The sequence below is a fragment of the Chiloscyllium punctatum genome, chromosome 9 (genome assembly GCF_047496795.1).
Source record: "Chiloscyllium punctatum isolate Juve2018m chromosome 9, sChiPun1.3, whole genome shotgun sequence".
Classification (NCBI taxonomy): domain Eukaryota; kingdom Metazoa; phylum Chordata; class Chondrichthyes; order Orectolobiformes; family Hemiscylliidae; genus Chiloscyllium; species Chiloscyllium punctatum.
The window spans coordinates 115,941,868-116,086,046 of record NC_092747.1 but is presented as its reverse complement, the minus strand read 5'-3'; the positions used below and the strand labels follow the sequence as shown (position 1 = coordinate 116,086,046).

At 41.6% G+C, this 144,179-nt stretch overlaps 2 protein-coding genes across 4 annotated transcripts; both read left to right on the top strand.

Moving 5' to 3' along the window:
- The first annotated feature begins 41,614 nt into the window (after positions 1–41,614).
- On the top strand, positions 41,615–76,979 carry LOC140481635 (palmitoyl-protein thioesterase ABHD10, mitochondrial-like). Its single transcript, XM_072578145.1, has 5 exons — positions 41,615–41,920; positions 47,414–47,594; positions 63,303–63,414; positions 71,963–72,100; positions 75,244–76,979. Exons 1-5 carry the CDS (start codon positions 41,839–41,841, stop codon positions 75,583–75,585), a joined length of 855 nt encoding a protein of 284 aa, XP_072434246.1. The 5' UTR covers positions 41,615–41,838; the 3' UTR covers positions 75,586–76,979.
- A 9,431-nt stretch (positions 76,980–86,410) lies between these two features.
- On the top strand, positions 86,411–125,494 carry LOC140481036 (uncharacterized protein C3orf85-like). 3 transcript variants are annotated; one of them, XM_072576634.1, is made up of 6 exons: positions 86,411–86,495; positions 86,839–86,888; positions 99,238–99,372; positions 105,613–105,749; positions 122,104–122,195; positions 125,158–125,494. In XM_072576634.1, the coding sequence occupies exons 1-6, from the start codon at positions 86,446–86,448 to the stop codon at positions 125,231–125,233; spliced, it is 540 nt and encodes a 179-aa protein (XP_072432735.1). In that variant the 5' UTR covers positions 86,411–86,445; the 3' UTR covers positions 125,234–125,494. The 3 variants fall into 3 exon arrangements, with proteins under 3 accessions (XP_072432735.1, XP_072432737.1, XP_072432736.1); XM_072576636.1 differs by lacking the exon at positions 99,238–99,372; XM_072576635.1 differs by lacking the exon at positions 122,104–122,195.
- Positions 125,495–144,179: the final 18,685 nt, after the last annotated feature.

Below are 144,179 nucleotides of genomic sequence, written 5' to 3'. Positions count from 1 at the left end.
GGCGCTCTTTGATCTGCCCGAAACGTATTGGTCTTCCAGAACAAGGAGCTGACCCTGACTGAATGTTGCAGACTGGCACATTCCAAGGTCCAAGACTACGTACTAAGGGATGTGCTAAAGTTTGAGGCAGCTGCTGCCAAGGCACAATGGTGAAAGACGACCATCTATGGTCTTTCTGACCAAGTTAGATGTGGATTTATTCAGTTTTCGGATCCTTCTGGTGCCTCAAAAGTATGTATATATCATCTTGTACAAGTAAGACATGCCTTGAATTTGTTTTGTTGGATAGGGTCAAACTCCAATGCTTATTTACTACTAAATAAAAACCAAAAGAGGAAAGGTCACCGGACCTGAAACGTAAACTCAAAATTAAATTTGCCTTTGCTTCTTTGGAAAAACGTTTTAAAATCCATTGCCTCTGGTTTTTGACCCAATTGAATAATATTGTTTCTCCTTAGCTACTTGGGCAGTGCAGTAACACAATGGTTAGCACTGCTGCCTTCCAGAGCCAGGAACCTGCATTTAATTCTAGCCTCTGGTGACTATCTGTCGAGAGTTTGCACTTTCTCTCCGTGTCTGAGTGGGTTTCCTCCAGTTTCCTCCTATTGTCCAAAGATGTGCAAGCAACATGGATTGGCCGTGGTAAATTGCCCAAATTGTCCAGGATTGCGCAGGATAGGTAGGTTAGCCATGGAATTGCAGAGGGTCTGTGTGAGAGGGTTGTGCGGACTCAGTGGGCCAAATGGACTGCTTCCACACAATAAGATTTCTATGATTCAACCAGACCCACTATGATTTTGAACACTCTAGCAAATCTCCTGCTCGTCTTCTTTTCTCCAAGGACAACAGTATCCACAGAGGGTGTTGATGAGAAGCGACCATAGGGGATTCTGGGGAAGTCGGCTCGGTCACCACAACTGAGAAGAGGTAGATTTTAAAATTGGGGGAAGGGAAATTACGATGCTGTAAGACAGGATTTGAGGAGCATACGTTGGGAGCATAGGCTGTCAGGGAAGGATGTGGTGGAAATGTGGAACTTTTTCAAAGAGCAGATACGACGTGTCCATGATATGTATGTACCTATCAGGCAGGAAAGAAATGGTCGTGAGGGAGCCTTGGTTGACGAGGGAGGTTGAATGTCTAGTAAAGAGGAAGAAGGAGGCTTACATAAGGTTGAGGAAACAGGGTTCAGACAGAGCAGTGGAGGGATACAGGATAGCCAGAAGGGACCTGAAGAAAGGGATTAGGAGAGCTAAGAGAGGGCATGAAAAATCCTTGGCGGATAGGATCAAGGATAACCCCAAGGCATTTTATGCGTATGTGAGAAACCTGAGAATGACGAGAACGAGGGTAGGTCCGATCAAGGACAGTAGTGGGAGACTGTGTATTGAGTCGGAAGAGATAGGAGAGGTCTTGAACAAGTACTTTTCTTCAGTATTTACGAACGAGAGGGACCGTATTGTTGAAGAGGAGAGTGTGAAACGGACTGTTAAGCGAGAAGAGATACCTGTTAGGAAGGAAGATGTGTTGGACATTTTGAACAACTTGAGGATAGACAAGTCCCCTGGGCCTGACGGGATACATCCTAGGATTATGTGGGAAGCAAGAGAGGAAATTGCAGTACCGTTGGCAATGATCTTCTCGTCTTCACTGGCAACGGGGGTGGTACCAGGGGACTGGAGAGTAGCGAATGTTGTGCCCCTGTTCAAAAAAGGGAATAGGGATAACCCCGGGAATTACAGGCCAGTTAGTCTTACTTCTGTGGTAGGCAAAGTAATGGAAAGGGTACTGAGGGATAGGATTTACGAGTATCTGGAAAGACACTGCTTGATTAGGGACAGCCAGCACGGATTTGTGAAGGGTAGGCCTTGCCTTACAAGTCTTAGTGAATTCTTCGAGAAGGTGACCAAGCATGTGGATGAGGGTAGAGCAGTGGATGTAGTGTACATGGATTTTAGTAAGGCATTTGATAAGGTTCCCCATGGTAGGCTTATGCGGAAAGTCAGGAGGCATGGGATAGAGGGAGATTTGGCCAATTGGATAGAAAACTGGCTAACCGGTCGAAGGCAGAGAGTGGTGGTAGATGGTAAATATTCAGCCTGGAGCCCAGTTACAAGTGGAGTTCCGCAGGGATCAGTTCTGGGTCCTCTGCTGTTTGTAATTTTTATTAATGACTTAGATGAGGGAGTCGAAGGGTGGGTCAGTAAATTTGCAGATGATACGAAGATAGGTGGAGTTGTGGACAGTGAGGAGGGCTGTTGACGGCTGCAGAGGGACTTAGATATGATGCAGAGCTGGGCTGAGGAGTGGCAGATGGAGTTCAACCCTGCCAAGTGTGAGGTTGTCCATTTTGGAAGAACAAATAAGAATGCGGAATACAGGGTTAATGGTAGGGTTCTTAGTCAGGTGGAGGAACAGAGGGATCTTGGGGTCTATGTACATAGATCTTTGAAGGTTGCCACTCAGGTGGATAGAGTTTGTAAGAAGGCCTATGGAGTATTATCGTTCATTAGCAGAGGGATTGAATTCAAGAGTCGTGAAGTGATGTTGCAGCTGTACAGGACTTTGGTTAGGCCACAGTTGGAGTACTGTGTGCAGTTCTGGTCGCCTCACTTTAGGAAAGATGTGGAAGCTTTGGAGAGGGTGCAGAGAAGATTTACCAGGATGTTGCCTGGAATGGAGAGTAGGTCGTACGAGGATAGGTTGAGAGTTCTCGGCCTTTTCTCGTTGGAACGGCGAAGGATGAGGGGTGACTTGATAGAGGTTTATAAGATGATCAGAGGAATAGATAGAGTAGACAGTCAGAAACTTTTTCCCCAGGTACAACAGAGTGTTACAAGGGGACATAAATTTAAGGTGAAGGGTGGAAGGTATAGGGGAGATGTCAGGGGTGGGTTCTTTACCCAGAGAGTGGTGGGGGCATGGAATGCGCTGCCCGTGGGAGTGGTAGAGTCAGAATCATTGGCGACCTTTAAGCGGCATTTGGATAGGTACATGGCTGGGTGCTTAATCTAGGTTAGAAGTTCGGCACAACATCGTGGGCCGAAGGGCCTGTTATGTGCTGTATTGTTCTATGTTCTATGTTCTATGTTCTATGATTGTGGAGGACTCAGTGTCCAAAAAATTGTTACTTTTTTTCATGCTATGGACTGAAAATAAAAAACATGGGCCTGTTTTGAAAAGGAGGGAAATCGTTTGCAGTTTTGGGAAAATAGGTGAAGCCAACAGCACACATAAAACAATGTGACACCTGATACACTTTCACTGCCTTTCTATCTGAGAATCTGTCTACCTCCAACTTAAAAGTATTCAGAGACTCTTTACATCCATCTACCTTTTAAAGGAAGAGAATTCCAAAGATTCTCAAACCTTAGAAACAAAGATTTTCCCCATCTCTGTCTTACATGGCTGACCCTTATTTCTTTTTTAAATGGCACTTCCTATTTCTAGATTCTTCAACAAGATCCACTCTATCAATATTCCCTGGGATTTAAATATATTTCAATCAATTTATTCCTCAAATTAGCAAATTCAAGCCTAACCTATCCAACCTTTCCTCCCAAGACACCCCACCCATTCCAGGTATTAGTTGGATAAACCTTTTTTAAATTGTTTCCAACATACTTACATCCTCCTTAAATAAGGAGGTTATTATTATGTACAGCACTTTAGATATGGTCTCAGCAGTGCCCTGTATAATGACTGAAGCATAATCTCCACACCTTTGTATTCAATTCTCCTCATAATAAACAATAACATTCTGTTAGCTTTCATAGTTATGTGCTGTACCTGCAGACAGTTACAACTAATCACCGGGTGAGGTACACCAATTTATTACAAATTCAAATCAAATACCCAGTTCTCAGATGGGGAGTGATGAACTGCCCCACCTTCATTATCCATCCACCCTTCAGCTGCAACAAAGTTAATATAAGAAAGGATCTCTTCCCTTGTGGGTGTCCTTCTCCTAAATGAATTTAAGCTTCAAAAGGAGCCAATTTAACCAGGTTTTCTTGGTGAGTTCATGGATTTTCTGAACACAAGAAATAAACATTAACTCAACACTGATACTGCAAGCATCCACTCCCTCTACCACTGACACTCAGTAGCAGCAGTGTGTACCATCAACAAGATGTATTTCAGAAATTCACCAAAGATCCTCAGACAGCACCTTCCAAACCCATGACCACTGCCATCTAGAAGGACACGGGCTGCAGATACATGGGAACATCACCACCTTCAAGTTCCCTTCCAAACCACTCACCATCATGACTTGGAAATATATCAGTGTTCCTTCACTGTCACAAAATTCTGGAATTCCCTCCCTAAGGGCATGATGGGTCAAACTACAGCACAAGGACTTCAGCAGTTCAAGAAGAAAGCTCACCACTATCTTCTCAAGGGGCAATTAGGGACAGGCAATAAATGTTGGCCAGCCAGCGACACCCACATCCCACAAATAGATTAATAAAACACTGATTACAATTGAGAGGTGAGTCCCAAAAAAAGATAAAAGCTAAAAATGATATATGGCTCAGTCTCCGAGTTCCATGAAGAGTAGACAATGGGATATTATATTATGTTGAATGATGCCAGTAGCATAAATGTTGGTAGGTGAGCCACCGATTTTATGATGCTCGATTTGGAAAGGCCATTGTTCCTGCCAACTGTCCTACCCCTTGCTTTCTGGCTTCCAACAAAAGAGACAGGGAGACAATTCTGTTTAACCTGCAGTGGGGATTTCTCAGCTGTGACCTCACATCACATTCCTTTGCCCAGTAGCACACAGAGAGCAGGGTTGAAACTGACTTTTAACTTCTGTTCTTATGCATTCTTGAAGAGACATTGTATCATCCAGATGGCTCTCTTTGACCTGATAATATTCGCAGTCTGACAGGAAATTACAGTTCAGTTTGCACTTAATTTCTCTGTTTTAAGTCCTTTTTCTTGAAGTTTCCTTGACACCCATCATACGTGACCTTCCAGACTTTCCCACAAGGCTGAGGATAATCCATACAGGCTTCCCAGACAGTCACTGAAGCATATTGCTCAGAATTTACCAGATATTTCTTTGCCGAGAGTGTGGTGCTGAAAAAGCACAGCAGGTCAGGCAGCATCCAAGAAGCAGGAGAATTGACGTTTCAGACATTAGCCCTTCATCAGCTCATTCCTAATGAAGGACTTATGCCGAAAATGTCAATTCTCCTGCTCCTCAGATGCTGCCTGACCTGCTGTGATTTTCCAGCACCACATTCTCACTCTGATCTCCAGCATCTGCTGTCCTCACTTTCTCCCAGCTCTGTTTCTTTGCCTGGGTCACCTCATTTTATAAAACACACATAATCATAGAAGATCAACATCTCGATAAGTATTCCAAGGTTATGATCTGTCATCATGAAAAGACTAATCTTTTGTGATCCATGTACAGATCCCTCTGCAATCTCTCATTATCTCATAATTGTTTAATTATTTCTAAGGATAAAAGAAAAAAAAGACACTTACATCAGTACCTTTTACAGTCTAAATGCAATGCAATGTGTTCTACAGACAATGAAGTACCGCAAGGTGCTACACTTGGCAATGAAATAACTGACCAGACTATCTATTTTGGTTACATTGGAGGACTGCTCTGGTACAGCTATTGGAGTTTCATGTCCATTTGAAAAGGAAGTGGGGCCTCAGTTTGCACAGTGGCTCAGTGGTTAGCACTGCTGCCTCACAGCACCAGGGTCCCAGGTTCGATTCTAGCCTCAGGCGACTGTCTGTGTGGCATTTGCACATTCTCCCTGTGTTTGCGTTGGTTTCTTCCGGGTTTCCTCCCACAGTCCAAAGATGTGCAGGTCAGGTAAATTGGCCATGCTAAATTGCCCATAGTGTTACTTGCATTAGTCAGAGGGAAATGGGTCTGGGTGGGTTACTCTTCGGAGGGTTGGTGTGGACTTGTTTGGCCAAAGGGCCTGTTTCCACACTGTAAAGAATCTAATCTAATCAGAAAGGAAAGTGTATTGCATTGATCTATAAGTCAATATTGCTCAAGACTCTGAAATATAATTCGGACTGACAACTTCATGAATCAGACATAAGAGTACTTCAGTCCAAACTTTTGTAATTTAGAACTAATTCTCCCTCAGCAATTGTCTGTGGATTTCACATCTTTGTTGTAATAATATGTTAAATATTATGTATTTGTGTTCCCAGGATGAAAGTTCCCATGTCAGAAGCACATCTCTGGAACTATAGTATGCAATTAGAATTATGACACTGCAATTTATGACACTCTTGATTTTAGGCATTAAAATGAATGGTCAAAAATTGGGTATGCCCCAAATCTGTCAAATTCTCAAATCCTAACTGACATGTAATTAACTAAATTTGTGGTAAATACTTATTTGAAACATATAGCCATCATGCCAGTTTCTGTACTTTTTTTTATCATTTTAGCATTTGTTTGCTTTGTTGCATAGAATTCATATAAAGTGCTTTAATTTAATAATTAGAAAACCACTGTGAACTGTTTATTTACAGAAAATACAGTATTTATGTTGTCATCAACTTAACACCGCACCTGTACTTCTGTGAGTTATATAGCCAATGTCATCTGGTGGTTATGGGTCTTTACCAAATACAAATTGATATTTTGTGTGACAAATTGTTACCATAAATTACTGTGGAGTCACAAAACTTCAAAGCTGCATTGTCTATTAAGAGAAATTATATATACGGGGAATTTATACAATATGCAAATTACCCTATCCTGAGGAAGAGTTTACTTTTCAATGTCTCCAAGATCTGTATTTAATTTCAGCATTTTCACTCAGAATTAATTTTAGTATTATTCATTATCAATTTCCTTTCAAATAACCAGAGCATACTGTTATAGGTGAATATCATGATGTAGATTTTGAACTAAGAATACTCACTTTGGGATAATTATGGGATAAATTGGGCAGAAACTCCAGTTTACCCTTTTCCTGCATAACAGTGATTTAGTAATAGAATTGGCATTAAAATCAAGATAGTGGTGCAAAACTGCTTTTAACTCCTATTAATTACTCACTACACACAGCAGAGAAAGTTAGGCCACTTTATTCAGATGCAAGTGATTTATAAAGATGGTATCAGTCATGATCAACACCTACCTATCTGAACTTGTAAACTTAACTTTGCAACATAATTCAGTATTTAAACAATGATTTAAAGAATATTAAATAAGCATTTCTCATCGTTCTATATTATTCCCACCCTTCTCAGAATCTTTTCTTTCTGGGCATGATTCAAATTAAATTTACATTTCCTGCTTTATACATCCTGGTTTAGAATCTGAATATCTAAACGGTGATTCTTCAATCCCATTGGTTAAAGACGTTTATTGTTCTTACGGATACCTTTTAGAGTACAACATGCTGGATCAGGCTATTCATTTGAACTATACTCTAAAACCCCCTGTTTTTAGGGGTGGTGATGGCCTTAATGATGTTATCACTGGATGGCTAATTCAGAGACGCAGGTAATGTTCTGGGGACCCAGATTTGAATCCCACCATAGCAGATGCTGGAATTTGAATTGAATGACAATCTGGAATTAATAGTCCAACAATGATTCGGAGATACTGGTTTTGGACTGGGGTGTACAAAGTTAAAAATCACACAACACCAGGTTATAGTCCAACAGGTCCATTTGGAAGCACTGATAAAGGAGCAGCACTCCGAAAGCTAGTGCTTTCAAATAAACCTGTTGGAGTCTATTAATAACTATGAATCCATTGCTGATTGTGTGTTGCTGGAAAAGCGCAGCAGGTCAGGCAGCATCCAAGGAACAGGAGAATCGACATTTCGGGCATAAACCCTTGATCTCCAGCATCTGCAGTCCTCATTTTCTCCTCCATTGCTGATTGTCAGGAAAACCCCACGAATGTGCCATTCTTACCTTGTCTGACCTATATGTGATCCCAGAACCACAACAATGTGGTTGACTCTTAATTGCCCTCAGGGATGGGCAATTAGAACAGCACAGTCCAGGCCCTTCGGCCCAAGACATTGTGCCGGTCTTCTATCCTACCATAAGAGCAGATGAACCTACATGACCTTCATTGTACTAACTTCCATGTGCCTACCCAAGAGTTGCTTAAATGTCCCTAATGTACCTGTCTAGCTCATGATGCCCTCATCCCATGATTACATAAGAAAATGTAAAACTGGTGGTGAGTGAAAGAAAATTGCCATTTCTTTATTGCTAATGACAAAAGCAGAGCCCTTCTGTTTTCATAAGGTGAAGTTTAATTCTTAAACTTAGTTGGCATACTGCAATTTTTGGAATTTTTTCTTTTCTATTGTACAAGATAATTTTACCAGTTGGTCTTAACTGCAGTTTGTCACTTCTATTTTTTTCTTAAAGCTGAGACTCATTTTCTAGTTTGAAGAAATTATTTTGAAAGAAGATACACTAAAAATATATCCAAATGCTATTGTGGCACTGATCAGACAGTCTCAGATTTTATTACTGTTCTGTTAAGTCAGCTGATCTTGCCCAGGGCAACTGTTGGAATACTAGGGTGATCCATCACAGCCCAGGGTGAAGAATGGAAAGATCAACCAAGATTTCTATTCTGGATTGTTTTCCAGTGTGGTTATTGGGTCGGAATAACATTGGCTCCAGCTGAGATTCTCTCCACGATTTAATAAACCTGGCATTCAGTGGCTTGGTTCATTAGCCTATTGAACTGTATCTTAAATACTTACCTCCTTTAGAAAAAGGAGGAAGAGAATTGGAGAATTAGAACAGTAAAATCAAAGCTTTGCCCCATTTCTCTCAACAACCTAGACATAATAATGTACTTTATACCTTTGCATATTAACTCTTGGATAACTGCAAGGGAATTCCATATTGTTGTGCAGAATCCTATTTGACTTCCACACTCATGTATAATGATGGTCCTTATTTTTCTGACCTTTAGAATCAATTGGCAGTTGATCAATCAAGACAAAAATCGAACATACAGACCTTAATACCCAAATTTCCAACTCATGCTCTCATCCAACAAATTAGAGTGGAATTTCTGAAACTTTCACCTTCATATTATCTTTAAACTATGAATTACTTTACACCCACGGTGTTGTTTTCATCTCAGACAAACAAGAATCAGCATGCATTATCTTTATAATCCTTTTCTATTACTCATGTTTTGAAAGCAGTGTGTTGTTACAACAACACCCTGTTAACAGTAGGGCGTTGGAAATCTTAAGTGTACAATAAATATATCTGGTCAGCTGCTCAAGATTTTTTTTGAGAGCAGACACAAAACAATAACTGAATATCAGCTCAAGTATTGCGGCTTCACTGACATTGCTTGAGAATTATTGATGTTTTCCTCATGCCAGTTGTTTTATCTCTGTGGTAAACATTTTGCAGTTAGCAGGTCTATGAACTCTGACTCTTCGCTGACATTAAAGCTGATTTATTTCTTGTTTAAGATTGTGCAATGCCCACGATGAGACTGTTAAGCTATGTAGACACGGGGAGGTCAACTATTAGAAATCACATGAGAAGGCCATAACAAACTACAGAAAGTTATGAACACAGCCCAGATCATCATGAAAGCCAACCTTCTATCTATGGACACCATCCACACTTCTCGCTGCCTCACAAAGGCAGCCAACATCATTAAAGACCCCTCCCACCCCAATGATACTCTCTTCCAACCTCTTCCATCAGACAGAATATACAGAAGCTTATATACATGTACCAACAAGTTAAAGAACAGTTTCTTCTTCATTTTTATTAGACTGCTAAATGCACCTCTCTAATTTCAAATCCAATGTTAATCCTGCTTCATTCTGTCACATTTGGAGAATATGGGATGTTTGTGAACATACAAAGTAGGAGAAGAAAAACCATTCTGCACCTCAAGCCTACTCCACCATTCAATAACATCAAAGCCTAACTGTTTGCATTTCAAATTCTACATTCTTATCAACTTCGGCAACCCTTGAAACCCTCCCAAATATCTACCTCTATCTTAAAAATATCCAATTACCCTGCCTCCACCACATTTTAAAACAAATAGTTCCAAAGTCAGACAACTCTCAGAAAAGATTTCTGCTCATTTGTCCCAAAAGGATGATCCCTAATTTTAAAACAGTGTTCCCTAATTCAGGACTGGCCCACAAGAGGAAATAACCTTTCCACACCCATCGCATCAAGACCAGTCAAAATCATTTAGACTTTAATCAAGTCATGTTTCATTCTTCTAAATTCCAGTGGAATCAAGTCCAGCCAATCCAATGTTTCCTCATAGAAAACCTACTCAGATTGAGCTCACTTCCTCTGAACCCACCTCAATACATTTACATTCTTCCTGAAATAAAGATCAGAACTACACCAGCATTTGAAGTGATCTCACCAATTCCCTTCATAACTGAAGCATGAAGTCCTGACCATTGTACTCATTTCCTCTGTAATAATATCCCAATAGCCTTCTAGATTATGTGCTGAATCTGCAAATTTACTTTTTAGTGACTTACACACCAGAACACCCAAATCCCTCTGAAATTCAGAAGTCAGCAGTTATTCTCCATTTATATATTTTTTTCTTTTTTTTGCCAAGTTGACCAATTTCAACTTTGCCAAATTTTTTGCCCCCATACTCAGCCTATTTATATCCACCTACAATTGCCTCAAGTTTACTTCACAAAGAATCTTCCTACCTATCTTGCCATTTTTTTTTGTGAAAAGAGCTACCATGCATTTGCTCCTTTCATTCAAATGGTAAATGTGATATTCCCATTTAGCTCAACTGGAGCATTATATCCCTTTGGTTACACCACTTTAGGTAGGATGTGATAGTCCTTGAGAGGATGCACAAAGAATTGAATGGTCCCAAGGATTTTATTGGAAAATTAAGCTGAAGTCATTATGGCAAAGTAGATTAAAGGGAGATTGGTAGATGTGCAAAAATTAGAACGGGTTTGGAAAAGACTTGCCAAATTTGACACTGGCTATGAATGAAAGTACAAGAGCAGGAAGTGATTTTGCTGGTGAAAAATCCTCAGTCTCCAACAAAGGAGCCCAATGCTGAGGAAAGGTATAAAAGAGTGAGTTTCCACCGAGACGGTGTCATAGCCATCCATTGTTAAGACATCACATGGAGGAGTTTCTGACCATAACCTCTAACAGTCACTGTGTACTGTACCAGATAATGTCCTCAAAACGATAGGTAGCAAGATAGTTTTTCTTTTATAAAGTGTTCTTTTGTTGTTAATTTTTGGATTTTGTCATAAATGAAGTTTACATTTGATTAATTAGAATGGGTTTGGAAAAGACGTGGAAGGAGAAAAACATTGCTGGTTGCTCAAGAGCAAGCACGCATTTAAATGTTTGGTAAGTAATCTGGGGGGGGAGGGGGAATGTGAAGAAGAAGTTTCTTATGTGATGTTTAAAGACTGTACTTTTTAGTTTAGATGATGGATTGAATTAGGAAAAAGCACTATTTTAAAACAAAGGAGCAGTGAAGGAATTGCTGTTCCTTTAACATGCAAGTTACTGGAACAAATAAATATAGGAAATAAGAGCAAGGTTAGGGCATTCATGTCTGCTATGCCATTCACTATGATCATGGTCACCAGCTGCTTCGGGCTACATGATCTCACCCTCTCCGTCGCTCAGAAGAAAACTTAAAACTTATGAAATAGCAGAAGGAGTAGGCCATGTGGCATCTTAAGCCATTCTGCCATTCAATAAGATGACGACTCAACTGATTGTGATCTCACCTCCACTTTTTTTCTGTTTACTCCTCAGAACACTTGACTCCCTTGGTAATCAAAAACCTGTCTAGCTCTAATTTGAATATCATTTCACAATCTAGAGATCATGACAGAGTTCAAAAGATTTTAGAAATACATATTGTGGAGAGGTGTAAAACAATAAGGAATTCAAGAGGTTTGAGTTAATTAAGGAGATTGGGCCCAGTTGTATAAAAGACTGTCAACACCCAGTTCCTGCTTTCAGCCCCTACCCTTTGATCCCTAAGAACTACATCCAAATCCTTTTCGAAAATGTTCAATGTTTTGGCCTCAACTGCTTGCTATGGCACAGAATTTCACAAGCTCACCAATCTCCGGGTAAAGACATTTCTTCTTATCTCAGTCCAAAGAAGGACTTTGTTTTCTTTATTTTTCTGCTTTGTGTCAAGTTTCTGTACCTAAGTCCCTTTGCACCTAAGGTGGTTCTGTAAGTTGTAAACTTGTCACTGTACTACATGTGACAATAAACCTAATTCAAGTGTTTAAATCCTGGACAGATTCATTGCGGGTGTTGAAACAAAATCAGAAATTGTTGGAGAAACTCAGCAGGTCTGGCAGTATCTGTGGAGACAGAAAGCAGAAGTAATGCTTTGAGTTCAGTGTTCTGAAGAAGGATTACTGGAACCTAACCGTCAACTCTGCTTTCTCTCCACAGATGCTGCCAAATCTGCTGAATGTCTCCAGTAATTTCTGTTTTTGTTTGAATCCTCACTTCTGCAGTTCTTTATTTTACATTACAGCAATGTGAGTATTCGTGATTTCTTCTGCCAACATGGATACATTGGTGATCTTATGGATAAGTGTAATGTTCAGAATTGAGCTTATTGGTATCCTTGCTCAGTGTCCACCAAGCAAGTTATAGTTTCCCTGAATTGCTATAGTTGCACTGCATTCTGAGTGTACCAGTGCAAGGGATTGGCAATCAATTATATACAGTTCAGATAATGGTTGTCAGTTGTACCATGGAATCCTAGTGCATGCCCATTATAATTCAGACTGGAAGGATATTTGCACTAACTCCCATGTTAATCTTAATGAATACATGTTTCCAGTTTTCTTTGGACAAATAATGTTTATTGTGGCAAAAAAGGTTTGTTAGTTGACTTTGTTGACACAATGTGTTATATTCATAATGTGGAAAGCATACTTGTCCTATGACTGGAAGATTGCTTTTTGTATCCTGGCTACAGTGTCAATAATGTTAAGCTACAGTTAATGCTTGTAGATAAGGTTGCCCTACAGTGGGGCTACAATGGTTTCTTACTTTCTGCCGTCAGTGAATGAATGCTTTTGACTTTCTTTATTGCCAAGAGATCTTGTTGGACTGCTTTCATCAGTGTTGAGGTAACCACCAACTCCATGATCTGATCCAACAGTTCAGCCATGAACAGAGGCATTTGTTGCCCTTGTTATGACATCTACTGACAAATCAATGTGTTAATTGTTGTGCATTTTGTCTGCCAGTTATCAATTCCAAATGAGGAATTCTAAAGTTGGCTTTTACATGCAGCAAATCCTCTAATACTTTCCTTTTTTTTGTGGGACCTTTCTGCTTCTCTTCAGACAAGCCCAAGTTATTGACTTGATGTAGCCCCTCATATTCAATTGCTATGAGAACTTTTCCAGCTTGCCTGGCAATTCTTGAACTGCTTGGTCCATGAATCATTCTTCATTGAAAAAGTTGAACTTGGATGATAAGTCAAAGCCATTCCAATTCATGCTAAGGGATTTGGTATACATCCTTCTCTACTTTTAGCATTGTACTTGATGTTTCTTTTCAATTTGAACATAAAACTTGTATTAGGGCATGATCTGGTGACTCTTTTTCATGTTCCAACAATTTCTTCTTCATCATTTGAACGTAAGCACATTTGCTCTTTATTCAGCATGGGGTTATCAAACCGGCAATAAATTGGGTAGGCTTGGTTCAGCTGTTTGCCTACGTGAACCTGGCGAATTCAGAGATACTCAGAGTTTGCAAAGATACCTTATTTTGTAATATTTTCTGTACAGTAGGAACTTCTGAATTGCTATTATATTTTGTTGGTCACAGTTTCCTTTCAATTTAAAAATTGTAAGCCTCTTTTTAGAAAGAATTGCTTGAACAATCTGCATACTATGTCATAATATTCTTGCATTATCTAAAATATAATGAATGAGGTGTGTGGATTCCATTTACCTGAAGATCTCTGATGGGTTTATTTATAGCTATAGTTATATACACATTTGTGTAATCTTTGGATACAGCTTGTACATTGAGTACTACAGTGTAGACAGCCTATGGTCTATGGTCACGTGATAACATCCAGATACTTGATTTATTTGAGTGTTGAGCCCTGGAGAGAAATATGAATCTAGTGGTGATGACACCAAAAAAACACAACCCATAAAAAGCCACTTGTTTCATTGGTACCATAATTTTCACTGTACACAAACATTCAATACATCCACCACCAGTCACTGTGCTAGCAGTGTGTACCATCTACAAGAAGCTCTGTGACAACTTACCAAGGCTCCTTTGATATTGGTATTTAAAAGGGTGTTAGAAATAAATAGATGAAAACACCATCATCTGCAGGTTCTCTTCTAAGTGACTCCCCATCCTGACTTAGAATTATATTGGCCATTCCTTCATCACAACTTGGTCAAATTCCTGGAATTCCCTTTCTAACAGCATTGTGATGTACCATTATAACACGGACAGCATTGGTTTAAGATGGCACACCTTCACCAGTTGGTTTTGCTAGTGATGTTCTTATCCCAAGAACAAATTAAAAAAAAGAAGCAAACTTTCTTGTCAGGCTGAATTGCCTACTCCTTCCTCTGGCATACTTCTGTGTGGAAATTCAAACATTTTTTTTCCTAGATTTTTAACAATTATAAATTTGCTTGATTCTGACTAAAATCCTGAACTGCCAATGGCAAGTTAACTCAGCAATTGCTTTCACCTCAGAATCTGAAAATGACAATCGGAAACCCTATTCCTAGACCGAGCACACAGATCTACCCGACATTTTACTGTAATACTGAGGGACTGCTGCGTTGTCAAAGATTCCTTCTTGGAAGGAAACATTCAACCATGACTATGTCTGCAAGTTTTGGTGACTATAAAGAGGTCCTGTGACATTATTTAAAGGAAGATTCTGCTCACTGCCAACATAGCTGTAGGAAGCACATTCACTACACACATTGCAGTTTCTGTGACACCACTGAGTTCCATGTGAAAGTTTACAATAACTTCTTACAGATGAACAGCACAATTGTTTAGTCTCTTAAAACTGTCTTGTTAAAGAACTTGAGGCAAGGAATCCATCCATATTCTCCACTCTGTGTACTTATTGTTAAAAGTGTTGGAATTGCAAAGTTGATCTACAGGAGCTGGTATGTAACTGTATGCACCAAAGCCAACTAACTAAGCAATGAGGAGAGCAGAGACTGGAGAACCAGAGAGTGCAGGGTGGTGTGGGGAACTGATAATGGGGTGGGCAGCAAACAGTGTAGAATGGGTGGCAAGGGACAGGCAGCAATAATGGGTTCATGACTTCAGTTTCTAATGCATTGGGCTCAACTTTCTGAATAAGCGCATTGGCAAGAGGTATGGTGCTAAAGGAGAATAGGGAGCGCTCCCAGTTACTTATCAGTTCAGTCTTCAATCAAAAATCAAATAAACAGTATAGATGATTTTCTTTAGTGGTTTGTGGGACCTCGCTGTCCACAAATTGCCTGCCATTTATGCCTGAAAAATTCATTTGTGATGCAGCACTTAAGCATGTTCTGAAGATGTGAGATAAATGGAAACCTTTATTGTATGTTTAGTTTATTCATATTCATGCCATAAGTTTGCAGTTTTACTTCAGCCATTCTGCATCTTCCAGGACTACTTCTCGCTGCTTAAACATTCGAAAAGAGTTGGAATGTACCTTCCCTACCAAAAGCCTCCATTATATAATTAGACCCTACATTAAGCTCTCACTAAAATATCAGGGTTTTCACACTTTTTGTGTGCAGTCTATGATTCCATTAACAAATCGTTTGACATAAATTGCCAGCTTATTAGATGCTTGAGAAGTGTTCAAGGACCGCTGATGCTGACACATCAAAATGTGTGCCTCTTTTTAAAAAAAACACTCACAATGTCCCATTATCACATTTCAAACCATGTAATGTAGTTTTGTTCATGACTCATTAAATTGTACCAAAAAGTTGAAAATGGGAGAAATTATTATCAAGGCTTTTCTACAAAATCTAACCATTTGAAATTGATAAATTGGAATTAATTTCTAAAACATATCAATGCCAAAATTCAACTTGAATCAGTATAATTTTTAAACAAATATTGAAATCAGAAAGAATGTTTTTCTTGACTGACCTGTGGAGGACTGAGTATGATCTTTTGCTACCCTCTAGTGGTACTTAATAGAACAGTGCATCTACTTTGCCATAGAGTTTTGAAAATATTGTTGTGAAGATTATTGTTGGATTCACTGAAGCCCAGACCTTTGGTCCACATGACAAACAAGTCTCTTCATGGCAATTGCCTCAGGCTGAACCACACTCTTCACAACCTTGCTGCTGGCTACATCCACGTCATCTCTAACACCAGCTCAATCTACCTGGATAACAAAGCCCAATTCCAGTTGACCTGTTGCTTAAATCCTCAGCTATGCCTTTTGCTTTCTCAAAACCTAACACATTCTATCCTCAGGCAACATGACATAATCAAAATTATGCTCCCCGCACCTTTGTGAGCACCAAGTTCCATTCATCCACGACCGATGTGTTCATTGATTTACATTGGGTTCCACTAAAGCAGATGCTCAATTTAAAAATTCTTATCTTCATAGTCAAATTCTTCCAAGACCTTACTTCTCATTTCATAACCTCCATGAGCCTCACAGCCCTTTAAGATGCAAGGTGTTCTCTAGTTTTGATTTCTTGAATATTCCCCAATTGTCATCAGTCTCCAGGTTTCATCAGTCAAACAGTGCGGCGCTGGAAAAGCACAGCAGGTCAGGCAGCGAAAAGCAGGAGAATTGGCGTTTCAGATATAAACCTTTCATTAGAATGTTGGGGGTTGCCAAGGGGGCCGAGAGATAAATGGGAGGGTAGTGGGGTTGGTGGGAAGGTAGCTGGGAATGTGATAGGTAGATGCAGGTGGGAGGTGATGGTGATAGGTCGGAGCGGAGAGTGGACTGGATAGGTGGGAAGGAAGATGGACAGGTAGGACAGTTCAAGAGGGTGGTGCTGAGTTGGAGGATTGGATCTAGGATAAGGTGGGAGAGGGAAGATGAGGAAACTGGTGAAGGCGACGTTGATGTCGTGTGGTTGGAGGGTCCCAAGGCGGAAGATAAGGCGTTCTTCCTCCAGGCTTTGGGTGGCTTGGATTTGGAGGAGGCCCAAGACTTGCACGTCTTTGGCAGAGCGGGAAGGGGAGTTGAAGTGGTTGGCCACAGGGCTGTGGGATTGTTGGGTGTGTGTGTCCTGGAGATGTTCCCTGAACTGTTCCGTAAGTTAATGTCCTGTCTCCCCAATGTAGAGGAGATCACATCAAGAGCAACGGACACAGCAGATGAGGTATTTGGATGTGCAGGAAACTCTCTGCCAGATGTGGAAGGATCCTTTGGCGGCTTGGACGGAGATGGTGGGTGAAGTATGGGCATGGTTTTACAGTTCTTAAGGTGGCAAGGGAAGGTGCCAGGAATGGAGGGTGGGTTGGTGGGGGGTGTGGACCTCATAATGGAGTTTAGATTAGATTAGATTACTTACAGTGTGGAAACAGGCCCTTCGGCCCAACAAGTCCACACCGCCCCGCCGAAGCGTAACCCACCCATACCCCCTACATCTACATCTATCCCTTACCTAACACTACGGGCAATTTAGCATGGCCAATTCACCTGACCTGCACATCTTTGGACTGTGGGAGGAAACCGGAGCACCCGGAGGAAACCCACGCAGACACAGGGAGAACGTGCAAACTCCACACAGTCAGTCGCCTGAGGCGGGAATTGAACCCGGGTCTCCGGCGCTGCGAGGCAGCAGTGCTAACCACTGTGCCACCGTGCCGCCCTCAAGTTGTGAAGGGAATGGTTTCTGCAGAATGCTGAAAGGGGTGGGAAGGGAAATAGATCTCTGGTGGTGGGGTCTAACCTTTGATGTGTTGTATCCAGAGGTTGGTGGGGTGGAAAGTGAGGACCAGGGGAATTCTATCCTTGTTGCGGTTGGAGGGGTGGGCTTCAAGGGTGGAGGTGCGGAAAGTTGAGGACATGCACTGGAGGGCATTGTTGACCACTTTAGAGTCATAGGTAGGGGAAATTGCAGTTTTTGAAGTAGGAGGCCATCTGGGATGTTCAGGAATGTAATTGCTCCTCCTGGGAGCGTATGCGGCGGAGGTGGAGCAATTGGGAATAAGGGATTGCATTTTTACAGAAGATGGTTGGGAGGAGGTGTAGTCCAGGTAGCTGTGGAAGTCAGTGGGTTTGAAGTAGACAAAAGTGAGGACTGCAGATACTGGAGATTAGAGTTGAGTGTGTGGTGCTGGAAAAGCACAGAAAGTCAGGCAGCATCCGAGGAGCAGGAAAATCAATGTTTCTGGCAAAAGCCCTTCATCAGGAAGATGTTTGAAGTAGATATCGATGTTGAGTTGTTGCCAGATGGAAAGGTCCAGGAAGGGAAGAGAAGTGTACAAGTTGCTTCAGGTGAACTTGAGGTCAGGGTGGAATGTCTTTGTGAAGGTAATGAACTGTTGAACCTCATCATGGGAGCATGAGGTGCCAAACCTGACTGCCTGGTTGACCCATCGTCTCCGCCTGCTCCTGCCCCACTGAATGTATCACCTCATATCTCAACACCATCCTGTCCCCCTTGGTCCAGGATCTCCCCACATACATTCAGGACTCCACCCTCCTACACCTCCTCCATGACGTTCAGTTCCCCAGCCCCCAATGCCTCATCTTCACCACAGACATCCAGTCCCTGTACACGACCATCTGCCATGGCAAAGGCTTCCAAGCTCTCCGTTTCGTCCTCTCCTGCCAACCCAAGCAGCACCCCTCCACCAACACACTCATTTGATTGGCTGAACTGGTCTTCACCCACAACAACTTCTCTTTTAAATCTTACGACTTCCTCCAGACCAAAGGAGTAGCCAGGGACATCCGCATGGAACCCAACTATGCCTGCCTCTTCATCAGATATGTGGAACAATCCATCTCCCACAGTTACTCCGGTACCATTCCCAACTTTTTCCTCCACTAAATCGATGAATGTATCGGTGCCACCTCATGCTCCCACAAGAAGGTTGAACAGTTCATCAATTTCATGAACACCTTCCACCCCGACCTCAAGTTCACCTGGACCATCTCAGACACTTTTCTCCCCATCCTGGACTTTTCCATCTCCATTTCAGGCAACTGACTCAACACGGACATCTACTTCAAACCCACCAACTTCCACAGCTACCTGGACTACACTTCCTCCCACCACTGCACTCCCCCCCAATTAAAAAGCAATCCCTTAGTCCCAATTGATCTGCCTCCACCACATCTACTCCCAGAAGCACCAATTCCAATACAGAACATCCCAGATGGTTTCCTACTTCAAGAACCGCAATTTGACCCCACGTGGTCAATAATGCCCTCCAGTGCATCTCCTCCACTTCCTGCACCTCCACCCTTGAAGCCCACCCCTCCAACCACAACAAGGATAGAAACCCCCGGTCCTCAGCTTCCACTCCACCAATCTCTGGATACATCGCACCATCCTCTGCCATTTCTGCCACCTATGGTCAGACCCCACCACCAGTGACTCTCTCGTTAGGTCCACCCCCTCCCCTCCCCCACCTCCTCCCTGCCCCCCACCCCCACACCCCCACTCCTGGCACCTTCCCTTACATCCTCCATTGCCAAATCCAATCCATCCAACGCCTGGAGGAAGAATGTCTCATCTTCCACCTTGGGCTCTCCAACCACACAGCATCAATGTCAATTTCAACAGTTTGCTCATCTCCCCTCCCCTCCACCTCATCCCAGATCAAACTCTCCAACTCAGCACCACCCTCTTGAACTGTCCTACCTATCTATCTTCCTTCCCATCTATACGCTCCACCCTCTGCTCCAATCTACCACCATTACCCCCTATCACATTTCCAGCTACCTTCCCCCAAACCTTACCCCTTTCCATTTATCTCTCAGCACAATTGGGTGCACCCCTCCCCCTCCTCTCCCCCCACATTCCTGATGAAGGGTTTATGCCTGAAATGCTGACTCTCCTGCTCCTTGGATGCTGCCTGACCTGCTGTGTTTCTCCAATGGCACGCTTTTTGACTGTGATCTCCAGCATCTACACAGACCTCACTTTCTCCCAATTTTCATCACTCTACCATTCTTAGTCTGCTTTATTCTACCAGACTAGAGTGTTTACCTAAATATTTCTACCTTTAAGATGCTCATTAAAACCTAAATACTTGCCTAACCATCCTAAGAACTCCTTTTGTGCCTAGTGTCAAATTTTGCATTATATGCTTCAGTGAACAACACTGGGATATTTTATCCATCTGCCACGTTGCAACTTTAACAAAGACACTATATAAAACACAACTTTTGTTTCTTCTTTTCCCAAAGAATTGTGAGCCACTGGAATATGTTGCTGGCTGATGTAGTGAATAGATTAGAGTGGTGCTGGAAAAGCATAGCAGGTCAGGCAGCATCCGAGGAGCAGGAAAATTAATGTTTCAGGTAAAAGCCCTTCATCAGGAATAGAGGCTGGGTGCCTGCAGAGTGGAGAGATAAATGAGAGGGGGGTGGGGATGGGGAGAAAATAGCAGAGAGTATGATAGATGAGTGGGGGTGGGATAGGTCAGAGAGGAGGGTGGGGGAAGGTAGCAAAGAGTGGATGATGACTCCCTAAATTCCTGGAGAGAAAACTGGACCAGTTTGTGTCTGGGACATATTCTGTGAACTTATTTGATATCATAGAGTCATAGAGATGTTCAGCATGGAAACAGACTCTTCGGTCCAACCCGTCCATGCTGACCAGATATCCCAACACAGATGCTTTTCCAGATTTTTCTTCTTTCATAATTAGATTAGATTAGATTACTTACAGTGTGGAAACAGGCTCTTCGGCCCAACAAGTCCACACTGATCCTCCGAAGAGCAACCTACCCAGGCCCATTTGCCCTTCATTTTACCCTTTCACCTAACACTACGGGCAATTTAGCATTGCCAATTCACCTGACCTGCACATTTTTGGACTGTGGGAGGAAACCAGAGCTCCTGGAGTAAACCCACGCAGACACTGGGAGAATGTGCAAACTCCACACAGACAACTGCCTGAGGTGGGAATTGAACCCGGGTCTCTGGCGCTGTGAGGCAGTAGTGCTAATCACTGTGTCACCATGCCACCTAATGCTCCTGTATTTTTCACATCTCCTAGGAGATTACATAACTGTAAAAAGGAAAGATTGGGGTGCAAAATTTCTCTTTCAAATCAGTGAAATCAGACGTTTGCCACAGCATTTAAATGACATAGTAGGTGTCAGAAAAAATAATCTTGTTGAGTTGTTGAGTCAACAACCCACAAGCCAGGGACACAACCTTAGTGTGAGCATGGACATGATGCATTTTAATCCCTTGTCTTCCTCACCTTCTCTGTAAGTTTTAACACATCCAATCACCACTTGTTCCAAAGCCTCTCCAGCTGTTGCCAGACCATCTCAAAAAGGTGACTTCTTCCATTCTGCACTGTTACCTATGGAGTCTGTGATGGATTTACAGTTGGTCTCTTCCTCATCTCCGTTGGTTGCAAAATCAAAAGATGCATTCACTTTCCATACACACATTCGTAGACAATACTTAGCTCTCTTTCCAACACATTTCTCAATCTCACGACTGGAACAACGCTGTCAGACTTGTGAGTGTCCAATTAAAATTTGGGAACACCTCATTTTGTACTATATCCCTGAAAATAATTTGAATTCAGAGCTGTTGAAGTGGGCACAATGAAAATCATTTACATATCAGATTTTTTTTTTAGATTAGATTAGATTACTTACAGTGTGGAAACAGGCCCTTTCGGCCCAACAAGTCCACACCGACCCGCTGAAGCGCAACCCACCCCCCTAGATTCCGCCCCTTCACCTAGCACTACGGGCAATTTAGCACGGCCAATTCACCTAACCTGCACATTTTTGGACTGTGGGAGGAAACCGGAGCACCCGGAGGAAACCCACGCAGACACGGGGAGAATGTGCAAACTCCACACAGTCAGTCGCCTGAGGCGGGAATTGAACCCAGGTCTCTGGTGCTGTGAGGCAGCAGTGCTAACCACAGTGCCACCGTGCCGCCCTTCACATCTCCTAGGAGATTTTGTGGTGGAACAGCATTTTGGTGATAATGACCACAACTGCCTCACGTTCTACATAGCTATGGAGAAGGAGAGGATTAGGCAAAATGAGAGGATATTTAATTGGGGAAGAGGAAACTATGATGCGATTAGACATGAGTTAGGAAGCATGGATTGGGAGCAATTGTTCCATGGTAAAGGCACTATAGACATGTGGAGACTGTTTAAGGAACAGTTGTTACAAGTGATGAATAAATATGTCCCTCTGAGACAGGCAAGAAGTGGTAAGATAAAGGAACCTTGGAGGACGAGAGCGGTGGAGCTTCTCGTCAAAAGGAAGAAGGTAGCTTACATAAGGTGGGGGAAGCTAGGGTCAAGCTCAGCTCTAGAGGATTACAGGCAGGCGAGGAAGGAGATCAAAAATATCTGAGGAGAGCCGGGGGGGGGGGGGGGGGGGGGCATGAGAAAGGCTTGGCAGAACGGATTAGGGAGAACACAAAGGCATTTTATACTTATGTGAGGATTAAGAAAATGGTCAAAGAAAGAGTAGGGCCGATCAAGGATAGCATAGGGAATTTATGTGTGGAGTCTGAGGAGGTAGGGGAAGCCCTAAATGAGTTTATTGCTTCTGTCTTTACGAAAGAAACAAACTTTGTAGTGAATGAACCTTTGAAGAGCAGGTGTGCATGCTGAAATAGATAGAGATAGAGGAAGTTGATGTGCTGAAAATTTTGTCAAACATTAAGATTTAAAAGTCGCCAGGCCCAGACCAGATTTGTCCTCGGCTGCTTTGGGAAACGAGAAATGCAATTCCTTCGCCACTTGCGAAGACCTTTGCATCCTCGCTCTCCACTGAAGTTGTACCTGAGGACTGGAGAGAGGCAAATGTAATTCCTCTCTTCAAGAAAGGAAATAGGGAAATCCCCAGCAATTACAGACCAGTAAGTCTCACGTCTGTCGTCTGCAAGGTGTTAGAAAGGATTCTGTGGGATAGGAATTATGACCATCTGGAAGAGCTTGGCTTGATTAAATGCAGTCAACACGGCTTTGTGAGGGGCAGGTCATGCCTCACAAACCTTATCGAGTTCTTTGAGGATGTGACTAGAAAGGTTGATGAGGGTCGAGCTGTGTATGTAGTGTATGTGGACTTCAGCAAGGCATTTGATAAGGTTCCCCATGGTAGGCTCATTCAGAAGGTCAGGAGGAATGGGATACAGGGGAACTTAGCTGTCTGGAATCAGAATTGGCTGACCAACAGAAAATAGCGAGTGGTAGTAGAAGGAAAATATTCTGTCTGGAAGTCTGTGGTGAGTGGTGTTCCACAGGGCTCTGTCCTTGGGCCTCTACTGTTTGTAATTTTTATTAATGACTTGGATGAGGGGATTGAAGGATGGATCAGCAAGTTTGCAGATGACACAAAGGTTGGAGGTGTCGTTGACAGTATAGAAGGCTGTTGTAGGCTGCAGCGGGACATTGACAGGATGCAGAGATGGGCTGAGAGTTGGCAGATGGGGCTCAACCTGGATAAATGCGAGGTGATGCATTTTGGAAGGTCGAATTTGAAAGCTGAGTACAGTATTAAGGATAGGATTCTTGGCAGTGTGGAGGAACAGAGGGATCTTGGTGTGCAGGTACATAGATCCCTTAAAATGGCCACCCAAGTGGACAGGGTTGTTAAGAAAGCATATGGTGTTTTGGCTTTCATTAACAGGGGGATTGAGTCTAAGAGTCATGAGATCTTGTTGCAGCTCTATAAAACTTTGGTTAGACCGCACTTGGAATACTGCGTCCAGTTCTGGTTGCCCTATTAGACAATAGACAATAGACAATAGATGCAGGAGTAGGCCATTCAGCCCTTCGAGCCTGCACCGCCATTCAATATGATCATGGCTGATCATTCCCAATCAGTATCCTGTTCCAGCCTTATCTCCATAACCCTTGACTCCACTATCTTTAAGAGCTCTATCCAATTCTTTCTTAAATGAATCCAGAGACTGGGCCTCCACTGCCCTCTGGGGCAGAGCATTCCACACAGCCACCTCTCTCTGGGTGAAGAAGTTTCTCCTCATCTCTGTCCTAAATGGTCTACCCCGTATTTTTAAGCTGTGTCCTCTGGTTCGGCACTCCCCCATCAGCGGAAATATGTTTCCTCCTGCCAGAGTGTCCAATCCTTTCATAATCCTATACGTTTCAATCAGATCCCCTCTCAGTCTTCTAAACTCAAGGGTATACAAGCCCAATCGCTTCAGTCTTTCCGTGTAAGGCAATCCTGCCATTCCAGGAATTGACCTCGTGAACCTACGCTGCACTCCCTCAATAGCCAGAATGTCTTTCCTCAAATTTGGAGACCAGAACTGTACACAGTACTCCAGGTGTGGTCTCACAAGGGCCCTGTACAGCTGCAGAAGCACCTCTTTGCTTCTATTATAGGAAAGATGTCGATGCTTTGGAGAGGGTTCAGAGGAGGTTTACCAGGATGCTGCCTGGACTGGAGGGCTTATCTTATGAAGAGAGGTTGACTGAGCTCGGACTTTTTCATTGGAGAAAAGGAGGAGGAGAGGTGACCTAGTTGAGGTATACAAGATAATGAGAGGCATAGATAGAGTCGATAGCCAGAGATTATTTCCCAGGGCAGAAATGACTAACACGAGGGGTCATAGTTTTAAGCTGGTTGGAGGAAGGTATAGAGGGGATGTCAGAGTTGAGAGAGCATGGAATGCGTTGTCAGCAGCAGTTGTGGAAGCAAGGTCATTGGGGACATTTAAGAGTCTACTGGACATGCATATGGTCACAGAAATTTGAGGGTGCATACATGAGGATCAGTGGTCGGCACAACATCGTGGGCTGAAGGGCCTGTTCTGTGCTGTACTGTTCTATGTTCTAATCAAATGTAAACTTCATTTATGAAAAAATTCAAAAATTAACAATAATAGAACACTTTAGAAAGGAAGAATTATCTTGCTACCTATCATTTTGAGGACATTATCTAGTACAGTACACAGTGACTGACAGAGGTTATGTTCAGAAACTCCTCCATGTGAGGTCTAACAATGGATGGCTATGGCACCGTCTCGGTGGAAACTCACTCTTTTATACCTTTCCTCAGCATTGGGCTCCTTTGTTGGGGATTGAGGATTTCTCACCAGCAAAATCACTTCCTGCTCCTGTTCTTTCATTCATAGCAAGTGTCAAATTCTGCAGGTCCCTTCTCGCAGCCTATTACCTCAAGTCCTTGTTCTTTTTATTTTGACATGTTATTGCTTAAACTTTTGTGGAATAGGCCAATCATCTATCATGGGGAACTTTGCAGCTCTGAAACCTCTCAACTGCGTATCACATTTAACACCAGCGTTGTGTTTTTTTTCTCTCCCTTTTCACCTAGATGTTCTCACACTGCTCTGTAAAGGCATGTTTGCATTCTGGTTTTTATCTCTTCTCTTAGGGCAGAAAGTTAGTTCCAAATTTTTGCATATCCCACACATTGAAAATGACTCTTTGTTGCAGACTTCTTTGATTTGTAAGTTACACAATAACAGTGAAAGGCAAATTCTGCAAATTAGCACTCCTTCACTCCTTTAGTTAATTGCTAATTGTTAGAAATAAATTTAATAAAATTTAGACGAGACCACCAAAACTGGAAACAAGAAAATTTATTCTACGCTCTTGCAAGAAAGGGCATCAAATTCAGAAGCAAATGAGCAAATTAGAACACAGGTTAGTGTACAGTTATACCCTTTGAGCTGAATGAGGTCATCTCTCCAGACTCCTAATTACCCAATCTCTCTTACTGTGCCATACCACTGCCCAGCTGCGCTCCACCCTTATTACTTCCCCCTTCCCCAGGTTGACAATCTTCCTCTCTGTAAGTGCTGACACACACATTATTTTGTCGACAGTACATCAAGATCTGGTTTAACATTTTGTATCAATTCTGCTGGTACATTCCATCCTCGGACATTTCATTAACTTGTATCATTTTGTATAGCCCAAGCATTTCGGTTATCTCAGCTTTTTGCTGAAAACATAATTTTTTAAAAAGAACTTATTTGCTATAATAATTACACACCAAAGTTAGTATTTAATTAACTACAATTATACACTGAAAAGTAGAGATACTCTTCCCTAAATACCTGCAGAGTTAATAGTTCTCTTGCTGTACCCCTTTTCTGTATGCTTTTTCTATATCTGCAAAAACAACACTTTTACCCCATTTCTAACTCTAATGAACTTCTTCATAAACCAACTCTGATTCAGCTGATGATTCACTGCTGATACTGCAGACCAAAATACTTCTTAAACTCATCAGGTTTTATTTTATTTAAATTCCTACTGGTTTAATTCCCTTGCCTTGTAAACCTTGCCAACACTGCCAGCTTAACTTCAACATCAGGAGACCAATTTATTAACCTCATTATCCTTGATTCATCAGTGTTCTGTCGCTTTCAATGGATGGTTTAATTAGTTTCCTTAGTAACCTCTTCCAAAAGGCCTCCATTTACTTCCTTCAGTCACAGTACCTGTAAAAAAAGATAATTAGAGGCAGAAGAAAAAATAATTGTCACTCCAACCATGTTAACTTTAAATAAATTCTTTATATATCTAAGTACACGCCTTTGAATATATCACTTCTGCTCCACTTTACTCTAGCATGTTACTGTTCTTTCCATCTTTAACCATCTGAGAATTCCAAATTTTCATTATTTAAAAGATCAGCATTATGTCAATCCTCCGTTCGCTTTTCTGAAAGTAGGCTTATTAACTTGACCCTTTCTTTGTTATTTAATCTCCCCCTAATAATGATTGAAACTGTACACCATATCGGTCTCACCATGGATCTGTAGTGTTAGCCTAATTTGTTCTGACTTACAACCTAATACCTTACATATGTACCCCACAACTCCACTGGATTATTACCAATTGTGTCAAGCTGACCAGGTGTTTTGAGTATGGTTAATCATTGCTTCCAAAATTTGGTCTCCTATTCATTCTCTGCCAACAAATGTCCTTTCATGTTCTACATATTTTTACTCTTACTTATTCCTATGCACATTAGCTTCGCTTTATTCATATCAAAGTCCATCTGCTGCGTTGCATCCCATCTAAATCGGCACAACATCGTGGGCTGAAGGGCCTGTTCTGTGCTGTACTGTTCTATGTTCTATGTTAAATCATTGAATTATATCGACAGGAAGCCATTTTTGATTAGCGTGCTTGTGCGAACTCTTTGATGGTTATCCAATGAATCCCAATTCCTTGTGCTTTCCATTTATTTGGTTGTGTTTCCCCTTCAAATATTTAATCGTTTTTAATGTTACTATTAAATATACTTTCCTGAAATGTAATGAAAATTACAGATATACTTACAGATCAGTTACAAAACTCCTACCTTTAGTCCTCACCTCAAATACTTATTTACTTTGCTTACTTAGTTGTTAGTCCAATCTCACCTCTGAATCACAAGGTTTCTTGTTGAAGTTCCAGTCCAGGCCTGAGATACAAAAATCAAAGCTGAAACTTGACTGCAGTATTGAGGAAGCACTGCAATGCAAGGGGTGTCACCTTTTAATGAAATGTTAAAACCACAGGGCATCCGCCTGCAGAGATGACTATAAAAGTTCTATGGCACACTAGCTGCCTGAGGAAGGAGCAGGGGCTCTGAAAGCTTGCAATTTCAAATAACTCGAATATGGTGTTGTGTGATTTTTGACCATTTTGAAGAACAACAGAGTAATTCTAGCAGAAAGACCTGCCATAAGCTTACAATCTTGCTCAGGGATTGCTGCAGGGGACTATTGAGAGGCAAATATGATACCTTAGTTCGAAACAGAATTAATTACAGAGAGTCAGTACCGATTACTAGAAGCCAGGTTGTGTTCGGCTTACTTAATAGAGATTTTTGATGAAGTCACAGAACATTCAAGAAAAGAATGCAGTGGTTGTTGTTCATATGCTCTTAAGGAAGCATTAGACAAAGTAAAACAGAATAATGTTGGTTTACGAATTGAGGTTCATGGAAGAAAATGGATAATGTCAGGATGGTTAGACAATTAGCTTAACGATGAATCATGGAGTCCAATGGGATATTGTCAGAGTTTAAGGGTTTTGAAGTTGAGGTGACCTTTGTGTATTGGGGAAAAGCCTTTATCTTTATTTTCTATCAAAACAAAAACTGAAATTTCTGGAGGTCTGGCAACATCTGTGGAAAGAAAAACGGTATTAACATTTCAAGTTCAATGATCCTTCATCAGAACTGAAAGCAGCTAGAAAATGGTGATTTTGCATTGATAACAGGACTGGGGTGGAGGAGTGAGATAGATAGGTGGAGATGATGCCCAGCGAAAGGGAAAAAAGGCCTATTTCTCTCTCTCTCTCTCTCTCTCTGGGCACCATGTCCTTCTATCATCTCACTCGTTCCCTCTCCCCGCCACCAAACCCTGTCATTAACTTTCAGTTCTGAAGAGTCACTGGACCCAAAATGTCAACATTGCTTTTCTCTCCACAGGTGCTGCCAGATCTGCTGAGTTTCTCCAATGATTTGTTTTAGTTAGTTTCAGATCCACAGCATCTGCAATTGTTTGTTTTATTTTTATTTTATTTGTGAAGCCAAGATAATTGTAGCAATGTGTTTTAAAATTTCTCTGAAGAGCTCATGTAATCGAGATAGCTATGAAGCTCAATCAAATAGCCAATAGTGAGCTAATAAGATGGAATTGCAGCTGGGATCAGAACCTGCATTTCAGAGTATGGAATTCACATGAGGGGAAGCAAACATGACTATCGAAAAACAGATGTCTCTTTGTAAGTAAAAGGAAACAACTTCAGAGTATTTTGGTGAAACAACCTGAGAGCAATGTAAGTATTTGGATCAGAGAACCAGACTGTGACCAGAATTGTTGGTTGTTTGACTTAAAATAAACCCTGGAGGGCTAAACCATCAGGATTGTTGTGACCAAAATAAGAGAGTTCATAAAAGTGTGCCTCGTTAGGAACATCAGGTAAAATACAGACTGTATGTGGTACTTCATTTGGATGAGAAGTGATGCAAGTGGTTGTAACCATGCGAGGGTATTTGTATTGTAATGACTAGTGAAATTTACATTTTGATTTGAAGTTTTGTTTACCTGCAAAATATCTTTAATGTTGACCTTGTTTGATTGTTACAGGAAAAGTTTTATAAAAAGTGAAATATTGACAATTGATTTTCTTTCCATTGCCATTGTGAGGATTCCTTTCTTTAAATAGGTTTATTTAAAAATTGTATATTCGGTCATTAGTCATATCGAGGAGAATGATATAAGTTGGCTGAAGACTGGCATCTGTGAGGCTAGAAATTTCAGGAGGAGGTCACAATGATCATTCATTTACCACTTCTAGTTGATGCAGTTGCAAATGCTTCTGCCTTTTTGTACATTAGTGTGGGGCACTCCTTATGATCTGGAATTGGGGTATTTATGAAGGCTCCTCCTCTGTTAGTTGTTTAATTGTCCATCACCATTTATAGCTGCATGCAACAAGACTGCACAGCTTTAATCTAATTCCCTGGATGGGGGATTGTTTAGCTCTGTCCATTTCAGGTGGTTGCTGCTGCCTAGGATGCACATGATCCTGTGTTGTAACTTCACCAGTTTGGGACATCTTTTTAGATACGCCTGGTGCTGCTCTCCTCGACTCCTCTTTTGAGTTCATTCCTGGATTTGATAAGAATGGTAAGAGGGAAGGATGTATTGGGCCAGTAGATTAGATTGTGGATTTGTGTAATGCTGCTGATGCTGATGGCTGACAATGCACCATGGATACCCAGTTTTGATGTGTCCTGAATTTATCCTGCACAGCATAATGGTTGTACCTTGCAGACAGAACATCTTCACCGCTGTGAAGTAATCACCCCTTCCCTACCACCACACTTAATTTTATTCATTCAGGAATGCAGGCTTCACCGACTTGGCCAGTATTTATTGTCCATCCTTATTTATCATTGAGAAAGGAAAGATCTGCCTTTCTGAACTGCTACGGGTCATTTGTTGCAGGTACATGTAAAACGCTGTTAGGGAGATATTCCAGGACTTTGACTCCAAGACAATTAAGAATGGGAATATATTTTCAGGTTAGGAGGCTTGGAGGAGAATGAGCAAGTGGTAGGTGTTCCCATGTCGCTGCTGCCCTTGTCCTTCTAGATGGTATTGGTCTTGGGTTTTGAAGATGTTGCCTAAGGAACTTTGGTGAATTTCTGCAGAGTATGTTGCAGACGATTGCTGTTGTGATGAATGGAGTGAACATTTACAGATAGAGTCACAGTCATAGAGATGTACAGCATGGAAGCAGACCCTTCAGTCCAACCCGTTCATGCTGATCAGATTTCCCAACCCAATCTAGTCCCACCTGCCAGCACCCGACCCATATCCCTCCAAACCCTTCCTATTCATATACCCATCCAAATGCCTCTTAAATGTTGCAATTGTACCAGCCTCCACTGGCACCTCATTCCATACACGTACCACCCTCTGCATGAAAAAGTTACTCCTTAGGTGTCTTTTATATCTTTCCCCTCTTACTCAAAACCTATGCCCTCTAGTTCTGGACTCCCCAACACCAGGGAAAAGACTTTGTCTATTTATCCTATCCATGCCCCTCATAATTTTGTAAACCTCTATAAGGTCACCCCTCAGCCTCCGACGCTCCAGGGAAAACAGCCCCAGCCTGTTCAGCATCTCCCTATAGCGCAAATCCTCCAACCCTGGCAACATTCTTGTAAAGATTTTCTGAACCCTTTCAAGTTTCACAACATCTTTCCGATAGGAAGGAGACCAGAATTGTACGCAATATTCCAACAGTGGCCTAACCAATATCCTGTACAGCCGCAACATGACCTCCCAACTCCTGTACTCAATGACCAATAAAGGAAAGCATACCAAACGCCTTCTCCACTATTCTATCTACCTGCAACTGCACTTTCAAGGAGCTATGAACATGCACTCCAAGGTCTCATTGTTCAGCAACACTCCCTAGGACCTTACCATTAAGTGTATAAGTCCTGCTAAGATTTGCTTTCCCTAAATACAGCACCTCGCATTTATCGGAATTAAACTCCATCTGCCACTTCTCAGCCCATTGGCCCATCTGGTCCAGATCCTGTTGTAATCTGAGGTAACCCTCTTCGCTGTCCACTACACCTCCAATTTTGACGTCATCTGCAAACTTACTAACTGTACCTGTTATGCTCGCATCCAAATCATTTATTTAAATGACAAAACGTAGAGGACCCGGCACCGATCCTTGTAGCACTCCACTGGTCACAGACCTCCAGTCTGAAAAACAACCCTCCACCACCACCCTCTGTCTTCTACCTTTGAGCCAGTTCTGTATCCAAATGGCTAGTTCTCCCTGTATTCTATGAGATCTAACCTTGCTAATCAGTCTCCCATGGGGAACCTTGAGTCAAATGGGCATTTCTGTCACCTCGACAGAATGGTTAGAAACTCTTGTGGGTAAACATGTAAATAAGCCTGCTAGAAATAACCGTTCAGGAAACATTCAGGTTTCAGGTCAATAATATTATTGTGAATCTTTTATTTCAGATTTCCAGCATCTGCAGTATTTCATGATTACATTACTATTAATTGGTTACCATTGATATATCTTGTTTATCCCCAGGTTGACTTTGTTAGTTCACTTCTAGGAGCCATCTACTATAGTTGTTTCATGCTCTAAATCATTGTCTGACAGTTTGTTCTCTCAGGAATGTGAGAGCTTGTTATTGGATTACTAGCCTCACTTCCTGCTTTTAAGTCTCAGTTTCCCGGTCTCTTCGGTATGTGGGGTCTCTTAGCAACCAAATGTCTATTTATTCGCTATGTTTGAGTTCCAAAACTGTCGATTCTTCACAGACGCAAACACAACTCAGTATCTCTCCATTGCACTGCTAACACTGAGGATAATGGGCAGCTTATTTATTTTTAGATTTGAACAAATGTTAAAAATATTCAAGCAATGATAATTACTTAGTTTACTCCTTATAAGTTGTCAGTCAATGTTTTCTACATGAAAGGAATTGCACATTGAAAGTAATTTTGTTCTTTGAAATGATTAGAAACTCTTGTGGATAAACATGTAAATAGGCCTGCTGTATTAAAGGCCCCCATATATGTTGTTAAGTGACTTTTGTATAGCCATTTTCAAAATTGTTTCAAACACTTCACACAGGAAATTACTTTTGAAAGTAACAAGCTACAGAAATTATTCACTATCAGAGTTGAGAGGTTTTAGTCATGAGAACAACTGGAGATTTCTCATTTTAATGAAGAGGGTAAATTGCAGTTGAATCAGTTTGCCTGTTTTGTTCCATCCTCACAAGCTCAGAGTTGACATTCTTAAGCTACTTAGTGCAGACAAGAGTTAGCAGGATGTGGGGATAGTGCGGGGAAATAGTTGTCAGAGAGCTGGCACCCACACAATGGGCCAAAAGGCCTCCAGGACTAGTAGAAAATCCTATCATAATGGGAGGAGGCCATTTTGCATATAAAGTTTCACATCAACAAATGAGATGAAAATCCAATTAATTTTGACGGCCAGGGCATTAGGCAAGCTCACCACTTTTCAAATACTTTTGATGGGATCTTTAAACCTGCTTGATCAAGCAGAGAGAGAGAGAGAGAGAGAGAGACAAAGGAGACAAAGCCAGGAACTAATGTCTCATTCAAATAGCAGCACCTCCAAGAATATTTCCCTACTTGCCCACAAAATCATTGATCCCTCTCCCATTCCCTCTATTAGTGCAAGAAATTAGCTCCATGTATCAGCCACAAATATCCAGACACTTCTCTAGATCTTCGAGGAGAAAGTGAGGACTGCAGATGCTGGAGATCAGAGCTGAAAATGTGTTGCTGGAAAAGCGCAGCAGGTCAGGCAGCATCCAAGGAGCAGGAGAATCGACGTTTTGGGCATGAGCCCTTCTTCAGGAATAATCCTGAAGAAGGGCTCATGCCCAAAACGTCGATTCTCCTGCTCCTTGGATGCTGCCTGACCTGCTGCGCTTTTCCAGCAACACATTTTCAGCCACTTCTCTAGATCTGTAGTGTTACTGTAAATTCATTGGGTTCTTATTTGCATTCATACAAGGGGACATGGGTATCTCTGCCTCCAGTTTTGCAAGAGTTCCTTGATGCCGTCCTTGGTTAAGTACAGCCTTGAGGTCAATTCATTCTCATCTCACCTCTGATGCTCAGTTTTTTTGCCCATGTTTGAGTGTGGGTTTTAATTAGATTCAGAGCAGAGTGGCCTGGGTGGAACACCCACTAACATCAGTGAACAGATTCCTTTGTGCAAATACTTCTTGTTAGCACTAACACCACCCTTCCATCACTTTGCAGATAATCAAGATTAATAGAACAGCAATTGACAGTTTGGATTTGTCCTGCAATTTGTGCACAGGACATTCATGACTTTAAGTTGAAAAGTGTGGCACTGGAAAAGCACAGCCAGTCAGGCAGCATCTGAGAAGCAGGAGTTGACATTTCAGGTATAGGCCTTTTATCAGGAATATGGAGGGGGGGGGGGGGGGGGGTGAGGGTGGAGAGGAATAAAAAGGAAGGTGGGGTGAGGATGAGGGGAAAGTATTTTGAAGGCGATAGGTAGATATAGGTGGGAGGGGTGATAGTGATGGGTCAGAGCGGAGGGTGGAGCAGATAGGTGAGAAGGATGTTGGACAGGTACGTTTCAGGGAACATATCTGGGATCCATGCACCAAACAATCCCACCGCCCTGCCGCCAAATATTTCTACTCCCCCTCCCACTCTGCCAAGGACATGCCTGGGCCTCCTCCACCACTAAATCCAAGATACCTGATGACTGGAGAAAAAATGCCCCAAAGAACGCTTTGGGACTCTGCAACCACATGGCAATGTCGACTTCAACAGTTTCCTTATCTATCCCCACCCCCAACCTCATCCCAGATCCAACTCTCCAAATCAGCACCGCCTTCCTGAACTGTTCTACCTGCCCATCTTCCTTCCCACCTAACTGCTGCACCCTCCCCTCCAACCTATCACTATCACTCCCACCTGCATCTACTTATCGCCTTTCCACCCACCTTCCAACACACTCCCACCCTTCTATTTATCTCTCAGCTCCCCCCTCCCTCCGCCACATTTTTGATGAAAGGCTTATGCCTGAAACTGTGATTCTCCTGCTCCTCAGATGCTGCCTGACCTGCTGTGATTTTCCAGCACCACACCTTTTGATTTTAATCTCCAGCAACTGCAATCCTCACTTTCTCCTATTCTTGAATTTAAAACAGCTTAAAATGCTCCTTTTACCTGCCAGTACCCTTTCATATCCCCTTTTAAATCTCTTAGCCTCCCTTTTAAGTTCCATTTTGCACAAGTATGGGCATAGTTAGACAGGAAGAAACATTCCCCTTGAAGTAATCAATAACCAGGGGCAAAGATTTAAGGCAATGGGTAGAAGGTTTCAAGGAGATGTAAGGAAAAACATTTTCACCAATAGAGTGGTGGGAATCTGGAACTCACTGCCTATAAAGATGGTAGTGACACAAACCCTCTTAACACTTAGAAAATACTTAGACATATACTCGCAATTCCAATCCATACAAGATTATGGGCCAAGTGCTGGAAAATGGATTAGAATAGTTAGGTGGTTGTTCTTGACTGGTTCAGACACAATGGACCAAAGAATCTTTTTCTGAACTGTAGATCTCTGTGACCCTATGGCCATTTCTCTTATCTTTACCATTGCCATATTTTCTCTTAATTTATTTTTCCAAAGACTGAGTTCAGTTTGGATGTCTGCCAAAATACAGCTTGTGTTTTGGAAACAATCTGAGCTTGTAAAACATGAAAACATTGTTTTCAAATTAAAATTGAAAAGTTCATAACAGTTAAAATTATTTGATATTTGGGAACAACATACTAATTTTCACTGAGGATGAGTTACCAACTTCTCTCACCGGTGCACTGGGTAACTATCATTCTTTATACAGGGGTAGCCCAGGCTTCTTCCTATTCTTCAAGTGTCTCTACCTTATCCTCATTGAATTGAATTGAATTGGATTTATTGTCAGATGGGAAGCTAGAGAAGTGATTGCTGCGCCTCTTGCTGAGATATTTGTATCATCAATAGTCACAGGTGAGGTGCCGGAAGACTGGAGGTTGACAAATGTGGTGCCACTGTTTAAGAAGGGTGATAAAGACAAGCCAAGGAACTACAGACCGGTGAGCCTGACCTCGGTGGTGGGCAAGTTGTTGGAGGGAATCCTGAGGGACAGGATGTACATGTATTTGGAAAGGCAAGGACTGATTCTGGATAGTCAACATGGCTTTGTACGTGGGAAATCACGTCTCACAAACTTGATTGAGGTTTTGAAGAAGTAACAAAGAAGATTGATGACGGCAGAGCAGTATATGTGATCTATATAGACTTCAGTAAGGCGTTCAACAAGGTTCCCCATGGGAGATTGATTAGCAAGGTTAGATCTCATGGAAGCTGAAAATGTGTTGCTGGAAAAGCGCAGCAGGTCAGGCAGCATCTAAGGAGCAGGAGAATCGATGTTTCGGGAATGAGCCCTTCTTCAGGACTTCCTGACCCCAGGGAAAAGACTTTGTCTATTTATCCTATCCATGCCCCTCATAATTCTGGAAACCTCTATAAACCTCAGCCCTGGATCTCATGGAATACAGGGAGAACTAGCCATTTGGATACAGAACTGGCTCAAAGGTAGAAGACAGAGGGTGGTGGTGGAGGGTTGTTTTTCAGACTGGAAGCCTATGACCAGTGCAGTGCCACAAGGATCAGTTCTGGGCCCTCTACGTTTTGTCATTTACATAAATGATTTGGATGCGAGCATAACAGGTACAGTTAGTAAATTTGCAGATGACATCAAAATTGGAGGTGTAGTGGACAGCGAAGAGGGTTACCTCAGATTACAACAGGATCTGGACCAGATGGGCCAATGGGCTGAGAAGTGAGAGTTGGAGTTTAATTCAGATAAATGCGAGGTGCTGCATTTTGGGAAAGCAAATCTTAGCAGGATTTATACACTTAATGATAAGGTCCTAGGGAGTGTTGCTGAACAAAGACACCTTGGAGTGCATGTTCATAGCTCCTTGAAAGTGGAGTCGCAGTTAGATAGGATGGTGAAGAAGGTGTTTGGTATGCTTTCCTTCATTGGTCACAGTATTGAGTACAGGAGTTTGGAGGTAATGTTGCGGCTGTACAGGACATTGGTTAGGCCACTGTTGGAATATTGCGTACAATTCTGGTCTCCTTCCTATTGGAAAGATGTTGTGAAACTTGAAAGAGTTCAGAAAAGATTTACAAGGATGTTGCCAGGGTTGGAGGATTTGAGCTACAGGGAGAGGCTGAACAGGCTGGGGCTGTTTTCCCTGGAGCGTCGGAGGCTGAGGGGTGACCTTACAAAATTATGAGGGGCATGGATAGGATAAATAGACAAAGTCTTTTCCCTGGGGTCAGGGAGTCCAGAACTAGAGGGCACAGGTTTAGGGTGAGAGGGGAAAGATCCAAAAGAGACCTAAGGGGCAACCTTTTCACGCAGAGGGTGGTGCGTGTATGGAATGAGCTGCCAGAGGATGTGGTGGAGGCTGGTACAATTGCAACATTTAAGAGGCATTTGGATGGGTATATGAATAGGAAGGGTTTGGAGGGATATAGGCTGGGTGCTGGCAGGTGGGACTAGATTGGGTTGGGATATATGGTCGGCATGGACCGAAGGGTCTGTTTCCATGCTGTATATCTGTATGACTCTATGTACAGAGATACAGCGAAAAGCTCTATCTTGTGAGCAGTACTGGCAGATCACATAGTTATGTAGCATAGATAGTAAATAATAGGTAAACAGCGGCAAAAACAAAAACACAGGTAGAGGCGAATGTTAACAGTTTGAGAGTCCATTCAGTATTCTAACAACAAGGAGGGTAGAAACTGTTGCAAAACCGACTGGTGCATGTGTTCAGGCTTCTGTACCTTCTCCCCAATGGTAGAGGTTGTAGGAAAGCATTGCCAGGGTGGAATGGACCTTTAAAAATGCTGGCGGCATTTCCTTGACAGCGGGACTGGTAGATGGATTCTACAGATGGGAGGTTGGCCTTTGTGATTATCCGGGCCAAGTTCACCACTCTCTGTAACTGTCTCCGATCTTGAATGGTACATTTGCCATATCAGGTAGTGATACATCTAGACAGAATGCTCTTGATGGCGCACCTATAAAGGTTGGCAAGGGTAGTCGCCATCATGTCAAATTTCCTCAGTTGCCTTAGGAAGAAGAGACATTGTTGGGCCTTTGTAACCAGTGTGTCCACATGAAAAATCCAAGAAAGCTTGTTGTGGATGACCACTCCCAGGAGCTTGACACTTTCCACTTGTTCCACCTCGATGCTGTTAATGCGTAGGGGACATGAGTAACATCCCACTAAAAGTCAATAATGCGTTCCTTGGTTTTGCTGGCATTGAGGGCACCATTTTTCCAGGTCTTGCACCTCCCATCTATAGTCTGTTTTGTCACCATCTGAGATTTGACCGACTATGGTGGTGCCATCAGCGAACTTATAAATGGCATTAATCAGGTATTTGGCGATGTAGTCACGGTCGCCTGCTGCAGCTACTGTCACATGGTTTCTTATATCAGCACTGATTTATCTGAATAACTGCAAATATTAAGTGGCAATAATAATTTTTCCCTTTGGTGTTTTACTCTTCTTCTGATCCAACCATCAACCTTTAGTTCACCAGGAGTTCCCTGTGAATACTTTCCATCTTTCAGCATTTTCAATCGTTTTAAAAACTCTTGTTCCATTATAAATCTGTTGATGGAGCGCACCAACCATCCCCCTCACCCTACCGCCATGGCTTTTCCCTGTTCCATCAGCTCATCTAACTCTGACAGGAGCGATTTATTTTGCCTAGTTGTACTGTCCTGCCTTTCTGATCAGCATAGCTGTTCCATTAGTGGATCCTGAGGGGTCTGACCTCTCTATGTAGAATTCTAGCCTCTCATCTAACATTTCTCCATCCCATTAGTGCAGTTCTGCCTATTAACCCAGTGCCTACTGTCCTGAGATCTCCTTCAGATTCTTTGGATTTTGTCCACCTCTGTTGTGGTTGTGTTCGCCGAGCTGGGAATTTGTGTTGCAGACGTTTCGTCCCCTGTCTAGGTGACATCCTCAGTGCTGAGGAGCCTCCTGTGAAGCGCTTCTGTGACCTTTCCTCCGGCATTTGCAGTGGCTTGAATCTGCCGCTTCCGGTTGTCAGTTCCAGCTGTCCGCTGCAGTGGTCGGAATATTGGGTCCAGGTCGATGGGCTTATTGATTGAATCTGTGGCTGAGTGCCATGCCTCTCGGAATTCCCTGGCTGTTCTCTGTTTGGCTTGTCCTATAATAGTAGTGTTGTCCCAGTCGAATTCATGTCGTTTGTCATCTGTGTGTGTGGCTGCTAAGGATAACTGGTCGTGTCGTTTCGGGGCTAGTTGGTGTTCATGGATGCGGATCGTTAGCTGTCTTCCTGTTTGTCCTATGTAGTGTTGATTAGGTTGGGATATCTGGGCAGCATGGACAAGTTGGACAAAAAGGTCTGCTTCTGTGCTGAACTTCTCTATGGCTGTATGTGATGCAGATACGAGTGCAGTATTGTTATGGAGGGAATTCCAAGATGATGTCCCAATGCCTGATCTAGTCCCATTTGCCAGCACTTGGCCTATATCCCTTTAAATCCTTCCTATTCATATACCCGTTCAAATACTGCAGTTGTACCAGCCTCCACCTCCTCTGGCAGCTCATTCCCCACAAGCACCAACTTCTGCGTGAAAAGGTTGGCCTTTAGGTCCCTTTTATATCTTTCCCCTCTCACCCTAAACCTATGCCCTCTAGTTCTGCACTCCACCAACCCAGGGAAAAGACTTTGTCTATTTAACCTATCCATGGCACTCATGATACATGGGACGAGGGCATCAATGGCTGGACTAGCATTTATTACCCATCCCAAATTATCCAGAGGGCAGTTAATAGTCAACCACATTGCTGTGGGTCTGGAGTCACATGTAGGTCAGACCAGGTAAGGATGGCAGTTTCCTTCCCTCAAGGACATTAGTGAACCAGGTGGGTTTTTCCAAAATCAACAATGGTTTCATGGTCTTCATTAGATTCTGAATTCTAGAGTTTTTTTTCAATTGAATTCAAATTCGACCATTTCCCATTGTGCAATTTCAACCTAAGTTCCCAGAACATTACCTGAATCTTTTGATTAACAGTCAAAAAGTGTGGCACTAGGAAAGCACAGCCTGCCAGGCAGCATCCAAGGAGCAGACAGTCAACATTTTGAGCATTGGGGGGTGGGGAGCTCTGCTGACAGATAAGTGGGGTGAGGCTGGAGTAAAGCTATGAATGCGATAGGCAGATGAAGGTGGGGGGGTGATAGTGATAGGTCAGAGTGCAGAGTGGAGCATATAAGTGTGAAGGAAGATGGATGGGTAGAACAGTTCAAGAGGTCAGTGCCAAGTTGGAGTGTTGGATCTGGGATAAGGTGGGGGGAAGGAGACATGAGGAAACTGGTGAAATTGTCATTGATTCCGTGTAGTTGCAGGGTCCCAAGCTGGAAGGTGAGGTGTTCTTCCTCCAGTGATCGGGTGGCTAGGATTTGGCGATGGAGGAGACCCAGAACTTGCATGTCCTTGGTGGAGTGGGAGGGAGAGTTGAAGTGATCGGCACAAAGCGGTAGGGACACGCGCACTAACAACTGCACCTGCTCCTCAGATGGTGCCTAACTAGCTGTGCTTTTCCAGGCACTACACTTTTTGAATCTAATCTCCAGTTTCTGCCATCCTCACCTTCTCTTCTTTGGATTAACCGTTCAGTGTGAATACTACTGGGCCATCACCTTCCCATTTCAGCTGTTCAAAAGACAGCCCACCACTAAAACCTTCTCAAAGGCAATTAGGGGTGGTAATAAATACTAGCCTAGCCAGTTACACACACATCCAGTGAATGAATTAATTCAAGTTCCCCAGTAAGCGAGCCCACTGTTATTACATTCTCTCAATTTGACTTAAGTCAGCCTGTTTCAGCCAACTTTGACTGAAAATGTTCAGGTTCAGATCAGCTCTCACCAGCTGTTCAGATCAGCTCTCATCAGTTCAAAGTTGGCACCTTACCACAAAACCAGAATTTAAACCAGACATTATGATGCTAGGCAGACAGTCTATTAAAAGTGGCATTAACCAAAGAAGCTTTATCAAAATTTGTGCAGTACAAGGAACATGTGGCTATGGTTTCAAGTGAATAGTATATTATTTATGTCAAAGTCAGATAGCAGTGTATCTATCCTACAGTCATTCAGTGAGTTATTGCAATTCTTTCACTTATACATATATTTTATATATACAGCTGTCAGTAACTTAGCATTAATTGTTAACAGAATCAAAACATAAAATGCTGGAGAAACTCAGGTGTGACAACATGAGGTTAATGTTTGAGTCCGACATGACTCTGCTTCAGAACTTTGAGAGTTTCTCCAGCGTGTTCTCTTTTTTATCTCAGATGCAGCGTTTGCAGTGCTGACGTAATTTTCCAAATTGACACGTTCAAGCTGTTCCCCTCTTCGATGTGATTTATTTATCATTAAGTGTACCCAAGTACAGTGAAAACCTCGTGTGTGCGAGCACTGCAGACTGATCATAGTAAGCAAGGACATACAGATCACCAGCCCGGCCTCCCGCTAAGTGAAGGATGGGCTGAACTCACAGACCAAGTCCGACAAGTGACCACGACAGCACTCTCCCTCTCCCTCACCCTGTGCTCGTGCGTCTCTCTGGGGGCTGCTCCACCTTCCTCCATGATGGCCCCAGCGACCTGAGCCCGTCTCCATGGAGACCGCCGCCTGCACCACGTGGGCCTGCCGGTCAGGTGCCGCTAGGGTCAAAGGTCGATCGCCTGTTCTTGGCTGCAAAACCCAAGCCGTGGTTTTGTACAAAATAAAAGTCAACTGAGGTACGTTCTGTCTCATTAACCCTCCAGAGACAGAAACAGAGTTAATATTTCCAGTCCAGTGACCAGAAATTCTTCAGCAGGGTCAAGCGACCAGAAACATTAACTTTATTTCTCTCTTGGCTGAGTCTTTCCAACGCTTTCTGTTTGAGTTTCTGATTTCCAGCACGCGCAGTTCTTTCTTTATTTTTGTTTATTTTGATTGCACTGCCCCGCCCCTCACTTTAATATTCGGAAATAGCCCCCGCCCCCTCAGTTATATATGCTCGATTCCCCGCCCGTTCATTAACATACAAGGGCACCCCACTTATGAATATTCACGATACCCCGCCCTCCCGGTGACGTGTCCCCGCCACGTGGCCTCTCCCGCTTGACCATGCACAACTGGCCCCTCTCCGATAATGAAACCAACGTCACGCCCCCTGTGTGACACGTTTCACAAGTGGCCGCGCCCTACTGAAGACGAAACCCGATGGGCCGCCTCCTGTGTGACGCGGGTTTACGTCCTCCTGTGGATGAAAATCGGAGGCCCCGCCCTCGTGAGTCCGATTCACAAGTGGCTCCACTTTCTTCGTGACGATGCCCAGAGGTCACGCCCTCTCGATTATGACCAGTCGTTCCGGGGCGTCGCGCAAGTGGCCCCGCCCACTAGCTCATGAATATTCAGTGCCTCCCCCCTCGCTTCACTCGGTGTCATGGCGGCGGCTACCCCATGGCGGTTGCTCACAGTGGGAAGAGGCGCCTTATGGCGGCCGATAGCCTGGGCTCCTGGTGTGGGTGAGTTGATGATGGTTCCTGTGGTCGGGCTTCCGGCTGTGGGAGGGAACAGGATTGGATTGAGGCCTGAGCAGGTGGGGAGTGGGGAAAGGTGTGTCCATCCAGTGAGTGTGGTTCCTGGGACGGGGTGGGGGGGAAGGGGGGGAAGGAAGGGGGGAAGGAAGGAAGGGAGGAAGGGAGGGAGGGAGGGAGGGAGGATCCCCTCAGCTTGCATTGGGAATGGGGAGCATCTGCTGACCTGAGCCCATCCGCTTTCCTCACGCTGTACTGCCTAGTTGTCATTGGGCAAATCACTGTAAACAGAAGGTAGACCCAACCCCCTTTCCCTTATTAGGGAAAGTTCTGTGCCCAGGGTGACAGTGAGGAGTGTAGATCAGTGTGGTGCTGGAAAAGCACAGCAGGTCAGGCAGCATCAGAGGAGCAGGGGAACCGACCTTTTTTTAGGCAAAAGCCCTTCATCAGGACTGAGGCTGGGAGTCAAAGGGATAAATAGATGAATGAGAGGGGTTGGGGAAGGTAGCTGAGAGTGTGATGGGTAGATGGAGATGGGAGTAATGGTGATAGGTCAGAGAGGAGGGTGGAGTGGGTAGGTGGGATGGAAGATGGACAGGTTCATGAGGACAGTGCTGAGCTGGAAGGTTGGAACTGTAATGAGATGGGGGGGGTGGGGAAAGAGGGGAGATGAGGAAACTGGTGAAGTCCACATTGCAAACACATTGGACCAGCATCCCAAGGCAAAAGATGAGGTGTTCTTCCTCCAGGTGGTTAGGATGTGGTGATGGAGGTGGCCCAGGACATGCATGTCCTTGGTGGAGTTGGAAGGGGGGTTGACGTGTTTAGCCATGGGGTGGTGGGGGGTTGGTTAGTGCCCATATTAGCACAGTCAGGCCCATATTAGTCACTGGAGTGCCATGAGGGGCTGACATCCTGTCTGTATCTTTCCATATTTTAGCCAAGTGTCAATATCAATGTTTCATGGAAAGATGCACTCTGTGAGCCCTGCTGCCTTTTTCACAAAGTCTTTTGTAGCTCCCCTTGTTCATTATGCAACTAGACTCTATGCTAACTTCTGGTTAAATCTGGTACTTATTGTGATGGTAGTGCCATCTCTGTTAGCACTTTCTACTGCTCACACTGTGCACCATTTTAAACACTGGATGCCAGGAACTAGCTTTGGAAGTCTGTTGTGACATGATTTTTTTCAAAGTAAATGGCCAAGCATCAGATATTGGCACCTTGCTTTGTGGACATTCTGGTAGAGAAGGATGACTGTCCTCTTTCCTCAGGTGTTGTACCATATAAGCATAGTGGGAACATCAGTCTGGGTCAGAATGGCCTAGAGCAATGCTGCAAGGTTGGTAGTCACTCTGCTCTGCACGAGAAAGTGACAAAAAAAACTGCAGATGCTGGAATCCAAGGTAGATAAGCAGGAGGCTGGAAGAACACAGCAAGCCAGGCAGCATCAGGAGGTGAGGAGGTCAGCGTTTCAGGTGTAACCCTTTTTCAGGACCTGAAATGTTGACTTTTCCACCTCCTGATGCTGCCTGACTTGCTGTGTTCTTCCAGCCTCTTGCTTATCTGAAATAGTAAGTGACACCATCTTCTCTCTGCTACCTTTAGATTTATTTTAAGTCAGCTACTGCACACCTCCCACAAAGACTAATGGTCTAATTGTCACTATTATAGGCAGCATCTTACTTCAGTGGCTCCTGACCACATCACCCTCGTAAACTATGAAGACTTCCTGACCTATTTGCTCATTTGAAACACTGTACCACCTTTCCTGCAACTGCAACCATCAGTAACCGCTCTTTTTTGTGTATCCTGCCCTGGATATCTCTTTTAAGACCTAATTCCTTATAATAGGGTCAGGTGGTTGACTGACTGACATTCATCTCCTTACCCCGCATAAGCAGAATATAATTGAGTCAGTGGAAGAGAGTCAAGACTGCCAGCATACCTGGCACAGATCTCTAATATGTGGTAATATTGATCGCAGGTGAAATGGACCTTAATCACGTGAACCCTTTTCTACCCATGAATTTACCTGGGTCATAAAATGTTAAAAGTTTCAGTTTAAAGGGCCTTCACAGGGAAAAGAGATGAAATGATGAGATTTTGCGCAAACTGGATTGGTGATATCCTTGATTAGTTTTTGTGAGATGAGGTCTAGGAGATGCCATGCAGATTCTCAATTAAAGTTTGGAATGAGCCAGTCACACAAATGTTAAACATCAGTCATTGGGATGGGATTGTGTGCCCTTCTACAGGTTCTGCTTCAAATGATATCTGTTCTCCTCTGGGATCTTAGGACATCGAATGTGTTGATACACTATGCTTATGTTATTTGGAGGAAATAACAGCTTAGCTGTACGTTCTTGGCCTTTTCAACCACCTCTACATCCTAAGGGGTACTTCTGTTGCTTTTTCACGCATCCACTGGGAGGTGTTAAGGTTGCACTCCTGAGTGAATTTCAAGCTCTGGCTAAAAGTTAAGACTTTTCTTTTTTGCTTTTAAGTCTTGTTAAAGCTGTGCAGTGGGGCACACTCAGATGGGAATAATGATTTGTATGATTTTGATTAATGGCATCAATAACTGAGCTGACAGAGCAGATAAGCAGGTTAACACCACCAGAGCTATCATGGTGGCTGGGGAACCAACATAATCAAAGTCTGGAGGGTTAGAGAAAGCATTATTAAAAAATAACAGTAGTGCTTTTTCTTTTGTGTGGTGAGGGCGATCCGAATAAAATCGGGGAGAGGGTTGATATTAAATAAGGAGATAAGGAAGAATTCAGATGGTGCTTTGTCAGTGATTAAAGATCCATAGGACCCCTGGAAGATAACCTTGGCAAGTTTTGGTTATGCTCGGAGAGTGAAGGATGGGATTAAGAAGAACAGGAGAGTGGTGAACTGTGGACAGCTGCCTTGTAGAATTAAGGTGTACGTTTTAATCAGAGGAAGAGTGGATGAAGAACATTTTGGGAAAGAAGTTGGCATTGGAAAACAAACTGATTTTGAATAATACATGATGGAAGAAAAAGGATAAGCTGCAAAAGTGGGGTGAGGGGACAGGTGGTGAGGTATAGTGATAACATAAAGTAGTGAAGGTTTTTTAACAAAACCAGATTTGTGGGCATCACTTTTTAACTTTGGATGTGGCTCAATTTTCATATCACAACCCCATCAACCTTGATGTCACATAGCCAAGATCACTGCTTTTACCTCACTTTCCAAATGTTTCCATGAAGAAAAATATCAATGAAAGATGTTAGTCTGGCCAGGTCCAAATACATCAGCCACGGAAATTTCCACCAGTTTCATTTAACTTAGATGAACCTCCCAAAAATGGGGTTTCTTGTAAGTTAGCCAATTCCCAATGGTTAATGGTGAAAGACCTGTGTGGAATCTACAAAATTCCAAACCTGGGCAGTACAAATATATTCGCAACTTCAGCTAGTATTTGCATTCATCTGGATTGTGGCTTGGTACAGAGTCTTCCAAGCACTGAGGATGTCACCTAGACAGGGGACAAAACGTTTGCAAGACAAATTCCCAGCTCGGCGAACAGAACCACAACAACGAGCACCCGAGCTACAAATCTTCTCCCAAACTTTGGTACAGTAGTGAAGAATGATACTCTTAACAGTTTTCTCCCTCCCTCAAAGGATCTGTTTCTGTGCTGTATGATTCTGTGGCTTCCTTATCTGTCCAAGTAATCTAGGCAACTTCATATATCATGTTCTTCTTGGACATTTGGGGAGTGGAGGATGGTGCGCGGGGCACATCAGCAGTGTTGAGGGTGTTTTGGAGATGTGTGGGGAATATCAATGATGATTCATTGAGGTGAGTGGAATTTTTGATTCTCCCTCAAGATGTCAGAATAGGGATTTCTAGTGCTGTAAAATTGATCATAATTAACATGAGTAAACTGTGAAATATGAATATTGACTGCTGCCATAGCACTCTTTCTCTGGTTTTGAGGTAGTAATTGTTGTCATTTCTAATAAGACTTGTTCATCAAAACACTTATCCAACAGAATTTTAATTCATGTAGATGATGGATTGCCCTTCTCTCAACATTTTAATATATTCTTCTGATTTATCTGAATTTACAGTGAAAATGGTGATGTAATTGCACATGTTTATTATTGTTTATACTTCATAAGCCTTGTTGCTTTACTTCAAGCATTTCTGTGCTGTAATGAGCATGATCGGCTGATGGAAAGTTTTGTTAACCAGCCAATTTTTATTAACTGCCAACCAGGTAATTGTGCAAAAACTCAAGATTGCCCTGTTATTTATAACATGTAGTTGTCAAGACCAGAGTTATAAGGCTATGAAGGATTATTTTTTTTCCCCTGACTTCTTCCCTTGGAATCTGCAGCTTTATGATTCATGTCTCACTGAGCAGCTAAGAACATAATTTAGTCTGACCTTTCAGTGCAATAATGAAGTCTGTATTGTCACAGTTTCTGGTTTCAGATGGGACATAATACCAAGCTTCCATCTTTTGGTAGTTGTTGATTCAACACTGACCCATTACCATTACTGGGAAAAGTGAGAGTAGCATTGTCATGATCTTTACCTATAGCAAGTCTTACAGCCATGGTAATAGATCACTTCCTCGCATGGTCTTCTCGTTGCCTTGCGGTTTCCTTGCTCTTGTACTTCATTATGTCTATTCAATTTAACCCGTCGTCCCAAACCTGATCTCTTCCCCGTGCTTTACTTTAAAGCCTTCTGTATTCGCTCCCTCCCTTCAGTCTGATTGGCTCAGCAGCCTACCTGCTTGTTTCCTTATTGCCAGATGCTGAAGGTAATGCCAAATTCAATGGCACTTTGGAGTAGAGGAAATTTACATGTTAGAACCCACTAAATTTTTGTTGGAACTTTCCTGATTCTATATTATGCACTGTCCATTGTCAGCTGACTGTGTTCCTTCTTTTACACACAGGCTTAGATTTTACAACAGTTAGTCACCTGTTGGAAGGGAGAAAGTATGTAGTAGGAGTTGGAGATGAGCAGTCTAAGAACAATATGAAAAAGTGAAAGAAAGACAGGGAGAAGTGAAACTTAGATGCAAACAAAACTCAGTAAAAAGGAGACGTTGGACAACATAAAGGGAAAAATGTATTTTTAATGTCATATGCTATCAGGTAACAAATGTGCAAAATTCTCCATTGATGGGGAAGGCCGTTTTGTAAGAGTCATCAAACGTATGAAATTCCTTAAAGCCCTCTTCAAATAGCTCGATGAGTGCATCGGAGAGACCCCCAGGTGACCCTCCCCTCCTGACTGTCCACCCTTGCTAAATACCTACCAGAGCTGGAGTGAGTTCACCCTCAACATTTTTCTACCTGTTAGTGGGGACCCTGAACTTCCAGTTGAATTCAACCCTATGTTGCTTATCAATGCATTTGAGCAGACTTTTATTTAACCACTGCAAAGATTGACTGACTGCCATTGTTGATCCATGTTTTGGTGTTCTAGGCTGCTGTAAGAAATCAACCAAATACCTAACTCGTCCAGGTCAACCTAAATTAGCATATAAGAGACTAAAAGGTAGAAGCCCGGGAGTCATTTTCCTGCCTGGATTTGCCTCTACTATGAAGGCACAGAAAGGAGTGGAACTTGAGGATTTCTGCAGATCACTTGGGCATTCATTTATAAGGTCTGTATGGAAAACGTTACAATTGAATCACATATTGTAGGTTGTTTTTCTGAAGTGATATTTTGTTATATTAAATGTATTTTACTTAAATGAATGTGTGACCAATCTCCATTTACTGTTCAGGTATGATATAGTTTCCCCACAAGAATTCATCTTTTCACTGTTGCAATGATTTAAATTAGAACTAATGTCTCATGTGGAATAAAGTCAATGTTGTACAATATAGTTGTGATTTCATTTGTAAATTATTTTCTCAACTCAATTGTGTTCCAGGACAGTGGAAAGGCAGCAAGCTGTGAGTTGTTCCATTTTTCATTTCTGAACAATTGAGATTTTCTTTTCCAATCCCAGTCCAAAAAAATCATTTGATGGTTATTGAAATTAAATATATACAAGGCAATTTCCTGCATATGTCTAAAATATAGTGATTTGTATTTTCTTCTTTTGTTCAGGATAGTGAGTGATTTTAGTAATGGAAATGCTGTTGAATGTGAAAAGGTGATGGTCAGATTATCTCCCTTGTTTGAGGTCATTATCTGACTGGTGTAATTAGTTTATTTGTCACTTACCAGCCTGGTATTGTACCAGGTCACGCTTGTGTATCTGAGGATTTGCACGTTCTGTGAATCTTGGACATTGGGTAATCATCAACAACCATTCTGCTTCTAATTTAATGATGGAGTGAATTTTGTTGCTCAAGCAACTGAAGATGACTAGGCCTAAGACACCACCCTGAGGACTGCCTGAACAATCTCCTGGGAATGAAGTGATTAATTTCCAACAACCCAGCCATCTTCCTATGTCTTGGATATTCTCCAACTATCTGAGAGCTTTTTTTTGTGATTTTCATTGACTTTGGCTGTTTAATGCCACCTTGACATGTTTCTCATTCTCTCCCAGTCCATATGGAGCAGGCCAAATCAGGAGGAGAGTAACCCAAGTAGAACCCAGGCTGAACGTCAGGAAACAGGCTTTTGATGTGTAAATAAGACCATCAGGCACAGGAGCAGAAATTAGGCCATTCAGCCATCGAGACTGTACTGCCATTCGATCATGGCTGATAGGTTTTTCACCCCAATTTTCCCACTTTCTCCTCTTAATGTTTAATCCCCTTGGCAGTCAAGAACTTCCCTATCTCTTTTAAATATACTCAGTGACCTGGCATCCACGTCCTTATGTAATCTGAATTCCACAGGTTAACCACTCTCTAGCTAAAGATGTTTCTCCTTATTTCCAATCTAAAGGTCTTAACTTTATTCTAAAGCTGTACCTCTAAGGGTCCTCGACTCTCCTGCAAATGGAAACATTTTCCCAATGTCCACTCTGTCCAGTTTGTTCAGTATTTTAAGTGTTAGTCAGATTCCCCCCCCCCCCCCCTCCCCCCCCCTCCCTCATCCTTCTAAACTCCATTGACTATAGTCCCAGATTCCTCAAACGTTCCTCATATATCTTAAGCATTTCATTTCTGGGATCATTCTTGTGAACATCTTCTGGATGTATTCCAGGGCCAATACATCCTTCCTGATGTATTTGGCCCAAAATTGCTCACAATACTCCTAAAAGTAGTCTGACCAGAGCCTTTTAAAACCTCAAATATATTCCTGCATTTATATTCTAGTCCTCCTTGAGATAAATGACAACATTGTATTTGCCTTCCTGACTATGGACTCAACCTGCAAATTTACTTTAAGAGAAACCTGGACTAGGACGCCAAAGTACCTTTGCTCTTAAGACTTCAGAATTTTCTCCTCATTTAGAAAATAGTCCATGCCTCTTCTTCCTACCAAAGTCTGTGATCTTACACTTTGCCACATTGTATTTCATCTGCCACTTCTTTGCGCACTGTCCTAACCTGTTTAAGTCCTTCTGCAGCCTTCCCTGCCTCCTCAGTGCCACCTGCCCACCACCTCTCTTTATGTCATCTGCAAATTTTGCTAGAGTGCCCTCTGTTCCTTCATAGAGATTGTTATTGTATGAAGTAAAAGGTTGTGGTCCCAACACTGACCCTTACAGAACACCACTAGTCACTGGCTTCCATCTTGAAGGATCATTTTATCCCCATTCTCTGCTCTCTCCCAGACAGCCAGTCTTCTATCCATGCTGTACCTTGCCTGTAACACCATGGGCACTTATTTTACTCAGCAGCCTTATCAAAAGCCTTCTGGAAATTCAGGGAGATAACATCCATTGGCTTTGCTTGATCTAACCTGCTCATTATCTCTGCAAAGAATTCTAACAGATTTGTCAGGCATTACCTCCCCATGATGAAACCATGTGGACTTGGTCCTACTTTAGTATACATTTCCAAGTATTCTGAAATTTCATCTTCACAATAGACTCCAACATCTTACGAATGACTGAGGCCATGTTAATCTGCCTATAATTTTCTGTATTTTGCCTTACTCCCTCAAACAGTGGGGTTAAATTAGTGATTTTTCCAGTTCTCTGAGACCCTCCCTAACTCTCGTGATACCTGAAAGATCTCTACTAAAGCCTCCACTATCTTTTTGGCTACATCCTACAGTTCTGAAGGAGATAGCTAATCTGGTCTGGGTGACATATCCATACATACAGCATGGAAACAGACCCTTCAGTCCAACTTGTCCATGCCAACCAGATATCCCAACCTAATCTAGTCCCACCTGCCAGCACTGGCCTTTTATCCCTCCAAATCCTTCCTATTCATATTCATATACACATCCAGATGCCTTTTAAATGCTGCAATTGGACAAGCCTCTGCCACTTCCTCTGGCAGCTCATTCCACACATGCACCACCCTCTGCATCTTTTATAATCTTTCCCTTTCACCCTAAATGTATGTCCTCTAGTTCTGGACTCTTGCACCCCAGGGAAAAGACCTTGTCTATTTACCCTATCCATGCCCCTCATAATTTTTATAAACCTCTACAAGGTCACCCCTCAGCCTCCAAAGCTCCAGGAAAACAGGCCTAGCCTATTCAGCCTCTCCCTATAGCGCAAACCCTCCAACCCTGGCAACATCCCTTTAAATCTTGTCTGAACCTTTTCAAGTTTCACAACATCCTTCTGATAAGGAGACCAGAATTGCATGCAATATTCCAACAGTGGCCTGACAAATGTTGCAGCTGTACAGGACATGACCTCCCAACTCCTGTACTCAATACTCTGAGAGAGAGAGAGAGAATGCCAAATGCCTCCTTCACTATCCTATCTACCTGTGACTACTTTCAAGGAGCTATGAACCTGCTCTCCGAGGTCTCTGAGCAACACTCCCTAGGACCTTACCATTGAGTGTATAAGTCCTGCTAAGATTTGCGTTCGCAAAATGCAACAGTTCGCATTTATCTCCATCTGCCGCTCCTCAGCCCATTGAGTCATCTGATCAAGAACCCCTTGTAATCCGAGTTAACCTTTTTTCACTGTCCACTGTACCGCCCAATTTTGGTGTCATCTGCAAACTTACTAACTATACCTTTTTAAGCTCACATCCGAATCCATTATATAAATGGCAAAAAGTACTGGACCCAGCATTGATCCTTGTGGCATTCCACTGGGCACAACACTCCATTCTGAAAAACAATCTTCCACCACCACCTTTTACCTTTGAGCCAGTTCGAATGCCTGACTGAAGTCCATATACATTACACCTGTCCCTCTGCCCTCATCAATCCTCTTTGTTGCTTCAAAAAAACTCAATCTTTGTGAGGCATGATTTTTAACGCACAAAGCCATAGAGTCATAGAGGTACAGCATGGAAACAGACCCTTCGGTCCAACCCGTCCATGCCGACCAGATATCCCAACCCAATCGAGTCCCACCTGCCAGCACCCGGCCCATATCCCTCCAAACCCTTCCTATTCATATAACCATCCAAATGCCTCTTAAATGTTGCAATTGTACCAGCCTCCACTGCATCCTCTGGCAGCTCATTCCATACATGTACCACCCTCTCTGTGAAAAAGTTGCCCCTTAGGTCTCTTTTATGTCTTTCTCCTCTCACCCTAAACCTATTCCCTCTAGTTCTGGACTCCCCGATCCCAGGGAAAAGACTTTGCCTATTTCCTATCCATGCCCCTTCTCTGTAAGGTCACCCCTCAGCTGCCGACGCTCCAGGGAAAACAGCCCCAGCCTGTTCAGCCTCTCCCTATAGCTCAGATCCTCCAACCCTGACAACATCCTTGTAAATCTTTTCTGAACGCTTTGAAGTTTCACAACATCCTTCCGATAGGAAGGAGACCAGAATTGCACGCAATATTCCAACAGTGGCCTAACAAATGTCCTGTACAGCTGCAACATGACCTCCCAGCTCATGTACTCAATACTCTGACCAATAAAGGAAAGCATACCAAACACCTTCACGCATCTATATCAATAGAGTTTGTGGATAGCTAGGACCCAAGCAATCATCCTTGGATAACCCCACTAGTTAGTCTTCTAACCTGAAAATGAATTAAGTTCAATTGAGGCATTCAAGTGGACAATGGATGATTACTTGGAGTAAAAATAACATGCAAGAGTAAAAGGAAAAAGCGGAGATTTGCACGAGGTAATGATGTTCATTTAACAAGCCAGTGCAGAATGGTTTTCTGTTAACATTTCTGTGATTGTTTACTGTCTATTTTCCACCTGTTAACTGGCTCCCAATCCATGGCAGTATATTTCCCCTGGTTCCACGAGGTCTAATTTTTTTCAACTAATTTCTTGCATGTGACTTCATTGAAAGCCTTTTGATAATCTTGATTTCTTTTGTTAGCCACAAGTGGAGCATTTTCCCTGCTGGTCTTTTGTGCTCTAAAGGAATGTATTTCTGTTATGAACTATGCATTTGTTCTTAAACGTTTGCATTTATCTGTCACCATAATATTTTTAAAATGGTTTGCCAATACAAAGTACAGTCAATTTGACCCTCATAACTTCATAAGGCTTTTGTTTAAAATTGAGATCTCAATTTCTGATTTAACCACATCCCTACTAAACTTAATGTAAAATTGCTTTTATATTATGGTCACTCTCTTATCTAAAAGCTCCTTTACAACATGTTAGCTGGTTTTTTTTTTCAACTGCAAATAATCTGTTCTCTACAACATACTGCACTGGAAAATATGATGCAATCATTTCCAGAATTCACACTCCACAACTTGTGCTTAGTAGTTGATTAGATTAGATTCCCTAGAGTGTGGAAACAGGCCCTTCGGCTCAACCAGCCCACACCGACCCTCCGAAGAGTGATCCACCCAGACCCATTTCCCTCTGACTAATGCACCTAGCACTATGGGAAATTTTGCATGGCCAATTCACCTGACATGCACAGCTTTGGACTGTGGGAAGAAACCCATGCAGACTTGGAGAGAATGTGCAATCTCCACACAGACAGTCGCCTAAGGCGAGAATCGAACCTGGGACCCTGGTGTTGGGAGGCAGCAGTGCTAACCACTGAGCCACAGATTGTCATAGGATCCTACAGCACAGAGACAGTCCCTTTGGCCCAAACTGGTCCATGCTGACCAAAACGTTCATCCACGCTAACCCCATTTCCCTGCACTTGGCCCATATCCTTCTAAACCTTTCCAATCCACGTATTTCTCCAAATGCCTTTTAAATGGTGTTAATGTACCCACCTCAACCACTTCTGCTAACAGCTCATTCCATATGCATACCATCCTCTGTGTAAAAAAAAAAGTTGCCCCTCAGGTTCCCTTTTTATTTTCCCTCTAACCATAAATGATGCCCTCTAGTCCTCTATTTCCCCAACCATGGGGAAAAAGACTGAGCACATTCAACAGATTCATGCCTTTCATGATCCTATACACTTCTATAAGGGTCCCCCCTCAATCTCTTACGCTCTTTTATATTTTAAAAAAAAGTCCTAGCTTGTCCAACCTATAACTCAGAACCTTGAGTCCTCGCAACATCCTTGAAAATTTCTTCTGCACTCTTTCCATTTTAATAAACATCCTTCCGAGAGCAAGGTGACCAAAACTCAGCACAATACTCCAAATGCGGCCTCACTGCCATCACATACACCTGCAATATAACTTCCCAACTTCTATACTTAATGTCCTGACTGATGAAGGCCAGTGTCCCAAAAGCAGCCTTAACTGTCCTGTCGACCTGTGACTCCACGTTCAGTGAACAATGCACATGAACTCCAAGGTCCCTCTGTTCCACTACACTCTGAAGGCCCAACCATTCACCATGAAACTATTACCTTGATTTGACTTTCCAAAATGCAAGACTTCACACTTATCTATATTAAATGCCATTTGCCATTTCTTGGCCCACTTCCCCAGTTGATCAAGTTCCTGCTGCAATTTCTGAGAACCTTCCTCACTGTCCACTATACCACCTATTTTAGCGTCCTTGCCTTTCCAAATGCATGTACATCCTGTCTCTCCGGATTCCCTCCAACAACTTGCCCATCACCGACTGTCAGGCTCACTGGCCTAGTGGCACCATGTTAGCCAACCTCCATTCTTCCGGCACCTTATCTGTGACTACCGATGATACAAATACCTCTGCAAGAGGCCCAGCAATTTCCTAGCTTCCCAACAAGTTCTAGGGTACACCTGATCAGGTCCTAGGGATTTATCAACTTCTTTGCATTTCAAGATATTCAGCACTTCCTCCTTTGTAATATGGATGTTTTCATCCACTTTTTTTTATCTAGCGTCTTCTCCTGTCCACCATACCAATCTCTGCCCCTCTGACTCTTTTGAATTTTTGAGATGTTACTAACCATGAGCGTTGACGCAAAGAATTCATTCAGTTCCACAGCCATTTCTTTGTTTCGCATTACTACTGCTCCAACATCATTTTCCAGGGCCCATTGTCCACTTTTGCCTCTCTTTTGCTGTTTATATATCTAAAGAAACTCTTGCAATCTTACCTAATATTACTGACTAACTTACCCTCCTATTTAATCTTCTCCCTCCTTATTTCTTCCTTATCCTTTTGGTAAATGCCACTTGATAATACAATCAATGACCATTTCCATCAATTTCATTGAGAACAGACTGAGCTTATTATGCTTACATCATATAACCATAAGCCTATAAAGACAATGGATGTTTTAATTTTTTTCAAATGTTATGGAATCTGGGCAATTTGCCTTCATCCAGGATGGAGTCAAAGATATCTGGTTACGTTTTGATTTCTGTACAGCCTAGAGTGAACTCATGTCCTAGAAAGACATTTACATTTCAGTGACAAAGTGAATGTTTCCCCATTAAAAAGGCATTCAGGGTCCAAGATTAATTGTGATGTTTACAGGTCTTGTTGTCTAAATATTTACAGAAACTCAAACACTGTCGTCACTCCATACATGGTATATGCCAACTTGAAACCTAAGAGAGGTTTACAAATAGTCATATAGCAGTACAAAACTTGGGTATTGCTGCAAAAAAACATATTTTGTCAAAGCATTTCATCTTGCACTCATCGTGACAATGCACAAGAAATACCAAAGTGAAGGGAAAGCCAGATTTTTACTGAGAGAGTTGGCAAGAGGACTCTGGTAAAGTCATTGCTATGAGAATGCACTAGTTAATGATGGTAAATAACTAAATGCCAAGCTTTGTTTAAATTTTAAACTAGGCAGGTTGTCTTTGGCTCATTTCTCAGGGCAAGAGAGAATGGCTGAAATCTATTTTGTTGAATTGAAATTGGTGTAGTGTATGTGCACATTCTTTCTGTTTGTAAAGAGCAGGGCACTATATATTCATATATGTAGCTTTCGAGGGCATGCAAGTAAACAATGCTGTGAGCCTGGCTCTCAATCCTAAATTGGTTGTCAGCATAAGAAGTCAGGTGTGAAGAAACTTTAGTAGATAATGTCCAGTCATGTCCTCCGAATCATGCCCAAGGTTAGACACATATGATTTCTGCAGCATGGGCTGGTTAAGTTTAGTCAACACCTTCCTTACTGCCAACAGTTGAAAGGATGTATTATTTGATATGGTCACCAGTCTTTGGAACATATGGCCTACACACCTAACATCATGCCACACTGAAATTCATGTTAATGTGTGAAAGGCAGAATGCCTTTTCAGCTTGACAGCAACATCTCATTAGTGGTGAGCATCCCTCATGTTCCAACTTCATTTAAATTGTGTGAAACATCTAACTTTACTTGTTGCTCAAACATTTGAGATAACTTATCCTTCCAGGGTTGCGGTAGACTGGGAACCTTTTCAGAACAAGTAATGAAGTTTGGAGAAAACACTTTATGACAAGCAAATGTCATTTACTGCATTTGCTGGTCCATTGTATTGCAGTGACTTATTCTGTAGAATCATTTGAGTGGACAATAGAAATATTGATACGATAGCCACGTAATCAAACCTGGCATGTGTTGCTGAGGATTATATCTGTAATAAATGCTGTTGGTTGTGAAACCTAACTGTCACTCCAACCGATCCAATCAATGAGGAATTTACAAGAGCAAGAGGGTGTGATGGACGGCAGTTATAGGAATGCAGAAATGTTGCAGATTGTCACAGATGGGTTAACGTCAGGAAAAATAAGAGATAAGCAGGTAGTGCAGGAGTTTTCTGTGGCTATCCCCATTTCAAATAATATTCAGTGTTGGAAAATGTAGGGGGTGATGGATTTTCAGGGAAATGTAGCACGAGCAGCCAACTTTCTGGTATTGAGACTGGCTCTAATGCAACAAGGGGTACATCAAGGTTCCAAGAGGTGAACTGTGTTAGGGGACTGTCTAGTCCGAGGCACAGACAGACATTTCTGTGGCCAGCAGCGAGAAATCAGAATGGTGTTGCCTCCCTGGTGTTAGGATCAAGCATGTCTCCGAGAGAGTGCAGAATGTTCTCAAAGGGGAGTGGGACCAGCAGGAGGTGGTTGAACACTTTGGTTCCAATGACATAGGAAGGGAAAAGGATGAGATTCTGAAGGGAGAATATAGAAAGTTAGGCAGGAATTTAAATAGAAATCCTCAAGAGTAGTAATATCTGGATTACTCCTGGTGCTGCAAGCTAGTGAGGACAGGAATAGGAGGATAGAGCAGATGAATGCATGCCTAAGGAGCTGGTGTCTGGGAGAAGGATTCACATTTTTTTTTGGATCATTGGAATCTCTCTTTTGGGGAGAAGTGACCTGTACAAGAAGGACAGATTGCACTTGAATTGGAAGGGGACTATGTACGGGCAGGGAGATTTGCTAGAGCCACTCGGGAGGATTTAAACTAGTAAGGTGGGGGTGGTGGGACCCAAAGAGATAGTGAGGAAAGAGGTCAATCTGAGACTGATACAGTTGAGAAAAGAAACAAGTCAAACAGTCAGGGCGGAGGGACAAAGCAGAGAACAATGTAGGACTGATAAATTAAACTGTATTTGTTTCAATGCAAGAGGCCTAACAGGGAAGGCAGATGAAGTCAGGGCATGATTAGGAACATGGGACTGGAACATTATAGCAATTACAGAAATGTGGCTCTGAGATGGGTAGGACTGGCAGATTAATATTCCAGGATACAAATACTACAGACAGGAAAGAAGGGAAGGCAAGTGGGGTGGGGGGAGGGGAGAGGCACGTTTTTGATGAGGTACAGCATTGCAGATGTACCAACGAAGGATATTCCCGGAAATATGTCCAGGGAAGTTATTTAGGGGAACTGAGAAATAAAAAAAGAGATGATCACCTTTATTGGATTTGTATTAAAGACCCTCCAATAGTCAGAGGGAAATTGGGAAACAAATTTGTAAGGAGATCTCAGCTATCTGTAAGAATAATAGGGTGGTTATGGTAGGAGATTTTAACTTTCCAAACATAGGTGAAAGTGAGGACTGCAGATGCTGGAGATCAGAGCTGAAAAATGTGTTGCTGGAAAAGCGCAGCAGGTCAGTCAGTATCCAGGGAGCAGGAGAATCGACGTTTCGGGCATAAGCCCTTTTAGGAATGAGGAAGGTGTGCCAAGCAGGCTAAGATAAAAGGTAGAGAGGAGGGACTTGGGGGAGGGGCGTTGGGAATGCGATAGGTGGAAGGAGGTTAAGGTGAGGGTGATAAGCCGGAGATGGGGTGGGGACGGAGAGGTCGAGAAGAAGATTGCAGGTCAAGAAGGCGGTGCTGAGTCTGAGGGTTGGGACTGAGATAAGGTGGGGGGGGAGGGGAAATGAGAAAGCTGGAGAAATCTGCATTCATCCCTTGTGGTTGGAGGGTTCCTAGGTGGAAGATGAGGCACTCTTCCTCCAGGCGTCGTGTTGCCATTGTCTGGCAATGGAGGAGGCCAAGGACCTGCATGTCCTTGGCGGAGTGGGGTGGGGGGAGTTAGTGTTCAGCCACGGTGCGGTTGAGTTGGTTGGTGCGGGTGTCGCAGAGGTGTCCTCTGAAACGTTCTGCAAGTAGGTGGCCTGTTTCCCCAATGTAGAGGAGGCCACATCGGGTGCAGCGGATGCAGTAAATGATGTGTGTGGAGGTGCAGATGAATTTGTGACGAATATGGAAGGATCCCTTGGGGGGCCTTGGAGGGAAGTGAGGGGGTAGGTGTGGGCGCAAGTTTTGCTTTTGTTGCGGTTGCAGGGGAAGATGCTGGGAGTGGAGGTTGGATTGGTGGGGAGTGTGGACCTGACAAGGGAGTCTGTTTCCAAACAGACCCCACCACCAAGGATATATTTTCCTCCCCTCCCCTATCAGCGTTCTGGAAAGACCATCCCTCCGCGACTCCCTCATCAGGTCCACACCCTCCACCAACCCAACCTCCACTCCCTGCTTATGCCCGAAATGTCGATTTTCCTGCTCTTTGGATGCTGCCTGACTTTCCAAACATAGACTGGGACTGCCATAATAATAAGGGTTTAGATGGAGAGGAATTTAAGTATGTACAAGGAAATTTTCTGATTCAGTATGTGGCTGTACCTATTAGAGAAGGTGCAAGACTTGATCTACTTTTGGGAAATAAGACAGGGCAGGTGACTGAGGTGTCAGTGGGGTCAGCGACCATAATTTGATTATTCTTTTCCAACACAATTTTAAAATTAGACTAGATCTAAAAGTTGAAGTTCTAAATTGGAGGAAGGCTAATTTTGATGGTGTTAGGCAACAACTATCAAAAACTGATTTGGAGCCAGATGTTCACAGGTAAAGGGGCAGCTGGAAAATGTGAAGCCTTCAGAAATGAGATCACAAGAATCCAGAAAAAGTATATTCCCGTTCGGGTGAAAGAAAAGGGTGGTAGGTGTAGGGGATGCTGGATGACTAAAGAAATTGAGGGTTTGGTTAAGAAAAAGAAGGAAGCATATGTCAGGTATAGACAGGATAGGTCGAGTGAATCCTGAGAAGAGTATGAAGGCAGTAGGTGTATACTTAAGAGGGAAATCAGAAGGACAGAAAGGGAACATGAGCTAGCTTTGGCAACTAGGGTTAAGGAGAATCCAAGGGTTTTTGCAAATACATTAAGGACAAAATGGTAACTAGGGGGGGGAATAGGGCCCTTCAAAGATCAGCAAGGCAGCCAATGAGTGTAGCCGCAAGAGATGGGGGAGATCCTAAATGAGTATTTTGCATCAGTGCTTACTGTGGAAAAGGACCTGAAAGGGAAGTAGGTGGTGACTTCTTGAAAAATGTCATGTTACAGGGCAGGAAGTGCTGGATGTCTTGAAGCGCATAAAAGTTGCTATATCCCCAGGACCTGATCACGTGTACCCTGGAACTCTGTGGGTAGCTAGGGAAGTGATTGCTGGGCCTCTTGCTGAGATATTTGTATCATCAATCGTCACATGTGAGGTACCAGAAGATTGGAGGTTGGCTAACGTGGTGTCACTGTTTAGGAAAGGTGGTAAGGACAAGCCAGGGAACTATAGACCAGTGAGCCTGACGTCAGTGGTGGCCAAGTTGTTGGAGGGAATCCTGAGGGACAGGATGTACATGTATTTGGAAAGGCAAGGACTGATTCGGGATAATCCACATGGCTTTGTGCATGGGAAATCATGTCTCTCAAACTTGATTGAGTTTTTCTTTTTGCAGCAGTAACAAAGAGGATTGATGAGGGCAGAGCAGTGGACATGATCTATGTTGTGATCGACAAGGTTCCTCATGGGAGACTGGTTAGCAAGGTTAGATCTTGTGGAATACTGGGAGAACTAGCTATTTGGATACAGAACTGGCTGAAAGGTAGAAGACAGTGGGTGGTGGTGGAGGGTTGACCAGTGTGTCACAAGGACCAGTGCTGAGTCCACAGCGTTTCATTATTTATATAAATGATTTGGATGTGAGTTTAAGCCGTATGGTTAGTAAGTTTGCAGATGATACCAAAATTGGAGGTGTAGTGGACAGTGAAGAAGGTTATCTCTGATTACAACGGGACCTTGTTCGGATGGGCCAATGGGCTGAAAAATGGCAGATGGAGTTTAATTTAGATCAATGCGAGGTGCTGCATTTTGGGAAAGCAAATCTTAGCAGGACTTATACACTTAATCGTAAGGTCCTAGGGAGTGTTGCTGAACAATGAGACCTTGGAGTGCAGGTTCATAGCTCCTTGAAAATAGAGTCAAAGGTCAATAGGATAGTGAAGAAGGTGTTTGATATGGGCTGGCTGCTGGCAGGTGGGACTAGATTGGGTCGGGATATCTGGTCAGCATGGATGAGTCGGACCGAAGGGTCTGTACATCTGTAACTCTGAGTTAGTAATTTGTACTATTTTAAATTCTGTGAAAAGCGAGTCAGTCTGCGACCACTGAAGAACAATAATTAACTCCTAGTAGTCTGTTCAAGCAGTGAATAGAAGGGCTCATTTGTTTTCAACTACAATATTATGTCCTTTCTCAGTATATGCTCGATGACAACTTTGCATGAAAATGTGGAAACTTCTAACTTTGAAGAAACAATGGAAATCCTTCAGGCTAACAGTATTTTCATCTTGTAAGATGGTAATTTGTTTCTTGTTGTTCAGTTAATAAACTCAGTTCAAATATCATTTCTGGAACTCTTGTTTGTGTCTCTCTTTTGATTTAATTTTATTAATGCCAATTCTTAAAGTCACAGTACTCCAAAACAACTTTTTCTAAAAGTAAATCTTGTTGTAGACAGCCAACAGATGAGGCAAAAGAAGAACAATTCTGTTTTTTGCAGGTCACATTGGATTTGGTGTACCTTCTGTGGACGGGACATAGAGTCATAGAGATGTACAGCATGGAAACAGACCTTTCGGTCCAACCCGTCCATGCCGCCCAGATATCCCAACCCAATGTAGTCCCACCTGCCAGCACCCAGTCCATATCCCTCCAAACCCTTCCTATTCATATACCCATCCAACTGCCTCTTAAATGTTGCAATTGTACTAGCCTCCACCACATCGTCTGGCAGCCCATTCCATACACGTACCAGTCTCTCCGTGAAAAAGTTGGCCCTTAGGTCACTTTTATATCTTTCCCCTCTCACCCTAAACCTATGCCCTCTAGTTCTGGGCTCCCTGACCCCAGGGAAAAGACTTTGTCTATTCATCCTATCCATGCCCCTCATAATTTTGTAAACCTCCTATAAGGTCACCCCTCAAGCCTCCAACGTGCCAGGGAAAACAGCCTCTTCCTATAGCTCAAATCCTCCAATCCTGGCAACATCCTTATAAATCTTTTCTGAACCGTTTCTAGTTTTTCACAACATCTTTCCGATAGGAAGGAGACCAGAATTGCACACAGTATTCCAACAGTGGCCTGACCAGTGACCTGTACAGCCGCAACATGGCCTCCCAACTTCTATACTCATAACTCTGACCAATAAAGGAAAGCATACCAAACATAGCTGAGCAATTTTCTAGTGTCTGATAGATACTAAGAGAAGATAGTATAGGCAATAAGCGGGACTGAAATGGAAAACAGATAGTATCAGCAATGGGGAGGAAAATAAACAGTGTTGGTGTTTTGTAATCACAATTGATGCCCCAGCAATTAGAAGATGCACCAACTACAGAAGATGTGAACATCTGGCTAATAGGCTAATATAATTGTGGATTAGTTCAAAAATGATTGGTTAGTAGAGTCATATACATTAGTTTGAACATGTTTGGATGATATGGTAATGTGTAGTAACTTGGAATATGACCTATGCAAATATGATTGGGTGGAGATAGGAATGAGTAAATGTGTAACCATTTGGGAATTATTACCTGTAAGAGTAGTCAATGGAAGCTTATCTGTAACAAATAGTATAAAATCCTAGTTCTGGCATTAAAATTTGAATAGCAAGCCATTTTTAGATATATGGATCCTCCATGCATACTTGAATAAATGCTTTAATAAGGAAACTGAAATCTCATCTGGTCGAAGGAAACAAAGTGTTAAACTCGCCCTTTCAGGGCCAGTATTGTCGTTTTATAGTGGAACAGTTTACAAAGGAGAGCATAAAGATCTGAAGCGCACAACCTCACTACCATTGCCAGAATATTGTCAAGGCCAGTAGTCTTCAGAAATAATAAAACTGAAGGACTGGTTACTGTTGATGGGCTGAATGTGACCATATGAATGTTGGGAACATTAGTGACCTGAGATTCAGTGCTATGTGGCCAAGGTGTTGAGTTTCCAGACTTGTACAGTACTGGTGTTAAATTTCTTTAAGGGTAGTCAGAATTTACGGATACCTGTAGGAGTCCAATCTAGTACACAATGGCTGGAATCTTATTAGGCTTAAATAAAAGTTGAAAAAGAATGGGTGCAGTCAACATTGATGCAATGTCAGCAAGCTAACAAGGGTAGGAGTAAATTAATTATGTTGGGAAGAAGAAAATGGAAAAGAGGATTGTACACAAATCATGAGAGCTGTTTAAACAGGATATGATTAGGAAATGAAGTTTACCTCAGTACAACTAACAGATACATAAATGCTATGATTAACATATTTTTGCATACTATACACATGGAAGTAAAATCTGATAAATGCATATACACCCCTACATGTAGCAGAAAACAGTTTTGAGAGCATTGACAAAAGTACTTAAACGTGGCCAAAATTAAGATTTATTGTCCAATTCATATAAATATGGTAGTAATCTAGCTAATAGAATAATACAAATCAATTAATGAATGATTGATTTTTTTTTTTAAAAAGCCATTTCCTCTCTGTCATTTAAAGAGCAAAATACTGAGACTGCTGGAAATCCAAAAAGCAGAACATTCTGGATGTACCGAACAGAATTGGCACTGTTTGTGGAGAGAGGAAGAGAGTTGCCATCTCAGTCTGTGACCTTTCACCACAATGTCTGATGAATGATTACAGACCTGAAACGTTATTTCTGTTTCTGTCTCCACAGTGCTGCCAGATCTGAATATTTCCAGCACTTTGTTTTATTCCTATCCTCTCTTAGCCTGTTGTCCAGCAGCTATCAGGTCTGAAACCTGCATACAGTGAATTTTGTTTCTGGTTCATTGACTTCTAACAAGAAAATGTGACACTTATCCCCTCCTTTTGTGGGGCCCTGTTCAAACATTGATATAACAGGTAGGACTTATTTGACTTTAATGCAAAATGTTTCACCAAGATAATGTAAATTTTATGAGTTCTGGCCTTTTTAAGAATTAAGCTGCTGTTACAGTTTAGAAATCAATAGTCTGTTTTGGGGGAGTGAAGCAGTTTATGAATCTTTTTTGATTTTTGAGTTTGGCTTATCAGCTATGTGGCTGTAATTTTGGCATCTCTCTGGATATAACTTTCCATAAATTTGTCTTTAAAACTGATTTAAACTAAGTTTGTCTTGTGTTTCACAACATTCTTTGGTTTTGCCACTACAAGGTTTGATTATTCGGGATGCGGAGCTTCTGGAGGAACATTCAGTGAGAGTACAATAGGACAATGGAAGAAGGATGTTTTGGCTGTGCTTGATGAACTCTCAGAAGGACCACAAGTAAGATTTTAAGGCCAAACTATTCGGAACTATTGCCTTCCAGTAAATTCAATGGTACATAGTGAGAATTACCACTGGCTGTAACTGTTAAAGGCAAGTGTTCATATTCCCAGCTGCAGTCTAATTGGGTATGTAGAAAAAAAAAGGGTTAACTTTTTTTTGAGATGATAACTAGCTAAACTGAAAAAAAATTGTCAGGAAAAGTTGGCTGTTTGACAAATTGTTGTCATCACTCTGGTTCATAGTTGTAGCATTTCTATACCATAAGTTGGACATATGTTCTTGTTCTCCATTTTGGAAGTAGATCATTTGTAACTTGATGTCAAATTCAATCCCACCTCAAGCTGCATTTTTGACCTATGTTTCTGTCCATAACACCTTTTCACCTTGTTATATCTGCTTCTGAAACTCTAAAATAATCAATTCAGAGATGATAAAAGGATTAATGCCTCTGTAGCCTACCTCCTAGTTTGTTAATGTTCAGTTAATCTATAAAGTTTTCTTTGTTTTGAAGGATTTTTTTTCAATGATATGGCACTTCACACAACCACCAGATGCCTCAAAGCACTTTACAACCAGTGAAGTACATCTGAGCTGTAGTCATTCTGTTGTAATCTCGGGCAACACAAGGGCCAAATGTGTACAGTAAACTCCCACAAACAAGAGTGTGATTCTGTCCAGATAATCTATTTCTGTGATATTGATTTGAAGAATTATTGGGCAGGACATAAGGGATAACTCCAGATAAGTTTTTTGATGAATGCTCATCGACCTGAAATGTCGGTCAGTACTGGACTGGAGTGTCAGTTTGATCATTTCTTCCAACCTCTGACATAGGTCTTGTCTGAGGTGAGAATGCTACAAACTGAGAGATGAATACATTGCATCCTAGGCAAAGTTCCATTTTAGTGTTCATCTGTGTCGTAACTGACATCTATTGGCTCATATCTTAAATTTAAAGTTCTCATCATTGATTTTGATCTCCAAAGGTAAATTTAAAATATAATGTCTTTAATTTTCCAAATTATTGTGCATCCCTTAACACCCCTGGTACTTTCTGCATTTCTCAATTTACTGTAAAAATAGTCACAATCTCATCACAAAACAATGAAATTTTCATTTATTTGCAATTGCATGTGGATTGTGCTTTTGATAGTGCATATCCCTCTTTCATCATACACGGTGTTTGTAATTATTACTACTTGTCCTCTTAATCTGTACATTAATATTAATCTAGTTCTTTTATTGACAGTAAAATCTAATGTAGGAGAAAGAAGAATTTGGAAAAATATTATTAAAAGATTTGGTTCTATATTGATTGTCCAAATTCCAGCTCCTGTTCTATCCATATTTCAAGGCAGAGACCATCATTTTTCAATCCAAAAAAAGGAGTAGGTGGAAGGTAGTGGTATTGTGCATGCTGTGCGGAATTGCCCTTTTATTATTATCTTCTGTTGCCCTTTTTGGACTTTTGTATGAAGATTTTAGAAGCAATTTTCTTTGTTTTCAGATTATAGTTTTCCATGGATGAGATTGAGAGTACAGTATTTTGTTAATATCCATTGTTTGCTTTATTTGGCAAAAATGTTATTATAAATGTGAGAACAGAGGTTCACTAATTACCATGTCGAGTAGGACTACACTAGGAAATTAATGGTGTGTTTTCACTGAAAAATTCCCACCATTGACAGGTGATGCTTGCTTTGCACTAGCATTAAATGCGTATCATTTAACCTGGGCATTGAGGCATAGACTGCTAAAGTGAAGTGGAGTAAAATGCTTTTTTCTTGGGCGTCTAAGCTGTTTTGTTCAAGTATCACATCAGGTTCTGATTCCAGAATCAAGCTACAATGCTAATTGCAATGCACGTGACGTGCAGATTGACCTCCAGCTTGTCCTGTTCTGTGATTCTATCGGTGCAAACCAAAACCATATTCACTTCAAATAAAGTAAGTCCACCATTTGTGTTCATCTCATTGATGCAAGATGGCACACTAAAGCTAAATTTAGGAAATCAGGACGGGAGGAGACTTGGAGATGATGGTGTCAAAACATTGTTGCTCTTCTCCTTCCATTAGTTGAGTTCAGTTGAGAAGTTGGGATGTGCTGTCCTGCCAATGACAGTGCAGGGCATCTTAAAAATTAAGTGTTTTGGATTTAGAGCATAATTATGATTGATGGAATGGATATTGAGTTAACTGGTAGTAACAGCAATCAAGCAATATCTTATCCTGTTTTTCTCTTTATTCCTTTTCTAACATGTAACAATCCATATGAAAACAGTGCTTTAGAAATGCCAACAGAAATAAAGCTGCAATAAAGTAGTGCAGTTGTAGAACATTGCAGCGCAGTATAGGCCCTTCGGCCCTCAATGTTACACCTGTAAAGTTGGCAAGTCAACTACTGTTGTAGGCAGTGCATTCCATTTCCCTACGACTGAGTAAAGAAACTACCTCTGACATCTATCCTATATCTGTCACCCCTCAATTTAAAGCTTTGTCCCTCACGCTTGCTATCGCCATCTGAGGAAAAAGGCTCTTGCTATTCACCCGATCTAACCTTCTGATTATCTTTTATGTCTCCAATAAGTCACCCCTCAACCACCTTCTCTCTAACAAAAACCGCCATAAGTCCCTCAGCCTTTCCTCGTAAGACCTTCCCTCCATACCAGGGAACATTCTAGTAAATGTCCTCTGAGTCCTTTCCAAAGCTTTCACATCCTTCTTGTAATGCACTGACCAGAACTTTATGCAATACTCCAAATGTGGCTGCACCAGAGTATTGTACAGCTGCAGCATGATCACATGGTTCCAAAACTCAATCCCACTATCAATAAAAGTTAACACACTGTATGCCACCTTTAACAACCCGATCAACCTGGGTGACAACTTTCAAGGATCTCTATGTACCTGTACACAGAGATTACTCTGCTCACCTACAATACCAAGAATCTTACCATTAGCCCAGTACTCTGTATTCCTGTTACTCCTTCCAAAGTGAACCACCTCACACTCGTCCGCATTAAACTCATTTACCACATTTTAGCCCAGCTCTGTAGCTTATCTGTGTCTCTCTGTAACCTACAACATCCTTTGTCACTATCCACAACTCTACTGACCTTAATGTCATCTGCAAATTTACTTACCCATCCTTCTACACCCTCATCCAGGTGATTTTTAAAAGTGACAAACAACAATGGATCCAAAACAGATTCTTGCGGTACCCCATTAGTAACTGAAATCCAGGATGAATATTTCCCATTGACCACTATCCTCTGCCTTCTTTCAGCTCGCCAATTTCTGATCCAACCTGCTAAATCACTCTCAATCCCCTGCCTCTATTTTGTGCAATAGCCCACTTTGGGAACCTTATCAAATGCCTTACTGAAAGCCATATACACCACGTCACTGGATTTACCATCATCCATGTGTTTGGTCAGCTTCTCAAAGAACTCCAAAAGGTTTGTGAGGCATGATCTACCCTTCATAAAGCTGTTGACCATCCAGAATCAACTTATTTCTTCCTAGATGATTATAAATCCTATCTCTTATAACCCTTTCCAACAGTTTACCCACAACCAAAATAAGGCTCACAGGTCTATAATTTCCAGGGTTGTCTCTACTCCCCTTCTTGAACAAGGGAGCAACATTTGCTCTCCTTCAGTCTTCTGGCACTATTTCTGTAGACAATAATGACATAAAGATCAAAGGCTCGGCAATCTCCACCCTAACCAGGGAATCTTAGGATAAATTCCATCCAGCGCAGGGGACTTAGTCATATTTGGCATATAATTATTTAAGTTTTGTAACTTAAATCTAATACATTGTTTGTTTGACAACACTGAATTTTATCGCACAGTGATACAGGAATCTACATAGTCGCAGACTGACAGAATTGCCCAGGCAACTGAAGTTTCTAACGGGCAATTTCCCCTAGAACTCTGAGACCATCCATTTAAATCTGAGAATTTGGAGTATTCCACTAGAGTGAAGTAAATAGTTACCCAGGGAAAGTTAGTCAGTAAGTACCTAGTCAAGCTCCTGTGTAACTATTTAACCTTATTCTTAAAAATCCCACCACCCTCCCAGCCACTGCTGTCGCCAAGTATTATACCTTGACTTCTCCAGCTCCCCGTAGAACCTCTGTCCACTAAACTCAACAACGTCCTGGGAATCTCCGCCCTTCTGTAATGTTACTTGTGTCCTCTACAATGAAAACATGGAAAATATACATTCAGCTCATCTGTCATTTCTTTACATTCCATTATTAATTCGCCAGGCTTGATCTATGAGGATCAACCCTCACTTTACTTCCTCTTTTCTTTTTCAAATAGACACAACTCTTACCTTTTTAAAAAATAATCTTTCTAGCTAGATCCCTCTTGCATTCTTTTTATTGACCTATAAGTCCGTCTTTGTTTTGTGTATTCTGTCCAATTATCTGACCTTCCACTTGTTCTGTGGGATTATATACACTTTCTTTCAGTTTGATTGCCTTAACTTAAGTTACTACAGATGTGTGTCCTTCCCTTATGTTCCAATGAAAAGGAAATTGTATATTTTCTGAGTATGCTGAAGTATCTCTACCAACCTTTCCATACCCTAATATCCCGGTTCACTTTAGCCAGTCCTTTGTTTTTGTTTAAAACCCCAGTTTGAGAAAGCCACTTAGGTGCTAAATGTGTTCAAATAGAGAGCCTTTAGTTTTGTCTTTGTTTTGATTTTAATAATCACTCGCCTTATTCTTAGGTTTGAGCACCCTGTCCTTTACTATCATGTTCTGATCACTATTTCCCCTTATCACTACCTTGCTCTGTTGCCTTATCTCCTCTGTGATTTATGGAATTTTCCCATGTTTGACCCTTCACCCCTACTATTTAGTCTGTTGCCCAAGTTATGCAACTCACCAATGCACTGATTTCGGTATGGTTCAGATGAAAACTGTACCTACAGTACAGATGCCACTTTATCCTGTGCTGATGCAAGTGTCACAGGAAGCAGCCCATTTTTCCTACACCAATCCAATTTTACTTATCCATGCCAATTTGCATAAAGAATACATTAATGCAACTAATAGGATATAGAGACCTTACCTGAGAGTGTGGTGGAGGGGGATTCAATCATGGCATTCAATAGGAAACTGTATGGCTATTTGAAAAGAAACAATGTGTAGGATTATGTAGAGAAGACAAGAAAAGGTACTAATGGAGGTGTTCATATGGAGAGCCGGCATGAGCATGGTGATTTGAATATTCTCCTCCTAGATTGTAAGAGTTCAGTGCATTCTCCTCGTGGCTCGGATACTAATGCTGAGACTGTTACTCTTGAAATTCAGCATTTTAAATTGCCACCAGCTATTCATATCTCCCAATAGAAAATCTTTCAAATTCTGCATATGCTGTTGTCCCTGGTAGACCGCAACCACTGTATCCTCATCCCTTTTACTGCATGTTCCTCTCCAGCCCCTCTCAGGTGACCTGAACCTGACACCAGGCAGATTTCACAACTCGATACAAGATTTCACAGCTGCCAGTTGAGACCATTATGCATATTTCCCAACATTATGTACCCTAACAACCTTACATTCTGGTAACTCTCTTTTTTTACTTGAATGGCTTCCTGCACCATGGTGCCATGCTCAGTTTGATCACCATCCCTGCTTTCGTCCATAGAACCTTGAACCTGTTAGAAAATTGCAAAGTCTGAGGCTCCTCAACTCGCACCTTCATTGATCGCCTAACTTATCTCACTCGCAGTCACTTGTTCCTTTCCCTGACTATAAACCAAGTCAGAAGACCCTATTCTAAAGGATGCAATTACCTCCTGGAATAAAGCTTACACAATTTAAGATATGTCACGGAATCTGAAACACAGCATCCAGTTCACTGACTCTGAACTGAATTTCATGAAACCGCAATGAATAATGTAAATAAATAAAACACCCCATATTTGTCCTGGATCTCACTAGCATCCAAATGTGCTTACATCCTACAGTTACAGCACATCACCAACCCTGCTATTATTCTTATGTGGCAATGTTTGTTAATTTATTGCTTAGACTTTAAGTTACAATTAATAACCTATTACAGCCAATAAATTTTACAACCCCTAGAAACTTTACCAATTGGCTCAGTGGTTAGCACTAGTATCTCTCAGCGCCAGGGACCCAGGTTTGATTCCATCCTCAGGTGACTGTGCAAACTCCACACAGACGCATTCTCCCTGTGGACTGTGGGAGGAAACCAGAGCAACCCACACAGACAAAGATGTGCAGATTAGGTAGATTGACTATGCTGAATTGCTCATAGTGTGCAGGCTAGGGGGAATAGCCATGGGAAATGGAGGGTTACAGGGATAGGGAGGGGTTTGGGTCTGGGTGGGATGTATTTCAGGGGGTTCATCTGGACTTGATGGACCAAATGCCCTGCTTCCATGTTGTAGGGATTCTATGAAAACCTACAATTACTAATAAACTACCTCTGTTTTGAAAGATAAATTAGCAAAATACTTTCCCACTAATCCTTCACCAGTTTCTCTAGTCTCAACTGGTTTAACGAATTCTCTCCACTGGACTCAGTCATTCTCATGTTGTTTTAATATCTGCTGCTTTCATACTATTTAACGAATCCTCTGCACTGCTGTTGTTCACTGGTCACAGGAGATTCTCATATGTTTGTTCTATTTACTGTCTCTTCATTGATGTTCCATTTGTGGTCTTCTAATTTATTTGGACTATTCCAGATATTAGTGAACTTTTGGAAAATCACAAATACATCCATTACTTCTGCAGTCATATCTTTTCAAACCATCAGATCCTGGAGATTAGGATTTATTTGCTTTTGGTCCCTGTTCAGCTGTAACTTCACAGATTCCTTCTGCAAAGTGAGCAAACATGAGTGACCAACTACTGCAGCCATGGAAGGAAATAAAAGCTGACACTATTTTCAAATCATTCAAGAAATGTGGAATTTTGAATGCATTGGATGGTACAAAGGACTGTTATCCATGGGATGACAGATGAAAAAGAAGAAGCAGATGATGTGCTACCTCTAAACTATGGACAGCAAAGATGAGTAGGATCTCTGTGACGATACCATTCGTCCTCATGATTAAGAAGCTTTATTCGGTGCTAAAGATATTGAACAGCATGATTTTGCAGGATTTTAATGGATATTTGACATCTTTGATTTAAGATGTACCATATAACACAGCTCTTTATTTGTTTAGAGATCAATTGTGCTTCTGCTAATGATATGGTATTTTGGATTATAGCATGAATCTCAGCCCCTCAAAAGTATAAAGTTCATCAAAGAAGCAAAGAACAACAACAGACTCCTCTTCGTAAATGTCACAGTAGAACGAAAAGCCAATAGAGAGCTGCAGACCAGCATCTATAGGAAAGCCACATGAGCTCAACTACAGGAGCAGCCCACAAACTGAGCTGAATCAGGGCGTTATTTATACAAGCTACAACACTTGACAGGCCTGGCATTCAAACCAGAGCTCCCATTAACAAACATATCGATTTGGACCCCATTTACCAACCTCTCAGAAAAAGAACCAGAAGTGATATCACCCAACCCACACGTAGCGAGCGGGTCAGAACAGCACTTCATCGGAGGCTCACTGATGATGTTACCTAGCATGGTGATGAAACATCTGAGAACAAATCTATCAGCTCAGCAAGCAAACTTACAATCTGAGCTACAAATCTTTTCTAAAACTGCAACCATATAACTAATTTAAAGCCATGTTATATGTCTACTTTTTTTATGTTTAAATAAAGCTTACTAATTCATTTTTTTTCTATGGTTCTTTATCTGGTAATTACAGTAATTTGTTTTTATTTCTTTATTTGTTTAAAGATCAGTTGGACCTCCGCAAATGATATGTATTTTTGGACTATAGCATGAATTTCAGCCCCTCAAAAGTAGTATCCATGTACTAGTTGACCCCAGAATTTAATCTTAAATAGTTTAAAATTTTTGATTTTTACATGAGTATATATTGTTCAATTTTACGTGCAGGGTTCCTGTCACCTTCTGAACAATATCCTCCCATGTTATGTGCTGCATCATTTGCACATCTGTGGCCTCCTTTCCTGTAATTACAGGGCATACTTCCACTTTTGTACTACTTCCAGTAGGGCCTTCCATGTTTAGGAACCTGTGAGCACTACTTCAGACCTTGAGCCGTTCTGAAACCTGCCATTGTCTGTAAGCTAATGCCCTTCAGAGGAAATGTGAATATCCCATTGCTCCACAGAAATTGTTCCTAATTGTTAGTGCTAACTATGCAGTTGTCGAATTTAGCTCCTCCAGGCAAGTCGACAATGTAGAAATCGCTTCTAAATTGTAAGCAAAACTCAAACTATTAAACAATGTATATTAGTATAGTACCTCCCTTAAGTGCCTCTTTTCTTTCAATTCCCAAAATAGCCCTATTAATCTCTCTCTTTGATAATTAGGCAATTGCGGGGGAAATATGAATGCATCTCATTCATCTTGAATAGTGAGCACATTTTTTTTTCTTTTTTCGTGTATATATAGGTTCTGGTGGGTTCGAGTATGGGTGGATGGCTTATGCTCCTAGCTGCAATAGCTCGCCCTGATAAAATAGCTGCACTTGTTGGCATAGCTACAGGAGCTGATTATTTGGTAAATGCTTTCAAACAGCTTCCTTTGGAGGTAAGTGCAGTGCATCTTTAACTTGAGCTGTAATTATTTTTGCTTTTATATGATCATTTGAAATCCATAAACTCTTTAATATGTTTTAAGCTTAACAATTCATCTTTGTCCTTTCTCCTCCTCTACACCATTGCCCCTCATCCAACTGAACTAATCGCTTTTGAAAATGGTAAAGTCAGAATAATCATACCTTTCTACTAAAACAGTCATTTATACAAAGTTTAAAAATAATTGCTAATGGGACTAAACACACAAAGGCCCTGTTCAACTGTTTTCACCAACTCTTATATTCTACTTCCTTTCCAATCAATGCTAATGTTTCATTTGCCTTTCAAATTATTCACTGTCTCTGCTCAATAATGTTTTGAGTCATCTACCAGCTACCAGATTGCTCCAGATCTCTGATTTGACAGAAGGATACAAAGTCATGTGCAATCTCACCAATGTAGTGGAAATGTTGCCACCAGTGACCGGATTGAAAACGAGAGAGAACAGGTTTAAAGTAGTTAGTAAAAGAATGTTTTGACTCAGACAGACAAACTTAATCTAAGATACATATTTAGCCAAACTAAATCAGCCTTTCTGCCTCTGCATTTGCTATACAGTAAAATTAAACCTTTGAAGACCTCCAAATAGTGATGCCTGTGGTTCCAAACAAGACTTTCGAATAGCCAATCCTAAACTTTGTAAATAATTAACTTTCAGACATTGGTTCATATTTTAAATGCAAGATTTAACTACTATTAAACACACTAAACTTTCGCAGGGGGCTGAATAATGTATGTGCTTTCAACTCAAAACACTTTCAGTTCCATTCACACAAACGTACACAGTTGAGCATTAAATAAAAGAACAAAACTGAACAAGTTACTTAAATGCCTTTCACGATGTGTTGTTTCACAGGCATAGATATGGACTCTTGGTTGCTTAGGATTACCTTTGTTCATTCAGACAAAGACAGCAGTATTTCTAATGCCGCTTTCTGTTGTTTGGGTTTCTGGAAGCCAGTGTAGCTGTTTAGGCAGGGAGCTCTCAAGTCTTCATGCTGCCTCATCAGCAATCCAAAAGTCACCCCTCAGAAAATATAATTGAAAAAAGCAACTTTAATTCTGATTTTATCCTGAGATTGATCAACTCTTTCCAACACCTCAATTACATTCAGTAACTACTATGTGCTTGAACATGTGGTCTCTTCCAGACTTGCTGGAACCAATTCCTAGTTATGACTTCATAATAACCTACAACTGCTATCTATTTATCAGTGCTTTTCCTGGGTCGGTGTGTCGTGTGGAAACCTTTTTTAATCAGGTATCAACCTGCAATTAGCTTCCACACCAGGCGCCTCAAACAAATCTTGTTTGGTTTATTCTTGTCCTCTTACCATAAACTGTCCCGAAATCTACAAATCATTTCCAACTCACAATTTTAAATAACTAGAATAAAGGTAATCAAAACTCTTGAGGGGCTATATTGAAAATCATGAGGAAAGTGTTCTCTCACAAGTGGTTAGGGTCTGGGATACACTGCCTGAACGTATATTGGATACATGTTCATTTCAAACATTCAAAAGAGAATTAGACAGTTATTAGAAAAGGAAGAACATGCAGGGTTACAGGGAGTAGACAGGAGAATGGCACTAAATGAGATGCTAATTTGGAGAGCCAGTGCAGACACACTGGGCCAGATGGTTGTCTCGATTAATGACAATTTAGTGATTCTGTGAGCTCCGAGTTCTGAAATAAATTTTTAAATAAAATGCTTCTTCTGCCAAAGTGGACGGAATCACTTCCCACATTATATACCATCTGCTAACGTTGCTAATCTATCCATATCCCTTTTGTCTACTAACTTTCTTAGCTATCTCAGTGTCACCAGCAAATTTAGCTCACATGTATATACGTAGAAACCAATAATTTAGTCTTACTTTCAGAGTTGATTGACCATTTGCCTTTTTAAGAAGTTTTTTGAAAACTTAATTTTATTTATTTTGACTGTTGTATGGATTTAAAAAGTGACAATGTTACATAAGGGAAGCTGAATTATCAAAGTTGTGGAGCATATGAAAGCATATTTATGTAAAGCTGAATGAAGTTTGTTCTGTTGCCTAACTGGTTAGTCTCAAACACAAGCTCTGAAATGCAAGCACAGCGTACCAGCTGATTTAATATATGCTTTTGTAGATAGTCTCAACACAACATTCAAATGAAATGAACAGACTAAAAAAGACCTTTTAAAAGGTTTCTTTGGAATGAATTGATGTTTCTTTTCTCTGGGCAGCTCAGTAATTTCCAGGCAGTTCAAGTTGTGATTAGCACTCATTGTTATAAAATATAGCTTGTCATTTTGAAAAATCACATTAAAAGGCATTCCTTAACTAACATTTTCAGTACAAAGTGCATCATAAAGCACAAGGATCAAGAGTACATTCCGATATCCCTGCTATATAGTGCATTCCAAAGTAGTGAGATGCAATATAGAATTGTGATAATCCAAACAAGGATCGCTATCTGATACAGCAATGAAAAATATTGGAAATACTAAGCAGGTCAGGTAGCATCTGTGGAGAGAGAAAGAGTTACTGATCTAAGTCAATGACTTCCCACTACTACCGATAAGCAATAATGTACAGAAGGGAATGAAGCTCTGAAAAATGGTTAAAATTAATTCATTAAGTATGAAGGTGACTTTGGAATATACAGTACCATCTGAGAGAAAGAAAATGAGCCTTGAATAATTGTAACGAATTATTAATTGGACATGGAACACAAGAAATTGGCAGTGTCCCTAATCCATAAGCTCTAGCCTAGAAAACTAGCAGAAGCTAATTAACAAAAACATGGCTGTTCGTCCATTAGATATTATGCTTTGGATTCTCTGTAACGATAAATTCCATTGAAGGGACTAATACATAGAGACATATATAGAATACGTGTAGCACTGGCATCATTAGTTAATTCTAGTGAACAAATAGTGATGTTTTCTTGTCTTGCAGCTATCTAAGTATGGATGGTTATACATAAACTGGATAGTGAAATGATGTAAATAATTATCAGTTAATGCTCATCATGACTAATGACAATGTATTGTGATAACCTGGTGTGATATTTTCCAGTATTATCTAAACTACTTGTTGTTTCTCATAGACGCAGAAAGAAATAGAAACAAAAGGAGAATGGTATTTGCCAAACCTTCAAAAGTATTCAGAATTTCACAAAATTCCTTACACCTTTATTAAAGATGCTGAAAATCACTGTGTGTTGCACAGTAACATTCCAATAACCTGTCCTGTGAAGCTTATACATGGTATGAAGGATGATCATATTCCTTGGCAGATCTCGCTGAATGTGGCACAAATTATTCTTTCTTCGGATGTTGATCTTATTCTGCGAAAACATGGTCAGCATCGAATGAATGATAAAGACGATATCAAATTGATAGTAAACATAATTGATGATGTAATAGACAAACTTAGAACATTGTCGTAAATGGGTAGGGTTAGAAATTGGTGCCACAAATGTGAATAGTTAGCCGTACTCTGAACAAATGGAAGCCATTTTCATTGCCACTTCCTGTGATGTCAATACTCTATGCAAAATGTTTTTAAACTGCTCTCAGCAGATGTTTTGAACTATGTACCTTTTTTTTTGAGCCAAGAAATCTGTTCTCAGCAGCAGAAAATTATGCCAACATTTTGGTAAATGTCCAATATGAGGTGATGTCTGATTGCATGCACTTTGAGCAGTGAACATTGCTTGTAAAATCTAATTCCTAAAGATGTATAGCTAAACCTGTAACTTTTTCATGCTAAGGCTTGGTGGACAATGACTTTGATTTTCCAGTGGTCATTTAAATGGAACTTTATGCCTTACATGATTAATGGGATATGTCTCAAAATGTTGCATTTGTACATAGATAATGTGAGGTATGTTGCCAGTTTCGATCAAAATAATCCAATACTGTTGCCAGACACATTTGCCAACTACAATGCAGTATTTTTCTCTGTTCCTGTGTACATATTCTGCACTACTTTGATAATGAAATGTAAAGTGACTGATTTCTATAATAGCTAAGCTGAAAATCTCAAACTTTTCATTGTATAATAGTTGTGTTTTCTACTAGTATATGCTGGGAACATCCCTGAAAAAATAAATTGCCAAAGTTGATACTTGTACAACCAGTTTTATAAAATAACAAATACTTGATAATTCATAAATCATTGGAAATTTATCCCTACTGTCATGTTACCTGGAATGTCGGTATCTCATTAGGAATGGTGTATGGGGGACATATTGAGAGCAAATATTTCATCCTAAACATTTATAATGAATTCTCTATAATTTTGCTTTTTATGAAAACTAGTGTTACATCTAATGTTGCTGCATAACGTATCACCTGCCTTCTGAGACTTAGATGCAGTTTTATATCAAAGTATTTGGTAAATAGATGACTTTAAGATATAAAAGGTTCATTATGATAAAAGAAGAATCGATGAACTGGAAGGTCAGCCCTGTATGAAAGTAATAGTTTCTCTATTTTCCAATGACTTCTTAATTTGTAACTTTAGACAGTAATCTGTCAGATTAGTTCCATTTGTTGATATAATAGTTTAGATTTAGCATGTTTATTATTATTAACCTCCCTGGAAATAGTAGCTTTTTTGCTGCTTGTTTCAAATGATCAAGCTGGAGAAAAATGAGAATACACTGCTAGCTTTTTTTCTTTTGCCAGTTTGCCCATAGCAGATTTGAGTTTCAGTTGGCTCATAAATGAACTATGCCATTACGTGGTCAGCCCAGACAAGGTAGACTGGAGGGGGTTGAGTGTGTGATGCTGAAAAAGCACAGCAGGTCAGGCAGCATCAGATGAGCAAGAGAATCAACGTTTCGGGCATGAGCCCTTCATTGGGAAATTCCTGATGAAGGACTTATGCCCGTAACATAGGTTCACCTGCTCCTTGGATGCTGCCTGACCTGTGCTTTTCCAGGGCCGCGCACTCGCCTCTGATATCCAGCATCTGCTGTCCTCACTTTCTCCTCCATGGTGGATTGAAGGGCCTGTCTTTGTGCTTTTTGGTCACACAGAACAGGCAAAAAAAAACCTCCAGTGTGAGATCAGAGGTGTGATTTATTTTGAAATGTTTTAAACCAGGCCAACATTTGAATTAACTACAGAGCAAAAAGTCAACGGTTGCACTTTTAGTTGTGCAGTGAACAGCAACAGAAAACAAAGCTAAAAGATGAAACAGTGACATCGGAATTTCATTTCACAATAATGGAAACAACAATGTAATTAAGTACTTGAAATGTTAATTCAGTTGCATTTGATTCCTATTATCCATTGTGTAAAGCAAGAACATATTTGAGTAATTTTAATATTGACTGCTTTCTACTTGAAATGCTTGAAATGTTACTTTTAATTGAATGTGGATAGTCTGGTATTTTGTGCATTGAGTCAAATATTCAATGGCTTTTATCTCTTTACATTCCTATATTCTTGATTCTGTTCATGAAGCTATCATTAATATCATGTAAGCTGAGTAAATGGATAATGCCATTGTATTCTCTACATGGATCTGAACTCCCACTCATGCACCAGTCCAACAAAAGGTGTAGCATGCCTCACTCCCTGGCAGTGCTTTAACTGAACATTAGAATAGGTACAAAGGTGGAAGCTGGAGCTTTCCAGCAAGCCTTATAGTCTTGTGACTGTATTATAGAGAACAGAAGCTGAAATGTCCTGAATGTGGCATGCAGAGTCATCTAGATGTACCATTCAGTCCATTAAAGTTTATTTTGTTGGAGTTTGCTTTAATGGGCTGAGTTTAGAAGGCTGGATTGACTGACTGTGGCATCAAGGACCCCTATCAAAATAAACGTTGGTGGGACTAGAAGGAAAAAATGCTTCACAAGTCGTTGTCATACCCAGCACAAAAGAATGATGGCTACCATAACCATTGGTTCGAACCCTGCATCATCTATTGATATATCAAAGTGTAATTCCAACATGTGCTTTTGTTTAAAAAGTAAATGGATGTGGGCAAATAAGATAAAGAGAGAGAGAGAGACACCCAAGATGAGGTGTCAACTAAGCTTCGAGGGGATGGGACAGCACGGGGGAATGGGACTACAAGCTGCAATGTATTTTCTGAGGATTTATCTCAGATAGTGTCTCTGTGTCTGCGTGGGTTTCCTCCGGGTGCTCCAGTTTCCTCCCATAGTCCAAAATGTGCAGGTTAGGTGAATTGGCAATGATAAATTGCCCGTAGTGTTAGGTGAATGGGGTAAATGTAGGGGAATGGATCTGGGTGGGTGCACTTCGGTGGGTTGGTGTGGACTTGTTGGGCCGAAGGGCCTGTTTCCACACTGTAAGTAATCTAATCTAATCTAATAGTGTACTTGGGTGAAAAGTAGTCTGAATGAGAGACCTGTTTTGTGCCTCTTTAAATATATTTGAAAACAGGGGTTAAAATCCAGTTCAGACCCACAGCAAAGTGATTGATGCTTAACTGTCCTCTTATAGGTAATGCTGACCTAACCTGTAACACCCAAATCCCATGACCAATTTTTTAAAAAATGTGTGCTAGGGATGAATTGGGGTATTTGTACATCCTGGTGGCTAAGGTACCCATGATTATGAGTCTGGATTTGAGCATTAGTTTACTTTAAAGGTCACAGTCAAAAAAAAAACACTTAGGAGTCCCCCCTCTGTTGCAGTTAAAGAACTTGTTACACTAAGTGCTGCCAATTTGCCATTGCCAAAAAAAAACCAAGGCAAAGGAATTTCAACCAACATGTTAAGTCAAGAATCTCAAGATCTGCTGCTTCTACTCTCCACAAATCATCCTAATACCATTGATTCCAATTTTGCTACGGTTTCTGTCAAATGCAGACTTTGATATCAAGAACTGTTACTCTCACCTTGCTTCTAGGATTCAGCTCTGTTGTCCGTGTGTGAACCAAGGCTTCACTGAGGTTGGGAGCTGAGTAGCCAATGTGGATACCAAACTAAGCATCATTGAGAAGGTTATGGTTAAGTATATGTCATCGACGAAATCTCCTTTCTGCTATTTAGCACATTTTCAACTGCAATGACAATATAAGAGTGTATCAGAACTCCAAAATAACATTGCTTGTATGGAAGCAAATTTGCATGCATTTTGAGGTTGGAATCAGCTTGTTGTGCATGCTACTCATGGATGCTTATCTCACAAACTAAAATTTAGAACAAAATAGTGTCTGGCATACTTCACATCAGAAGTATGCATGCTTACCAAGAACATCATTTTGGATTGCAATAAAAGTGCAATACTCATTATAAACCAGGCCAGACCCTCTTAAGACATTTGAAGAAGGTAGCTCAGATCCTAACTTTTTTCAGTTTTTAAGGGGTAAAGTGGATATTCCAGGAGTGATGCTGCTGGCCTGACCACTCACTTTTAAACAAAACTATTTATTTATATACTAACAAAACAAAACCAAATTTAGAATAACATAATTATTTGAAAACCTAACTGACATGAAAGCGCAACTTAACAAAGAGCTGTTCCAAATACTTACAGCATCCCCATAAACACCCCCTTGGCAATAAAAAAGTTAAATTCAAACACCAGTTCTTAGAGAAGACATGTCAGAGAGGGAGAGGATCAACATGGAGCTGTTTCCTTGACCAGCAGCCTCAAAAGCTAAACACTGAATAGGGAGAACTGACCACTCCGCTTTCATTGTGCAAATGTTTTAAAAGAAAGACTTCAAAGCATTCTCAAGTAGATCAACCCAGACATATTGGAACCTCTGACTTTATGGCCCCCTCTGAAAAAAGGACAACATAGCCTTGTGAAAGGAGCATCATCGACACATACTGAACATAAATTCTTGCTTCCTGTGTTTACAAATCACAAAAGCAAACTTGAGTAGACAGCACACATGAATAAGTATGCCTGATGAGCACCCAAGGATGCACTTTAGTGAATCAAAGCAACTGGAGAAGAAACAGATGTCTAATTTAAGAGTCAGTAAATGAAGGCTTTTTGTCTCTGTCCTTTTTCATGACCAGAGGAGGAATTCTTGCTCAATGCCAGCTGGTGGAACACCAGAGTTTAATTTATATGGGCAAGTGACAACTTTGCAATTTATTTTTGTGTTTCTGAGCAAGTTTTTTTTTGCAATGAGCATACATTATGAATTCACGCAGAAATCGTCCTTCAAGGGAACTGGTGACGTAATAATGACAGTTCAACGTTATAAGGGGCTCTTTCAGTGAAGTAAAAACAATGACTGCAGATGCTGGAAAGCAAATACTGGATTAGTGGTGCTGGAAGAGCACAGCAGTTCAGGCAGCATCCAACGAGCAGCAAAATCGACGTTTCGGGCAAAAGCCCTTCATCAGGAATAAAGGCAGTGAACCTGAAGCATGGAGAGATAAGCTAGAGGAGGGTGGGGGTGGGGAGAGAGTAGCATAGAGTACAATGGGTGAGTGGGGGAGGAGATGAAGGTGATAGGTCAAGGAGGAGAGGGTGGAGTGGATAGGTGGAAAAGGAGATAGGCAGGTCGGACAAGTCAAGGAGACAGTAACTGAGCTGGAAGTTTGAAACTAGGATGAGGTGGGGGAAGGGGAAATGAGGAAGGTGTTGAAGTCCACATTGATGCCCTGGGGTTGAAGTGTTCCAAGGCAGAAGATGAGGCGTTCTTCCTCCAGGCGTCTGGTGGTGAGGGAGCGGCGGTGAACTCAATTCTCAGCAAACTTGCTGCCATCACCCATATCATCAGTGGACTGAAATGCTCATGATGAGTCAGCAATTATTCAAAATGTCACAAATGACTGTGCCAATTGAGAGTCCATGTACGTTTTGTGTAGTGAGCTGACATTTAAAATGTTCTGGCAATAGGCCATCAAGCTGAAATGTCCCTCCACAGGTGCTGTCAGATCTGAGTATTTTTAGCATATTCTCTTATTAAAATATCCTCCTTGATATGTCTAGGTGGATAATGGAGACCAGGCAATTCAGCATTACGCTTGTGTCTCAAACATTAATACTTGTGCACAAACTAAATCAAATGTGCAGGAAAGGAAATAAAAAAAAGATATTTACTTATCATCCCACAAACAACATTTGGTGTTTCATTGTCTACATTTCATAAAAGTAGCCTCCTATCATATTCAAAGTCAAAATATAAAGAACTGTAAGAGAGCATCGAACTGCCAACAGGTCAAGCACCATTTGCACCATCATAGATTATATAAATAAAATCATTGCCTATCACAAGGCAAAAACGGGATGTGCAACAATCTACAATGATTTGGGAAAGTCCATTTTTAAAAAAAATCATGAGATGAGGGTATTGCTGGCCAGGCCAGCATCTATTGCCCATCCTTAATTGCCCAGAGGGTAGTTCAGAGTCAACTATATTGCTGTATGTCTGGAGTCACATGTAGGCCAGACTGATTTCTTTCTCTAAAGGTCATTAGTGAAGCAGAAGTTGCTGGGAAAACTCAGCAGCATCTGGAGAGAAAGCAGAATTAACTTTTCAGGTCCAGTCACCCTTAAGAAGGATTTTCAGCATCTGCAGTTATTTCACTTTTTGTTTAGTGAACCAGTTGAGTTTTTCCAATAATCAACAGTGGAATCATGGTCATCATTAGACTCTTAATTCTAGATTTTTATTGAATTCAAATTTCACCATCTGTTGTGACAGGATTCAAACCTAGGTCCCCACATTTCCTGGGCCACAGGATTAATGGTCCAATGATAGAACCACTAAGTGTTATCTCCCACTTTATTCTCATAGTTTCTTATCTAACTGGAATGAGCTGTTTTTCACTTCTATATATATTGCATTGCGACTCGGTCTGACTGGGCAGAAGGGGAACATGAACTCAGCACTCATAATGACACACTTTGTCTCTGTTGGGGAGATGAAGATGCCACAAACAAGATGGCAGCTACTCAAGATTCAGGCTGAGCAAAATAAGGTTTTCAATGTCATGTTTGACTGGAGGACTGGTGTTACAAAAGAAGCCAGAAGATACCTGGGACAGGCTGAAAGGGCAAATCCTTGACTTTATACCTCTCAAGAAACTTCAGAGGTCACACATATCTTCTGCATTAAATGGTTTGGGAGCATGTTCTTTCATACTTGTGTCAACATTCTGAATTTATTAATCTCCAATAAATGAGTTCATTTTGGGGACGCAGAGTGTCATGTGTAAGCTGAAATAAGTAACCCCATCCAGAATATAATGGTACAAATTAGTTCTTGTGGTGCAGTCGCTGTGTCCCTATCTCTGAGCCAGGAGACCTGAGTTAAAATCTCACCTGCTGCAGGCATGCATAATAACATCTCTGAGCAGGTTGATTAGAAAATAAAAAGATGCAAAGTGGACTAACTGACCTCATCCAGAATATCACGGTGCAAACTGATGGAGGGAGGACTAAGGGAAGGTCACCTTTTTAAACAAATGGAGAAAACAACAGGAATGGATGACCCTCAATAAGAATTGATTTATATTGTTTCAATTCATTCCTAAGTCAGCTATGTGGTTACCTTGTGATTGGTGGATCGTTAACTGCAGAGACATTTCATATGAACATGAGAAGACCACTGACCCTCTCTATTGTCTTCCATCATTTAATTAAATGTTTTGTATATTAACCTCATTGATCCACTTATTATCCCTCAATGCTCTTCTGTCAATCTCATTTGTCTCTATTGACATTTTTTAACTAATTGTTCCAGAATTTCACTCTTCTGTAAGAAATAGCATCACTAAAGAATCTGGTTCTAATTTTAAGATAACCCTACCTTGTTTTGGTTTCCCACACTAAAAATAAATAATTTATCTCTATCTCCTCTTTAAGCTCCTGACCCAGCGGTAGGGACTACCTTCCATTAATCTTTTTATAGGATCCTTGTTGCATCAGATGTTTTTTGAGAGTCATACAAGTCTTTCAGTCTTCCCCAAATATCACCTGACTTCTGTCATTATGAACTTGTACCTGCTCATTAACTTTAAGTATTTTTGGTAAATCAACTGCTAAATCTCTCTGCTCTTCCCTAATATCTCAATTCAGAAAATACTCTGACAGTCTGAATTGCATCGCCTTGTATTTCACCATGTGCTACAATTTCCCCCCTTCACCGAACCTACCATTGTCCATCTACACTTTTTTTTAACATGATTTGGGAGACAGACAGGAGGGGTAATAGCTATGACCTCCATTTGGCCAGGTCTTGCTAAAGGAATCTGTCCTGTTTCAAGAATCACAGAATGGCCATAGCACAAAAGGAGACCATTCAGCCCATGTCTTTGCTGGGTCTGAAGGAGCATTCAACTAGTGTCACACCACCACCTTCTCCCCATATCCCTGGACAGTCCTCTGCTTCATCTAACTCCCTCTTGAATGGCTCAAATGAATTTGCTTTCAATACACAATGACACTGTGCAGGTCTTAACCATTGGCTGCATGAAAATGTTTTTCATTTTGTTTTCATTACTTCTTTTGCTAATTATCCTAAATCTGTGCTGATTGGTTCCTGATCCTTTTATTAATTGGAATGTTTTTTTTCCATATCTGCTCTCTCCAGATCCCCTAATAACTGGACTAAATCCTTTTTCATGCAGAGGGTGGTGCCTGTATGGAATGAGCTGCCAGAGGAAGTGGTGGAGGCTGGTACAATTGCACCATTTAAAAGGCATCTGGATGGGTACATGAAGGGGAGGATTTAGACGGATGTGGGCCAGATCATGGCAAGTGGGACTAGGTCAGATTGGGATGTCTGGTCAACATGGATTGAAAAATCTGTTTCCATGCTATATGGCTCTATAACACTTAAAAGACTTTGGACAGGTATATGGATAGGAAAGGTTGAGAGGCATATAGACCAAATGCAGACAAATAGAACTAGTTCAGTTTGGGATACCTATTAGATTTATGATGAAGGGCTTATGCCCAAAATGTTGACTCTCCGCTCTACAGATGCTGCCTGACCTGCTGTGCTTTTCCACCGCCACACTTTTCAACTCTGACTCTTCAGCATCTACAGTCTTTACTTTATTCTAATATGTATTAAACGGACAAGTTGGACTGAAGGATCTGTGTCCGTGTTATATGACCCTCTGAGTCCTCTCAATCTTCTCAAAGAAAAATGTCCCAACTTCTCCAATCTAAGTAACCGAAGTTCCTTATCCCTAGAATCGTTTCATAAATCTTTTGTACACAATCCTCTTCTTGATAAAGTCCAGGGTATTAACCATGCTCTCAACCTCTCTTGACACCGTTAATGATTTACTGGACCTCAACCTTTCATTGTATTTATTAATAACAGAGGTATAGGGATAGAGAGCTGTATGTCCTAGTTTGTGAATGATGAGGTCAAATGGCATTGTCTGAATGTTGACTGCAATTCTGTGTTTTATCATTTTTGTTGACAATTTCATTTGTGAAATCTTATCAAAATCATTATGGAAGTCTAGATGGATAACATTACACAGCTTTATTATGATAGTGACCACCTCAAAACATTCAAATAAATTTGTTAGGTATGACCTATCATTTACAGATACATTGATCTGAATTCTATATTTCCTCTCAGTGCAGGATGGCAGGCTAGAGATATAAAATTGGATACCATGGCAGTTGTCTGTCTGCTCACTGCTGCTCTGTGAGTAATTTGCCTGAAACGAGAGAAACCCCACATCAAGTCATCAGGCTGCCTGGCAAGACTAGTAAGCTTGGCAGACAGGTTGGGGCTGGGATGGCCTTCTGGTCAGGCACCCCTGTGCTCATTGGAGGCTCTGGCCAATGATGTGAACCTCCCACAGATGCCCCATATACCAGTGACACCCTCCATCCCATCCTCCATCCCAAATGGGGAAAGTGTTGATGTGTATGTATAAGCCTCCTGTACTTGAATTCGCTTATATTGAGATGTTGCCTGTACGCACAAATATCCAATATTGTCCAAGCTGCCAAGCTTGTGGACCATTCCTGATGAAGGGCTTATACATGAAACGTCGAGTCCCTTGCTCCTCGGATACTGACTGACCTGCTGTGCTTTTCAAGCACCACACTTTTTGACTTGTGGGCTGTATAATTCTGGAGGCTTCATGACTCGTTGGTGAGGGAGTGGTCACAATACATGTTAATTTGTTATTTTTCAAGTCTGCAATGCTACATTAAGGTTTTAATTTAAGATTATTTAACAATGAGGGTCCACTGTTAAATGCTTTCCTTTCCAAACTGCAAATACTTCAACCAAAATAAACAATCTTAAAATATAATACAATATCACTGAATTGTCTGAGCTTTGAGGGATGCATAATTTCTTGTAGTTAAGGGATGGCTGTAGCATTGCCACAACGGTGTCTCAGTTTTTACTTCTGCCTAATAGTGGAACTTTAGCCTACTTCATCATGTGCTGCACAATCTGGATGGGTCATCTTAGGGTAACTAATGGGTGAAGCTGGACAAAGGAAACCCCTATTTGTTCTTGCTCCAGTGACATAGTACAACGTTAAAAATGGTGGGTGGGGATGATCTGAAAGAAAATCTTGTCCTATTGTGAGTGAGAGAGGAGAGAGCCTTAGACTAAGGCATCAAAATTAAAAATTACTAAAATGAAGTCTATTTAAGTGCAGTAGGTTTTAGTGCTTAAAACCCATAATTATTGTATGTGCTGTGGGAGAGGGATGAGGTTACTGGGAAATTCTGCAAAGGTGTCAACACCGTTCTTATGTGAAACCTCGTGCTTAATGAACACAATTTGCAGCTTTCCTGGCGCAGTTACCTCAGTTGAAGTGTTCAGCCCAATGCTGATAACACTTGTTTCTCAGTAGGCCGTGAATTAGGTGCACAAATCAGGGGTAATGCAGCGCTGCAGTGCCGGAGGAGTGCTGCGTTACCAGTAACACTATTTTTCGATTGAACCTTAAACTGAGTCTGCAAGGTGAGGTGAACCTAAAAGAATAACTGCACCATTGGAAGTACAGCAACGGTATTCTTCCTTCCCACCTGGCCCAGTTTTGTCCCATGAACAACATCACCTACAGACAGACTATGAGGCGATTCACTGATTGCAAACCGAACTGCCGTGTTTCCCAGCAACAAAAGTTTCCCTGCTTCAAAAGTATCTCTCAGTTAGGGAAAAGTGCTATCTACATTCAGTTTCTCTAAAGCGCCCAAGACAACCCTTTCAAAAACTCCTTTGGGCGGGTACAGAACACCTCCTGTGTTTTGAAGTCATTTGGATTGTCAGGAGAGTAAGGAATTTCCACTCTGCCAGGTGCCAGAGGTGCCTGGGACTCCTGAGGAACCTTTGAACCACAGTCAGTGAGTAGGAGCAGCGTCAATGGAGGTTCCTTGTGAATGGGCAGAGGCGGGGTCACGGTCAACTATCCAGTCAGTAAAAAAAGTCTTGGGGTGTCCGGGTGCGAGTCAGTTCGGTTCATGAGAAACTTGAGTTCGAGCATTCGGGGGGGGGGGGGGAAACGTGAGTAGTTCGCTTCCTCATTTTTCTCGGACTAATATAGTGGCTAAACGCTTGATTTTTATCCTAAAAACTGCGGATGCTGGAGATTACAACAAGAAAAGTCAAAACGTTAACTCTGCTTTCTCCCCACTGATGCTGTGGGAGCTGCTGAGTTTCTCTAGCAGGTTTCTGATTTTGCTTAATTGTATCTGTAAAGTTCTGTCATCATGTGGAAAACTTCCCTGATGGAATGGGTTTTGTGTTTTCTTACAGAATGTGGTTTGTGAGCTTCCAACTGAGTCTCGGCGCTCTGCTCATTCATGGTAAGGTTAAAGATTATTGTCCCTCTCAACTACCTGCCGGTCCCTACAACCCCCCCCCACTTTAGTCACTCAGGATTTGAAATGTCAACAGCAGGACGTTTCTGAAAAGTATCGTCTCATGTCTTCTAATCCATGACACTGAATTACTAAACAGTCAATTTTGTACACTTTAATTAATGACACTTATTACAAAAAAAGTTAAATACAATATAAAGACCACATCCCATTCTGCAAAATAGAATATCCTTCTTCTGAGGAAGGGTCACTCGATCCGAAATGTAAACTCTGATTTCACTTCATGGATACCGCCAGACCTGCTGAGCTTTTCCAGCAATTTTTTTGTTTCAGGACATTAATCTCTTCAGGTTGTGATACAGACTCACAACACGTAATTCGCAAACTGTCTAAGATGATGTGAAGTACATGCTCCACTGCAGTATATTCGATATTTAAAATACTTCAAAAATAAGGTTGTCTGTACCCTGTTGTGGAATGGTGATTAGATCTTATATCATTAGTCTCCCATGCTCCACTTATGAAGAGCTGGAAACTAAAGGTTTGACCAAATTCTGATCAGGTTACCATTGGATTACTCGGTTTGGCATCTGTATAATTTTCTGGCAAATTATGTGAATTTTGGAAACCTTCGCAATTAACAAATAGGTCTGGATGATCCATAGGTGTCGGGATTTTTCTATGAACACTGAGCCTGAAGAAGGACAGCTGTCACGGTATAGCTCTATAACCGTCTGGGTTTGAATGACCATGTCACTTTCAAGATTGTTGCACTGGGCTCCAGTCTGATGCAGGGCAGCCTCGACCTGTTTAATAAACTTGCTGGATGTGAAACCGTCACATGTCTGCACTGGGACACTGAAATGGGCTAAGTCTATAAAAGTTTAAGGTGACAATCATCTTCATTGCCACAGGCAATGGTTGACTCTCTGTTCCCACTGGTCATCCTCCAACATGGTACATAGTTCAATGACTATCAGGTTACAATACACAGTTCAATGACTACCAGGTTTGACATTCACAGTCTGTGGTGACACTGTTACTCCGACAGGATGAGTGCCTTTTACTGAATGTAACCCCTCAGTCATTCCCTTTGCCGCATCCAGATTCAGCTCCCTCTGTTTGATGCTGCAGATGAACAGCATTGTAGTTCCTTGTCAGTTTGCACATGGAACTCATGTCCTTGTTTACGAGTGTTGTGTTCAAGGTTGATGCTGCTCTTTATTTCTCTGGCTGGTATCAATGTTGCATCCATGATTACAGATTATAAGCAAGCATCTTCTAATCCAACAACTACAATTTAAGCTGGTGCCTAACTCTCAGAGCCCAAATGAATCCCAGTCTATGCCCCATTTGGCTTACAAATAAACATAATTCGGTTTTGGATTAGAGGGCTGTTGTTGTACTGTGATAATGTCCCATTCTCTGATCCAAGATGTGGAGCTGACAGTATTGGATTGGGATGCACAAAGTCTGAAGTCACACATCATCAGGTTATAGTCCAGCAGGTTTATTTGAAAGCACTCCAAAAGCTTGTGGTTTCAAATAAACCTGTTGGACTATAACCTGGAGTCTTGTGACTGCTAACTCTGATCCAGGAGACCTAGGTTCAAGTCCTACCTGCAGCAGTGGTATATAATATCATGTCTCCAAACAGGTCAATTAGAAAATATCTTAACATCTCAAACTGGACCAATGGTCAATTGTTACATTTAGTTAGTCAATCTTTTATAAACAATAGTATTGTTGATGCAGTTTTCCGGTTTCAGTTGTTTGTGCTTGTGACCATCATTCTCATTTATATTTCTGCTGAGAAGTCTGTTCAAATATTTGGCTTATGTTTTAAAATTACCCAGTCTACTGCATTTCTAACATTACTTACATCACTGCACTTTTCATAATTACTCAAATTACTATATTGTCAAAGACAGTGTCCTGCTCTGACAATAGTGCATCAACAAAAGAATCAATAAAACAATTGTTAGTAAATTATTTCACAGTTTTCTTCTATAACATTTTGAGGAAGCATTACTCTTGTATTGCACATTTCACTCATTCATTTCACTCTAATTCCTTTGTCAAAGCGTACAATTGAATCTGGACAACTAACATTCCAAATTATTGATCAAAAAATATTCAAATATAGCTCTTCATTTTACAACTTTAACAATTAATTTTTTTTCTCGCAGTTTGTGAAAATTCACAAACTTTAATTTATTCTTACACATACCTCATGTTAAAAATAAAAAATAGAAAGTTACACTGTCCCCTACAGCGTTCACATTCTGGAAGAGAAAATCTTCACTCTGGTGTAATTTATTTTAATGAAAGCAACAAATTCTAAATTATCTGTTGTTTCTGCAAGTGTTTTATTAAACATCACAAGTAACCTACTATGATTATTAATATAGCCAATAGAATTCCTCAAACACATCATAATCATAAACAAAAAACCTGTTCTAATGAAGAATTACTGACTCAAAGCATTAAAGCAGTTATTTGTTTTACATGAATAATAAAGCATATTTTCATCCAATGTTGACTCAGATTATACACTACTTTCCAATTTATGATTTCCTATTGCTGGTATGCCCATTTAATGTTTTGTAGCATTGTCACTCTGGGCTGTAGAAACATAGAATCCCTACAGTGTGGAAGCAGACCATTTGGTCCATTGATCCAAAGAATATCCCACCCAGACCCAAACCCCCTACCCTATCCCTGTAACCTTGCATTTCCCATGACCAATCCACCTAACCTGCACATCTTTAGACTGTGAAAGGAAAACAGAGCACTGGGAGGAGAACTACACAGACACGGGGAGAATGTGCAAACTCCACGCAGACACTTGCCCGATCGTGGCATTGAATCCAAATCCCTGTGCCACCCTGCTGTGCCAAATCTTCTAAAGTTAAGCTTAAGATCAAGAGCTAAGAGTGGTGTGGAATGGCCAAACTCCCCCACGTGCTTTCAGGCTTCATGTTGCATCATAGTGGTGACTTGTATCTGACTGATATGGGTTCTGTGGACATTTCCCACTCAGATTGTTCTGTGGGTTTCAAGCAAAATGTTGGATATTCAATATGACCAATATTCAGGCCGTGGGGGAGCCTGGAAGAAGTGGTTGTGTTACCCCGTACAATAATCTACTGAAGCCTGGTACCTACTGTCAGTTTGGTTGCATGGCATGTTTGTAGCTACGTGGTATTACATGGTACATCTATAGTGAATCCACAGGCAATGTTTCATGGACTATTGCTATTGTAATTAGCAATTACTATTGCACAGTAACATTTAATTTGAGTTCAAAACTCCAAGTTACCTGTTTTCCCTTTCATCTTTTATTATATATCTGAGACGTTTTTGATGTGAACTGTGTCTCCTACAGTCCTCACAAATTTTGTTCACATTTGTCACAGCCATGTCTAGGGCCGAAATCCCTGCAACTATTATCCTTCTACTACAGCATGGTAATCCACATGGTAAACATGACGGGCCCTGTTCCAGAAAACTACATCATTGCTCGCACTTATCAAAACAAATCTCAGGTGATCACCATTACAGAATTCAGTATCTGATTGCTTACAAAGTTTGTTGATCCCATCTGCACCTTATTGAAGAGAAAGCTTTTATACCTAGGATACATGATTGCTAGATAGCTCCCACAAAATAGGTAACCAGACCTGTAACAATCAATTTTGTCCGTAATATAATCCACGTGTTGGCAAAATATCGTGAAGAAGAGTCATATCATACTCAAAACATTATCTATGTTGTTCTCTTTGCACAGAGGCTATCAAACCTGCTAAGTTTCTCCAGTATTTTTTGTTGTTATATAAGTAGTATTCACATTTTTACAGTTTTTACATGATTCATGTGAAACTAATTGGTGCACTTTGGATTTTCCCTCCCTGGAATCTGAACTAGATTAACAATAAGACAGGCTCTATCGATTACTGAATTATTGTTTGCCAGTTTAGTTCAAAAACATCATGCTTGTCTACCACATTTTAAGACGGTTACTGTGTCTCCAACCTGATGCCCAAACGGTTGAACCTTTATGACAAAATATTTATAAATCTGATATTTAGGATTTTCCCAAATTATGTGTTGCAAATTGATTAATCCAAGCATTGAATTCATATTCTTGACCGTGTTTGTACCCCAAAATTCTTGCCTTAACTTAATTTAAACAAATTTGAACTCGACACAATGCACAGTCTGATCCCTATATTAGTTAAATAAAATTTCAAACTCTATTCCACATTTTACCTTGAACATCTTTGATTATTAAAATATTTTTAACACACACCTTTTTAATTCATATTGATTATAATGAATGATTTTGAACTGAAAGCATCTTGTAGCAAAGGAGCAAAGATACTTTTACAACTTACCTTTTTTTAGCTTTCCAGACATTGGTTAGGCCACTTTTGGAGCATCGCATTCAATTCTGGTCTCCGTGCTGGAAAGATGTTGTGAAACTTCAGAAGGTTCAGAAAAGGTTTACAAGGATGTTGCCAGGTTTGGAGGGTTTGAACTTTAGGGAGAGGCTGCATAGGCTGGGTCTTTTTTTCCCAGTCGGAGGCTGAGGAATGATCTCATAGAGGTTTATAAAATCATGAGGGGCATGGATAGGATAAATAAACAAGGTCTTTTCCCTGGGGTAGGGAGTCCAAAACTAGAGGACATAGTTTAAGATGAGAGGGGAAAAATTTAAAAGGGTCCTAAGGGGCAACATTTTCAGGCAGAGATTGGTGCATGTCGGGAATGAACTGCCAGAGGGAGTGGTGGAGGCTGGTACAACTACAACATGAAAAAGGCATCTGGATAAGTACTTGAAAGGAAGGGTTGAGAGGGATTTGGACCAAATTCTGGCAAATGCGACTAGATTGATTTAGAATATCTGGTCGGCATGGACAAGTTGGACTGAAGAGCCTATTTCTGTGCTGTACATCTCTATAACCCTATAACTCTGATCAGATCTGCATAGAGTTAATCAAGTAGTTAAAAACATCCAAATACGCCTTCATGCTAATTTCAATTTATTTTTATATAGCCAAGAGACCACCTGAGCTAACTGAGATGTCATTATTGCTGACCATTTCTGGAAATCAAAATTCCAAGTATGTTTGTGCAGTGATCTAATTTTGAAGCAAATACTTAAAATTATTGATCCTTTTTGTTGCTGCATCTACATTGCTAATTTGTAAATAAATGTTTCCTGAAAAAGGGATCAAAATTGGATGAAGTTTGATGCAGGCATGAACAATATTGTTATTTAATGTACTTTTAACAGCTGCCAGCCCAGTAGGTCATACATCCTGTTGAGAAACCAATCTTCTGTAAATTGTTTAGATTATGCTAATTGCCTGCAGCCAAGTCATGCAGCTTTGGATATTACATTTAAATTAGTCATATCTATTCTGTGTATTGTTCATAAGAAGTGCTAGATAACATGAATACTTTTGGTCAATAATTCAGAAAGATTGTTTTCTAGGTTAAATTGTACTATGGATTCTAATATAAGGGAGGAATAACTTTGCAGTTAAAATTAAAGTGTCCCCTCTAATACATTCTCATTCATCCAACAAAATCCTTCCAAAACAAATGAAGCTTCATATTTTTTTTAATTGAAAAGCCAAATCTTTCATCAAGGAATCACATGGAATAGTGACTGGACTGCCTTGTTTTCTCTTTGTCAATTAGATCTTATTGATACAGATTTAATTTTAATGTTTAAAATCTTACCTGTAAAATTCATGGATCTGATATACAATTAATGGATAGTTTTGTCAAGTACTGATCCTGTTGCAAATCCCTGATGACAGTGTGTTTCCAATAAGAATGTAAATAGAGGTGCTTTTTGCAAGTTTCCAGAATGTCACAGGGAATATTAATGCAGTACATCAGGACTCCATCTGCTGAATTAGTAGAGGTGGCTCATTTTGATCCAGGCTTTTATTAGGCTGCAAACTCCATGTTAGCTTTGTAAATATGTCCTGAGGTGTGGTGACCCTCAGCTTAAGCCATCTCCAGTCATTAATGTCTCTCATGAGTGGACAGTGAAGAGGATTCCTTCAGATTACAACAGGATCTTGACCAGATGGGCCAATGGGCTGAGAAGTGGCAGATGGAGTTTAATTCAGATAAATGCAAGATGCTGCATTTTGGGAAAGCAAATCTTAGCAGGACTTATACACTTAATGGTAAGGTCCTAGGGAGTGTTGCTGAACAAAGAGACCTTGGAGTGCACGTTCATAGCTCCTTGAAAGTGGAGTCGCAGGTAGATAGCATAGTGAAGAAAGCATTTGGTGTGCTTTCTTTTATTGGCCAGAATATTGAGTACAGGAATTTGGAGGTCATGTTGCAGCTGTACAGGACATTGGTTAGGCCACTGTTGGAATATTGTGTGCAATTCTGGTCTCCTTTCTATCAGAAAGATGTTGTGAAACTTGAAAGGGTTCAGAAACGATTTACAAGGATGTTGTCAGGGTTGGAGGATTTGAGCTATAGGGAGAAGCTGAACAGGCTGGGGCTGTTTTTCCTGGAGGGTTGGAGGCTGAGGTTATAGACCTTATAGAGGTTTACAAAATTATGAGGGGCATGATATGATAAATAGATGAAGTCTTTTCCCTGGGGTCGGGGAGTCCAGAACTAGAGGGCATAGGTTTAGGGTGAGAGGGGAAAGATATAAAAGAGACCTAAGGGGCAGTATTTTCATGGAGAGAGTGGTACGTGTATGGAATGAGCTGCCAGAGGCTGTGGTGGAGGCTGGTACAATTGCAACATTTAAGAAGCATTTGGATGGGTATATGAATAGGAAGGGTTTGGAGGATATGGGCCGGGTGCTGGCAGGTGGGACTAGATTGGGTTGGGATATCTGGTTGGCATGGACGGGTTGGACCGAAGGGTCTGTTTCCATGCTGCACATCTCTATGACTCTATGAGAGAGCAATCCTCTGATCTGGTATGACTATTGGCAACTTTATGGCAGCTACATCCTAAAGCATACTTTCGCTTATCTGCAGGTAAGAAAGATTTCTGTTGGAGGGAATTATATTGTCAGTCCCACTGAACATTGGGTAAATCTTTGACCTTCTTGTTCCTAAATTGTGGAATAAATCGGGCACAGTAAGGCCAACTTTGAGGACAAATGTCCAGCTCTCAAAATGTATCAGTAAATCATCCAACCTGAGGTTGGTGGAATTGATTTCCAGCGTTTTGTGAGAATGTGAGCCTCGGAGTATATTCATTTCCAAGAGGTGTGCGATGGCAGAATTCACATCTGGCCAGCAGTAGGCATCAGGCATCTTACAATGCTTTTGATAGACCACTCAAGACAATTCAGGTTTACTGAAAAGGAGGTGAAAATTTGCATGCTGTGCATGAGGATCTGGCTAGGAGATAGAGAGAACACTTGATTTCTGGGGTGGCTAAATTAGTTCTAAGGCCAGCAAAGCAGCCATATTGGATAGATTCCAGGTAAAGGGCTCAGTGAGGAGTCAAGAGCAGTTGGATTGCTCTTTGCTCAGGGAATCCGGGGGAAATTCAAGGAATCAATAAGCAGCTAGGTGTTGGAATCAGAACTCAAACGAAGCCTGGGAAGCTTAGAAAGTGGGATAGACACTGTTTGAGAACTGTGATGGGCTCAGAAGAAATCTGAAAGCAATAATGCATCAGAGCAGCTGAGCCAGTGGGGGTTGAAAAGTTCATAAGTATTTGATTGATGTAACTGAACGAAATTCAGGTATGGTGGATCACAGGGGCATGTCTGTGTCAGTGAAGCTAGCTGTCAGTGAAGAGTTTTGGGTTGTATCCCTGAGTACTCAAGTGTAATTTCCAGAATCCAGGGAAGCATAGAAACAGGATAGGAGACAAATGGACAGGAACATGGCAGTCATGATGGAATGACATTTAAGGGAAGTTTCAAGGCTAGGTTAGCAGAAGTGAAGAATTGTAATCTCTCGTGAAGTTTGATGAGATTTGATGGTCTGTTGTATCATTAAGTTCTGGGGGGAGTTGTGGAGAAATTTTGATTGCATTTGCTACTTTTTGTGGAATGCTCAATCACTGTCAATTAACCATATTTACAATGTGTTAATTCTAGCTGTTAGAATATCAATTGTACAATTATTGCAGATTGATTTACTGTTCTAACTTTGTACAGTAGTCTATTGTTATTTCTTGAAAACCATGGAATCTTGAGGCTTTATTCTCTGAGAAAGTTCCTTAGATTTCTCAATTTGTCTCTTGCAAAATGAAAGTTACTGCTAGGTCATCAAATAGTAATAAAAATTAGGTCCAGGTTGCAATATAATTTGGGGGTTTGTCTGGGATGTGGCTGGCTGGTAATTTACCAATGATCCTCAGATAGCACCTTCCAAACCCACAACTTCTTCCACCTAGAAGGATATGGGCAGCAGATATATGGGAACACCACCATCTGCAAGTTCTCCTCCAAGCCATTCACCATCCTGACTCTGAAATATTCATTGCTTCAGTGTTGTTGGTTCAAAATCCTGGAATTGCCTCCTTAATGGCATTGTGGGTATACCTCCAGCACATGGACTGCAGCGGTTCAAGAAGGCACCTCACCACCACCTTCTGAAGGGCAACTAGAGACAAGCAATAAATATTGGCCAGCCAGTGACATCCAGGCACTACAAATGAATTTTTTTAAAAAACATGTCAGAGAATGGATTTAAAGATGCGTTTACTGACCTTGAGCTCTCATGTGAGGTCATTAAACATCTTGTGCTGCACCCAGGTCAAAGAACCTAGATTACTGGCATTGACTATGACAGCTAACTGATCTTCCTGACTTTGGAAAGCTTTCTGACTCCCTGAGGATGATTTACAGGCAAACACAACTGCTCAGTGATAAATGAGGACAAAACATTTTCTCATATAGCTGGATGTTTCTCAACTCATGATGCTTATTTTGTTAAGAACAAACTCACAAATGTTTACATTTAATTGTGTTTATCAAATGTTAGTTGTTTAATCTTTAGCAACTTATCTGCTTCAATTTATAATTAGTATGTAGAAGTCTGGCTAAAATAAAACATTGGTTGCAATTAGAATGGTAATAGTTTTAGGGCACATTTCTATCATTGTGACTTTGCTGTTTGAGTTTGCTAAAGAATCATCTGTTCAGCACATATTGTAATTGAAATGAGTGAATGGGTGCAACAATTTGTAATGTGCATCGGGTGGGTTAGTCCGAAATTAAGTGGGGTCAATTTTCCTCGATATAGTTCCACTAAATTTTCTCTAAATAGTTCAAATCAGAACAAATACCTGTAACAAGAGCACCTTCAGTTTCCCCTCATGTACCACTTCCATTTGTACATATATTGATAACCTTTAGAATATAGAACATAGAACATTACTGTGCAGTACTGGCCTTTGGTGTTCTGCCATCCTGTGAAACCAAGTTGAAGCCCACCTGACCTACACGGTTCCATTCTCATCCATATGCCAATCCAATGACCATTTAAATGCCCGTAAAGTTGGTGAGTCTACTGCTATTGCAGGCAGGCCATTCCATGCCCCTACTACTCTCAGTAAAAAGGCCACCTCTGCTATCCTAAAATGTGTTGCTGGAAAAGCGCAGCAGGCCAGGCAGCATCAAAGGAGAAGGAGAATCGATGTTTCGGGCATAAGCCCTTCTTCAGGAATGAGGAAGGTGTGCCAAGCAGGCTAAGATAAAAGGTAGGGAGGAGGGACTTGGGGGAGGGGTGTTGGGAATGCGATAGGTGGAAGGAGTTTAAGGTGAGGGTGATAGGCCGGAGAGGGGGTGGGGGCGGAGAGGTCGGGAAGAAGATTGCAGGTCAAGAAGGCGGTGCTGAGTCTGGGGGTTGGGACTGAGAAAAGGTGGGGGGGAGGGGAAATGAGGAAGCTGGTGAAATCTGCATTCATCCCTTGTGGTTGGAGGGTTCCTTGGTGGAAGATGAGGCGCTCTTCCTCCAGGCGTCGTGTTGCCATGGTCTGGCGATGGAAGAGGCCAAGGACCTGCATGTCCTTGGCGGATTGGGAGGGGGAATTAAAGTGTTCAGCCACGGGGTGGTTGGGTTGGTTTCAGAGAACACCTCTGGGACACCCGCACCAACCAACCCAACCGCCCCGTGGCTGAACACTTTAATTCCCCCTCCCAATCCGCCAAGGACATGCAGGTCCTTGGCCTCTTCCATCCCCAGACCATGGCAACACGACGCCTGGAGGAAGAGCGACTCATCTTCCACCTAGGAACCCTCCAACCACAAGGGATGAATACAGATTTCACCAGCTTCCTCATTTCCCCTCCCCCACCTTGTCTCAGTCCCAACCCTCAGACTCAGCACACCTTCCTAACCTACAATCTTCTTCCCGACCTCTCCACCCCCACCCCCTCTCCGGCCTATCACTCTCACCTTAACCTCCTTCCACCTATCGCATTCCCAACGCCCCTCCCCCAAGTCCCTCTTCCCTACCTTTTATCTTAGCCTGCTTGGCAACACCCTCCTCATTCCTGAAGAAGGGCTTATGCCCGAAACGTCGATTCTCCTTCTCCTTGGATGCTGCCTGACCTGCTGCGCTTTTCCAGCAACACATTTTTAAGCTCTGATCCCCAGCATCTGCAGTCCTCACTTTCACCTCTGATATCTGTCCTATGTTTGTGGGCGGCACAGTAAAACAGTGGCTAGCACTGCTGCCTCACAGCGCCAGAGACCCGGGTTCAATTCCCACCTCAGACGACTGTCTGTATGGAGTTTGCACATTCTCCCTGTGTCTGCTCCGGTTTCCTCCCACAGTCCAAAAATGTGCAGGTCAGATGAATTGGGCATGTTAAATTGCCTGTAGTGTTAGGCGAAGGGGTAAATGTAGGGGAATGGGTCTGGGTGGGTTGCGCTTCGGCGGGTCGGTGTGGACTTGTTGGGCCGAAGGGCCTGTTTCCACACTGTAAGTAATCTAATCTAATCTAATATCCATCACTCCTCAATTTGAAGCTATGCCCCCTCGTACTATCCGTCACCATCCTCAGAAAAAGGCTCACACTTTCCATTCCTCTAATTATCTTTTATATGTCTCAATTAAGTTACCTCTCCACCTTCTTCTCTGTAATGAAAACAGCCACAAGTCCCTCAACCTTTCTTTGTAAGACCTTCCTTCCATACTGGGCAACATCCTTGTAAATCTCCTCTGAATCCTTTCCAAAGCTTCCACATCCTTCCTATAATGCAGTGATCAGAACAGTATGCAATGCTCCAAGTGCGGCCGCACCAGAGTTTTGTACAGCTGCAACAGGACCGCATAGCTCCGAAACTCAATCCCTCTACTAATAAAAGCTAACACACTGTATGCCTTCCTAACAGCTTTATCTACCTGGGTGGCGACTTTGAGGGATATATGTACATGGACACCGAAATCTCTCTGCCCATCTACATACTAAGAAGTTTACCATTTGCCCAGTACTCTGCATTCCTGTTACTCCTTCCAAAGTGAATCACCTCACACTTTTCCACATTAAACTCCATCTGCCACCTCTCAGTGCAGCTCTGCAGCTTATCTGTGTCTCTCTGTAACCTACAAAATCCTCCGGCACTATCCACAAATGAAACGACCTTAGTGTTTATCCGCAAACTTACTAACCTTCTTCAGAGATAAGCCAAAATACTGTTACCTCGCAGTGTTGTGGGTGCACTTTCTTTACACAGATTGCAGTAGCTCAGATCATACTGATCTCTGAGTAGAAATTGGGCTATTGGACTGTTGTGACTGTTCCATCATTCAATGAAAGCATGTCTGATCTGCCACCTAATTTCCCACATCCACTTTGTCTCACATTCCTTCTATTTTTGGACAATAAAGAATGATCAATCTCTGATTTAATATTTCCAATATCATCTAGCCTCATTTACAGTTGTAGAAGGAAGTTCTAACTGTCTATCATCAGTAAAATTTGGAGAGGTAATATCAACTCCTCTCTTGTTAACCTCCTAGGTTGACCACAACAAAGACTTGAATTCCTTTCAGAGCTCAGCTATATGGGACAGCAAACACACAAATACAAAGAATAAAGTTTAACAATGAAAGAGGACAAGAAAAGGCAGATAAAAATGCAGTTTAAAGTCCTTTGAGGATCATTGAGAGGCTAGGTTTTAACATGAGACCCTGATTGTTTAATTAATCCTCAGCGACAACAAATACTGTCGATACAATCCTCGCTCTGAGTTGCCCCATTTTAGCATTGCTTTATTTTCATCTTATTTTTCTGACATGCATCACCCATCATCATTTGAACGTCATTTGTGTGCATTGTTGATGTTGAGGTTGTATATCATTGTCATAGATCAGTGTACCAACTACCTCCAAGATACAACTCTGGCGGAGGGAAAAAGGGGTGTCACCACACTGATGTATTCAGACTATTTCTGGCATCATCCATTTGCACTGAAGCTGGGGAGGAACGTGAATGAGGATCAAGGTGAGAAGAGGGTATTCTGACTACTCAGTGGCAAGATAGAGCAGGGAAGAGATTCCTATCCAGGAACAGGATGGAATGTATAAATGGCTGAGATTAGGAGTGGAACAGATGGCACCAGAGGTGACAACTGGGCACTGTGGGCAGTGCTGTCGTCACAACTTCTTGTTTTCAGGGCCCAGCCTGAGGGTTCTCCACCCTCACATACCAGGAGCTGGAGGAGGGATGGGGGGAGCAGTAACTCCCATTGAGGAAACTTAGAGCATCCTCAATTTCCCACTCCTGGGTTTCTAGTGACTGTGAGGCATGAAACAGAAAAGAACATCCCAGGAAGAGAAAGACAAAGGTTGCTTAACATGATCCAGTCTTCAAAAAATGCAAATTCCTTCACATTTAGCTTTTCCTTCTCATTTTGAATGGCTTTTAATTTTAAATTGGATTTGTTGATATTGGACTGTGGGAGGAAACCGGAGGAAACCCACACAGACACGGGGAGAATGTGCAAACTCCACACAGTCAGTCACCTGAGGCAGGAATTGAACCCGGGTCTCCGGCGCTGTGAGGCAGCAGTGCTAACCACTGTGCCACCGTGCCACCCACATTTGTTGGGCGCTCTGCTATAGGAAGGATGTTATTAAATTGGAGAGAGCTCAGAAAAGATGTACCAGGATGTTGCTGGGAATGGAGGGTTTGAGTTATAAAAATAGGCTGAACCTTTTTTATTGGAGCATAGAAGGTTAAGTGAGTGACTTTATAGAGGTTTATAAAATCATGAAGGGCATAGATAAGGTGAATAGCAAGAGTCTTTTCCCTAAGGTGGGGGTGTTCAAAGCTAGAAGACATATTTTTATGGTGAGAGAAGAAAGTTTTAAAAGGGACACGAGGGGTAACTTTTTTTACACAGAGAGTGGGTCGTGTGTGGAATGAACTTCCAAAGGAAGTGGTGAATGTGGGTACGGTTACAGCATTTAACAGATATTTGGATAAGCACATGAATAGGAAAGGTTTGGAGGGATATGGGCCAAATGCAGGCAGGTGGGACTAGTTTAGTATGGGAACTTGGTCAGCGTGGACTAGTTGGATCAAAGGGTGTGTGACTGTATGACTCGATGGCATGAGTTACCAGAAATGCCCATTTTAAAACCTATTCTGTAAATTGCAATGTTTTCTCTTCAATTAATATGCTAGTTCTTTATCAATTGGAAACCTAGTTCATTTTGAAAATTATTTCAGCTAATAATGCACAGCATTGCACAGGTATAGAACAGTATATGGGCTGTATATTGTTTTTTCTGTGCAAAATGTCCAAAATATCTTAAGTCTGACTTTAACATTGAATCCTGTGAGAATGTATGATTCACTTAAGGTTTTCCTTTCCCTTAAACAGGCAATCAAATTGAATGCAACCATAACATAAACATGATGCTATATCTTTAACTTCTTGGTGAATGGATTTTTTTTTTCCGATTTGTTTTATCACTAGCATCAAGAGAAAGCAAGGAGTGGAAGGGTCTGCCTTCTCCAGCTCCACCCACAAATCTGTATGTTTCTTTGCTGCTGAGCTAAATCTGCTGCTTGAAGTGCAGTTCATTCATGTATTCCCATATCTGGGTCAATTGTTTTACCTCAAAAATATTTTAAAAGTCCATAGAGGTAGAAATCAAACAGGGAATACGGTTCTCAATTTCAAAGCCTTTTGAAAACATTCATTTTGGCTTTGTCTATCTCATGAAGCTGAGCTAACTTGTGGTTAGCTGATTGCTGTGACCATTTTAAGTCAGTACTTTTCCTTCTACTTCCTGAAGGTGCTAAGTATTAAAATCAAATGATGGCAACTGAAAATCGAATGCCCTTATTAAACAACTATCATTACAGAATGTAATGATTACTAATTTCAATCCTGAAAGGATTCGTTCCAATTTTTCGATACAACACCAGTCCTCAATTGTGCAACCAGCAATGGTAGTTTATCTCAATCTACCCTTTCTGTTCTCCTTTAATATCTTGAAATCATTGAGCAAATTACCCTTCTAAATTTCAGGAAATGTTTCTCTAATCTCCTTTTGCAATTTAAACCGATGACATTAGATATCATTCTTGTAAATCATGGCTGCACTCCCTCCAGGGCTAATGTTATCCTTCCAAAAATGTGGTGCACTGAACTGCTTTCAGTACTCCCAGGTGTGATGTAACCAGGAATTTGTGTTGGTGCTGAATGGCTTCCAGTGCTTTGTTTCTCAACAGTTCAAGAAGAAAGCACCTTTTAAATGTGTTTAGAGTTTGACAGTAAATATCAATCATAGCAAACCATAACAAAATCACAGCAACTTTTTAAAAATCCCGGTTCTTTGGATGGCACCTTCCGCAAGTCTAAAAGCTCTTTCACAACTGCTGAGCTAGTTTTAAATTCTAATTTAGCAGGGATGACCTGGGTGGCTCAAATGACACCACGCCTGGAGCAAGAGAATGCAACAACATTTTTGTTTGAGCAGCCAGGGCAGAAGTTAATATTGTACATTAGGGGGAGTTGATGGTACAGTGCTATAATTGTTAGACTCTTCATCCAGAGTCCCAGTGTATGCTCCGGGGACCTGGGTTACAATCCTGCCATGAAAAATGGTAGAATTTGAATTCATTAAAAAAAATCTGGGATTAAGTGTCGAATGATGACTGTCAGGAAAAAGACTCATCTGATATCCTCATGCCCCTTATGTAAGGAAGTCTATCATCCTTACCTGGTCTGGACTACATGTGACTTCAGATCCATAGCAACGTGGTTGACTCTGAACTTCTGTCTGGCCAGTTAGGGACGGACAATAAATGTTGGCCTAGCCAACAACATCCACATCCTATGAAAGACTAAAACATAGTTACTTCCTGCCTGAATTTGGCAGGAACGATGTAGAGTCAGCAGGTGTGAAGTGAAAATGTTGCTAGGACTGAACAGAGTTGACCTCGCGCTACGGTATTTGGTGGAGGGAGTGTGTGTGGGAAGGGACTGCTTGCAGAGATGATGCAAATGTGGGAAAGGAGCGAAGTAATCACAGCAGGGGGTGCCCAAATGCTTCTTTGAAGCATTTAAAGATAGCTCGATTCTCCAGGTGCACAATGTCTAAAAGATTAATTTGCATTTTGTGGTTGTTCTCCCTCCCACTGAGCTTTGGAAGGGAGGTTTGCTGGGAATGTCCCCCTGATTCCCAGTGAACATAGTGTTGTGCTGGTCATGTCAACAAGTCATGGCATTTACATTTAAAATAGACACTTATCTTGATTGGGAGTATTGATTGCCTTGAATGTTGATAAAGGCTGAGCATGAATAGAGATTTCATACTGCTAAGTTACCTTCTCCAATTTAATGCTACCACTCACCATTCCCAACTGATCAAGTGCAGCATTCAGTGATTAAAACCACTGTTTTTTAAAGAAGATGTTGCAGTCAGATCCAACAAACAACAACTAGAGAAATTGAGAAATTGCTGGTTAATCTGCTCTTGGTGGCATTGGTCAAGACATGAACATTAACTGGGAGAACCCTGTACTGCAGTGGAGTGGTGGTGGGAGCTGCAGTTGGCATTAGTTTCAGACAGTCCACTCATCATCTACCCTGCCACCAGAGGAAGGAGGTTGACTGGGCAATGTCAGTGGTACTGCACCCTATTTTATTATTCGACCGACTAGCTTTTGCACCAGTGGGTGTCCAACAAAATTCAGCCAGTGATGCTGCAAAAATGTATTTATATGTGACAACTGTCACATGTTGGAAGCAGAATGCTATGTCTCCAATTGCTCATATGGAAATGACCTATTCCTGATGTTCAAACTTCCAAGTGAAGATATCATCAATTAAGTTTGAATCTCATGTGAAAGACTGTACCTGAAAATATAGCAATCCCTCGGTACCACACTAAACTATTAATTTAAGTTATATGTTTGAGTAATGGATTAGGACTGCTACTCTCAAACATCTAATGCACAGAAAAGTGCTTTCAATGAAGATGAATTAACTGATGTCAGGGAAACTAGTTAAGGAAAGAGCATTTGTGGCACTAAATTCAGACATAATTAGCTTTGGGAGATCGGTTGTAACACTGTGGTATATGCGATAAGACAGTGGTTTCAAGAAACAAGATGTTGTTTAAATGTGTCATTGAAATTCTAAAATTTCTCTAGCTGATGTGCAATGGTATTTTAGTCATTTTAATTCACAAAGTTAGCACTGTAAATGCATACAAATTTAGTTGGTTCCTTGCTTTTTTGTAGACTTGGAACACATTTTGAAAATACTGCTGCCTCTGTTAGAAGTTTGTTTTTTATGTATTATGTCTTATTTATTTAAGCTGCTTTAAGTATTCTGGAACAGCATTCAAACAAAAGTAGAACTAAGACAGCATTCATGGTATCAGGAAAACCTCAGTATCAGTAAAACCTCAGCATTCACTTAAATTGGGCAATGCTTCAACTCCCGGGGAAAGTGTATGTGTGTGTATATTGGCTAGGGACAGCTTCGGACTCAGTTGTAATTTTCTGTCCCATAGCCTGCTGGTTCCTCCACTGAAGCTGGGACATGGAGGATGACAAGTTAAGCCAAGTACTGAGGCGCCTGTAGAATCTTAATCTCACTGTCACTTGAGGAAAGGCAAAGAGGCATAACTGGTTTCTAAGCTTTGAGAGGATCCATCACCTGGACGATCTTCCACACGCTGAAGAAAACACTCCAGTCTTTCACTGAAAGCCCAGTTGAGTACACATGGCCATTTGAAAGGCAACATCCCAGAACAGTGGGAGGCACGGTGGCTCTGTGGTTAGCACTGCTGTCTCACAGCATCAAGGATCTGGGTTCAATTGCAGCCTCAGGCTACTGTCTGTGTAAAGTTTGCGCATTCTTCCTGTGTCTGCGTGGGCTTCCTCTAGGTGCTCCAGTTTCCTCCCACAGTCCATGACCATGCTAAATTGCCCATGGTGTTCAGGGATGTGTAGGTTATGTGCATTTGTGTAGGGTAGGGGAATGGGTTACTCTACTAAGGGTCGATCTGGACTTGGATGGGCCAAATGGCCTGTTTCCACACTGTAGGGATTTAATGATAACAGCAAGGAGGAGATTAGCTTGTTTAACGTTAATGCAATGAGTGCATGGACTAGAAGGTCAATCTTCTGAGGTAATTCTACTCAGTCCAACAGCACAATTATAGTCAAAGTTAATGTATTGTTGGACATCCCAGTGAATCCAACCTGCATGTGGGACAGTCTAGTGGGCTGCAGGACACCATGTTATTGCTAGCCATGCTGTAAAGTATGTTCTTGGGGAGACACCAGTTTGTAATGCAATGATATAGTGATGGATAGAAGTATTTCTATCTTTGGCATGTAGTGTGGAATAGATCTCTGTATCTTATAGTTTAGTTTGTATAATCGGTCTGAAAATTGTTCAACAAATATAACTGTATTAATTACAAGATGCTGTCTGATACGGCAGTGATGCAGACCAGAAAATAAAGACAGAGACCAGTGTGCTTTACTTGTACCATTCCCTCTTCTATTGTTATCTGTCTTGTTCCTGAGGTTAGTGAAATCTTCTTGCTATACTTTTCCTAGCACTTTTCCTACTATTCTCCAACCTTGTCTAAATGGGTTGTTTTTTTCTTGGAAAGTCAAGATTGGACATGACAACAAACTATTTGCAGCTGCAAGTTCTCATCCAGTATCTGTTTCCACACATGATTGGAAATCATATAATTTTGTTGCAAATATTTCAACCACTTGTCACGTGTCTAGCCTTTGCTGAGACTAGCTACCTCAGCACAAAGTGGAAATAGTTGTCTATTTCAGATAGTTTTAAGTCTTCCAGAGATATTATTGTATTCCTCATGGGATGTGGACATTACTGGCTAGACTAGTATCTGTCTTTCATCCCTAATTTTCTAGAGTTAACCACATTGTTGTAAGTCTGGATTGTGTGTAAGTCAGATCAAGTAAGGATGGAAGGTTTCCTTCCTAAAGAACATTGGTGTATCAGATGGGTTTTACAATAATCAGCAATGATTACCTGGTTGCCACTAAGATGACCTAATTTTTAATTCTTGATTTTTATTGAATTTGAATTGCACCACCTGCCATATTGGGTTTCAACCTCATGTCCCCAGAACGTGCCTCGGGTTCTGGGTTCTTGTTCCAGTCATGGTATCACTATGCTACCATCTTGCCTCGTGTTGTGCAGTTGATATTAACATTATTGTCTGTTGTCAGGGATTGCAGCTGCACCGTTTTTGACTAATGAGGAAGCCCATCACTTCATCCGGAACAAAAGGCAAGCTAATACAATGCAAGGATACTGGGACCCAAACAGTGCAAATAATGTATGGGGAGTCACTCATGCAGAACACGTAAGTCTTATATATGATGAACACTGACCTGGTTGAGTGAGATAATTCACCCATATATTCTTCAGAAATTGGGATGATTTGTGTATGTTTGTAAGAAATAACTTAGGTCATTTAGAAAATCACCCCCACAATACAACGGGCTGTCCTTTGGCACACTGAGGGAGATTTGAGTGGGAGGTTTGTCTGCCTGGAGGAATTTATCTTCTTGATTGATCCCTTGAGTCAGTCACTGCAGCGAGGTTAAGTTTTAAATGAGAGTAGATATAAAGACCAATTCATGTCGGTAATCTCTGTATGAGTAATTGGAGACTTAACATGCTGCTTCCAAACATGTGACAGTTATCCCATGAGAGTGTGTTTTTCCAGCATCATTGGCTGAATTCAGTGGGACACCCACAGGTGGAAAAGTAGATCTATGAAATAAGGTGCAGTGCCCATTGTTCCCAGTCCCCACTCAACCTCCTTCCATGCTGGAGGAAGCACACTGCCTGAGATTCAAGCTGACTTCAGGTCCTAATGCCATTTAGCAGGAAGTAGGAGAGTCAGTGCCTGACTCCCAGCCCAGCAGGACAGTTTTACAAGGTGTTCCTCCGAGAAAGGGGGGGGGGTCTTGCCTCCTTTTTGGGCCCCATTGAAATTGCAGATCTTCCATCATAGATTCCCCCAATCACCTACACCCCATCCAACATACCTCCACACTCACCTGGATGAGGCTTTACAGAAAGCCATGGTAAGTTCCCAGATGACAACATAACAAGTTTTCCCTTCCTTCCAGACTTTCGGCTGTGCTGGCAGTGGTCACCACTCTTGGTGGTGATACCAGTACTTGCAAATTGACTTACCCCTAATTAGTTGACAGCTCTTTGAGGCAAGACCTGCTAAGGGAGAAACACTGCAGTCTTACCTTATCGTAATTAAATAGGGCTCTTCAGCAAAATTGAGGCAGGCTTGATCCTGACATTTGCGTTGAAGCATGAGAAAGCTGCCCTGAATGTATAATCCAGCCTCCACGTCTCACAGACTTACTGCTGTAGTTTGTTAATGATCAATTTTATCGTATACCTACAGGAGAAGTTGGTGCACTGGGTAGTTCTTTGACTTGCTAACAACAGTCATGTTTCTTCGCATTTTAGTCTATTTAAGATTCCTTTTGATCGAACTGTTTGCAACCAGTTTCAACAACATTGTTTGTGCTTCATGAGAAGATGCAAGTCAATACAACTTGTTAATTTGCCTGCAGTCATTCAAAAGAATTATTTAGCAATGGCAAACTTTAAGAAGTGAGTTGTTGGACAGAGCTGCAAGTTAATGAATCAATCTTGCTGTATTGTGGCCTTAGTAACCTGTGTTCATTGCTGAATTTTCTTTTAACTTCCACTAGGTAGTGACACAGTCCATCCTACTTTTCTTGATACATGTTAGAATGGTTTAAGCACTTTGCGAAATAGCAGATTTGTTAAATGACAATCATATTCTGAATGATATAATTTTTTAACAAAAATATAGCAATGGTGGCATTTTTTCTTGACAATCTTGCTGATTTAAAAATGAAACTCCCAATACTTGGACAATCTTTAGTAAGAAAAAGCAGATGGACTGGTTCACTGCTTTAACACTCTCGACTGAGAGTCGTCTTTGAACGTGGCCTGAGATGAAGATGTGAACCTTGATTCTCCGATTTCTGCCATTATCAGGCTACACTCTCAGCATGGATTGCAGAATCACATTTCTTTTATTTTAGCTATTACAAAGAGCACACTTGAATGAGAATAGAACAAGATTGAATTATTCTGAGTGGCTAATTCTTAAAATCTTTGCATTAATACCTTTTCACAGCTTTGCAAACGTTCATCATATACTGAAGAAATATGAAAATGAGTTCAGATAGCTATCAAGCTTGGAAGCTTTGAAGTACCTGTCACAGTGTCCTTGCATCCACACAAAATTAAGAGGAAAACTTTACCAATTGCATCCACATATAAATGCATCATATTGAGTAGTGCATTTGTCCTATGTCTGACTCACTTTTACTGTGAATGCAGTTTCCCCATTTTGATTACAGAATCAGAATACACCTTACAACAGACGATGAGCATAGAGCCTTATTGTTTAAACACGTACAGGGGACATGTAGTTCTTGATTGTAAACTTAAGTGACATTATTTCTCTGGTTTTGACTGTTGCATGAAGCCTTTCTAACCTCATTGCTCTTACTTGGATTTTGTTGTGCTATTTGTGGCTGATGTCCTGGAATTTTGAGGAAATGTGAATGACTCTGATGTGCAAACATTAGGCAGCCTTACTAAAGGAAGCCTGTTCTTAAACATACAGAATAAAGGATCGGGTGGGTAGGGTAATGTTAGTAACAATTGTTCAATTATATCCAGGGATCCAACATGAGGGGGTATCTGCAAGACACTCATCTTACATGGAATGAAAACATAATTTATACAATTTTGCTGAGCACATTAAAAATTCCAAGCTTAATTATTTCAGGTTGACATTCTACTAACTTATTCCTGTAGTTAATAACTGGTGTCCTTCTCACATTACCTCGTAGTGCAAAAAAAATGGGCATTTTTGGAGTTGGCATGTTTGGAGTAACCATTTGAGTTTGCCCTCCTGGCAAGGATGTACTCAAGGCCAAACAAACAGAAGCTGCAAATGCTGCCTGAGAAGCAGGGAGCATGCAGACATCATTGTAGCTGTTAATTTAAACAATTTTGATGTGAGTTTTAAACATGTGACCGAGCAGCTGGACATCCGAACAGGTGACGTGGAGAGTGATAGTTCATGTAAACACATAAACTGAGTGATAATCCATGCAAATAATCTCTCACTGCTCATGAGCAAGAATTCTCATCTCGCAATTCACCTCTTAGCTGGAAAATGGGACTTTTTTTTTGTTTGTTACATCATGAAGTACCTGGCTGGACATCTCACCCGAATTCCACATCCATCAAAGTTTTACCTGCACATCCACTAATATCATTTATTGTATCCGTTGCTCCCAATGTGGTCTCCTCTACATTGGGGAGACTGGGCGCCTCCTAGCAGAGCGCTTTAGGGAACATCTCCGAGACACCCGCACCAATCAACCAAACCGCCCCGTGGCCCAACATTTCAACTCCCCCTCCCACTCTGCCGAGGACATGGAGGTCCTTGGCCTCCTTCACCGCCGCTCCCTCACCACCAGACACCTGGAGGAAGAACGCCTCATCTTCCGCCTCGGAACACTTCAACCCCAGGGCATCAATGTGGACTTCAACAGCTTCCTCATTTCCCCTTCCCTCACCTCATCCTAGTTTCAAACTTCCAGCTCAGCACTGTCTCCTTGACTTGTCTGGACTTGTCCGACCTACCTATCTCCTTTTCCACCTATCCACTCCACCCTCTCCTCCTTGACCTATCACCTTCATCTCCTCCCCCACTCACCCATTGTACTCTATGCTACTCTCTCCCCACCCCCACCCTCCTCTAGCTTATCTCTCCACGCTTCAGGCTCACTGCCTTTATTCCTGATGAAGGGCTTTTGACTGAAACGTCGATTTTGCTGCTCGTTGGATGCTGCCTGAACTGCTGTGCTCTTCCAGCACCACTAATCCAGAATATCACCTGAATTTCCTAACTTCCATACCACGGCTCTCACCAGGCTGGGAAGATACTACACAAAGTTTCAGTTTGATGATCTTTTGTCGAAATTAAATTAAAGATTTGAACTGTTTAATGGGCTAAAACTAAACTACACTACTTAATTCTTGCCTGGACCAATTAAGCAGAGGTGTATTCTGAAAGGTGCTCCAACTGGGAAAGGCAGATGGATGGCATATCATGATCGTATCGTCTCCAAGATTTTCCCATGCTGGACAAGAGACTTTAAGGCAGAATGTGGAGAGGAGGTAACAAATCATTCATTCAGTCAAGGTTCTTCAGGCAAATTTTGCAAAGTCAGTGGAACTCAGATAGCACTGGTGGTCAATGATAAGTGTCTAGACCCTGGATGCAGAACTGATGGAACGTCAAAGGCCTTACATAAAGAATCAAGACCAGTCAATATATTTTTCAATGGCAAAGTCTACTAACCAATGCCTCACAATACTCAATGCACCATACTTCAATAATTCATCAATCAACCACAACTCACATCTAATATTCATAGCATCACTTCACGCACAACCATATCTCACATCTTGCCAACACTGTTAACAGCTGGATCAACCAGTCAGTTTGTATTAAGTTCAATGAAAGACCTCCTTATCTCTTGCAAAATAAGATGATACTTTATAGTAATTGGCAGATACAGGCATGATTGTGGTCCTTTCTCCAAATGGTATAGTCAGTGCTTGCCATAATTAGAGTGGTCTTAACTGAGGTCATCATCAGCAGTGTGACTGGAATCAATGAATGTACTGGATTCTTATATCTGAACCTTCTTCTTCCATTGCATCTGCCTATCATCCCACAATTTTGTCTGATTTAGAAGCCACCAACATTGTGAGAATATATTTCATGTTTTACTCTCCTCAACACAACTGAGCACTAATACCCTTCCTTTCTCAGATAGACCAGAATGGTCACTTCACCACGCAGTGGCAGAACAACAAGGTGGTGATGAAGATGAAATTCTGTTTCTTGCTCTCACATTCCCAGTGATCATCTCAGATACTGATGCAGTGGGTAATTTTGAGTATGATTTTGAGTTGAGATTTGCACGTTGTGAGACATTAAAAATGAATGACCAGTGCCGAGAGTAGGTGAACAAAGAAACAACAGTTCCTTGAAGGGTGAGGTTGCACACAAGTCCTGTTGTGGAAAACCCAGCGAGAGATGTTGCTGTGATGGTCTTCAACAGATGAAATGTTTCAAAGATTGACTGCAGGTTTTCTGGCATGCTAATAAGGTCAAGGAACTTGGAAGACTGTAGCACCGACCTTTGCACAGAGCTTTGCAGATATATTGAAATCTGTTTCCCATGAGCCCACGTGTGAACCAAACCCTGATCCAATGTCAATGGCTGATGTTATTTCCAAGATCACCCAACATCTTGTTCTTGTGATGGTAAACCAAACTGCTATCATGCACAGTAGTCCAGCAATCCATCCTCCAACAGATTACTCGGGTTGCTGACATTTGCGCTATGGGCAGTGGCAGTGTTTGTCTGCTGCCTTCTCTCAGGAATGTCAGTATTTACCTCCTACCATTGCCATTCTCTTTGCGTTTCTGTCTGCCAACCATCCAGCCAGGGTGGGTGCCGTTCTTGCTGAAGGGCTGCAGTTTGAAGCTGGACTGTCTGGGAGTAGAGTTGCTCAACATTTTTATGAAACCATCTGAAATCTCCCCTGCTGTAATGCACCAGCCATTCTACAAATACTGAAGCAGTACTATTCAGGAGCATTTGGGTGAGAAAAGGCACTTGGAAGGCAAGTATAAAGGAGGTGATGGTGTGACACGTGCACAGTTTGAAAATTCAGCCCGAGTTGGAATGCTTATTTTGAAATGCTTTTTTTTTGTGTTGTGGCCACAGTGGACACTGTACAGGTGCAGCATATGGGTCTTCAAAAGGATAGCCATTTTGTGCTTGAAACCCGAAACCAGAATGGAGCAATGTATGGAATTCTTCATCAAAGCTCCAGATTCTGTGATGCCCATGATCTCTGATAGTCCAGAATTTTCTTGCCTCTGCTGCTGAAGTCTATGGTACCCGAGGCCTACCAGTTTCACCCAGTGGAGCAGACCTGGGTTTGTCATCCATCTTCTGAGTGGAACTGGCCATATTTCTTTGCTTCACTCTCTCCCTCTCCTCCTGCCTGCTCGTAATGTGCTGCTCATCCAGTGCTCCTCAGTCTAACCAAGACTATGGGCTCATGCACTGAATGTGTCTGCAATGGTGGATGGGAAGGAGGGATGATGAGGCTAGTTCTATCAAAGCTTGCCCCGCACACACTACGGGGGGGGGTGAGGGATGTTCAAGGTGGCTCCTTTTTTACAGCCCCATTCAGAGAGACAAGAGGAAGAAGAAGGGGATTGAGAAATCACACAATTTAAAGGCCTACTCCTGCTCCAACCTTCTGTGTTTTAAGTTGATACAGGCAGCTCACATGGAATACCGAAGGAGTTCTGAAGTCAAAAATAGAGTTCTGATGAAGAAGACATCCTCACAAACCCTTCAGATGAGGAACAGACAGGTATTGATCAGTTGTGGTACCAGCCAGGTATCATAAAGAGATTTGGTGAAGAGAACATGAAGGTCCTATGTCAGGACATGTCGGCATGCAGAAAACCCAAGCAGTGAATAACAGGTATTTTACCTGGTCAAGATTTCATAAGAATGTTGGGCAGTTCTGTAAAATATGCCAGAGGTGTCAGGTAATAAGAAAACCTTCATCATTAAAAAAAGATTAACTAGTTTTTTTCACAGTATGGGCTACCAATAGAAATACAAGCAGACTAAGGTTCTAACCTTTTCTCGAAAATATTTGAGCACTACATAAAGCATTTAGGTATGAAATATTTGAAGTCCACTGCACATCATTCGCAAACTCAGGAAGCTGTGAAGAGATACCATCAGACTCTCTGGATTATGATTAAAAGGAAAATCCATTATAGTCCTTATGGATCATAGGGCTGCTGTCTTATTAAAGTTAAAAATCACACAACAGCAGATTATATTCCAACAGGCTCATTTGGAAACACTAGTTTTTGGAGCACTGCTCCTTTGTGAGGTAGCTAGTGGGACAGGATCATAATTCACAGAATTTATAGCACAAGATCATAGTGTCATGCAACTGATACGATATAGTGAACAAACCTAGATTGCTGTTAAGTCTTGCATCTTTTAGAATGGGTTGCAGGTTTCAATTCATTAATATGTAAATCCCAGAACTTCTTTCAAGCCACAGTCACAATACAACTTGCAAAAATAAGATGACATTTCAACTCAGACAGTGCATTAGAGGAATACACACAGACTCTAACCTCATACCTTTCATGCATTGTCTGAGCTAAGATGTCACCTTTTTCTATAAAACCTTAAGTCATCTCAGAACTGTGACTTGAAAGGAGTTCTGGGATTTATTAATAATTGGAAACCTGACAAAGGAGCAGTGCTCCAAAATAAACCTGTTGGACTATAACCTGCTGTTGTGTGATTTTTAACTTTGTTCACCCTAGTCCAAAGCTGGCTCCTCCTCATCTTATTAGAGGGCGATGACCTGGTGATAGTTTAACCTGAGGGTCACCATGTTTCAAGTGAAGGGGTGAGGTTGAGAAGGAAAGTCCATCATGGTAATCTCGGCCATTATGGGAATCGAACATACACAGTTGGCATCACTAACCATCCAGCCCACTGAGCTAACCAACACCCTTGGCTAATGGTTAGAGCACTGCTGGCAGTTTTTTTTTATTTGACTTAAATTAGTACTTTTTTTTGCAAAAGAAGCTTTCATCTGCACACAGCAAGAGATGCTTGGGATGAACACACTACAATTAATCATTTTGCATCAATAATAACTCAACGAAAAACTAATGTAGTGGAGTGTAAAATGGGCGGATGATTCTCTGTCACCATTGTGTCCTACTGTGCAGCAGTTGTTTGATTCTACAACACCTTTCAGTTTGAAAAATTATCCCTGGCTGTAGATCTTCACTGTAATTTTCTGTGTTCCTGCAAACAGCAGAGCCCCAAATGAAATGGGCATCTACCACTGATCCAACTTGTTTTTAGTTGTGTGAACATCTGATATGAATCAATTGGGCAGATGATAGTTAAAACTGAAAATTGTGCAAAAGCCATTTTACAATTCATTAATAGCTGTACAGCATTGTTGTTGGCTGCTGAGCATTATTAATTGTGGTCACTATAATTAATTAGATACTATTAATATTCTAGATGTCACTTGGGCAACCCTTGTGTCATAGTTGATGCATTACTGCTTTTTAAAGACTTCAGCTCCTTTTCGATCTCTCACTAGGAATGCTTTTAACTACCAATTAAGTAACTGTGTAGAAACGGTGAACATCATTTTGCAAAGCTGTTTCGTAATAATAGGTGTCAGGAATCACACCTTCACAAGTAGGCGGTAGGTCATGGGCATCCTTAGTATATGTGACTTTTCCTTGTCAGGATATTCTTCCACATGGTATGGTTTAGACATTGAATGATAGTACATTACAAATGAGTCCACATGGACCCAAAGCCATGAACTGCAGGAAGCCTCATTTCACAACCAGATGGTCTTCATAACAACAGCGCCGTTTGCCTGATACAGATTTGCCTGTTATAACTTGAATTGTTACTTAAAGACATTACTCCCAGCAGTGTGGTGTTGCACTTTGGAATGTGTGAAAGCAAGAGTACGCTCCATTTTTTTTTTTAACTGTGTGAATTAACATTAAAAAATTAGACACTTTCTGATTTGGACTGATGACAGTCAGAAAATAATCACAATACAAGTAAAAAATCTATAATTAAATCATAGTTTGATAGTTTTAATGCAAATCTGTCAACTTGTCATTCAAAGACAAAATAATACTTTAATGTATTCATAGTAAAAGATAGGATAATCAGGAATTTTAGCATATAAGTCATTGCATGATACATCTCATACTCTTCCTGGTGTCCCCCTCATTAGAGATACCAATCTTCAGACAATTCAATTCACTCCATGTGATATAAAGAAATTACTGAACACACTAGATGTAGGAAAGACTATGGACCCTGAGAGCATCCCTGTTGTGAACACTTTGGTGAGAAAAAAAATGAGATTGTGAATTGCTTCAGGATTGGACAGTAAATATGAAGCTGAGTAGTGTTGAACTTGCTTTGCTCCATTGAATAGGTAGCAGACAAAGTTATTGCAAGACAGGGCATTGGTGAGACCTCAAGTACACTGAATAAATTGTAAAAGTCTTCAACAGCTATTTTAATCTGGGGATAAATTGAACTCTGGAAAGGAAAATGCCTAAAGAAGGATCTAGTGACTGGGTGAACCAGTAAATCAGTTTATTGATGATGTCGAAAGGATGTAAGTATGAAGACCAAAACACAAGACTAATGGGAGACCACATTGCTGTTGGTGTTGCTGACAAATCTCTATCAGACTTATTACAATCTAAAGAAGACCACACCTTAGGAAAAGCAATATAACTGCTGAGACAAACAAAATCCATAATCAGAACAGGGTAATATAACTGGTGAAGAGAAACCTTGGCTCAGAAAACCTACAGTTTTAGGCCATAAAATTCCTTAAACACACGAATATAAAAGAAGTCTCACAGTCTCACATGAATAGAATCCTGTAAACTTTGCAGTATACCTTTTCCAAAGAAAAATGTATCATTTTGGGTGGCATGGTGGTTTAATGGTTAGCACTGCTGCCTCACAGCGCCAGGGGCATGGGTACAGTTCCAGCCTCGGGTGACTGTCAGTGTGGAGTTTGCATACTCTCCCTGTGTCTGTGTGGGTTTCCTCCTGGTGATCCAGTTTCCTCCCACAGACCAAAGATGTGCAGGTTATGTGCATTGGCTGTGCGAAATGCAGGGTCACAGGGTAGGGTAGGAGGGTGAGTCTGGGTGGGATGCACTTCAATAAGTTGGTGTGGACTTGATGGACTGAATGGCCTGCTTTCACACTGTAGGAACTCGATAATTTTCAGAATTTGTACTGGAGTGAAACTTCTACCTTTTCAGGTTTCAAAGAGCTATCATAGAGATACCAATGAAGTTGAATAATATCCACCAGAAGAGGAACTTTTTTTTCTGGTGAGATCCTTGACCCCAATGATGTACCGTAGAATACAGATATAAAAATAGCAGTGGATATACCATCAGCTTTAAACAAGCTACTGGAGGAAGTGTAACTGTTTAAGATAAGACAATGAATCCTGGTTAACAACATATTGACTGAGCCAATGGAAACCCAATTACAAAGTCCAAGAGGGATCAAACTAAGTGTGAAGAGAAAGTCTCAAGTGTCATCTAGTAAAGGGGAAAGTGAATTTTTGAAACATTATATATTATACAGAATCAGGAATTCTCTCTTTTAAGTACAAGAACTTGTACAGACATCAATCTTACCAGGAAAATCAACAACATTAATGAGCAATAAAAACCTTCCCAACTGCTTTACTGGTCTGGAAAAGTTGCATATAGCATTATTTTGTGATAAAATGCGAAACTTGAGTTTTTTTCAGACCTCACAAGATACCAGACTCAAAAATGAAACAGGTCTAACTACAGAGTCAGGAGATGTGAAGCTGGAACAGCACAGCAATTCACAAAGCACCTGAGGAGCGGGAAAGTTAGTGTTTCGGGCTGAAACCCTTCATCAGGATTTAGGTCCAAAACGTTGACTTTCCTGTCCTCGGGTGCTGTCTGAGCTTCTGTGCTCTTCCAGCTTCACGTCTACTGACTCTGCCTTCCAGCATCTGCAGTCCTTGCTGTCTCCAGGTCGAACTACAACTGGAAGAGATGACCAGGATGGGAGTCATTACTCCTGTCACCAAGCCTACAGAGTCGTGTGTCTGGAATTATGATAGTTCCCAAACTGAACAGGAGTCTTTGTTTATGTGTGGACTTAAGTCAACTTAATAAGGCCATAGCAAAGGAAGGTCTTTCAATACTTTTGGTAAATTTCTCCCAAAGATATCCTGGTTACACAATAGGTTGCCAACATGCTCTTCTGGAAGAAAGTGAGGACTGCAGATGCTGGAGATCAGAGCTGAAAATGTGTTGCTGGAAAAGCGCAGCAGGTCAGGCAGCATCCAAGGAGCAGGAGAATCGACGTTTCGGGAGGAGGGACTTGGGGAAGGGGCGTTGGAAATGCAATAGGTGGAAGGAGGTCAAGGTGAGAGTGATAGGCCGGAGTGGGGGTGGGGGGGCAGAGAGATCAGGAAGAAGATTGCAAGTTAGGAAGGCGGTGCTGAGTTTGAGGGTTGGGACTGAGACAGGGTGGGGGGAGGGCAAATTAGGAAACTGGAGAAGTCAGAGTTCATCCCTTGTGGTTGGAGGGTTCCTAGGCGGAAGATGAGGCGCTCTTCCTCCAGCCGTCGTGTTGCTATGGTCTGATGAAGGAGGAGTTCAAGGACCTGCATGTCCTTGGTGGAGTGGGAGGGGGACCTGCATGTCCGTACAACCCAGATGGCCTCCTTCTTCAAAGACCGCAATTTCCCCCCAGACGTGATCGACGAGGCCCTCCACCGCATCTCCTCCACTTCCCCCTCCTCCGCCCTCGAGCCCCGCTCCTCCAATCGCCACCAAGACAGAACCTCACTAGTCCTCACCTACCACCCCACCAACTTCCATATACATCGTATCATCCGCCGTCATTTCCGCCACCTCCAAACGGACCCCACTACCAGGGATATATTTCCCTCCCCTCCCCTATCAGTGCTCCAAAAAGACCACTCCCTCCGTGAGTCCCTCGTCAGGTCCACACCCCCCACCAACCCAACCTCCACTCCCAGCACCTTCCCCTGCAACCGCAAGAAATGCAAAACTTGCGCCCACACCTCCTCCCTCACTTCCCTCCAAGGCCCCAAGGGATCCTTCCATATATGCCACAAATTCACCTGCACCTCCACACACATCATTTACTGCATCCACTGTTGTCTCCTCTATATTGGGGAGACAGGCCGTCTACTTGCGGAACATTTCACAGAACACCTCTGGGACACCCACACCAACTAACCCAACCACCCCGTGGCTGAACACTCTAACTCCCCCTCCCACTCCACCAAGGACATGCAGATCCTTGACCTCCTCCATCACCAGACCATAGTAACACAACGGCTGGAGGAAGAGCGCCTCATCTTCTGCCTGGGAATCCTCCAACCACAGGGGATGAACTCAGATTTCTCCAGTTTCCTCATTTCCCCTCCCCCCACCTTGTCTCACTCCCAACCCTCGAACTCAGCACCGCCTTCCTAACCTGCAATCTTCTTCCTGACCTCTCCGCCCCCACCCCCACTCCGGCCTATCACCCTCACCTTGACCTCCTTCCACCTATCGCATTTCCAACACCCCTCCCCAAGCCCCTCCTCCCTACCTTTTATCTTAGCCTGTTAGACACACTTTCCTCATTCCTGAAGAAGGGCTCATGCCCGAAACGTCGATTCTCCTGCTCCTTGGATGCTGCCTGACCCGCGGCGCTTTCCCAGCAACACATTTTCAACATGCTCTTCTGGTAGGTGTCTTTGAATGAGATGACAGAATTACCAATGGTCTTCATTACTTGGCTTTATTTCAATTGCTTACCATTTGGAATAATTGGAAGCCGTGGAAGCAGTACATTTAGAATTTTCTACCTCAGAGGACTGTGGAAGCTCTGTCTTTGAGTATTTTTAAGGTAGACATTAATAGATTTTTGATTACGAGTGGCATACTAGGTTATGGGGATGGAGTGGGGAAAAGGCTGAGTGGTCAATCAGCCATGATCATATTGAATGGCCAGGCAGGCTCAGTGAGCTGAATGGCCTACTCCTGTTACTATCTTCCTAATTCCAATGTTGGGGTATCAGCAGTGGAAATTATCCAAGGAGCAATAAGTAACATTCTGCAGGACCTTGAAAGTGTCATCTGTCATATGGAGGACATTATTTAGTATTTAATAAATCACTTGATGGGGTTGTTGTAGTAATGTTCCTAACGGTAGGCTAATGGTGTCATAGAGTCATAAAGATGCACAGCATGGAAACAGACCCTTCAGTCCAACTCATCCATGCCAACCAGATATCCCAACCCAAACTAGTCCCACCTGCCAGCACCCGGTCCATATCCCTCCAAACCCTTCCTATTCATATACCCATCCAGATGCCTTTTAAATGTTGCAATTGTACCAGCCTCCACCGCATCCTCTGGCAGCTCAATCCACACACTCACCATCCTCTGCATGAAAAAGTTGCCCCTTAGGTCTCTTTTATATCTTGCCCCTCTCACCCTAAACTTATGCCCACTAGTTTTGGACTCCACCAACCCAGGGAAAAGACTTTGTCTATTTACCCTATCCATGCCCCTCATAATTTAATAAACCTTTATCACGTCATCCCTCACCCTTCGCTGCTCCAGGGAAAATAGCCCCAGCCAATTCAACCTCTCCCTGTAGCTCAAATCCTCCAACCTTAGCAACATCCTTGTAAATCTTTTCTGAACCCTTTCAAATTTCACATCTTTCTGATAGGAAGGAGACCAGAATTGCACGCAATTCCAAAAGTGGCCGAACCAATGTCCTGTACAGCCGCAACATGACCTCCCAACTCCTGTACTCAGTACTCTGACCAATAAAGGAAAGCATACTAAACGCCTTCTTCACTATCCTATCTACCTGTGACTCCACTTTCAAGGAGCTATGAACCTTCACTCCAAAGTCTCTTTGTTCAGCAACACTCCTTAGGATTTTACCATTACGTGCATAAGCCCAGCTAAGATTTGCTTTCCCAAAATGCAGCACCTTGCATTTATCTGAATTAAACTCCATCTGCCACTTCTCAGCCCATTGGCCCATCTGATCCAGATCCTGTTGTAATCTGAGGTAACATTCTTTACTGTCCACTACACCTCCAATTATGGTGTCATCTGTAAACTTACTAACTACAGAGGAATTTCGAATATCTGAACAAGATGGATGGGCGTTATTTCGTTTGGATAATTGATTATTTGGTTAATCGATTCAGTGCCTTTCCTCTGGGGCTCGGAGTTTTCTATTAAGTCTGCTCCCTGTTCAGGAGACAAGCAGTAGCACAGTGTGCACAAGGCTCCGACCCTGCCCACCCCAATCCTGTCCAACACTGCCCCAACCCTGCCCCTAACACTGCCCTCCGCCCATCCCCTCGTCCACACCCAACACCAGCCCCTGCCCGCTCCCTCATTCACCCCACCCTCACCCTCCGCCCACCCCCAACACCGCCCCATCCGCCCACACCCCCGACAACACCACCCCATTCGCCGCCACCCCCACCCCCTGCCTGCTCCCCCATCCACCCCCAACACTGCCCCTCACCCAGTCCCTGTCCACCCACTGCCTGCCCCTCCTCACCCCCACCCATTCCCCCGTCTGTCACCCACCCCCGCCTGACCCGACTCTTTGAGGGGCTCTATTCTCTCCCTGGTTACCCTTTTGTCCTTAATGTATTTGTAAAAATCCTTTGGATATTTTTTAACCTTAGTTGCCAAAGCTATCTCATGTCCTCTTTTTGCTTTCCTGATTTACCTCTTAAGTATTTACCTCCTACTGCCTTTATACTCTTCTAAGGATTCACTCGATCTATCCTGTATAACCTCACATATGCTTCCTTCTTTCCCTTAACCAAACCCTCAATGTCTCTAGTCATCCAGCATCCCCTATACCTACCAGCCTTTCCTTTCACCCTGACAGGAATATACTTTCTCTGGACTCTCATTATCTCGTTTCTGAAGGCTTCCCATTTTCCAGCCGTCCCTTTACCTGCAAACATCGGCCCCCAATCAGCTTTTGAAGGTCCTTGCCTAATACCATCAAAATTAGCCTTCCTCCAGTTCAGAACTTCGACTTTTAGATCTGGTCTATCTTTTCCCGTCATTACTTTTAAACTAATAGAATTATGGTCACTGGCCTCAAAGTGCTCCCTCACTTACACTGGTCAGGCGGGGGTGGGTGACAGACGGGGGAATGGGTGGGGGTGAGGGGGGGCAGGCAGTGGGTGGACAGGGACTGAGTGAGGGGCAGTGTTGGGGGTGGATGGGGGAGCAGGCAGGGGGTGGGGGTGGCGGCGAATGGGGTGGTGTAAGTCACCTACCCTGCCTTATTTCCCAAGAGTAGGTCAAGTTTTGCACCTTCTCTAGTAGGTACATCAACATAATGAATCAGAAAATGTTCTTGTACACACTTAACAAATTCCTTTCCATCCAAGCCCTTAACACTATGACAGTCCCAGTCTATGTTTGGAAAGTTAAAATCCCCTATCATAACCACCCTATTATTCTTACAGATAATAGAGATCTCCATACAAATTTGTTTCTAAATTTCCCTCTGACTATTAGGGAGTCTATAATACAATCCCAAGAAGGTTATCATTCCTTTCTTATTTCTCAGTTCCACCCAAATAACTTCCTTGGAGATAGTTCTGGGAATATCCTCCCTTAGTACAACTGTAATGCTATCCCTTATCAAATAAAACCCACTGCCCCTCATTTCTTGCCTCCCTTTCAGTTCTTCCTATTTGTAACCTGGAACATTAAGCTGCCAGTCCTGCTCATCCCTGAGCCATGTTTCTGTAATTGCTATGATATCCCAGTCCCATGTTCCTAACCATGCCCTGAGTTAATCTGCCTTCCCTGTTAGGCCTCTTGCATTGAAATAAATGCAGATTAATTGATCAATCCTACCTTGTTCTTTGCTTTGTCCCTGCCTGCCCTGACTGTTTGAGTTGCTTCGTTTCTCAACTGTACCAGTCTCAGATTGATCTCTTTCCTCACTGTCTCCCTTGATCCCACCACCCCCACCTTACTAGTTTAAATCCTCCGAAGCAGCTCTAGCAAATCTCCCTGTCAGTATTTTGGCCCCTTCCAATTCAAGTACAATCCGTCCTTCTTGTACAGGTCACTTCTACCACAGAGAAGATTGCAATGATCCAAAAATGTGAATCCTTCTCCCATGCTCCTCAGCCATGCATTCATCTGCTCTATCCTCCTATTCCTACCCTCACTAGCTCATAGCACCGGGAATAATCCAGATATTACTACTCGCAAGGTCCTTCTTTTTAAGTTCCTGCCTAACTCTCTATATTCTCCCTTCAGAATCTCATCCTTTTCCCTTCCTATGTCGTTGGTTCCAATGTGTACAATGACCTCCTGCTGGGTCCTCTCCACCTTGAGAACATTCTGCACCCTCTCCGAGATTTTAAGTCCCAAATGCTCCCGAAGTGTGTAATAATGCCTCTAAGCTAGTTGATTAGGAAATATCTAAACTACTTGTCCATTCAGTGATCATTCCAAACTAAAGTAACCAGGTCCAGTTTAATCTGGAGTCTTTCCCCTTTACACTGTAGATTCAGAACTGGCTTACCCTGGTCATTCCTGTCTCCCCTGCAGGATTGCACTCACCCCTGGTTTATCAGCGGTCACACTTTCAATCTCCTTCGGGTTCCCAATTAGCTCTGGTTTTACCCAGGTTTTGCTTCTCTCCCACATTTTTGATTTTAGCCTGGGTCTCCCCCCAGGCAAATATACACAGCCAAGCTGATCTGTAATTGTGAAAAAAATATACAAAATAATTTTTAAAAAATGTTTTATTCCCTTAAAACTAGACAGCATTATATCATTCACTTTATTGTCCAATTTTCCATTGTCCATTTTTTGGCTGAATGTGTTTGATATTATTTAGGTAAGTGAATACTGGACGTCATTAAGGGACACAGCGCAGTACTACATAGGATTAAGTTCGATCGGCTTTGCATCAGATCCATCTGTTGTGCAGTAAGTACTGGATCAGTTGTTTTATGTAAATATTGTGTTAAAAAGAAATAGCCTGTTGTGAATGGTAAGCTAAAGTCAATGGGAATGCGGACTAAACACTTTAAAAAAGTATCATATTTTTATCAAGCAAAGCAGATATGCTGGGCTTATGCAAGGAGAGCAGCTTTGTGCTAGCAGTGTGCACACTATTTGTAATGAGGCTAGTTGGCCTGATCAAGCTTGACATTTTAATTTCTAGCTGCAAAAGGCAGCAATTCCAGGAAGCTGAGATACTAGAAAGCACTGACTTCAAAAAAACTAAAGTTGATTATTCAACTAAATTTTATAGTGTATCCCATAGTGAATTCCATAAGATCTTGTGAGGCACATTTCCGCAGTCACTGAATGTAAAGTTGGGAAATTGTCCTTTATTTCTTCCAAGCTTTGTGGCCTAGCCCCATACAATACAATGGCTTGGGTAGATGAATTCAGTAGCTGAAACCTCCTGTACCTCGTGGTTATGACACCACCAACATCAGATAAGTGGAGCTGCGGGACAAAAATCTTAAAATTATGTCCAAAAGTCATAAACAAGATGATGACTGTTCTTTTGCAAACAAAAACTTCTCTATTTCCTAATGCTGTCTGCAATAGCTGTCTAACTTGGGAAGTTAAATCATTCAGTCGAGTGAAACGTGACTGATGAGAATAAACAGCTCAGATGTCATCAGCTTCAAGGTTGATGTTGTTTCTGAATTTTGCACAGAGGTGAACTTAAAGATCTGATAATGCGTGTTAAATTGAAATGCAGGGCTGATCAATTGTTACACTCGTGCACTGATATATAGTTTGCAGTTAGATCAGGTCTCACTCAGGAGAGTGAGCATGAACAGGTTTTATCGAACATAACCATATACAGGAATGGAAAGAGAGGACATGTCAGTGAAACTACAAATGGTCAGCTCCCACTTCCAACTTGTCCCATCATCTTCATGATGCAACTGCTTATGCACGTACTCCGAAGGTGCCACTAGAGTGGAAATATAGTTAATCCTCCACTTCACAAAGGCATGAACTTCATATGAAGTTTTATATGAAGACTCATATGAACTTTTAGATTAAGCAATAATGGGAATGAGTAGGGGCCCAAGTAAAATGGATAGCAGGAATCTACTTCCCATAGAAGAGAGGTCAATTCAGGATGGGTATGGATTTAAAGTAACTAATAGATTCAAAGAGAATTGAGAAGCTATATTTTCACCTGGAGGGTGGTTGGCATCTGGAACTCTGCCTTAAAGGGTGGTAGAGGCAGAAAACTTAATTATATTTAGAAAGTAATTGGTTATCCACTTAAGGTACTATAGACTGCAAGATGGGATTGGGAGAGATAACCCTATTGGCCTGTGGGCACTGCTGTTGCTCTCTCTTTTGAATTGAATACAAACCTGCCTCAATCCAGTAGATCATGGCTCTCCACAGCTGTAAGCTTCTCCAGATCATCTCTTATATAATCATGAAAAGTGCTGAAACAGATGAGCATTTTAAACAGCATTGATGGTGAGGACTCGCTTTAATCATCGACCGTTCATCGAGAACTGAAGAAAAATAAAAATGCAAGAGTTTTTAATCCGATCAAACTAGGGTGGGAGCAGGTAGAACCATGGAAAAGCCTCAAACTTCAGCTCTGTTTTGCTCCACAAAGACCTGCTGAGGTTTTCCAGCATTTTTCTTCTCAAAGTTTGTGAGAAGATTTGTAGCTCGGGTGCTCGTTGTTGTGGTTCTGTTCGCCGAGCTGGGAATTTGTGTTGCAGACGTTTCGTCCCCTGTCCAGGTGACTTCCTCAGTGCTTGGGAGCCTCCTGTGAAGCCCTTCTGTGATGTTTCCTCCGGCATTTATAGTGCACTATAAATGCCGGAGGAAACAGCACAGAAGCGCTTCACAGGAGGCTCCCAAGCACTGAGGAAGTCACCTGGACAGGGGACGAAACGTCTGCAACACAAATTCCCAGCTCGACGTACAGAACCACAACATTTTTCTTCTCATTTCAGATTTTCAACATCTACGACATTTTGCTTTTGCATCTAATCTCTGGGCTGTTATTTTTTATAACTAAGGACACCTTTATGTAGTGGGAGTTAGATTCACATCCCGATCAGCAGAAGCAGTGAACTTCTCCTGGTGACTCCTGCCTTTCGAAGTTGTCTGTTTCAGATGGCCCCGATGAAAGTTGTATTCACAAAGCTGTGGGATAAAAAGAGTCTTCAAATCTTCCTGCCATCTCGAGGTGTACTCTCTTGGAGTGAGCGTGGAATTGGGATTCTGAGTAGTACAGGGTGTTTTATTTCAAACTTTTTCCTCTATTGAAGGTTAAGTTGCTGCACTGTTCAGATTAAAATTTTCTCCACGTCTAATTTGCCAAAGTGTCCCCTGTGCATCACTTCTGCAGCTTGCATTTCTTTAAAGATCCTCCTTCTTTGTACGTTCTCTTAACAACCGGCATTAATATTACAAGTGAATAACCCCTGTCCACATGTAATTTCTTGAGCACAGAGTCAGTCTGACAGCTATCTTCCTCCAAAGGAATCAATTCATTCCTCAGGTCATGTCAGGCAGATTTATGCACTGGAATATTTAGGTGAGGTCTACATGGTCAAGAAACCATGCCTGTGAGTTTCTGAAATGTAACCTACTGAAGCAAAATCACAAAAGCTTCAGAAAAAATTAAAGCCTGGTGTAAGAGATTTATTTTGCTGTAGTATATTTCAGGTTTGTTAGGAAATGGAGTGAGTAGCAAATGCCAAAATATACCTGGAGAAAATATGCAATTGCGCAATACATTGCAATGTTGATTTCTATTTAATCTGAAGACTGTCATTGTAGCATTGTAGCTTGTTTGGAAAACTCTTTTTTTGCCTTCAGAAAGATTTGTGCTAATACAACCATTGTTGTCTGCCTAAGCCTTCATTTCAACTGTCTTTTGTAGGGAACATATCAAAAGCTATATGGATTACCTGCGACAAACGAGCGTTTACCTTCAACAACAAGCCACGTACAAATAATTCCAAAGAACTGAAGGATACAAAAGACGTCAAATATTTCCAACTGCATGATTAATTCAAAGTCGACTGTGCGAGCTCAGGAAGCATGTCATTACCAATCAATCCACCCTGACAATGTGGAATGCCTTCTGCTCATTACAAAGCACAATATAACCACAGCTCAATGAGCTCTAACTGTGTGAGATTTATCCAGAGTAGGTGCATGTGTTAAGCATTTCTTGAAAAATGTTAATCAATAAATATTGATGGTAACAAGTTTCACTCTGTGTTGTGATGTTATTTATCTGCACAGAACTGGATTTTATTTGGAATGATTTATGACTGTTTGCTGACATCTTAGAGCTAAGTAAACTGACTGTCTTCCACAGCAAGAAAAGGATAACAGTTTTCCCAATGGCAGCACGTAACATATTTGGCCTAATTCCCCAGTTGTGTGTTAATGATCACGTGTTCATGATCTATAATTTTCTGCAAACTTACAGTAAACTCCAGTGGGTTGAATCTTACTGTACTTTGGGAAAATGTCATTTTCACAGAGTTTCTCTCTGCAAGGGCTGGTGGAATTTCTCACACAATAATCCAAAGCCTACCTCATTAACTACCAACCCTGCCCCATGCAACCCTCTAATCCAACGTTAGCTCAATTTTCCCACTTGTCAGGTTATTCTAGCATAAACCAGCATGCCCGGCATCGATGTCATCTTGGAACCCCAGACATACACCCAGGCACATTTGGCAGTCCAGAATCTCCCTTCAATGTAGTACCCACAGCAGCTGCAAACAAAGCTTCACTTCAAAGCACTTAAGTGGCTTACCTTCAACTTTCTAGCACATACTATGCCTCCCTACAGCTATGGCTATTTATGCACAAGGCTACACTACTCACTGGTCCTTGGCCACATCCCATCTTGCAAACCGATCAAAGTCTCAAAAACAGTAGAGGTGCGTAGAAGAGTTAGGAATGGCTGCTGTCTGAAATGAGAAAAGGAAAAAGAGTTTAGAATCAAAAACAGCAAAATTAAGGAGCAAAATTGGAATCAGGGGCTGCAACCTGAAATTATTGAACTCAGAGGTGAGTGTGTAAGATGCCCAGTGAGAAAATATGGTTCTTCAATGTCAATCATTATTGAAACATTGCAGCAAGACTAAAGCCAAGATGTCAAATTGAGAGCAGAGTTGAGAATTAGAGTGACTGGTGGCTGAAAGTGTAGGTGACATCTTATGGAAGGAATGGAGGTATTCCCCAAATGAGTTATGAAATCTGCATTTTCTCGTAACCTACTGAGGTAGTGAACTAAAAATAAAATGCAATTCTACATCTATGAAAAGATATTGTCAAACTACCCAACTTTACCTGACCGATTGACTCAGGTTAAAAAAAAAACTTTTCAAGTTTCTCTACTTAAGAAAATGACTATTTGTTATGAACAAATCGTTTTTAATCAATAGCAATTTAGAAATATGAATTGATCACGTATAACTCCACAACTTAAATGCTACCCTTTCGAAGTTTCTCCCTCTCACGTACTGATGGACATGAAGACAGACAAGGCATGGACAGTGAGGGTGAAAAAGGAAAAATGAAATCAGGAAGGCACAGTTCAATAACACTAGTCTAACCCACAGGATTCAATGAATTGCCGCCTTTCTCTTCCTTTCAATCCTGTTAAGCTCTTTGCCAACAGACAAGATTGTTTGCTCCCTAATGTTCTCTTTCATTTGCTGATTGACAATATGTCATTTCACTGTCTTCAAAGATGTTTAATCCCTCCATCAATAGGCATTCTCAGAAAAAGGTGACAAGAAGACAGTTAGCCATGACTGGAGACTTTCTGATACCTCTACACAAAGAGAGCGAGAGAAAGAAATTTTGTATTTTGTTTTTTAACAAGACAACAGACTTCAAGACTGTTGTGTCTCTCGAGACTCCATGGCATTAGTCATGAGAAAGCTTTCCAAGGTATAAAGTTTGTCACAAGGCTATAGATGTGATGAACAGTCTGATTTGTTTGCTGATTCAAACCAACAGCAGTCTGGGTTTCTGTTGCTGTGTTTGGCTTATATTTGCAACTGTCCTTGTGTGAAAATCAAATGACAAATGGAATAGGGCATTGGGCAGTAATGTAACCCATAAGGATAGCCATGGTGGGCAATATTCAGCATGTAATGAAGAACTCTGACACAAAGTTCAGAGTTTGTTCACCATTGATCTGTATTCAATAGGAGTGAAATCTGTGATGGACTGTGGATTGGTGGCACCATTCACAGCACTGAAGCATATTTGGAGAGGGTGGACAGGGGTGGAATGGTTATCTATCTGCAATTTGTTTCTGAAGCTAATTAAAAAGAAAATTCAGACCATTTATGGGAGGCTGATTGAAATTTACCAGACAGCCTGGACATACAAGTCTTCCCAGGCAGTGGGAGCAGCACTCCAGAAGACAAACTGTGAGGTGGTGCTCCAGGATGGCTAAGGACCCCAGCTCGTCCACAAGCCCGATCTCTTTCCAACCTCCCCCCCCCCCACCCCCCACCTACATTGAACACTGACTTCTGATACACAATGAAAATAAGAAGTCCTCTGAAGGTGATCCAATTCATCTGATCCAGCAAGTGCTGGAAAAAAAAACCCAGCAAGTCTGGTAGCATCTGTTAATGTTTCAGGGCCAGTGAAGCTTCTTCAGAACACAGGTCATTGGACCTGAAACATTACTCCTGTTTCTCTCTCCACAGACCCTGCTGAGTTTCTGCAGCCAGTTCTGATTTTGTTTCTGATTTCCAGCATCTGCATTTTTTACATCTGATCCAGTTCTCAATAGTTCACCAGCAGATATCACTGTTTGCTTAAATTAACTTTCTGTCTTGGTAGAAAATGATAAATATTTACTGATGGAAATATTTTAGAGAAGCTGGATTCAGAAAAGGTTAAAATAGGACAATATAATCAGCTTCTCTGTCAGTTCTATTTCATGTTTCCTGTGAGTAAAGAATTCATTAACATTAAGGTTCTGCCATTATTTCAAGACCCATTGGTTGATAGGGTCATCTCAGATTTATAGCATCCACAGATTTAAGTCAGAATTAAAATATTTGTGCATCAGCGCTCTGACTTTGCAATTCTTGTCACTCAAGTCCAAGCATGGAACATTGCTTTTCCCTTTAACAAAAAAAAATTAATTCCTCATTACTGCCTGATGTTTTCCACATGATTTGCAGATATATTCTGCTGGACATAAGGACAATGGGACATCTGATGTGCTTAAGCTAAAGGAAGAACATATTATTTCTTTTATAGCCTCAAGATGGTTCAAAATGCTTCACAGTCAATTGCATACTTCTTACGCTGTTGTAATGTCAGGAAGCCTGGCACTTAAATTGCACATATCAAGGTTCAACAAACAGAAATGAAATAAACAGCCTAATAATTGTTATTAATTGATGCATACGTTTTTTTTTTCGCAAGAGTACTCACCTGCTCTGGTCTGGTAAGTGACAAGGGGATTTTTACATTCGCCAAAGAGATTGGATGAGGTTTCAGTTTAATTTCTCCATTAAAGAAAACAAACTTGCACCAATTTGATGGAATGCTACTTTTTGGCGAAGGCTGGTCTTTTCTCACATAAGCACAACTGGAGCTGGCACTTTGAATTCACAGGATTCTCATAGAGCCTTGGATCGAGTCATAGAGATGTGCAGCATGGAAACAGACTCTTTGGTCCAACTCATCATGCTGACCAGATATCACAACCTAATCTAGTCCCACTTGCCAGCACCCGGCCCATGTCCCTCTACGCCCTACCTATCCAGATGCCTTTTAATGTTGCAATTGTACTAACCTCCACCACTTCCTTTGGCAGCTCATTCCATACACATACCATCCTCTGAGTGAAAAAGTTGCCCTTTAGGTCTCTTTTATATCTTCCCCCTCTCACCTTAAACCTATTCCCTCTAGTTCTGGATTCCACCATCCCAGGAAAAGACTTTGTCTATTTATCATATCCATGTCCCTCATGATTTTATAAACCTCTATAAGGTCACCGATAAGCTTCCGATGCTCCAGGGAAAACAGTCCTAGCCTATTCAACCTCTCCCTATAGCTTAAATCCTCCAACCCTGGCAACACCCTTGTAAATCTATTCAGAACCCTTTCAAGTTTCACAACATCCTTCCAATAGGAAGGAGATCAGATTTGCACGCAATATTCCAAAAGTGGCCTAACCGATGTCCTGTACAGCTGAAACATGACCTCTCAACTCCCGTACTCAATACTCTGACCAATAAAGAAAAACATATCAAACGCCTTCTTCACTATCCTATCTACCTGAGACTCTATTTTCAAGGAGCTATGAACCTGCATTCCAAGGTGTCTTTGTTCATGACCATCTGTACCAATCAACCCAGGCATTACACATGAATCAAAAGCCAGCTGACAGTTCCTGGGTCCAAAGTTAAGATTATTTTTTGAACACAGTAATGATCAATACAATCTTTGAAATGATGAGAAATAGAAGTACAATTCTTACTGACGTTTAGGAATGTGGTGGGATGTTGGGGTGAAGTGGTAAAAAATCTATATAGGAACATTGTTTGGGGGATTGAGGGGGCTTAGTTGACCAGGTTGTTGGTCTGCAGAGCAGTGTAATGTTAACAGCGTGAGTTCAATTCCCATCACCGGCTTGAGGTTACCATGAAGGACTCTCCTTCTCAAACTCTTCCCTTGCCTGATGTCTGGTGGCCCTCAGGTTCAATCACCACCAGTTGCTTCTCTTGAATAAGACAGTAGCACCTATGGTCCTGTAAAACTATGGCAACACAACAACATTGCAGGATTAAAGGTTGGAGATGGAATGGAGGATGATGAGTGTCATTAGGAGATGGCATTTTTTCTTTTAGCTTATCCACCTTACCATTTTCACAGCAGGATCCAGGATGTAAGGTTGTGTAGTTTAGACAACATCCACATTGATGCTGAATTAAAGTTGCCTAGCAACTGCTCACTCAGTTGGAGCTGCAAGGCAGCCATTGCTGCTTCAGAGGTCATGACCTTAGAATATTACCCCATGGCTCCATTTGGTGTCACAGTCCCTGCTTTAGAAAACCCTGCCATACCAACTCGTGATGTTGGTTGCAAGTTGAGAGACATCGATGTTATGTGTGTTTTTTGCCTCTGAATCCAGTCCAATTGTATGAAAAGAAATATCTCCCCTTCCACACACACTCCTCATCACTGCTATCCCTGGACTGATAACAGAGGCTGAAGATAATACTCTAGGGACAAGGATTCAAACACAACCGTGCCAGCTGGAGGGTATTTAAATTCAATGAAGTGGGACTAGTGTAATTTATTTCATTATTGGCAGTATAGACTTGATGGGCCAAAGGACCCCTGTACTGTATGATTCATTAAATCAAGAAAAAACAAAAGCAAAGCTGGAATTGAAAGGGGGTCTCACTAATGGTGACCATGAAACTATTACCAATTTATGTAAAAAAATTCACCTGGTTTACCCATGTCCTTCAGGGAAGAAAATTTGCCATCCTTACCTGGTTTGACCATCATGCGACTCCGGACCCACAGCAATGTTAAATAACTCTTAATTACCATCTAGGAAACCACTTAATTTGAAGGCACACTGGGACAGGCAAATATTTATCCTGCCAATGATGTAAACATCCTAAAGACTAAAAAAAGCCTCTCTTTCCCTCCCTCCACAGGTATATAAAATAAATGTTATTGGACTATTTTCTCCCATGTCATTTACCCTCAGATTGACTTTGATGGAATGGAAAACAGTGTAAACATATAATTCTTAACAAGAGACTGATCCACCATAGCTCACCTTACACCTTTGATGGAAATTTATATTGCAGGCAGGTTGAGAATTGTATCTATTGCCCCAATGATATTGTTACAAAATAATTAACAGGTTAATACTAAATAAAAACACAAAGAACTGTGGATGCTATAAATCAGGAACAAAAACAAAAGCAGGTCTGGCAGCATCTGTGAAGAGAAATCCAAGTTAATATGTTGGGTCCATTGACCCGTCCTGAGGAAGGGTGCCAGACTTGCTGAGCTTTTCCAGCAATTTCTGTTTTTGTAACAGGTTAATGCTTTGTTAAACATTCATTAATATCTAGAGATGATAGTTATCATCTCACAGTCAATGTACAAATAATCTTTTACTGTATTTACAGGTCACAGCTAGAACAACTCTGCCTTGGAAAAGGAGGGGAGGTAGAAGAGGAAAAGAGATGAGAGAATGAAGGAGAGAAAGAAAAGAGGACAAGAGTGGAGAGAGATAGTGTAAATTGAAAAGGGAAAGTAGAGACATTTACATGTTGCCATATCATAGAATAACTACAATGCGGAAGCAGGCCATTCACCCATTGAGTTCATGCCAATCCTCTGAACAGTATACCACCCTGACTCACCCCAAATCTGTAACTTTGTATTTCCCATGGCTAATCCACCTATCCTACACATTCCTGGACACTATGGGCAATTTAGCATGGCCAATCCACCTAACCTGCACATTGGTGGACTGTGGGAGGAAACCAGAGCACCTGGAGGAATTCCACACATACACAGGGAGAATGTGTAAGCTCCACACAGACAGTCACCCAAGGGTGGAATTGAACCCAGCTTCCTGGCACTGTAAGGCAGCAGTGAGCCACAATCCCACCATATTGCAAAGTATTTCACATACTTTGAATTATTTGAGATGCAGGAACTGCTAAAGACAAACATGCAACCAATAACAATAGAGAATGATTTGGCTTTATATAATCTTTTTAATCACCTTCAGATATCCCAATTTGTTTTACAACCCCCTCCATTTCTCTCTCAGCCCCCTTGGGCTACCCCCTCATTCCTGATGAAGAGCTTATGTCCGAAACGTTGATTCTCCTGCTCCTCGGATGCTGCCTGACCTGCTGTGCTTTCCCAGCACCACACTTTCTGACTCTGATCTCCAGCATCTGCAGCCCTCACTTTTCCCACAGAAGCTGCCAGACTTATTGAGTTTCGCCAGCAATTTCTGTTTTCGTTTCAGATTTGGAATGTCTGCAGTTCTTTTATTTTCATACTTTTAAAAGCTGGAGTCTTACATTTTAGTACAGCTTTAAGTAGAGAACCAATTCTCAGCCATTTTGTCAGGCAGGCAACAATTAAAGATCATTTACTTTACCTCAAGTGGAGAATGCAGATCAGGGTATGAATCATCCCAGGCTGTCACTCACATATCATCTGGCCATTTGTTTTATAGTATGATTGCAAAAGGCCTGGGAGCTGCTTACAAAGCTGCCACCTCAAATGATTCCAAACATTTGAAACATGGAATGAACTGTTACATAAGGCAAATATGGGGAAAAAGGTGAAAGAGTTGGGATAGGATTCCAATATGCTGTTTCCATTTGCCAGGTTGTCAGGTCACATACTCTCAACAAAATAGATGATCCAATAGAGAGTATTGTCGAATATGTCTTTTCAAAAGAAAAATTGTAAGATACCAGTTGACAAGGATTTTTTAAAAAGCTAGATAATTCTGGCTATCTGGCCCTTGCCATGTGAGGGGTGTAACACACCAACGAAAGCATTTTGTGATTGTATGAGATGCATATATTTCATTAAACTTCATTATTTGGTGTTTGGTATTTATGTACAGCATGCTTCACTAATTGAGATGGCTGATACATTACTTTGAGACACATTTCAAAATGTTTGAATTATTAAAGTCCACAAACAGCCATTGATTTATTCTGTTAAACTGGAGCCTGTATAATACCTTTTGGGTCTTTTGAAGGAGGATTATTTTACCATGCCTGATCGGTTCTGATATAAAATCCAAGTTGAGCAGGCAGCCATCATAGAATCCCGATAATGTGGAAATAGACACTTTGGCCCAACAAGTCCACACTGACCCTCTGAAAAGAAGCCTACCCAGTACGTTATTACGCTACATTTACCCCTGACTAATGCACCTAACCTACACATTCATGTACACTATGGACTATTTAACACCAAACCGGCACATTTTTGGATTGCTCGTGGAAAACCAGAGCACCAGGAGGAAATCCATGCAGGCATGGAGAGAATGTGTGAACTCCACACAGACAGTCACCCGAGATTGGAATCGAGCCCAGGTCCCTGGTACTGTGCGGTAGCAGTGCTAACCACTGAGCTACTATGACTTGGATTGATGGGGTTAGGAAAATAAGTGAATCTTGTCACATTGTAGATTCTTGTGCTTTGGACTGCATTACCAGCTGTTCTGAAACAGACTACTTTTCTGTATGATCCAGATCTTCCCAATACCAAGGTACATGTTAACAAGTCCTAAGAATCATACCAAAGCACTCTAATCAGTATGTTAAGTATCAGAATGTTTTGTATCAGATGTTGGCATGTAATTTCCCTCCCTCCAACAGGGTGATTGCATTTATAGACCCATATTTACACTCCAAACCAACCACTTAAAAAAGTACAGGAAAATGAACATGCTGCATTATACAGAATTGTCTGCTGCACTATTGTTCTTGCTATGTTAACAAGAATGGGCAACATGGTGGCTCAATGGTTAGCACTCCTGCCCATACAGTGCCAGGGACCTGCATTCAACCCCACCCTTGGGCAATGGTTTGTGTGCAGTTAGTATGTGCTCCCCGTGTCTGTGTGGGTTTCCTACAAAAGCTCTATTTTCCTCCCAATGATGTGCAGGTTAGGCGGATTGGCCGTGATAAATAGCTTATAGTGTCCTAGGATTGCAGGGATAGGGTACCTGGGGTGGGATGCTCTTTGAAGGGTCAGTGTGGATTCATTGGGATGCATGGTCTGCTTCCACACATGTAAGGGATTCAATGATCTTAGCATGATATCAGTGAATTTGTTTGGCCTGATTAAAAAAGATTTTGACACAGCCTCAAAACTCACTCTGCTTCTGTGTTTGTCAATAGTAATTTAAACAGAAGTCTGCTACTGGGTAAAAAACTGAAAAGCAGCTTTGCCCATAACAGTACTATATACAAAACAGATGACCAGCAGCACATATTGCATGCTATACTACGTAAGGTCTGGAGTCATTTAATCTGGTGTTCAATTCACATTTTATGAAGCTCACAATAAAATTTGAGCTCATGACCTTTCCTTTCAGGAAAGCTCTATTTGACTTTGGGTTTTAACTGCTAAACCCAGAAATGAGAAGAAATAAGTTAAAAATTAAATTCAAATAAAACATTTGTTGCTTTTCATAAAGAAATGTGAAATTTGCTTCCCAAATGTCAGAGAAATATTGTGTTAGAATCTGTTCCACTTATTTTTATTGTATTTCAGATTGCCTAAGTTTAAGAATAATCCATTGATATGCCTAAAATTGGGACCTTTCAATGTTCAATGAAGACTCCATTCTGTAAGTGTTCTGTCTAACGGCAGGTTCCTGGCTCAGTCTCTGCTGATGCCTCACCTTAAGTTACTTTTCTTGGTAGATTTTGTTCATGGTGGCTTACTATTGCCTTTCACCCTCAAGGTAGGATGCAGAGATTAGAATTGAATAGCCTTAAATGTCACGTGCACTCAAATGAGTGCAGTGAAAAGTTTGTAATGTTGCCATCTTAGATACAGAGTACCTCGGTACAGATACTTCAAGTGTTGTTACAGAATAAAAACAAAATAAGCTAGCATGGGAACAGAGTTTAAAAGGTCCAGAATGATAATAGAAAATGACCATAAAATAATAAGGAAAGATAGGTTCCCCATCTATCTCAGCTGGAACAGGAATCAAATTAAGCTAACAGCATCACTCTGAACACTGTATATGCTAACCATCTGCCAACCAAGCTAGCAAGGCCCCTTCAGATAAGATGGAGGAGGACAATCAAGAGTGAAAATACCAAAAAAGGAAGAAATTGTTGTGTTGGAAAGAGGGATGTCCTTGAGCAGCAAGGGCAGAATCCATTGGGTTAGAATTGAGAAGCAATGCTACTGGGGAAAATCTATGAGACTCCAAGTAGTGAAAAAGTGAGGAACAAATCTGCAGAAAAGGCACAAATTTGTGCAAGAAATACAAAGTGATGATATTTGGAGGACATTAATTACTCAAGTATCAATTGAGATAATATTAGACCAAAGGGAAAGCTATGCCATGGTGGGGATGTGCTTGAAAGTTTTTGAGTGTTTTTTTCAAAATGTTCTCAAACAATATGAAACTTCCTTGAACAGTATATGTCATACAGAGTCATACAGCATGGAAACAGACCCTTCGGTCTAATTATTCCACGCTGACCATGTTCCCAAACTAAACTAGCCCCACCTGCCTGAATTTGGCCCATATCCATCTAAGCCTTTCCCATTTGTGTACTTATCCAAATGTCTTTTAAACATTGCAATGGTACCTCTACAGTAACTGGGAAGGAGGCATTCCTGAATCTGACACTCAGGAATAGGGTGGATCAAGTAGAGAAGATGATTTCGAGAAAATATATGAGTAAGAATAATCATGATAAGGTCAAAAGCCACATGACACCAGGTTATAGTCCAACAGATTTACTTGAAATCATAAGCTTGCGGAACACTGACCCTTTGTCAAATGCACTGAGTTGAAAGCGGAAGAAAACGATAAGTTTGGTGAAGAAAGAATATGAAAATACAATGGTAGTTAACATAAAAGATCATCTAAAAGTCTTGTACTGCACAAGAATAGTAAACAGCTAACATGAGCTGAATTGAGTTCTATTAGAGACAAAGACAGTGAGATGTGTGTAGATGTATAAAGGACAACTAGAATGCATCATTTCTTTTATTCACTTGCAGGGAAAGGACACTGACTAGCCTTTTATTAGCATTCATTAGCCTTCCCCAATTGCCCAGAGGGCAGTTGAGAGTTAAGTGCATTGCTGAGGGCCTGGAGACACATGCATGCCAGATCAGGTAAGGATGGCAGTTTTCTTCCTACAAGGACATTAGTGAGCCAGGTGGGTTTTTTTTCTGATAATTGACAATGGATTCATGGTCAACATTAGACTCTTAATTCCAGATATTTATTGAATTCTGCTGTGGCAGGATTATGAACCCAGGTCCCCAGAACATTAGCTGGGTCTCTGGATTAACATTCCAGCGATAATACCAAGAGGTCATTGCCTCCCCTCATGTTCCAGGTGTTCCGAATATGGCAATCCTGGGCACATTATGCCTGCCCATAAAACAGTATCTGGGCCAAAAATACCACCTATTCCTGAAGCAAAAATGCAGGTGTAGCAGAGTTAAGGAAAATTGGAGGGGAGATTAAACTCATTTTTGCAAAAGCAGCTGCCTTATTCAGGGAGGTTTTTAATAAGATTACATGTGAGAATGATTGTAGTTTGTTGAATGGGTAGGTGTGTGAGGTCAATATGTGGTATGTAAATGGGTTGTGGTATATTCACATGGTTGGGAATAGTTTATTGATCAGGGGTCTCGTCAGGTGGTTGTGGGTATCGGTGTACGCATTTGATCAGTGGCAAAGGCAGGAACCGTAATCATTGGTCTCAGTGATGCTCCTGAGCTGGGACACTCAACCTATCCCTGTCACCCAAGCTGAATACAGAGTGCCCCACCCCAAGCACAAGCACATTGGGTCTCCTGGAGTCCTGTGACCCAGTTATTGGTTCTGGGCTCTGATTATGGATGTAGTCAGGACAAGGACATTTCTAGCAATTATAGACTCATTATTAATGGAAACAATAGCCAGAGAAAAATTCAACAGGTTCTTCTAAAGGTTTGAGATAATTAAAGAAAATCTGCACAGATTTGTAAAAGGCAGATCTATTAGACTAATCTAATTGAATACTTTGATGAAAGGAAAGTTTTTGACAAAGTACCGTATAAAAAGCTACTTAATAAAATTGAGGAACAAGGGAATTACTGTCAATATGGGTAAAAAGTCAGCCTGAGAACAGAAAAATAAACTGACAGTAAATGGCTCTTTATTTGAATGGAAGATGGTAGACGTGTTGGAATCACTTTTCTTTGTTTCTGTACAAATGGTGTGGATATTGAAATACACAGTCGTATTGTGAAATGCATCTGTGATATCAAACTTGAGAGTGACCAACAATGGCGATGATCCTAATTGAATAACAACTTATAGCATACTGGAAACGTTGACTTCTCCATCTCCTGACTGGCTTCCTGTGTTCTTTCAGCCTCTGACTTGTCTACTTTGGATTCCAGCATCTGCTGCTTTTTTGTCTCCCACAGACAACTGGCAGACTGATCTGAGACAGAATTGTGAGGTGATGGTTTTTGACAGATGGATATAAGGGGAGACAATATGGACTTAATTGCATTGCCCAAACAGCACAAATAGACAGAGGGATGTGGGGTTCAAGTAAGGAGTAAGTAAAATTATCATATTCCCAGTTGCACTGTCTTGGAGAGACACATTTGGTGGTGAGTTTAACCTGAGGGTTACCACATCTCAGGTAAGGAGCAAGATTAAGAAGACAGAGCCTTTACATTAAGTTCAGCTGCTATAGGAGTTGAACTTGTACTATTAGTACTGGCATTGCAAACAAGCCATCCAGTCAACTGAGCTAACTGGTCCCTGAGCTTTGATGGCAGGACACAGAGTAGTGAGAAAAAAGTTGCAACTTGTTGGAGGATTTGTGCTATAGGGAGAGGCTGAATAGGCTGGGGCTGTTTTCCCTGGAGCGTCGGAGGATGAGGGGTGACCTTACAGAGGTTTACAAAATTATGAGGGGCATGGATAGGGTAAATAGGCAAAGTCTTTTCCCTGGGATCGGGGAGTCCAGAACCAGAGGGCATAGGTTTAGGGTGAGAGGGGAAAGATATAAAAGACACTTATGGGGCAACTTTTTCACACAGAGGGTGGTACGTGTGTGGAATGAACTGCCAGAGGAAGTGGTGGAGGCTGATACAATTGCAACATTTAAGAGGCATTTGGATGGGTATATGAATAGGAAGGGTTTGGAGGGATATGGGCCGGGTGCTGGCAGGTGGGACTAGATTGGGTTGGGATATCTGGTCGGCATGGACGGGTTGGACCATGCTGTTTCCATGCTGTACATCTCTATGGCTCTATGACTCTAAATACACAGGCCCCGATTTTCTTCTTACAAGATAGTCATTGCAGAATATGCCCTGAAAGGATCCACTCAGATATCTGAAGCACTGACGACCCGGCAATTGTCTGGGAAATTTAACTCCTAATAGGCAAAGTCACTACACCTGGAATCTACAGAAAAAAATCCACACTCTTTGGAAGGGAATTCCGAAAGGTTGCAATTTACCTACCCGAATAAATAGCCATGAAATGTTGGAGTAATACCTGCTTTAACTCCTGGCTACCTATAACACTGACACCACCCCATCTTTGACTCACCACTGACCCTGCTGTCTTTAATTGAGTAGCCCCTGACTCAAGACCCCGTTCCAACACCCCCAGCTTGATCTGATCCTTCAATTTGACACCTCATGACCCAAAGTCCTCCCCTGATCTGAAAGCTCCCATAACCTCCCTAACATGGTTGCCACAGCTTCCCCCAGCTCCAGTAACCAACTAATCTGCCACCCTATCCATCACATACCCACATCTAATGTACCCACCTTACTTAGTTGCCACCCTTTGCCCCTCTTACCCACATCTTGACACAGTTAAGGTAGATCAAGAAAAACAAACGGTTCTCTTTATCTGACCTGACAAGAACTTGGGGATAGAGATTTAATACAAATAAAAGCAAAAGGTTCTGGAGACACTCATCAGGTCTGGCAGTATCTATGGAGAAAGAAACAGAATGAAATGTTTTAATCATGTGACCCTTCAGGAGTAGATAGGAAAGGTGGTATTTCTATTGATGACGGTATGATGTCCCCTCAGAAGATCAGCTGGATGTTCCTGACAGAAATGTGTTTTACAAATTCCAAGAGAGATTAGTGCTTTAGGACTATAAACCTTTGGTGTTATTGTCTTTGTTTAATTTCCTACATTCTTAAATGATCAAAAATCACTTTAATGAAGGGATTTATACATCTGCAATATAATGTCTCAGGTTCAGGAAGTGAACAATTGCAACAATGGTAATTTATTCTAACAGATTGTGAGTTGTTGAAGCAGACGTTCAGGATGCTTACTAAGTACATTCAGAGGAAGAAGAATACTCAAGTACAGATGTTAGATGCAAGGAAACCAGCAGCCTTAACACGATAACAATTGAAGGAGGAATTGAGGTTGAAGACAGGTGAGGGAGAAGAACTGATGAGAATGGCTCTGTGCTTAGCACTGCTGCCTCACAGCGCTAGGGACCTGGGTTTGATTCCAGCTTCAGGTGACTGTCTGTGTGGAGTTTGCACATTCTCTTTGTGTCTGCCTGGGTTTCCTCCCACAATCCAATGATGTGCAGGTTAAGTGAATTGGCTAAGTTAAATTGCCTGTTGTGTCCAGGGATGTGTGGGTTAGCCATAGGAAATGCAAAGGTTGGGGGGATGGGTTTAAGTGGTGATCTGCAGAGGGTTGGGGTGTGGACTTGTTGGGCTGAATGGCCTACTTCCACATTGTGGGGATTTTGTTCCATTAAAAATACCCAAATGAGTAGACAACATTGAGACATGAATTGAGGGAGGCTTAAACAAGCTGAAGAAGAAGCAAAATATTGCCTGCAGGCCTGCTTAAGGCAAAGTTGAAAGTGAATAAAGAAATAAATTATCTTTTGAGAAGTTTTTCTTTTAATATTTACAAATCTTTTTTGTACTTTGCCATTCTCTTCACTTTCTTTGCTTGAATTTTCTTAATCCAAACCTTTTATGGATGTGACTCTATTTCCTTTCCCGTTCAACCTGTTTCACAATCCTTAAGGTCACACTAGTTAAGGAGATGATGTGTGGTCCTGCTGGTCACTGTGATTCCAAATGTCTCAGTCACCTTCAGCACAGATTCCACCTTGCAATCCCATCTTACTTAGTTGCCACCCTTTGCCCCTCTTACCCACATCTTGACACAGATAAGGTAGATCAAGAAAAAAAAGTTCTCATTATACGATCTTACAAGAACTTGGGGATAAACATTTAATACAAATAAAAGCAGATACTGAGCTAAGCTGAAAACGTTGTTGTACAGCAGCAAGAGATAGCCCACTCGCAAGGCCTGTTCTAATATCTTTCCAGTGCCCTTACAGTCTGACAAAATTCAGCTGTACTTCGAAATCTGTGAAAATAAACAAGCTACAAGGTATGCATGAGCATAAAGGAGGCATGAAATTATCACTCATACTGTACCGAGGTCATTAACATATAGCATTTGAAGATGCATTCACTAATCTTTGCCATTCATCGGGTCATTGAATGTTTGCACTGGGGACTAGGTCTAGAAACCAGGATCCAATGCCCAGCATTGGTCTCTAAGGTTATTCCTTAGCAAGACCATTTCGCCCTGTGTCTGAGTGGGTCTCCTTCCTTCTTGCAAAACCTTTTGCAGTTCCTTCATGAGAGTGCTCAGAGTAGCCTTTCATTCTCTCTTGTTCTCCAAGTCTCTCTCTACCAGGTCAAGGTTCTGTTTCACCATGACTCCTAGTTCCCACTCAAACTGCAATGTATGCTCCTTTAAAAGGCAGGCTAGTTTTAAACAGTAGACATTAATGTTAATTGGTACTAGAATCTCATTATTGGCCCCTGCTTATGCAGACAGCAAATGAACAGTGCGGTCAGCACCGGCGAGACGCAGAGTTATAAATGAGCAAGCAATGTGCATGCTGTCTGCATTACAATCAATGGTATGGGTTAATCACACATCAAGATTCCTGCACCATGTTTAATGGAAATTTAATTTAGCCCTATATAGTGTTCAAGCAAGACAGCATCATTCACATAAGATGAACCCATCAAACCGGCCCATTACAATTCTTGAATCACAGGGAGCTTACATTTCATTATCCACATTTACAGATGCACAAAAATGGCTGCATTTGACTGTCTGCAGAAGACACACTACAGCAGACCTGAGGAGATAGGTTGAGTGAGTGGGGCAAAAATGCCAAATGGTGAATAATGCGGGATAATGTGAAATTGTTTACACTGGTAGAAAAAATAAAAAACAGAGTATTCCTTCAACCACTGGAATTCCAAGATGCAGAAAGTTCTAGGTGTTCACAGAATACTCAACCTATCCCTGTCTGCAATCTTCTATGTCCTCTTCACAATATATTCTCCAACCTGTCTTTGCACCATCTGTAAATTAATAATTTGCAATCAATTGTTCATGAGTCACAAGACATTAAGATGCATGTATGTAGAAGCCTAATAAATGCTATCCTTAATTATGAGAGCAGCATGGTGGCTCAGTGGTTAATACTGCTGCCTCACAGTGCCAGGGAGCCAGGTTCGATTCCAGCCTCAGGTGACCGTCTGTGGGGAGTTTGCATGTTCTCCCTGTGTCTGCGTGGATTTCCTCTGGGTGCTCCAGTTTCTTCCCACAATCCAACAATGAGCAGGTTAGGTGAATTGGCCAAGCTAAATTGCCCGTAGTGTTCAGGGATGTGTAGGTTGGGTACATTAGTCAGGAGTAAGTATAGGGTAGGGGAACAGGTCTGGGTAGGTTACTCTTCAAAGGGTCAGTATGGACTTGTTGGGCTGAAGGGCCTGTTTCCACACTGTAGGGAATCTATGATTGAACATGCAAGCAAGGATGTTATACAGGATGTGTTGGACTGGGGTGGATGAAGTCACATGACATCAGATTATAGTCCAACAGATTTATTTCAAATTGCAAGCTTTCAGAGTACTGCATTTTCATCAGGTGAAGTCACTTTACCCGAAGGAGCAGCTCCGAAGTCTTGTGGTTTAAAAAAAAACTAGTTGGACTATAACCTGGTGTTGTGTGACTTTTGATGTTACACAGGGCATTGATGAGACCACATAGAGTCATAGAGATGTACAGAATGGAAACAGACCCTTCGGTCCAACTCGTCCATGCCGACCAGATATCCTAACCCCATCTAGTTCCACCTGCCCGCACTTGGCCCATATTCCTCCAAACCTTCCTATTCATATACCCATCCAGGCGCCTTTTAAATGCTGTCATTGTACCAGCCTCCACCACTTTCTCTGGCATGTGGCGTTTTTGTCTTCTTATTTAAAAAAGGATGAAAATACATTGGAGACAGTTTAGAAGATGTTTAGTAGGTTGATACTTGGAGTGAGTGAGTTGTCTTATGAGGGAAGATTAGATATTTCCACAGGAGACTAGAAGAATGAGGAGTGATGGAAGTGCATAAATCCTGAGCAATCCTGACAAGGTAGAAACAGAAAGGTTTCCTCTTTAGTGGCTTCAGAACGAGAGTACATTATGTAAAAATAGTGGTCGCCCATTCCAGACAGAGCTTGGGTGACTTTCTTTTTCTGAGCTGTGCAACTTTGGAATTTTCTGCCTCAGATGGGGTAGAGGCAGGGTCTTTGATTATTTTTAAGGCCAAGGTAGATAGTTTCTTGTTCAGATAGAGCATCAAATATTATTGCAATAGATGAAAATGTGGAATTCAAAATACAAATAGATCAACCATAATGTTATTGAACTTTGGGACAGAATTGAGGGGCTGGATGATTTGCTTCTTTTAATTAGTGTGCTTGTTCTACAATTATTATTAGTAATATGAGTAATGAATAACATGCCTAGAATAGCATATGATCAATGCTTAATAAGAAAGAAAAGCCACAGGGCGAGGCTAAAAAGGCAGGGGCTATTGTCCATAGAGCTTTGGAGACTGAGGGATGACCATACAGAAATTTATAAAATTATGAAGGGCATGAATTGGGTGAATAGCCAGGTATTGTTTCCCCCAGTGTAGGGGAGACCAAAACAAGAGGGCATGGTTTAAGGTGGGAGGGGAAAAGGTTTAAAAAGGGCAACTTTTTCACACAGACGGTGGTGCATGTATGGAATGTGCAACCAGAGAAGGTGATGGAGGCTGGTACAATTACAATGTTTAAAAGATATCTGGATGGGTAAATGATTAGGAAGGGTCAAATTTTGGCAAATGGACTAAATTAATTTAGGCTCTCTGATTGGCATGAATGAGTTGAACTGAAGGGTCTGTTTCTAAGCTGTACAACTCAATGACTCCAAAAGTCTATTAACCAACTGGGCTACATCTGTATTCAATAGACCACTAGGTGGCGTATTCAACCACAGCGTTGTGGATTAAAACAATGTAACATTGACTCCACGTGTTATGTTTGTCCAACGTATATGTAGTCCCACTCAGAACAGAAGTGGAGCCTGAGACTAAATAAGAAGGTAAGTGAGTGAGAGTAGAGTGGCCCTCTGTACAAAGGAGCCATCAATTTCCCCTCCTAATCTCTACCGATGACTGGATCATATATACTTTTTATAAAGAATTAACCAAAACAAAACTTGGGCGGCACAGTGGTTAGCACTACTGCCTCACAGCGTCAGCGACCTGGGTTCAATTCCTGCCTCAGGCAGCTGTCTGTGTGGAGTTTGCACATTGTCTGCGTGGGTTTCCTCTGGTTTCCTCCCACAGTCCAAAAATGTGCAGGTTAGGTGAGTTGGCCATGCTAAATTGCCTGTAGTGTTAGGTGAAGGGGTAAACGTAGGGGAATGGGTCTGGGTGGGTTGTGCTTCAGAGGGTCGGTGTGGACTTGTTAGACCGAAGGGCCTGTTTCCACACTGTAAGTAATCTAATCTAAACATGTAGTGAGACAAAAAAAGAACATATGACAGAGGAAAGGCTGAAAGTGTATGAAAGAGAAAAGTTAAAACGCTGAAAAGTTGTGTCAAAAACAGAAGCATTGCAATTCTACAAAATCTGTCAAATACTTTACTCTTTATAAATATACTTCGCTTTTAAATTTGTTGAAGATGTATTTATATCTGTAAACAGATAGATATCAAAGATTTCAAAATGAGCAAGTATCTTAATTGTGAGCATCTCTCTCACAGTC

Bases quoted from the DNA above. Each gene is read 5' to 3' on its own strand.
- LOC140481635 (XM_072578145.1), top strand. From the start codon at position 41,839: ATGGCGGCGGCTACCCCATGGCGGTTGCTCACAGTGGGAAGAGGCGCC. The intron at 47,595-63,302 runs GTCTGTATGGAA...TGCCACTACAAG, and splicing joins CTTGGGCATTCATTTATAAG to GTTTGATTATTCGGGATGCG. The intron at 63,415-71,962 runs GTAAGATTTTAA...GTGTATATATAG, and splicing joins AACTCTCAGAAGGACCACAA to GTTCTGGTGGGTTCGAGTAT.
- LOC140481036 (XM_072576634.1), top strand. From the start codon at position 86,446: ATGGAGGTTCCTTGTGAATGGGCAGAGGCGGGGTCACGGTCAACTATC. The intron at 86,496-86,838 runs GTCAGTAAAAAA...GTTTTCTTACAG, and splicing joins GGGTCACGGTCAACTATCCA to AATGTGGTTTGTGAGCTTCC. The intron at 105,750-122,103 runs GTAAGTCTTATA...GATATTATTTAG, and splicing joins GAGTCACTCATGCAGAACAC to GTAAGTGAATACTGGACGTC.